This window comes from Mytilus trossulus, chromosome 9 (assembly GCF_036588685.1).
Source record: "Mytilus trossulus isolate FHL-02 chromosome 9, PNRI_Mtr1.1.1.hap1, whole genome shotgun sequence".
NCBI lineage: Eukaryota > Metazoa > Mollusca > Bivalvia > Mytilida > Mytilidae > Mytilus > Mytilus trossulus.
The window spans coordinates 5,938,313-6,065,797 of NC_086381.1; the positions used below are offsets into that span (position 1 = coordinate 5,938,313).

Sequence of the window (127,485 nt, forward strand, 5' to 3'; positions counted from 1 at the left end):
TAATTCAGTTCCAACTATAGGTCAAATTTCGGCCTTCAACAATGTGCAAAACACTTATATTACCACCTAAATACTTAAATAGTCTTTTACCGAAGTAGATGACTCTGATTATTTACCTGAGAGTAACATTTATAACGAAATGACCTTATTTATTATTTGATGTAGACACCCGTCTTAATTAACCTGATGTCTAGTATAATAGGTGTCGTTTGTTGATGTGGTTCATTAGTCTCTTTTTGTCGGTTTTTATATACTAATATAAGACCGTTGGTTTTCCAGTTTGAAAGTTTTACACTAGTAATTTATTGGACCCTTTGTAACTTGCGCTTCGATGTGAGCCAAGTCTTCGTTTTGAAGTCGTACTTTGACCTATAATGGTTTACCATAACAAATTGTGACTTAGATGGAGAGTTGTCTTATTGGCACGCATACCATTTTCATTTTGAATTCACGCATTTGAGTATACCATTTCAAGACAGTATTTCCCGCAAAATGACTCTAACCCTGACCTCTGACCTTGGACTTTAAGTTCAAATAGTAGATGTGCCTGACCTTAACCGTGACACCTTTATGGGTAAAGGAAACATACATGTACATGTACGTTTTAGTCCACTTTAAAAGTTTCTCGTAGTTTTTTTTTATTGGTTCTGAACACGAAGCATTGTACAAATGCGTGTTGAGAGAATTAAGCTTAAGTTTGTACCTGCCTCTATAAATACATATTTCTAGACAATGGCTTATTGTTTTTATAAAGTATGGATATGTATTTATTTGTATTTGAAGTAAAATTTGCAAAATTTGCAAAAACAGATAAAGTTAATGTTGTTTGATCGACTAAATGGTATGCAAACAGTCAAATATGTGTGCATGTAAACTCTGGAGTTATTGCTTAGGAAGGTTCAGTATTTCCTATACTGTGTTCGACATCTGTGCTCTTGTGCCATAGTAGGTAAATGTAACGTAACATTGTGCACATCAATCTCATCATTATTCCTATCAGTGGAACAAATAAATGAATGAATGGCCAGCTTTATATCATGACAGTTAGAGCTTTGTCAATAGTTTTAATTAGCACTTTCATTAAGATTTACATCAAACATCAGTACGGCACCATACGTATACATGTACCTCTTCAAGCAAAAAAACCCAACTTGGTAATTTAGAACAAATGAAAGACAACTAATTGCTGTCTTCATGGCAACATTATGATAGATTATCACATTACAATAAATATTGAATGTAATTTTACCTAATTCTATAAATATTTTACAGAATTTACATATTTTATTAATGTCTCGTCGTATTTCATTTAAACTCATCTATATTTAATCATCTGCATATATCAGCTGTCATTTTTTAATCAGTTTGCCTTCATTAATGTATATAATCAAAGAAATCAAAAATAAAGTACAATAATGTCATGTGAAAATGAAAGTTCAGCCAATTAACCAACGTTTGGACCTTTCTCAATTATGTATCTTCTCACAAGTGACTACTGCGATGACATATCATGCACTTTATATTCTTATACAACTATAGGTCACCGTACGGCCTTCAACAATGAGCAAAAGCCCACTTTTTTGGAAAACCAGTGTCTAAAATAGATTGTTTTACTTTTTGACCATTACATGTATGGAAACTTAGAAACTTAACCTGATTATTGTGTAATTCACAATGATAATCTTTCTAGATACAAAATCCATAAAGCGATAATAAAGACAAATGTACAGTTGTATCATTTTAATGTAAATAAGAATTAATATGTATAGCAAAATAAAATTGATTTCATAGAAATGTTATAAGTGCATAACATGAGCAGAAAAGTCGTGTATATTTTCACATGTCTTACCGCACATATTGCATTGTAAAGGATTGTTAACGTTATGGAGTCCCATGTGTAAATAATACAAGGTCCTATTCAGAAAAATGATCTCACAGTAGCCACACATATGCGCATGCTCACGTTTTTGAAGTAACATTTCTAGAGGATCAGTCTGTGGCGATGCCATGAACTGACAAGAGTGCTCGCGATCATCGATGTAAGGTTCTGGTTGTTCATATCGGTAGGTTACAGGAGACCCTACACTATTGTCAAGTTCACTTACTTTCTCAAAATATGAACGATTGTCTATGTTACCAGTAGAAGCAGGTCTTGGTCCTGAAATACAAGTGAATTCCGAATCCCCAACACTGGGCAAACTTGCGCTGCGAGCACGACGTATATCATCAACAACTGTTAAATTTAATTTTGAATCTGCCTGTGATTGTATAAAGATTTGAGAGGATATGACGGGTTCCTTCGTATCGGTATCTGCGTCTATCTGGTGTTCTGGAACATTGTGTGGTTCTTTTGATTTCTTCTCCGATACAAGATTAAGAGGTTCGTGTTGAACGATATAAGTGGACTTGTCATCATCATTGTTCTTTTTGATTAAGTCTTTTGTATCTTTATTTTCATTTTCGTTTGATCTTTTTGCACTATTTCCATTTTCCTTTGTATGTTGGGTAAGTACATGCAGTGACAAAACGTCTCGAGATTCAAAAATTGATCCACAAAATTGACACCGGAAAAATTCATGGATAGTGATATCATTACTTTGATCCTGACTCTTTTTACCTTTTCTATTTTGTTGTCCGGCAGCTGATTCCTTTTGATGATTCAATGACGTCATCTGCTGTTTCTTCGTTGCTGCATGTACTGTCATAACATGCATGGCCATTGCGTCTTGGTCCAGGAAATGTTCTGAACAACACATACACTTTATTCCTTGTATCGGCTGAAATTTGGATTCTTCTTTCGCCGTTCGTTGGTTGCTATCTTCAACGGACAGTGCTGATTTCAAATATTCATCCTCGTTCACGGACGATGTGACATCAATTAGAAACTCCTGACCACTTTGTGACGGAACAAGATCAATTGTCTCTCCATATTCACTGCCATTTTCCTTAACGATAGATTTTTTCAAATGCATGTCGGCTGACTTACACGTTTCATCTTTCACTCGCATCATCACATGCATAGCATATGTGTCTCTATTCATAAATATATTGTGACAACAGTCGCACTTGAAAGTTCCGTGCTGTACATCTCCATTTAGATTGTTTTGTAAATTAGAAAAGTACTGTCGTATAGCTCCTTGTTTCATAATATTCGTCTCCATTCTGGTCCCTAGTTCAGATGCCCATTCTCCATTGAACTGCAGTTGCTTTGCATGAAAAGCAGTATGAGTAAATAAGTCCCGCAAAGTACGAAATTTTGCAAAACATATCTGACACGTGTGTTTTGGAATGCGTCCAACCTGTCTACGACTACCTTGTTGAGAACACTGGTGATCTAAAGCCATGTGTATCATCAGTTCGTCCTGGTTTTCTAAATACCTATCGCACATTAAACACGGAATAGTCGGTTTTCCATTTTCTGACAGGTGGCGGAATTTCTTCAATCCTGTTTGTCCCGTTGCCGAAATATCTTCTGTAGATTTTCGTTTCAATGACGCGTCTTTTGTTAAACCGTTAGACTGTTTGCTGTTCAGGATTTCTTCATCCAGCGGTTCCTGTTTTATACGCTGAATCATAGCAGAAACTTCTAATTGAGATACCATCTCTTTGCTCATTTCAGGTCAAGATGAAAATGCAGTACTAATTGTCTTTACTAAAACTTGAAATATTCCAAAACTTTTAAAGTCTATGTTCTTTAAGTTGAATAAAATAAATCCTTCTTCGCCAGACCCCTATCTGCTAATGACTAACAATTTACAGTGAATAATGCGAAATAAAATATTAGTGCTATAAGCTCCTAATGCAATTTATTGGGTAAAACTAGAAGTTATTAATTATTAACACAACGAGGCTTCCCTTTGTAAATTATTCTGTTGGCAGAATTCTTAATTATTGAATTCATGCGACGTATGTTGAACGGTTCAGTGTAATAATGGTGAATAATTAATAACCTTACGTTGGACGCTACCCACGGTCGATACACTATGTAAACGAAAAACGCCTCAAAATGATTGTAACAAATAGGAATAAAAATAATATATTATTTATAGAGTCTGACATCTCATTTACTTTGACAATTTGAATATGTTAAAAGTAAAACCATTTAAACATAATATCGACTTCTGTTTACAAAACTAATGTGTGATAGAAACAGTTTTCCTCTTGAGTAATAGATATTTGTTTAATTTAATTAATTTGTCTTTTTCTCTGAATAAAAATCTGTAATATGGATTTTAATTTCAAATCTGTACTTTCATAGTAATTTTAAAGAAAAGTTTGTATTAGTTGTAACTAAATTTAAGTCCTGTCTAAATAAATTTCAAGAGCTTTTAGAGTGAAAATTTATCCAAACTTGAAAACAAAATATTCAATAAGGAAAAACATATGCATAATAGTTAAACATCAGACGGTAATCCTTTTTATCTTTAGCATTGAAATTCCAGTTGGATTTTATACGTTTTATATTTTGACGCTGCACGCGAGTGCAAAATTAGATAGGGAATTCAGTGGTCCTGTACTCTAAAAGGCGGAATCGGATCTACAAAGATGATCTCTTGCACTAATCCCATCCGATGAAGATACCCATACCAGTGAGGCCGCCGAGTTTTTTACTGAACAGTTGACGGAAATTTTGTTCGTGTAGTTTGTTTTATACTAGTCTTTTCGTAATTTAAAATAAATGTTGAGCTCAGCAGCAGACCTAAAATGGCCGTAACACTCACATCCAACAAACCACTGCAAAAGCAAATAAATCCTTAGGTTTCATCAGAAGAAACCTTAAAGTCCAATCACAAACAATTAAGAAAGAGCGTACCAAACCGCGGCACTTATAAGACCAAAGTTAGAATACTGTTGTATTGTATGGGACCCGTTTACTAATGAAAATATAAGATCACTAGAAAAAGTTCAGAGACGGGCAGCAAGGTACGTGTGCAAAAGACATCACAACACCAGCAGTGTGTCTGAGATGCTAGACACCATGAAATGGTAAACCTTACAAGAACGCCGACTACGAACAAGGCTTATAATGTTTCACAAAATTGTAAATGAAAATATAGCCATTCCATCGCAAAATGTATTACAACAGAGTCAGTCTACTACAAGATCCACCAATAAAGAATCCTACAGACAAATTCAATGCAATAAAGACAGCTATAAAATTTTCTTTTTTTCTGTCAAACCATTAAAGACTGGAACAAACTATCCTCTGAAATTACTAAAAACACTACTACAGAAAACTTCAAGGATGCTCTCACACACGACGTGCTCCTTGCCTGATACTTACCTTCATCTGAAATCAACAGATACTCTTGTTTTAAGATGTATTACAATACATGTATTATATGTCTCTGTTTTTATCTTATACCAAAAAATAAAAATAAAAAACGTAATATTCAAAACTAAAAAAAATAATGTCCAACTTAAAAACAAAGAAAAATTGTAAAAACTGAAAATACGAAAATATATGACAAAAAAAACTTTGAACAAGAAATAAGTTTATTATGGTTCACAGTGACAAAAATTATTCACATAAATTTATTTAAAAAAACATTTACCAGGGTTGCGCCGGAAAGTAAACATCAGTACGTTGATGGTTTTCTGTAACAAAAAAAGAAGAAGAAGATTACTGTACAACAGTAATTGAAATAGGCAAATTTTAACCTTATAAACGTGACTCTATACAGGAACATATATATTAACGTTAGATATACTGTTCCCAGCTCTATATAATGATAGAAGACGCTTGTATTGCAAATAAATCCAGGCTTAATCAACACTTTAAACCTGGGACTATTATACTATTAAACCTGGGACTAGTATACTATTAAACCTGGGACTCTTATACTATTAAACCTGGGACTATTATGCTAACCCATATTAACCCAGTCTGACATGAAATTTTCTGAACCATAGGCCTAAACTTGAAAATGATATTTCTCACAGACCATTACAGATCATTACAGAGAGTTCCGTGTCATTCCGAGTACATGCTTTAAAATTTTTCAGTCTTGACTTCGTCTTATCTAAGTATACTATAAAAGAGTGTGCCATGTTATTATAAAAGTTGGTAATTATCGGTAAGAAACTTGTTTGAAACTCCTTAATCAAATAACTCCTTTTACGCCGGAACTTGTGACACTACTGGTCCGAAGTTGTCTCACTTACTATAAACTTAAATGTAAACAAAGCTGCCGGAGTGATGGAAAATAGGGTTGCAAATCGATTTGTTGAACAGGTATCAGCAATATTTCACTCTTAATTAATTTATATGATAACAAATGTGTACGATATAAATATGTCAATTGACCAATGTCTCTAATATGTTCTGTGAGGACAAGAATGCCAAATTTAAGGGAGACAACCAAACATTACTGTTCATACCTTCCAATGGTAAATGCCAAGAATTCTATTAGTTATACGCCCTTGGTAAATGTCATAGGCTAACACATCATAGTCTTTTAACCAAAAGGACGTATTGTGGTATTAAATCTACAGTTTAATAATTATAAAATCAACCCACATCATCTGTTATTTATGAAATCAGATATTATACACCTCTAACCCTTTCCTCCATACATTGCCATAATGACGCTTTGTGACGCCACCCCCTTTACTCCATAATGACGCCTATTGACGCCTGGGTAGTACCTAAGTTGATATGCTTTGATTACTAAATGTCTGCATCAAACTTAAGAAAAATTGTATTCGATTTGAAAAGGCTATCATGAGAATATCTGACTTGAATTTTATTGATGAAATATTAATATTTGTTTTCGCAATGCATTAATACTTTAAACCTGATGATTTTTTTTGCAATGAAAAAAACCAATGCGAATAAAGTATGGGAAAGAAAAAAATCCATGGAGGAAAGGGCTAACATGTGTCTTAAGGTTCAGTGTAAATCAGTAAATGACTTCTGTAAAGGCTGTTTTGCAAAAAATGTTTGGTTCTGTACAAGCACATAATGGCTTCCTCCACCAATATAAATAGCAAATAGTGTTGAAAAAGGGTATCATCATGATGAAACGGTAAAAGTTCTTGCTAAATGACAGTTATTTTTTGGTTCATGACAATAAAATGTTAACTTTCTATTGGAAGATTAAAAGTTGGACTGATTTAAACACATCACATTAATTTTTAATTAAATGACGCTAATGATAATTATTTGAGATCTCTGACGAATCATGATCAGGATAAAGAAATTTTGATGAAACACAGTAAAATTTTAACCAATTTGACGGTAACATTAGCCAAAAATGCAGTTCTGCCAACTTTTCATGAGACAAAGGAGTGAGATTTGGCCAAAATTGAAAAGATCATTTTTAAAAAACATTAGATCAAAGAAAAAAGCCACCAAAAAGAATGAACATGCTTGAGTCTCACACAAAATGCGTGAAACTTGGAAACCCTGACAATGACTGTCTGACGCCAGATGGTAAAGGGCATTACTACCCTCTTTAAAGGGGTGTTTTTAAATACCAATCAGTCTATCAATCATTTTTAAAACTGTCTTGACCTTAACATGCATGAAATATTTGCCACTGGACATTTAGCAACTACAATCAATCAATCTTTCATTTAAGGTCAAGTTACAGTAAATGGGCTATGTCACAGATTTCAGTAAAATTTTGCATACAACTCTGGCTCGATGAACTTCAACGGAAAATCGAAATAATAATGCATTTATGTTATTTATCATTTGAAATATTACTGATTGAAATCATACAAAATGGGTGAACATTTGTATAGAAAGCACATAAAATCGGCGAAAACCCTTCTAAAATTTGTCTTAAAATCCCCAAATCTCTAATTCTACTCCATTTTTCTTAAAAAACTATATGTTGTTGATACATAAATTTCCATTATAATGATGCAAAATAAAGATAGGGTCACCGACTTCGTTTTTATGGTATTCTTCATTCAAAGTTGCGTTCTTTGTGAAAAATACAACAAAACGTCGAAATAATCGTAACGTTGATTTTTGACGTTTCACTAAGAACAAGGAAACATTTGATTATTTATTTAGACAAAAAACGAAGTCGGTGACCCCATGATTATTTTATATCATTAAAACAGAAATTTATGTGTCAAGAATATAGTTTTTTAAGAAAAATCTACGGAGTAGAATTCAAGATTTGGCGATTTTAAGACAAATTTTAGAAGGATTTTCGCCGATTTTATGTGCTTTTATACAAATATTCACCCATATTAAAAGAAATCAATCTACTATTTTTCAGATAATAAAAGAGATAAACATATAATTTTTTCGATTTTCAGTTGTAGTTCAACGAGCCAAGGTTGTATGCAAATTTTTAGCAAAATCTGCGATATAGCCCATTTACTGTTCCGTGACCTTAACAGAAATTGACTCATCTCATTTATAGCTATACTTAATTAATCTAACCCAGCCACTTACAGTCAGGGGACTTACTTTAAATGAGTGATTTTCAAATCACTGATTCATTGAAGTAACATTGTCCACAAATGTTGGAAGTAAGAGTTTCTTTAATAATCACCTATTTAAGTAGTACAAATAAATCACTAGACTACACAATTTAATTTTATTGTAGCTTTAAATATACAATACTAATCATCCAGGGACTAATTATGGTGCTAAAATTATCAGAACCAACATCTGTGTTGATATAGGATGACCGGTCATGTCAGGTGATGACCATGTACTGAATCTGGGGTATGGACATGAAAATCACTACCTCTATTTTGTTAAAAAAAATCACTTTAAATATTTTTATGCTAATTACCCCCACTAATTTTTACACCCCTGGAACACTGAAATTTAATTGTGAATAGTAGATTTTTTTTTACATAATCTGTAATTTGATGGAAACCTTTGAATTGTTAAGGAAAATTACTCCCACTACTGGAAAAGGATTTTTTTTTCAACTTTTACCATGTTTACTAATAATAAGATATAATTTAAAGCTACAAAAATGTATATATATTTAAAATTTTGGTAAAACTCCAAAATCACAATTTAGATATTAGGTCATGATAGTAAAATGTTATTTCCAAACATGTTCACTCTTGACACGAAAACATGTGTAACAAATAAAGAGACAAAAGACAAATTCTTATTTATTTGCATGCACATTATACTATGTAAATGTTTTGGAATTGGAAATAAAATTTTAAAAATTGATGTGTTTTAAAAGTCATGAAACTGGCTAATAACTGACCATTAATTGCACAGGAAACAAAAGTATTGAAATAAATCTGAGCTGAGATAACCTGGATAGGTTCATTGATTGAAAGGCCCTGATCACTTTCTGTAATTTCTCTTATATAATTTTACTCTTAAGAGTTCAAAGACACAATTTTAAGAACATATCAGCTTTCTGTAATAAACAATGATTTATAAATGAATTGTGTAACAACTGAGTTCATGCAGCCCATAAATTTTTAAAGCTATTGAATAGAGAGGCCAGTTTATCGTAGTTACGTCAGCCATTTTGTTTTCCGGTCGCGATATTTTTCAAAATATACAGATTTGAAACGGGGTTGTTTTGTCGGTTTTTGCCATTTAATGAAGAATAATTGAATATGATTAACAACTTCAAAAGTACAAAAATATCTATATTTTTTGGCTATAAAAATAGCATAGATAAAATTAAAAGTATCATGGTATATTTATCATGATGTCCATACATGTACATTGAAAATAAGTGAATGTACATGTATGACATGTTCCAGAGAAAAGTGCACATTTTTCCATCAAATTTTTCACCTTTGTTTACTCAAAATAAAAATAAAAAATTGTTGACTTTGTTGTTTTATTTAACTTAATATTAGTTGGAACTACCATAAAAAACATTTTTGGTGAATATATAGATTTATTTTAAAGATATTAACAAAAAATTGACAATGCTAAAAATTTCAGCTAAATATTTAACCTTTATTTTTGCATTACAAAATTTGTATTACTCTACTCGTTATTACTTTATGATATGGTACAAAAATCAACCCATAAAATGGATTCGGTTTGGCTGCAGATGACTTTTAAAATGTTTATATCATTGAAAAAGCTCCAAAAGAGTAGGCTAATGCCGCTACAAGGCAGCACTCGCACCCGCAAAGTGGAAAGGGATTAATATAAGTTGCAAAACTTGTTTCCCAATCCACTATAAATAAATATGTTTAAACTAAATCATCTCCCTTTGGTGCAAAAATGCAATTTTTTGGCATTAAATTTGAAATATATCTTTTTTAACTCATCGGTGACTTATAATTTTTTATTATTGTTTCAAATAAGCTGTACATAAACTGAATAATTGTAAAATTCAAGTGATTTCTGTAATTAGGTTATTTTTTCATTGTATTTTGGAAATTTTCATAATTCATGTATTTACATTTGAATACATTTTGGATATCTGTAGAGTTGTACATTACAATAGCAAATTTACAGGGGAAGTTTTTGTGGGCATACATGTACATACATAGATATGTTGTGTAAGTCTTGTAATTTATTATTTTTATCTTTTACAAAAAACTTATAATATTTTGTACTTTATTTGGCTTTTTTAAACTTTTTTTTAATTCGAGGGTCACTGATGAGTCTTTTGTAGACGAAACGTGCGTCTGGCGTATATATAAAATTTAGTCCTGGTATCTATGATGAGTTTATATACATTTGTACTTGAATATAACTCATGAAACCAAAGAAATTGAAAACTGTGAGTACATAATCATGACTATCAGGTCACCTATTTAAAACTAATGAGATAGGTCCATTACTGGTGATAATAGAGAAGGTATTTGGATTTGTCCTTTGCAAATATAAATAATATATTAGGATGAACTCCTAAACAAGTCCCTATGAGATTTTACATATATATAGTGTTCCATTTAATTACATTGTCTGAATGTATTATTGATGGAGTCATGATTATTTTAGGGATGTGGGTTTTATTATATAACTTGTCTGATGAATGATCATAAACATTTTATGGCCATCAAATATTGTCACTTACTTCTTAATCATTTATATACTATCAATTAACTGTTGGTTTTAATTTTAGTTTTAATTGGAATTGCAACTGAAATTTGCAATGGTTGATGTAATAAGTTCTAAATAATAAATGTTCTTCATTCAGACTGATGCAGTTTTTTGTTTCTTTTATTTCTAAAACATGGATCAGATGATTAATTTTATAGTTATCTCACAAAAGATATGAGGAAAATGAAATTAAAATATGATTTAAGGAAATGTTAATGTTGATGTTTCTTCCCACCTAATCATCTTATTAGTACATGTTTATACCATGTTATCAGTACAAACAACAGTAAAAAAATATAAATATTACCCCCCCTTCCCCACCCCCCTTTCTAAAAAAGAAAAAAAACAGGACAAACCAATATAAGAATATGAGTTCCTGTATATAGTCTTACCATTTGAAAAAGCTTAGTACATGTATCCAAAAAGAAAGAAAAATTATAATGTTAAGTTGAAATCTAATGGCAACCATTTATACTTATCCTTTATCAAGAAAAATCAATTTAAACCAGCCTATCTCAAGTTTAGTTATTGGACAAGGGGAATATATGCTTCCTGTTGTAACATACATGTACATGTCTTAACAAAAAGTAGATATAGAAAAGAAGTTATATTTTGTAGGAACTAAATGAAATTATCAAGTTATTTATGACAGATTGTGTTAATTTTCACAAGGCCAGTGGATATTTTGTAATTTCATAAAACATTTCCCTCAAGGGTCCTTCGAGAACAGATTATGATTTTTATTAAATTGTGATCTCTCTGATAAGAGATATCAATCGGTTATCTAAGGTCCTATAAATTTTCATGTTTGAGGTCTATTTCTACCTGTTTGTTTGTATAATTGTTGTATTGAGTAACTGTGTATTGGACGGAAAAATCTTATGAAATTTTATATCAAAGAAAAATTATCAGTAATCTTGATTTAACACTCAGATCAAAATGGCTTCAACAAGAAATTCTAACGCTTCTGAATTTTCCAGTAAGGTGAGTCAAGGAGATTAAGTTTTTCTAAAAATTTTCTATCAAATACAAACTTGACAAAATGTTTATTACTATTTGTTGTCTCTGCTGATCATTCATTTCGACCCTGTAAATGCCTGTGTAGACTGCTTTTTCTCAATTTTAGCCTTGGTTAAAGGTTAAACTCAGACGTGTTCCTCAAGTATTATTGAAAATTGAATTCTGAAGACCAGAAATAGGAGGACAACCCGACCAAGTCTTTCAATACTCTACAAACAACTTATATGTCTTTATTTCATCAGATAATCTTCAATATTCATAATTGTTTTTTTTTTTGTAAAAAATAAGAAAAACAGATTCTACCTCTGTTTAATAACATTATATGTACATGCACATGTCCATACACTAAGTTCTGCACTCTCAAACAATACAGATGATTTGAAAACATTTCATTAGCTCTATTTTATATTTTATAATTTGAAATTCATTACCTGCAGTATGTCTCAATAGGGGTGAAAACTACAAGTATGTATCCAACTGTTAAATGACAAGATACGATGCATCAATAATATCAATATTTGTTAATTATGCCTATATAGCTAGCTGATGCAACATGTGGGACTTAACCATTAATATCATGTAGAGAGTTCTATAGTTTTGAGATTTTGTCTTTAATGCCTATAATTGTAATGAATTAAACTATGTAACAAAATTAAGAGAAAGATATCATCTTTTGCATTTTATAATAGCATATATATATACAAGATTTAACAGTTAAGAGGAAAATTAAATTAATTTGCATGCATGCAAATATAAAAAAAAATGAATCGAGTTAATTCAAGTTTAATATATAATGACAAGCACAGCATGTTAAAATGTATGTGCTCTACTATTTCCTTCATGCATTGATCAGTTGCTTCAGTATAGATATGGTGGAATGATGAGTGAATCACAAGAACTATTTATGCTACAGTTCAAATAGATATATTTGCTGTACACTGTCATGACTGTATATAGGGTATGTCCATTGCTCTAATCATTGGCAGATCCAAGGGGTGTGTGTGTTCTGGGGGTTGGAACCGCACCTTTTTTTTTGACGATCAATGCATTTGAATGGGAGCATATAGTTGAAACCCCCCTCCCCCCTTACTCTGGATTGGGAACCCACCCTTTTTTAAATGGCTGGATCCACCACAGTAGAATAATAATCCCAACACATGATTGGGTTATAAAAGTACTGTCACCCCTGGAGGTCTTTCCTCTCAGCATTACAACCCTTGATAGAGAGAAGCTTCTGTTTTTCTTTATGGAATATTTGAATTCTCATGAGCCATGTCAGGTCAGAACATTGAGAATGGGGATATGAATACTATATTAATACAGATTATGAATCTGTCAAGTTTTGTCAAGTAGGTACAATATCACATGTTTTGTTATCTATAAATTTACGATAAACTTTTTTTTCTTTTTCTACAGTGTCTATATACATGTTATATAGATATAGGAAGATGTGGTATTAGTGCCAATGAGACAACTCCCCATCCAAATAACAATAGTAAACCATTATCATGATTATAGGTCAACATACGGCCTTCAACAAGGAGCCTTGGCTCACACCGAACATCAAGCTATAAAGGGCCCCAAAATTACTAATGTAAACCATTCAAATGGGAAAACCAAATCCAATGGTTTAATCTATATAATTTTTTTTTTTATATTTGTTGAATTTTTTTAATGCATAAGAAAAGTTAACAATTAAGAAGTAAAATTCATCTTATTATAGGTAAATGACCTGATACCCCAGCCAGAAGAGAGAGATGCTATATTTAGATCTCTGGAAGTCTATCAACAGTAAGTAAAACATGTCATGTGATTTAAACATGTTAAAAGTAAGACATGTCATGTGATTTAAACATGTTAAAAGTAAGACATGTCATGTGATTTAAACAAGTTAAAAGTAAGACATGTCATATGATTTATAATTAAACATATCATGTGATATATATAGATATAAGAAGATGTAGTATGAGTGCCAATGAGGCAAATCTCTTTCCATAAGTCACAATTTGTAAAAGTAAACCATTATATACAGGTCAACAGGGTCAAAGTACAGTCTTCAACACAGAGTCTTGGCTCACACCAAACAGCGAGCTATATTAAGGGTATCAAAAAATGACCATAGAAATCATGGAAAAACTTTTTTCAAAGGATTAGGGGGGATTTTTGGTAGACCTGGTTAACATGGTTAATACTGTTTTAATTTGACAGTCTGCATAAATTTATCTATCACTAGACATGTCGACCTCTCATTATCTTTCCTACATTTATTGTGTTTTCTGGTTACTTTTTTTTTGGTGTACATGTAATACCCAATATATATCTGATCACTCACTAATATGTTGTTTTTCTGACACAAAAATCATGAAAGCTTGATATTACATGTATTTAAAATAAAAGTGTCAAAAATGAACATCCTGTACTACATGTACTATACTCAGGTAGATCAAACACCTGCTTACTGTGGGTGTATAAGATTAGGCTGACATTGTTCTCTAAGTTTTGTATGTATCCTATGTGTTGACAAGATGTTTCAAGTTTACCCAACTCATTGGATTAATAAAACATTGGACATTGCCAGCAAACATTTTAATAGGTAATACAAAACAAACACTAACCTTGACCTTGAGTCGGTGGAAGGTAGGTTTTATTTTATGAGCTGAAAAGTGTTTCAATTATGGGTACTTACTCTCAAATTTGAGGACTATTCCATGTTAATTGGTGTGACCAACTTTAAAAAGCATATTTCATTTGTTCTCAATAGAGGGTTATTTTTTGAAATATTCAAACATTTTTTTATGAAACATGTCTTCTATAATATAAAAAAGATGTGGCATGATTGACAATGAGACAATTGTCCACAAGAGACCAAAAATGACACCGACATTAACAACTAATGGTCACTGTATACTAAGAATTGGGATAGTCCTCAGATGACAGAGTAAAGTCTTAATTATAAAGTTTTGAACATCATTTGTTATATGGATATACTTTGTTTACAGAACTCTAGATCTTCTCCATCTGGTAGAGGAAATGATGAAATACATAGACGAACCAACCAAACTAGAGCTATTTGAATATTTGAGGTCAGTAAGGGATGCTTGCAAACTTGTACAAAATACTAACAGTTTTTGGACATAGTGTTATGAATATTTATACAGTGTAACCTGTGCTATCCGACATACTGTGAGACCAGAAAAAAAATGTCAGATTAAGCAGGGTGTCAGGAATACTCTGGTTTTATCTGCAAGGATAGATAGTTTGTGAAACCATGAAAAGGTGTTGTTTAAATCAGGATGTTGGAATACTCTCAGGTGTTGAATTAGGCAGGTTACACTGTATGTACAACTGTTTATTTACAGCAGTAGTGTAATATGCCTTGATTTAACTAACTTCCATTATAATAACCCCGATATTTATTTGAATCAGATAACAAAATGTGCTGACAATAGACATTAGCAAATATAACCTGGGTTTATTTTAGGATTTTACAGTATTTCCTTGTAGGCTATTTATAGTTTATTGGCCATTTATTGAACTTCCATAAGACATTAAATGGTAACAGACTGTCAATTAGGTGTTATATTTAAATGGGGATTAAAACTTTGATTAAGAAGATTATTAACATTTTATTTAAGTAATCAGGGCAAATATAGTTATTAGAATTTCTGTAGAGTTTTTATTTCTATATAAATATTTATGGTTTCTGGCATTGGAGGATGCCCACAGTTATATTGTATATATAAAGTGCCTAGAAAATCAACCTAACGAAGTTAGAGTAGATTTGATTTGTAACTTCCTCCCCGGCGTATATATATATATAGCTTTAGACAAACAGGTTAATTGTAGTAAAAACTGTAACACAAGTCTCAGTAAGACATTTCAAATTTGTGTCTGAATTTTGTGATGTGCATTTTATTTCATTTCTCTTTAAATATTTGTTAAATGGGGTATATGATTTTAGAAATAAGTTCAATCATAGACCATCCCAAAAACTGAAGGTTCCAAATACCTTGACTTAAATAATTTTGCTCCTTTGATTTTCATATATGTATATATAGAGATGTTTTGTATATAAGGGAAATGATGCCCTTACCGGAAAACAAGACTGCAGGGTGGAATATAGTTCAAAAAATTATGTTGTCTTGAAAGGCTCTTATATATATTTTTTTTCTTTGACGCCTTACGTTACAGGAAGGCGTCCAATCAAAAATTTAAAACGGTCTTTCTGGTCGTTATAATTATTTGCACGAAGTGGGCAATACTACATTACACATATTTAGCCATGTTAAATCGACAATTGATTTGAAATACTTAGTAGGTTTAAACAACAAAATATTTTGTTTTTATAAAAGAATTAATACTCTGAAATATTTAATGCTAAGCACAATTTTTTGCATACTCTGTTTTATTAGTTAACTGCTGGTCCACAGAAGTAGTCTCCTTTTATCACATCCAAATAAGTGCTTTGATTTTGTACTGCAAATGAGTTTAGTTGAGCATAAAGAAATCACTGCAAAAATTGTTTGTTTCATTTTTTTTTATATTAAAAACATAGTTTTATTGTGAAAAGAAATATATAACACGACTAAAAGAAATATTATTGATTTTTAGTAGGTTCATCTTATCTTGTACTAAATTATTTAAATTCCATTATCTATACTAACATATTTTACAAACATTTGGACAATGTTGGATATTTATCGTATTTACCCATTAAATATTAAAATTTTCATTACAGAATTCCAGTTTAAAGGACATTACATCTTCTTGTTTTATAAAATTTTAACAACACAAGATTACTAGTCGGCCAATTATCTTTTGTTTCTACTAATCAATTTTTCAGCATTATAATTAAAAAATTAATTATTCATAATATAATCTAGTCGGCTTTGATACAAACTCATCAATTTTTTACAATACAGAATAAAATGTCTTTTTTCTTTAGACAGGTCTAGTAGGTATAATCAAATATTTAAAGGCTTTCACATTGTCTGTTTGTATAATTTATTGATCCCAATGCTATGACCAAAGTGTTGATAATTTATTTATAGTCTATTAATAGCATTTCATAAATAATTTGGTTGCTTACTATTATGTATATCAATTTACTTTATGAAACTTGAGAGGAAATATAGTTCAGAAATAATGCAAGAGAAAAAGTTTGTCCAATGATAGGAAAGTATTAGGTTTTGAAATTTAATACAAATATATTTGCAATAATACCACCATTAATAGTAATAAATTTCAGAAATTAAACAGTGGTCCAGGACACATACAGTTTTGTCCTTTGATTTTTATTGTTGTCTACAAATACAGTCCCTAGTGTGGACAGTGTAAAACTTGTAATTATCTCTTCATAATACACCTTATAAATTTATGTCTTTACTAGAACACACCCGTGACATCGCGGGTCCGTGACTGAATTAAAGTATATAACTATGCGCAAGCCTTACTTTAGTATTAGTATTGTCATCTGATAAAATCAATGCCGATTATAAGATGCACAGTTTTCTCTGCTTTCAAATCTTTCTGTTTGAACCCGTCGAACTGGAACTTATCAATTATTGGTCATGATAAATGCTTATTATTTGGAAAACAAAAGGTCCTGAAATGGAGTATTTTTAATCAACAGCATTGTCCTGTATTAGTTATAAATTAAGTTGAATTCTTTGATTCGCTATTTTACGTCACTCATGCCCGCTAACAAATTGAAAACTGTACCTATACGCCTTATTTTTAGTCCAGATTTTTAGTATTCGTATTGTTATCTTAGAAAGTCTTACTGATTAAAATACTACAATAGGTAACAATTTGACCATTTAGTAGTGTCAATCCTGTGATTATAACCCGTATATATAGCATATTAATCCTGCATACACTGTTTGGTGGTGCCCCTGTCAGATGCGGAACGTACAGATAAGGTAATAAGTAACAGGTGATTATACTATTGGTATCGGTATCGGACTCGACCCGGAACTTCTTAATTATTGGCAATATTAATAGCGTGGAAAACAAAAGGGCCTGGAGTGGTGTAATTTTTAATCTACACCTTTATACTATATTAGTTGTATATAAAGTTGAATTCTTTGATTTGTCGTTTTCACGTGATGACGGCTGACAAATTGGACCTCGTAATTTTAGTATTATAGATATATTATGCATGAAATAAAAAAATAGGGGAATGGAATTACATGTAAAAAAAATGATGCATGAATTTTTATGTAAAGTAGTGAATTAACTCCTGGAAACCAAGATTGATATTTTGTATTAACACCAGAAGCATGTTTGAAGTTATGAACCAGTTTGAAAAAGTAAAAATTAAGCATGTCTGAAGCTGTAAAACTGAATAACATACCCCCTTGATTAACATGCAATTATCCATACAGTCATACATTGAGTTTAAAAGCTGAGATAGACTTTTCTATAGTTTTGATATTATTTGTTCTAAAAGTAGTACACTTCTACCAACGGCTTTCAAATAATGTGTTGTTCTTCTAATGACGAAATTGGTTTCAACACCAATATTGACTATTTCTGTTAGTTTAAATAGTGTGACATTCAACCAATGCTCATTTGAAATTTTAATTTGAGATTTCTGATTTGTAAATTGTGATGTTCATCTATGCCCTTCAGTATTTGTGGTTGTTGTTTGTTGTTGCAGTTCATAAGTGTTTCTCATTTCTGTTTTTATGGCCCCGTAACGAAGTTGTCGATGCCATATAGTTTTTCCCTTGTCCGTAATTCTGTCTTTCCGTAATTCTTTCATTCCGCTACAAACCATTATACAGATTTTTTTTCTAAACGCCTTCAGATATTGGGCTGCATGATTTTTGGTATGTGAGTTAACCATGATGAGTTACAGATCAAGTTTAAGTTTTGTTCTGCTCCACTAATTTCGTGAAATTACAGACTTTGGACTTTGAGCAATTGTTGAAAATCATAGTTATACAGACATTTTTCTAAACGCCTTCAGATTTTTGATATGTGAGGCTGCCATCATGTTTGTGTCCACATGTGTTTATATTTAAATTGCAGATTTTTCAACTTTTTGTGACGGGGTCATTTGTGACGCTTTGACACATCTAGTTTTATATGGATTGAACCTTTGGTTTTCCTGTGTGAATAGTATTACACTATCCATGTTTTGGGCCAAATGAAGCTTGCTGTTTTGTGTGAGCCAAAGTTCTGTGTTAAAGACCTTTAACCTTTAATGGTTTAATTTAACAAAAAGTGACTTGGAAGAAGAGTTGCCTCATTGGCACTCAAACCTGATGTAACCTCTTATATCTATAGAATGTGGCAGGTTAAAAAGGCCTGTAGCACCTTTGAAAATACAGAAAATGCAGTAAACTGTAAATTTGACAGCTCACTTATCTTGTCTAATAACTGTTTGAATCCTCCCTTTGTGGTTGACTTAACACTTTAATTAGACTCATATTATTCATAATTGTTTGGGGAATAGGTGGTTTCCATATAACGTTTTAAATTACACCTTAACTTAGCAATAAAATTTGAAGAAACAAAATTGATAATTTGTTTATTTGATGCAGTTTTACAAATGTCCATGTATTATTCAAAGTTTTTTAATTGACTTCACAATGATGTTGTAATTGAGTTTATCTGGGAAATGTCAAGGTAAACATTAAGTAATAAAATGTTTGTCTTGCTTCATAATATTTTAATATTTACTATGATTTAAATTACCAAAAACAACTAAAATAAGGAAATTGCATTGTAAATTATTACTATCTTGTATCTTTATGATCATCATTTCAAATGCTGTAAATTCAGAAATTATTTTTTTATTGCACATATTGCGATTTGATATTTGTCAAAATAAATTTTGATAGCTTTATTTGTATGCAGGCTATTTCCTGAAATAGAAATAATTAAACCTGCCTTTGTGTCCATTGTCCAACAATCACAAAGAGCAGACGAGAGATTGATATTGTAATTCTGAATTTTTAACAGTTGTTTAATTTGAAAGTGTAGGAAGGTTGTATCCAAGGACGTTAACTTAAAATAGCCTTGGTGTCAATTTTATATTGGGTGGTGTTACTTTTATCTTTCTAGAGGTATGAACCTTAATAAAATGGAAAAGCAAATGCTGAATATTTTTTTTGCATGTCTCAACAAAATGTTATGACTCTTAATTATGTATTATACATAATACCACAAAACACAGATCAAGTTTAAATTTTGGTTGTTTTACTTTTAACTGTGCAGAGACAGTCCCTTTACAAATTTCCAATATCTATAACTTAAGTTTGCCTCAACCAAACATTATGAATCTTAATCAGAATCCTTACTACCACAAAACACAGATCCAGTTTTGATTTTGATGCTTTTATCATTCTAGAGTTGCCAGTGTTACAGTTCTGTTCACAAACTTAATGTTAATCAGCCAAACTCAGATCACATAAAAAAGTGGGAACCATTACTTTTACAGCATTTGAGTTTATATTGTTATTTTCAAGCAGGGGAGTTGGGAAGAGGGGTATCTACAATGTATAAAACATCCAAATCCCATAAACTCCAATGAAATTGTACACAAGCAGTTGTCTAATTATTTTCCCATTTCCCTCCCTAGATCCCTGAAGTTGTGAACCTGCTATTAAGGATCGTCACCTTCTTTTATGGAAATTTTAGAGGAATTATTCCCAATTTGTCTACACTTGGGAACTTAATGATTTTCAGCATCAATTGTACATTTACAGGTCTATTTTAGTATCATAATATGAATTTTTAGAACTTGACACATAGTTTCCAAACCAATTTAGGCTACAAAGTTGTAAAAGATTTTACCCATTGGCTTGAGATCATTTCTTCACTATGATGGTAGAGTTGAGGTGGTTTATCCCTAGTGTATCAAAAATTATAATTGTTAAATATAATGCCTGACAATTGGAAAGGTCCACAAGACTTATTTTTATCAAATTCACCACAGATTAGGTGGTTAAAGACCAAATAATCAAAAAACTAGTTTTTTTGAAATTAGACAAAGACAGGGAAATATACCAAAGGGCCATTCAAACTCATAGTCTATGAATAAACTGACATCACCGTGGCAAAAAGACACAAATAGACCAAAACACAATCAGTATACAAAACACAACATATAAAACTAAAGACTGAGCAACATGAACCCCATCTATTCTCAGGGAGATATCAGGTAATGGCATGGCATTAAAACAAAACAAAATGTTTCTCTAAACCATGTGACCTAAACAGAAAAGGATATTATATTATTTGTATTACTCTTTGTGCGTAGAGTGTTATCTAGTCAAATGGATCAGCTTATGGCATAATTTTAAAGACACAACTTTTGTATCTCACTTAAACAGAAAAAGAATGTTTTTTTAATTTGCTAATTTAGTGCATAGAGTTCTGTATATTTTTTTTTTATTAATTAGCTGTTTAAATTCACTCTTGATTTATCAGTCATAATGGATAAATAATAAAAGGAGATGAGTTATTGGTATCTATCAGATAAATTAAATGATAATGTGAACATTCCTTAAGGAATACAGACTCACAATTTATTCAATATCAAATGGTATATCCGTTAATTATTAAAACAATATCGTAATATAATATTGTGTAATTTGAAAGAACTGTATGGATAATTAAAAAAGTAAATATAATTTTGAATTGAAATAAATCATTATGCAAATGTAATATTTCATTGAGGTTATATCATTATTAACCTGACTTGGCAAATGAATTTCACTATTAAGTTCAAATGAAGCATTTAAGGTGAGATTGTTAATTATTCATGCCTTTTAAAATTTAGTTCTGATGTCCCTAAAAGTACAATAGAGTCATGAATAGTTTGTCCACGTAATAAGGGTCATTTGGAATTATAAGTGAAGCATATAAAAAAGAATAATCAGTAGTAATAAAATGAAAAGGTCTAAATAATGTCTATTAGACTAAATTTGATGAGCTTCATAAAGATATTAAAATGAAAATAATTTCCTACATTTTTTAGCTCACCTGGCCCGAAGGGCCAAGTGAGCTTTTCTCATCACTTGGCGTCCGGCGTCCGGCGGCGTCCGGCGTTGTCTTCGTCGTCCGGCGTCGTTAACTTTTACAAAAATCTTCTCCTCTGAAACTACTGGGCCAAATTAGACCAAACTTAGCCATAATCATCATTGGGGTATCTAGTTTAAAAAATGTGTGGCGTGACCCGCCAAACCAACCAAGATGGCCGCCATGGCTAAAAATAGAACATAGGGGTAAAATGCAGTTTTTGGCTTATAACTCAAAAACCAAAGCATTTAGAGCGAATCTGACATGGGTACAATTGTTTATCAAGTCAAGATCTATCTGCTGTAAAATTTTCAGATGAATCAGACAACCCGTTGTTGGGTTGCTGCCCCTGAATTGGTAATTTTAGGGAAATTTTGCTGTTTTTGGTTATTATCTTGAATATTATTATAGATAGAGATAAACTGTAAACAGCAATAATGTTCAGCAAAGTAAGATTTACAAATAAGTCTCATAACCAAAATGGTCAGTTGACCCCTTTAGGAGTTATTGCCCTTTAAAGACAATTTTTAACCATTTTTCGTAAATTTTATATATCTTTTACAAAAATCTTCTCCTCTGAAACTGCTGGGCCAAATTAATTCAAACTTGGCCACAATTATCTTTGGGGTATCTTAGTTCAAAAATGTGTGGCGTGACCCGCCAAACCAACCAAGATGGCCGCCATGGCTAAAAATATAACATAGGGGTAAAACGCAGTTTTTGGCTTATAACTCAAAAATCAAAGCATTTAGAGCAAATCTGACATGAGGTAAAATTGTTTATCAGGTCAAGATCTATCTGCTCTAAAATTTTCAGATGAATCAGAGATCCCTTTGTTGGGTTGCTGCCCCTGAATTGGTAATTTTAAGGAAATTTTGCTGTTTTTGGTTATTATCTTGAATATTATTATAGATAGAGATAAACTGTAAACAGCAATAATGTTCAACAAAGTAAGATTTACAAATAAGTCAACATGACCAAAATGGTCAGTTGACCCTTTAAGAGTTATTGCCCTTTAAAGTCAATGTTTAACCATTTTTCATAAATTTTAAATATCTTTTACAAAAATCTTCTCCTCTGAAACTACTGGGCCAAATTAATCCAAACTTGGCCACAATCATCTCTGGGGTATCTAGTTTAAAAAATGTGTGGCGTGACTCGCCAAACCAAACAAGATGGCCGCCATGGCTAAAAATAGAATAATGGGGTGAAATGCAGCTTTTGGCTTATAAATCAAAAACCAAAGCATTTAGAGCAAATCTGACATGAGGTAAAATTGTTTATCAGGTCAAGATCTATTTGCCCTGAAATTTTTAGATGAATCAGAGAACCTGTTGTTGGGTTGCTGTCCCTGAATTGGTAATTTTAAGGAAATTTTGCTGTTTTTGGTTATTATCTTGAATATTATTATAGATAGAGATAAACTGTAAACAGCAATAATGTTCAGCAAAGTAAGATTTACAAATAAGACAACATGACAAAAATGGTCAATTGGGTCCCTAAAGAGTAATTGTCCTTTAAAGTCAATTTTAAACAATTTTCATAAATTTGTAAATTTTTACTACCGGTAACATTTTCCACAGAAAATACTGGGCCAATTGATTATTGTAAGCAGCAAGAATGTTCAGTAAAGTAAGATGTACAAACATATCACCATCACCAAAAAACAATTTTTTCATGAATCCATCTGATTCCTTTGTTTAATATTCACATAGACCAAGGTGAGCGACACAGGCTCTTTAGAGCCTCTAGTTTATTATCAAAATATTTTCTTGCGAATACAGCTACAATATTATTGATTTGTAAAGTTAAGAGACTTTTAAGTAAAATTAATCTGGCTCTTAAAATTTAAAATGTCAAAATTTGACAGTGGTAAATTTGGGTAAAACCAGCATATGGAAATGAAAATTAAAGAAAATTTAAAACTTTTAACCTATTTCAATTTGTTAAATGTGTGACTGTTATAATATATTGATCTCAGTTTGTAAACACATAAGGATAGTTTTAACCCACCCATTGAAGAATTTGTGGTCCTAAATTTGCTCTACAGTATAACATTCCTTCATATCATTGATTTATGTAATATTAAAAAAAGAAAACTGCCGGTATTGTAAATACATTATAAATACATTATCATGATTATTAAACATTTTATTCCAATATTTTTTATTTTTTTTTATGGTATCATACATTTTTATATCTCATATATATGTCCTATACATTGATGTCTTTGTACAACTTCTTCAAACAGATCTTGTGGCTGCGGTGTTTAAATGTAGATGCCTAATGTGAATTTATTGAATCAGGTTCACATTTGATGTATCCCCTCTAATTTTTCTAACTTTGTTTTCAGGCCTCTCATTCCTCCAAAGCATCAGGTAGAATACGACAAGTTAGCACCCCCACCTGCTGGACAAAAGTTACGAGTTGTTAATCTACGGAGACGACAGAATGAAAGTCTAGGTTTTGCAGTAAGAGGAGGTAATTCAATATATTTAATCATGAGTAATATATATAACGTATTTGTAAAAAATGAATTACCTCACCTTTTTCATAAAGATTCCAGATGATGCACAGACAGGAAAAGGATAGCAAAAAGAAAAAAACAAAAACCAACTCAGATTGTGTTACATCACAACTATGACACACTAATGAAAAGTCCTTTGTAACTGTCAACTTCAACTGTCAACAAAAACATTCTCATGTAGCATGTCTAGATTTGAACTTTTTTTTTAAGTAGGGTGTTGAAAAGTTTTCATGTGCTTCAAGTGTTTTTATATCACCAAAAAAGGCGACCAAGCCTGATGACGTCACTTAAAAAGAACACAACCTTCTGCAAACCTTTGAAAAGGAAAGATAAAAGACTTTAAGTTATTTCAGAAGCAAATTCAACAACTAAAACTTGTATAATACAATACTTCTCAATTCTCAACAGTTTAATTTTTGTTATTTTAAAAGCTCAGCAAGCCTCATGCTTTTGATATCAAAATTTAACTGTCTCAAGTGGAAAATATCACAGAACACACGTGCACTTGTTGCAGTTATGGAAGCTATATTTCTTAGTCACCAATCACCATATGTTACCTATGTGGACTGTACACTGATATCCAACAGCCTCATCAAGTTCTAAAAAGGGTTTCCTGTGGGAGAGCAATTGCAAGTGGACCAGAAAGATGAAAAGACAGAAGTTGGAAGAACAGACATCAAGGGCTTAATGCTCCTCTTGCCTATGGCGAGGTCATGAAAAAAAAAGAAATGTTTGAATTTATAATACTTTGTTTTGATGAATGGCAGTTTGATATTATAACAAAGACTGTTCGACATTTGTAACCACAACCATTTTTTTTTCAGGATTTGAACATGGTATTGGAGTGTTTGTTTCTCAGATTACTCCTGGATCTCAGGCCGATTTACAAGGATTAAAGGTTATTGTCATTTTACTACTACACATATCTAGTAACACAAATATCATTTTCTAAGCTGCAAACACTTTTGTATATTTAAAAAATCAACCTGTTTAAAATATGAATAAAAGGAGATGTTAGGCATATGTCGCTGATTTCAATACATATAGGAAGATGTGGTATGAGTTCCAATGAGACAACTCTCCAACCAAATAACAATTTATAAAAGTAAACCATTATAGGTCAATGTAAGACCTTCAACATGACAGTTTGATAAAGTTTTGCTTTATATTTAAACTTAAAAATATACAATTGAGGGAATTTATGTTTTGGTTGATTGAAAGAGGATAACTAACCAGTGGCACGTATTACATGCATATTCTGAATGTTTAGATTTTTTTTGATTGACTTCTTTGACATGTACAGAATCTTAATTCAATTCCTTTAAGGAGGCTTGCGGGTATAAGATTTTTAGAAAAAAAATAAACATTCATTTTTCATTACAAATTTTATTTATTACCTTTAGTAGTTGTTACTTTATCATATGGTACAACAATCATTCCAAAAAATCAATTCGTGTTGACCCCAGGTGACTTTTATAATGTTGATATCATTGAAAAAGCTCCAAATTATCTCCCTTTGGTGCAAAAATGCCATTTTTTGGCATTAAAATTGAAATATCTTTTTTAAATCATCGGTGACCTATATTTTTTATTGTTGTTTTGAATAAGCTGTACACAAACTAAATTATTGTAAAATTTAAGCGATTTCTGTTATTTAGTTCTTTTTTTATTTTGATATTACCGTTATTTCTCCTATCAGATCAACAGAAAAAAAGGACATTGACCAAAATGTATGCTTCTTTTGAAGGCAGATTGTGAGCGTAAATGAACTGTGACCCCATTTTTTTATTTCATTTTTCCATTAAGTATAAAATAAAGTTCATTTATAGAAAAATATAGCGAAATCCTATATTAAATAAAAAAATCATTTAGACCCGCAGCCCCCTTAAGGGGTTGCTAGGACTTTTATTTAAGAAATGATTGACTGTAATATGCTTTTTGATGGCTATGATACCAATTGACTAGGTATATAATTGTTTTTGTCTATTTTTAAAGTGTCATGTAATGATGATTTTCAAATTATGATATCATCATAAAAGTTAAAAGCCAATTGAGGAGTTCACTGAATAATTAACCTGTTATGGGATCAAAGTTATCAGTAATGAAAATCTATGAAAAGTTGTCAATTATATTATGGCCTAGATATCATCTCAATGTTTTGCAGGTTGAATTCTTCTGTAAATGAATACATTTACACATTATACATTTAAGCGTTGTGACCTTTCCATTTATTTTATAGGCTTAACATTAAATTTATGAACACTTAAATAAATTCTTATTTTTGATTTCAAAAAAAGATATTTTTACCAAAATCTCTGTCTGCCATCTGGAATGCATTTACATACACTAGTTTAATCCAAGTGAATATAAAGAGCAACTAGGGAAAGGGGGGGGGTCAATATGAACTGAAAAATTATGTTGTATACATGTATATGAAAATAAACAGACAAACTATGACAAGGACATTTCTATAGTATCCAAAAATTATAAAAGACAGATAAAAAGAAAAATGAAAATTGATAGGAGAAAGGCAAATGTTAATACTATTTTTAAGAATTAACTATATATATATACTGTATATAAAAGTTAAAGAATGAGTATTTTGTATGAGACAATGAGAAGTTGTTGGAATTTGTTCAATGTTTCAATCTAGTAACCGTGAAACATACATAGTAGCTTTGTTGAAAACAATGAGGATATATATAGTTCTTTTTTCAGGCTAGAAATAAAAAAGAATTGAGTTAAGGAAGTTATTATTGCTGAAGCATGACAAAAAAAGTGTGGCTAAATGAATTTAAGTTGTTATGTTTATTTTTCAGGTTGGAGATGAGATTGTGAGAGTTAATGGATTTACTATTGCTGAAGCCATCCATGAGGAAGTTCTGAATCTTATTAAAACTTATAATCAGATAGAACTCAAAGTCACAAGTAAGTCTACATTGAAAAGTTTATATATTGGGAAAATTATCAAAAATCATGATCAGTTTCAATTTTATGTTTCTATAACCATCTTAACCTATCCTTAGTTTATAAATTAGCTTTATAGAAGAAAAGCCAGATGAAAAAATAAATTTTTATTGATGATTTGTTAACAGAAGTAAATGTATTTTATATGACTTAGTTTTCTGCATTTAACATTAGATGAGGTTAGTGACAAAATATTTAAAAGCAAAACCTTTTTGAATTGTTACCAGCATAAACTAGCCCTAATTTGAACAACTTTTAATAAATCAAGGTCCCCTATAGGGAGCATGCTTGCTAGGTATATATAATGCTACATCTTTAAAAATTTGATGAAAGAAAACAGTGTGATTTAAGAAACAGCCTATATAAGTGGGTTTTTATTTTATGAAAAAAGGTAGCTTATCCTTATGATATTGCTTACTGTTTGGTGTGAGCCAAGGCACCTCACTAAAGGGGTTACTTTGACCTATAATGGTTTACTTTTACAATTTGTGAACTTGATAGAGAATTGTTTCATTGATACTCATACCACAACTTCTTATATTTAATCTAACTAATATTGGATATTACAGGCATGCTTTCATAAAATTCAAACATTAATACCCGTATTTAATTTGTAGATATTGGAATGCTTCCTGTCAGAGAGTAAGTATTTTACTTTATACAAGTAGTAAAACAAAGAACTATGTTGTTAACTGGTTACATGAATATTCACCTTATTACTATATATTTGTCCCCCATTACTGGACATTACAAAGTTTCCCGTAAAATATTTGACGCACTTTGGAAAAGTAATTGTTGTATGAAGTCAATAGTTCAAGCAGGGCATATATTTGGGTCAGCAGGGACAGATTTACAAATAGTGATAAGGTGTATAGTAAAAAACTAGCCCTCACAAAAAACTCTTAGATTTAATAATACTTAAATTTATTCCGAATTTATTCCTTAATGTACTTCCCACTTTTACAGTGACATAATACTCTACAACTCCTTGCTACTGACAGTTCCTGTTTCAATAAAGAAACAAAATCCAGTGTTTTCAACTTCGTAAACAGTCCTCATTCTATACTACAGCAATTTTGAAACATTTTATGATAATTGCATCACAGTAAATTCAGTATTTTTTTAAAGCATTTATCATTAGCAATCCAGTAAACACTGCAGAGAAATAATACAAGAATTAAAATGCAAGTGTTTATTTTTGTGCTACATGTATCTATTGTGAAGCAATTTTTCCATTGATAAACACTAAAATTTCTGCATTTACAGGTGGTCACTTATAATATTAAAATGTATGTTTATTTGTAGTAAAGCTGAACATGATGTGACTTGGAAATACGTAGAGAAACAGGCTTCAAAGAGAAGATCGGTAATTGGGTTTTTATGCTACTGTGGATTAATTAAATTTTAGATGGTACCATATTTCATGGATTAAAGAAAACTTCTGTTTTCTTGGATATTTGATTTCATGTGATTAAAATACCAAATTCAGCATTCAAAAGAGGGACAAAAGATACCAAAGGGACAGTCAAACTCATAAATCTAAAACTCATAATCATACAAGCTTATAGATATTTTTTAATTGATGAAAGTTTAAATACGTGGCACACATGTAACAACAAAAAAACACTTACTGTCACCTAGCTCTCTGATGTATCTTATCTAATCAGTGTAGTAAAACATATAACTAGTTTTAAGCAGGTTTATTCAAGATGACTTTAGGTTGTTTAAAAAATATTTTCATAAAGTAACATTCAATCAAATTATTATATAAACACATACATTGAGCGAAAGTAGCGTAAGCTACTTTTATTAATTTCTTTGGAGAATATTTTGTTAATAAGAAATGTTTATATGTGTTTTATAGCAAAGAGACAGTGGAAGAAAATCCAACAGCTCCTTTGACAAAGAAGGAGAGGAAGTTAAGGTCTTTGTAAATTTGAGAACTGCTCCAACCCTTGGTTGTAGGTAAGTAGACGTTTTAGTCTCTCAATTTTCAAACTGCACGCTCAAACTTAAATATAAATATATATACTATGAATATTGACCTATAACTATGAAGTCATTATAAAAATAAGGAGATGTGGTATGATTTCAAATGAAACAACTATCTGACAACGTCCTACAGAGATTGTTAGCGATTTTCAACTTTTATTGGTGACATAATTCAAGATTTCACCAGTAAGATAATTCCCTGTTGTCTTTCTATAGTGTGTTGTTAACTCATTTTGACTTTGCACCTATCCCACCTACCTATCTGTGTAAATCAAAGTTCTCATTACTGTAAATTCAGAAATTATTGGGATGGTTTTATTATTGTGAAAAATGACACAGACAGAGTTTTAATCGCAATAATTTAAACTTGCATTTTGATTTTTTCTTATATGAATAAAAAAGGATTTTTCTCAATATTGCAAAAATTTTAATTGCCTTCTACAAATGTTCTAGTCTTAAAAGACAAAATCACAATAAATAATGCATGCGATAATTTCTGAATTCAAACAGTATTTCATTATACTGTAATTTTGATGTAAATCTGTTTTTTTTCCAAATGAATCTAAATTTTCAAAGAATTTCTATATTTTTTATTCATTCATTGATCAACAAATCACATTAATCTGCCTGGATGTTGAATGATTAAAAGATTATTTAATTTGCATATAAATTGCCAATTAATAGCATCAGTATTATCTTTTATAAAAATCAGCTGAATATCAGTCTTTAATATTTAATATAATATACTAGGATAGGTACATAGTTAATTAAGCATCAGAAAAAATGTACTTGTAAAACGACAGATAATGAATACTTAGAGTTGAGAAGTAAAAAAAATGAACTTTATTGAAAAAGTATTTTGTAATTCATTTTACACATGTATTGTGAGTTTACCACAGCCTAACCAAGACAGGAGTGGTCCTCAATTTTTGTGATTTTTTATAACAGGTCAATTTTTCTTCCTTCTTTCTAATCTCTACCTTAGATTTTTTTAAGTTCCTGATTTCATGACAGACCTTCAGTTTTTTTGACCCGATATCTTGTACAATATTGAATAATTATGTCTTCAACTGATCATGATATGAATATTAGTAACCTTGTTGGTAGAAAAAAAAGATTACTTATAGATGTTGTCATTGAAACTTATGGCATCTTAAACTTAATAAACAAAAAAGTGAGAAGTATTCTCTCTAGCAACGTTCTTGAAATTATTTGTGGAGATGTATTATACTGGTATGAATATAAAAAAACCAGCAGAAACATGTGGGGGGCACCATTATAAATTAAGTATGGTGGTTAATGAATAAAATTACAACCTTTAAAGTTCCTATGCTATATTTACAGTATAATCAGTGGTCCACGACATTTCCCTGGTATATATGTAGAAGTTGTCAAACAGAACAGTCTAGCAGAGAAAGTTGGCATGGAAGCTGGGGACCAGATTATCAAAGTTAACGATACAAGTTTTATAGATATCACACATAAAGAGGTAGTTTTAATTTGTTTGCTTCAGAAAATGTATAGATTATAATGAAATATTTAGTTCAAGGATTTATGGATAGTATACATATAATTGATATGAGAAGAAGGCAATTTTGTATGATTGTCAATGACACAGCTTTCCACAAGAGAGCAAATGATGTATATATAAGCAACTATCTGTAATCAAAAAACATTAAACTAAAACAATGAATGGAATATTATTTTCCATTTATTATAAAAGTTGCAGGCACTCAACCTTCTTCCTAACTTGTAGCAGCTCAATGTAAAAACAAAATAAAAATTTGGTTATAATATGAGGCAGGAATTACCTGTGAATGGGGTCGAAGTCTCATGATTTTTTTTTAATGTTAAAAAGAGAAACGAAAATACCGTAACGTTTCCAATTTTGGTTCTGTTGTTAAGTGATTTTAGTTGTGACGTTATTTAAGTTATGACGTCATATTCAATGTAATCAAAGAAACGCTGTCACCAGGTAACGTTTTTGTAATAACAAACATTTTTTTTTATTAAAAGAATTAGTATAAGTTCCTTTCTTAGACTGATAAATATACATTTCATTCAAAGTCCCATGGAAACAAGACCGGAAATGAAAGTAGATATCTGCGCCGATCCGGAAATTCGAAAACGCGACAAAAAAAATTGAAAGATTTTGAGTTCATTAGTACAATGAAAAATTCAAGAAATTTTCCTGTTTTTTTAATTTTTTTTTATTGAATTTTCTACTGTAATAGGGGACTTCGTCCCCATATTAAAAGGCTTGACTCATCAGTTCAGCATGAAACAAAGATTTATACTGAAGTCCTGAATGGTTAAAGGGAGATAACTGAAAATTCTTTTTGCTATTTATTCCTCTTTCTCTTATTCTTCTAGTTTGATCAGTTTGATTAGTTTTACAAATTTGGTAGAATTTTAATGAAGAAATTAAAAAGAAACATTCCAACACTTTACTTCTGATGGTTGTGATATTCATCCATTATCACAATGCAAATTGGGCATTTTTCAATTCATCTTTTTTTGTTTGATAATTTTTTCATATCATGCTAATTGCTTCAGATATGAAATTATTGCTAGAAATTTATGGTGCATATTGCCTTTCCAGGAGATTTTAGCAGAGAAAACACTCTTTTATTAAGAACCATTCAATTGATAATCTATATTTCTCAAAATTTAGCTCAAATATCAAATTAAACCATTGGTAAATGATAAATATTATAATAAAGGGGCTTTTGTGTAGTAGGATCTAACTGTTTTGTTAGATTGTATGATTATTAATTTAAAACACATGATTTGTTTGTTATGTTTCTTGTTGTTATCCATAGGCTGTGGTGGCATTGAAAAGCAGTAAAGAATTAATAGTTGTGCTCAGGAAATATGTCGTGAGTATTGGCATCTCTTTTTTTCTGGATTGTTGTTTTACATAAGTTATATATAAATGAAACTTAAATATAAGATAATGAACATATATATATATATCTTCCTTATACATTAAAAATGAGATGAAGATGTGGTATGATTGTCAATAAGTTTAAAATCAACAAGAATTCAAATAAGGTTGAGTTAAGCATACAAAGGTCACTATACGAGCTTCAAAAATAAATAAAACACATACCAAATAGACCACCTGAGATTTCCTTTGGTCCTGAATGTCAAACTTTCAAAAGTCTTCTATCAAGTCTATGAAACAAAAACAGTATATTTTCTGAAGGCATGATATATATTTTGACGATGTATGTTTTCCTCAGTTCCCATACTATTCATTATGCAAAGAAGTATCAAACATTTAAAAAAAATATTTTAGGCTATTAACATAATCACCAAGTCCTATAATTTTATTATTCAATAGACTGGCCAGTTGACATAAATGACTGGAAGACTTACATCTGCATAGTTTTGAAATACTCTCTAGTGTAACTAACCTTATGCCCTATAAAGTTTTTTTTTCAGTTCAACTGAATCACAATTATTATTGAAACGTTATTGCAAAAGAATATCACTGTTTACTAATTATGTCAAGATGATTGATAAAAATTCACATACCAAAAAATTATCAAACAAAATTAACTGAAAGGACCTGTTGTATTTTGTTTTTCAGGGTATTCCATTAATTCAGAGTGGTAGTTCTGCTATGAATCGTCAGATGACTCAACCAGCATCACCTCCACCTATACCTGTAGCAGACGACGACAGCTCCTCACTGAATGACAGGTCTGCAGTAAATGACAGGTACACTGATGATTTGACAGCAGAATTTGATGATATTATAAATGATGAGCATGATGAAAATACGGTTGTTATGGAAATGAAAATTTAATTTTCCTTTGTTTTTTAGACTTAGTTAATCCCTAGTCAGATGTTGTTATATTTTTATATTTATGTTGAATTCTAGTCTATCATTTATACAATATTAACTTGTCAGTCAATATTTCTTGCCTAATATTATGCACAATTTTTGCAGAAATATTTTCGAATTATGAAGAATAATTGAGATAATTGTGCTTATTACTTGCTTTAAAAAACAGATTTTGGTGAATGTTACTTAGTCTGAGATATTCAACCTTTTAACTTTGTAAAGCATTGAAATATTCAGAGGCGGATTTAGGGGGGGGGGGCAGGTGGCCCGGGCCCCCCCTTTTTGGGAAAAAAATTTGGTTGCTTATATAGGGAATCACTGAAGCGTGACTGGAGCGGGCCCCCTCTTATGTCAGTCAGTGGGCCCCTACTTATGAAAATTTCTGGATCCGCCACTGATATTCAAACGAAGTGTGACAAATCTATGTAGTATTCAAATCACTTGAAGGGAATTTATATAGAACTTCACACTTGACATTTAAGGTGGTACCCAACACTTTCACTAAAATTAATTTGGCTCGTTTAATTTTCATAAAATTTATACAAAGTATTTACTTTGACCCTTTGACAAAAATACAAAAAATTCAAAAAATTTGAACCAACCGTTTTATCAGAAAAATTACACTGGTTATATAGCAGTTTGACAAACACTTATTTTGATCATTGAAAAGCTTAATATTCCCTCAAAACACAACGTTATTAAAACATTTAGCAGATTTTACAGAGTTATCTCCCAGTAGAGTTAGGTACCACCTTAATGATCATGAACAGATCTTAATAATCAAGTTAGGAAAGCCCAGATTTTTTTTAAAATATACGGAAACCATGACAATTAGGTCATGTAATTATATAGTTTTTGTTAAAGTTATTTGCCTGTCATTATTTTGTTTCATTATTTTGTTTCATTGTTGTTTTTTTATTCAAATAAAGTATTAAGTTTAGGACTATTTAATATGATAGCTTTATTTTGAAGATATCACAAGTATTCTCTGAAAACACTGTTTAGTGAATAAAACAGGGACAATTTTGATGTTAAAATAGATATACATTTCAATTTTTAAAATACAAGTAGAAAACATTTTTGTAAATTTTCATGATTTGCTGGATTGTTGAAAATGATTATGATTTGTGTTTATCTTGTAAGCTGAAATCTGACCATTTTTATGAAAAGAAGAAGTTATAAAATTGTGAGAAAAGTACAGAATAAATTACTTATTAGTTCTTTGCAAATTTATGCAAATATTTGTCCTGATAGTCTCCCTTAGATCATATTTTTTCATAATTTTAATAGAAGAGAATTAATAATTATATTTTACTATTTTAAATAGATTGCTGGAAATAAATTGATTCACTAGATAGTCATGATAAATCCTAAATGTTTTCAACAATTAAGGTTACCAATACTTACGTTTTAGTATTTATTATGCATGTATTATTTGGTTTGCATCCAAACTGATTTGATTGCATGTTGTTACATTACAATTCTTGCCATGATTTTGAATGATTGCATGATTATTTATAATAAAACTTTTATATATAACCATTGCTTGTTCAGCTTTTATTTCTGTCTTTGTAGAAAGCTAGATATTACCCTCAGACACATTTTTATTTCAGATATTATTATTGTACAAAAGCGATTAGTTGTGTTACCTTCGTTTAGTTTTTGATGAAACTAAGTTTTTTCTTATATCAAAAATCATTTTCATTTTAAAAAGAAGATGTGGATTAATGTTATCATCATCATCATCATTATTATCATACTTTATTTCCTCCTAATACAAGACAACATGCATATATAATGTACATTTATAACTAATATTATAACTGCTGATATTTGTGTTACAATTCAACTAGCTCTGATAATTTCATTCATACCAGTGAAATAAAAGGGTAAACAAATGAAGGATATAAAATCAAGCAAACAATCAATAACAAATAAGCCATCACAAAAAATAAAATAACCAGATGCTTCGCAGGGCGTAGCTTTATACAACCGCAGAGGTTGAACCCTGAACCGTTGGGGCAAGTATGGACACAACATTCAAGCTGGATTCAGCTCTTAATTTGGATTGTGATTAAATAGTTGACACAGCATAGGTTTCTGACACAGAATGAATGTGTTCTAATGAACTTAAAATTTTTGTTTTCTCTTAGAGAAATTCACTATGCTGTTCAATATTAATCCTCTCTAAAAATGTTTGAAGAAATTTTCTTTTTATTTATGAAATTTCAAATGAGAAAAATTGAACCCAATTTTTTAATCACATCCCCCTTTCCCTTATTCCAAAACTAATCTCAATTAAAATATTCTAATGGAGTTTGCAACAATAACTACTCATTTAAATACATCATAAAATATTAAGATGTAAAAAAACTGCTTGTTATCACTGAATGGTAAAGATTATTTAAATTTATCAGTTGGTAGTAAAAAGTGAATATACATTGTATATTGTATATAACAAAGATTTAAGTTGATTCTGGACAAAGAAAGATAACTCCAATTAAAAAAAACTCTTGCAATAAGATATTTCTTGCTTACTATTTTGGACAAAGAAAGATAACTCTAATTAAAAAAAAAATTTGCTATTTCACAACATTGTGAAATTAGATATTTCTTGCCATTGCACAATACTATGCAATTGAAAAGACTTGCTATTGCACAATACTTAATATAATAATTTTAGATCCTGATTTGGACCAACTTGAAAACTGGGCCCATAATCAAAAATCTAAGTACATGTTTAGATTCAGCATATCAAAGAGGCCCAAGAATTTAAATTTTGTTAAAATCAAACTTTGTTTAATTTTGGACCCTTTGGACCTTAATTTAGGCCAATTTGAAAACGGGACCAAAAATGAAGTATTTACATACACAGTTAGATTTGGCATATCAAAGAACCCCATTTATTCAATTTTTGATGAAATCAAAAAAGTTTAATTTTGGACCCAGATTTGGATCAACTTGAAAACTGGGCCAATAATCAAGAATCTAAGTACATTTTTAGATTCAAGATATCAAAGAACCCAACCGATTCATTTTTTGTCAAAATCAAACTAAGTTTAATTTTGGACCCTTTGGACCTTAATGTAGACCAATTTGAAAACATGACCAAAAGTTAAGAATCTACATACACAGTTAGATTCGGCATATCAAAGAACCCCAATTATTCAATTTTGATGAAATCAAACAAAGTTTAATTTTGGACCCTTTAGGCCCCTTTTTCCTAAACTGTTGGGACCAAAACTCCTAAAATCAATACCAACCTTCCTTTTATGGTCATTAACCTTGTGTTTAAATTTCATAGATTTCTATTTACTTATACTAACGTTATGGTGCGAAAACCAAGAAAAATGCTTATTTGGGTCCCTTTTTGGCCCCTAATTCCTAAACTGTTGCGACCTTAACTCCCAAAATCAATACCAATCTTCCTTTTGTGGTCATAAACATTGTATTTAAATTTCATTGATTTCTATTTACTTAAACTAAAGTTATTGTGCGAAAACCAAAAATAATGCTTATTTGGGCCCTTTTTTGGCCCCTAATTCCTAAACTGTTGACACCAAAACTCCCAAAATCAATCCCAACCTTTCTTTTGTGGTCATCAACCTTGTGTCAAAATTTCATAGATTTCTATTAACTTAAACTAAAGTTATAGTGCGAAAACCAAGAAAATGCTTATTTGGGCCCTTTTTGGCCCCTAATTCCTAAAATGTTGGGACCAAAACTCCCAAAATCAATACCAACCTTCCTTTTATGGTCATAAACCTTGTGTTAAAATTTCATAGATTTCTATTCACTTTTACTAAAGTAAGAGTGCGAAAACTAAAAGTATTCGGACGACGACGACGACGACGCCAACGTGATAGCAATATACGACGAAAATTTTTTCAAAATTTGCGGTCGTATAAAAACAAAACACTAAAAACCAAATTCTGGCTTGCATGGATTTTACTTATAAATTTTTTTTTGAACATGCAGCAAATAAGAATTCAGAGATTTGATATAATTACAAAACTCCTAACCGGTGTCATGTCTTCAATTTGCAGCAAAACTAGATATAATCAAATACATTTCCCCCCCAAGTTTAAGCAGTTGATGGGCACCTAACTGTCTCTTTTAAGGAATAATAAGTTAATACACATACACCCATTGTAAACAAGAAACTTGAGCAAGAATTTTATATACAGAATAAGTTGAGACACTTTCAAAATTCGCCACTTTTCTCATCACTTGGCATCCAGCGTCGTCCGTCATCTTTAACTTTTACAAAAATCTTCTCCTCTGAAACTGCTGAGCCAAATTTAACCAAACATTGCCAAAATCATAATAAGGGTACATAGTTTAAAAATTGTGTCTGGTGACCCGCCCAACCAACCAAGATGGCGGCCATGGCTAAAAATAAAACATAGGGGTAAAATACAGTTTTTATGCCCCACCTACGATAGTAGAGGGGCATTATGTTTTCTGGTCTGTGCCTCCGTTAGTACGTCTGTGCGTCTGTTCGCTTCAGGTTAAAGTTTTTGGTCAAGGAAGTTTTTAAAGAAGTTGAAGTACAATCAACTTGAAACTTACCGTATAGCGGGTTATTTTCGCGGGGTGTAAATTTATAGTTTTGACCCAAATTTTATGGTCTACTGAACATAGAAAATGATAGTGTGAAGTTCAGGTTAAAGTTTTTGGTCAAGGTAGTTTTTGATGAAGGTAAAGTCCAATCAACTTGAAACTTAGTACACATGTTTCCTATGATATGATCTTTCTAATTTTAATTCAAATTTAAAGTTTTGACCCGAATTTCACGGTCTACAGAACATAGAAAATGATAGTGCGAGTGGGGCATCCGTGTACTATGGACACATTCTTGTTTATACTCAAAAACCAAAGCATTAAGAGCAAATCTGACATTGGGTAAAACTGTTCATCAGGTGAAGATCTATCTGCCCTGAATTTTTCAGATGAATCGGACAACCTGTTGTTGGGTTTCTGCCCTTGAATTGGTAATTTTAAGGAAATTTTGCTGTTTTTGGTTATTATCTTGAATATTATTATAGATAGAGATAAACTGTAATCAGCAATAATGTTCAGCAAAGTAAGATTTACAAATAAGTCAACATGACCGAAATGGTCAGTTGACCTCTTTAGGAGTTATTGCCCTTTAAAGTCAAGTTTTAACCATATCGTAAATCTTAGTAATCTTTTACAAAAATCTTCTCCTCTGAAACAACTGGGCCAAATTAAACCAAACTTGGCCACAACTATCATCGGGGTATCTAGTTCAAAAATGTGTAGTGTGACCCGGCCAACCAACCAAGATGGCTGCCACAGCTAAAAATAGAACATAGAGGTGAAATGCAGTTTTTGGCTTATTACTCAAAAACCAAAGCATTTAAAGCAAATCTGACAAGGGGGTGAAACTGTTCTTCAGGTGAAGATCTATCTGCCCTGAAATTTTCAGATGAATCGGACAACCTGTTGTTGGGTTTCTGTCCCTGAATTGGTAATTTTAAGGAAACTTTGCTGTTTTTGGTTATTATCTTGAATATTATTATAGATAGAGATAAACTGTAAACAGCTATAATGTTCAGCAAAGTAAGATTTACAAATAAGTCAACATGACCGAAATGGTCAGTTGACCTCTTTAGGAGTTATTGCCCTTTAAAGTCAATTTTTAACCATTTTTCGTAAATCTTATTAATCTTTTACAAAAATCTTCTCCTCTGAAACAACTGGGCCAAATTAAACCAAACTTGGCCACAACTATCATCGGGGTATCTAGTTTAAAAATGTGTAGTGTGATCCGGCCAACCAACCAAGATGACTGCCACAGCTAAAAATAGAACATAGGGGTAAAATGCAGTTTTTGGCTTATTACTCAAAAACCAAAGCATTTAGAGCAAATCTGACAAGGAGTAAATTTGTTCATCAGGTCTAGATCTATCTGCCCTGAAATGTTCAGATGAATTGGACAACCCATTGTTGGGTTGCTGCCCCTGAAATGGTAAATTTAAGAAAATTTTTCTGTTTTTCGTTATTATCTTGAATATTATTATAGATAAACTGTAAACAGCAATAATGTTTAGTAAAGTAAGATTTACAAATATGTCAACATGACCGAAATTGTCAGTTGACCCCTTTAGGAGTTATTGCCCTTTATTGTTAATTTTTAAACAATTTTTCGTAAATCTTAGTAATCTTATACAAAAATCTTAACCTTTGTAACTACTGGGCCAAGTTAATTATAGATAGAGATAATTGTGAGCAGCTAGAATGTTCAGTAAATTAAGATGTACAAACACATCACCATCACAAACTCACAATTTTGTCATGAATCCATCTGCGTCCCTTGTTTAATATTCACATAGACCAAGGTGAGCGACACAGGCTCTTTTAAGAACCTGTAGTTATCTCTCAAGAGCACACTTAGTGGATTAGAGAACACTGTGTATTACTATTGAAAAGTGTGTCATTTTTGGAGTTCTATCTAGGAAATGACTCTAAAGGTCAGTTAAGAACCAAACTTAAAGAAAAGGTATTGATTCTACCACTTAAATATATAATGTCTCTGCATAGATCCTGTTACATTTTCACAATAAATGGCTAATTGTTTTACATGTTTTACAAATTTAGTCTTATGAGTGGAGAACATAGTAATATATTGTATTGTAAGCGTACTATGGATAAATTATTACATATGATAAGAGAAAGATTCCTATTGATTTTGATGTCATTAAAAATTTAATATTACGGTCATAGTCCCTAGAAATAGACTGAAATAAGGGGCAAAAGGGGCATCCAGAAAATAACACTAGAACCATATATAGGATAGCAAACTGACTTTGAAATATGATCACATATCATAGGAGTCAGACTGGTGATAATTTGGAAGTCACTAATGTCATGGATTATTGTGACTAACAATAGACTGAGACTAATGCATAAAAAAGTTTACTGGAAAATAAAACCAGAACCTTACATGGAATTACAATAAAATATGAATGTAGGGAGATAATTAAATAAGAATTCTTATAGATTTAGAGGTCATATAATTTTTTCCACAGTTAAAATTAATATAAACCAAAAGAAATGCAGAACATTTGGTTATTCAGTAACTCCAGTAACTTGCATCGTATTGGAACCAAAGTTTGGTATATGCTAACACATATGATCTTGACCAAACACACATATGCCTATGCTGTATACTATTTACCAAATTTTTCGTTTAAATATCTTGAAAGAATGAGCTTTAAAAGAGAGGTGAAGGATACCAAAGGCACATCTATTTGTCCATCCATCCATCCTTCTGTCCATCCATCTGTCAGTCTGTCAGTTTGTCAGTCCTTCCCATGAATATTTTAGTTGCATCTTTCTCAGGATCTACATTTCTGAAATTTGATGTCATGGTTTATATGAGTCCGCTATACTGTGTGATGAGTTTCTTAACAACTTCCTGTTTACTAAACACCTGCACCATTTTACACATGACTTCCAAGTTGAAAATTGTTGTCACATTTTTAGCTCACCCGGCCCGAAGGGCCAAGTGAGCTTTTCTCATCACTTGGCGTCCGTCGTCCGGCGTTAACTTTTACAAAAATCTTCTCCTCTGAAACTACTGGGCCAAATTAAACCAAACTTAGCCACAATCATCATTGATGTATCTTGTTTAAAATTTGTGTTTTTTGACCCAGCCAACCAACCAAGATGGCGGCCATGGCTAAAAATAGAACATAGGGGTAAAATGCAGTTTTTGGCTTATAACTCAAAAACCAAACCATTTAGAGCAAATCTGACATGGGGTAAAATTGTTTATCAGGTCAAGATCTATCTGCCCTGCAATTTTCAGATGAATCAGACAACCCATTATTGGGGTGCTGCCCCTAAATTAGTAATTTTAAGGAAATTTTACTGTTTTTGGTTATTATCTTGAATATTATTATAGATGGAGATAAACTGTAAACAGCAATAATGTTCAGCAAAGTAAGATTTACAAATAAGTCAACATGACCAAAATGGTCAGTTGACCCCTTTAGGAGTTATTGCCCTTTATAGTCAAGTTTTAACCATTTTTCGTAAATCTCCATGATCTTTTACAAAAATCTTCTTCTCTGAAACTACCGGGCCAAATTAATTCAAACTTGGCCACAATCATCATTGATGTATCTTGTTTAAAATTTGTGTTTTTTTCCCCGGCCAACCAACCAAGATGGCCGCCACGGCTAAAAATAGAACATGGAGGTTAAATGCAGTTTTTGGTTATTACTCAAAAACCAAAGCATTTAGAGCAAATCTGACAAGGGGTAAAATTGTTTATCTGGTCAAGATCTATCTGCCCTGAAATTTTAAGATGAATGGGACAACCTGTTGTTGGGTTGCTGCCCCTGAATTGGTAATTTTAAGGAAATTTTGCTGTTTTTGGATATTATCTTGAATATTATTATGGATAGAGATAAACTGTAAACAGCAAACATGTTCAGCAAAGTAAGATTTACAAATAAGTCAACAGGACCAAAATGGTCAGTTGACCCCTTTAGGAGTTATTGCCCTTTAATCAATTTTTATCCATTTTTCGTAAATCTTAGTTAACTTTTACAAAAATCTTCTCCTCTGAAACAACTGGGCCAAATTTTACCAGACATAGCCAGAATCATTATTAGGCTATCTAGTTTAAAAATTGTGTTTTGTGACCGTGCAAACCACCCAAGATGGCAGCTACTGCTAAAAATAGAACATAGGGGTAAAATGCAGTTTTTGGCTTATAACTCAAAAACCAAAGCATAAAGAGCAAATCTGAAAAGGGGTAAATTTGTTTATCTGGTAAAGATCTATCTGCCCTGAAATTTTTAGATGAATTAGACAACTCGTTGTTAGGTTGCTGCCCCTAAATTGGTAATTTTAAGGAAATTTTGCTGTTTTGGGTTATTATCTTGAATATTATTATAGATAGAGATAAACTGTTAACATCAATAATGTACAGCAATTTAAGACTCAAAAATAAGTCAAAATGACCAAAATGGTCAATTGACCCCCTAAGAAGTTATTGTCCTTTATAATCAATTTTTAACAATTTTCATAAAATTTGTTAATTTTTACTAACATTTTCCACTGAAACTACACGGACAAGTTCATTATAAATAGAGATAATTGTGAGCAGCAAGAATGTTCAGTAAAGGAAGATGTACAAACACATCACAATCACCTAAACACAATTTTGTCAAGAACTGTCTGCTTCCTTTGATTAATTCACATATGCCAAGGTGAGCGACACAGGATCTTTAGAGCCTCTAGTTCTTTAGAACTTCATTACAAGGAATTCTGAAATTTGGTTTCATGGTTTAAATAAATTGGCTATAATGTATGATGCATTTCAGATTCATCTCTCAACAACTTCCGGTTAACCATCAAGTATTTAGTTGAGGGTATCATCAATGAGCAGTAGCTCACAGTTTCATTTGTTAATACTATGTTTTTAAGTCAGCCTGGTGCTTTTTATTTTTGAATTACCGTATAGCGGGTTATTTTCGCGGGGTGCAAATTTTCGCTTATTTTCGCGGATAGAACAAAATCGCCAAAATAAGTTCCGCCAAATTAAAGGTGTACACACAAAGGTATGAATACAAGTTTTTAATCCGCCAAAATAATAACCGCCAAAATATTTCGTATACCTTGTTCAATGGAAATCGCGAAATTTTACACCCGCGAAAATAACCCGCTATACGGTATTTATTATTTTGTGATGTGTATTATATCGACCTTAATCATTAGGGAGCATGGGTTTGCTCATTATTGGAGACACACAGAGTTCTATAATTGTTTACCTTCTTGTCTTTGATCTTTGGTGGAAAGCTTTTCTAATTGGCAACTATACAACATCTCTTTATCTCTTTAATTATTCAGAGGTATAAAAAAGATAGACTTCTGTTGTAACTTGTTCTATTACTGATATGCTGAATATTAATGTTTAAACTGAGGTTTATTTACAGAATATTTAACAGAGATGATATTTATAACACAGAAACTATGAAGCAGGCTGACAACTTATTCCAAAATACAGGTTTGATAATTCATATTTTTTCTGACAATTTTGAAAAATTATTAAATTTAAAGGATTCCGATGTAGTAATTCTAATTAGGTAGCAACCATTAAACTTAAAAAAAAGGGGGGGTGTATGGTTTATATCTGATTCCCAAATTATTTGGGGAAATCTGGATTCAAAATTTTTGTTAAGAAAAAATCCATAACCCTTTTGAAGTTAAATGGCTGTTCACATATTGGTGTGACTTTGTTTATTACATGGGAGGTCATGGTGGAAGGAATATCTGGCACCAGGATGACTGTCCAGATTAAAGAGCAGGAAGTCAGCTGTTAATAAAAAAATATCATATCCTAGTTTTGAAATAAAAACTAATGAATTGAATTTCAGGAAGGAAGAAATAGAAAAAATAAATGATTGTTGTAGGCAGGAAATTGACTAGCCCATGGTCACAGAGTGTCATTGTTGTTATTAATATATATACCATGAAATCTATGAGAATAGTGTCAGTAATGAGGTCAAATTGAAAATAAATTGAGGAAGCACTTAATGATATATAATTAAATGAAAAGCAAGAAGTTGTAATTTGGGTACTTAAAGCTTTTGTTAAAGTACAGTACTTGTAGTAAATTCCTGAATAAATTATAACAAGGTTTCAATTGCATGGAATTTTATATTAAAGAATGAATTGTTGCATGTCTGTTTAAGCATGGGCTGGTATAATGTTGAAGATTATTTCATTTCTGTATACAATATTTTGTACAGTGATTCTTATGATTAGTTGTATACAACCTGAAAAATTTAGCCTTTGACCAAAGATAGGTACCGATTATCAGGTTATCTGCATGTTGATATCATTAAATATCAGCTTCGAGACATAATATGAAGCTTTTTGTCGAGTGAGCTTAGCGAACGAGATCAAAAAGCCTTCATATAATGTCAAGCAGCTGATATTTTACAATATCAATATGCAGATAACCTGATAATCGATTTATTGGGCTACATATATGCGTGTTTCAGAAGTGTTTTCTTTGTTTCACCAGCACACAAAAGATGACTTGATAAGTTCAGGTCAAAGTTATTAACGTCAGTTCAAACATTATGACGTCGCTGATATGTCTGGGTCAAAGTTATTAAGGTCAGGTCAACGTATTGGTCGTCACAAAGACATGATATGGAATAATATTAAGATCTCAACAGAGTGATATAGACCATGGGACGACCGATAATCTGTTTTATTTTGTGAATTTCCTTTTTCTAAATTGATTGAAGCAAGTTCAAACATGTTATGTTGAAGTTAAAAACAAAAACAAAGATGTGTGCAACATTTAAAGTGCAATATTTAAAGCCTTTCATTTGTTTATATAAACTATCCTTCTTTGTCATGATTTCAGATATTCTATATAAAGACTTTAAACTTCTGAAATCAAGAATTTTTTTTTCTATTGAAACAGGGCCTATTGAAATCCCATTTGTTATATTTTCAGATGAGGTACATGAAGTATCATCTTATAAGCTAAAGAGTAAAGAAGGAAGGTTGCCATACCAGTCAGATACAGAAGAGGTGATACAAATAGGTAAAGAACAACAAATACAAACTACAAATCAATGGAATATACAAGTCTGGTGTAATGTAATAGAGTCCACATTGCAACGCATACCCTTTTGGCATCTTTTTTTTCAAAAATCAGATGATATCTTAGACATTTAGGATGAAATTTAATCCCCTGTTTTGGTGTTGCTCAGTCTTTAGTTGCTATGTTACAGGGGCTTGTGTGTCTATTTCAGGTTTTTTTTTTAGTTTTTTTTTTACCACGGAGTTGTGATTCTGATTCATGAGTTTTGAATATCAATCCTGTAATATCTGCAGCCTCTTTTATTGCATAATATATTACAAATATAAGAAGATGTGATATAAGTGCCAATGAGACAACTCTCCATATATGCATGTGTTATAGGTTTAATTCCTATGTTTTAATTTTACAGTTGATATTATAGAACCAGAAGTCAGAATTGAGAATGAACATGTGCCATCAGACAATGAAGAAGAAGATACTGCAGAAAGATTACAAAGAGTGATGATGCAAAAAAAGATGGACAAAAACAAACATGAATTGTCTGACAATGAAGAAGATGATACAGCTGAACGATTACAAAGAGTTTTACAACTGAAGTTAGATGAGAACAAAAAAGAGGCTGAATTGTTAAGGATGCAGGTGAGAATATCACGATATTCATGAGAGAAAAGTTTTCTCATTGTTGAAGGTTGTATGATTGCCTAAAATTGCTTACATTCATTTCATTTGATCTTTGGTGGACATTAATCTCATTAGCAATCATACTACATCTTGCTTTTTTAAGAATAATGGCTACACTGTTGCAAAATAACAAGCTTTTTCTAAAAGACTTAAATATTGATAGTTTGTAAATAATGGAACTGAAAAAGCATAATAGATTAAAGATCCATGTCCTTATTTTTGAAATAGAATGTGTGATGTATAAGCCATTGACAATTAAATGTGAAATGGTTCTGGCTAAATTGCTATAAATTTAACAATTCATTTTTTGGCATCTTTTTTTTCATTCAAAACCTATGACAAAATAACAAGGATTTTATAAGATTTCCAAAAATGGCCTATTTGTTTGAAAAAATATATGTACCTTCTTGCAGAATTTTATATAATAGTTAATTTTATTTATCGTTGTCTTTGTATTGAACTCTAGACCTTTGAAAAAAACAAAAAGAAACGTGAGAGACTTGAAAAACAGTTGTTGAGCAAAATTGAGAGAAATCGTATGGATGCAGAAAAAGAATTAAGATTTTGTAGACATAAACAAGAGCAGGAGGAAATGTTACGTGAATCGAGCGGGGAAATGGTATAGTTATCTCCCTTTCCCTCTCTCAGATTGTTTTCTTCAACAGGCAGCACAATTTAATTTTTTTACCTACAATGTATTAGAATAAGCTCTCCTTTCCAAGAAATATTATTTGCATTTTAATATATACCCAGATTATGTTTTTATTCAGTTTACACAGTCTTTTAATTTTTTAAATCCTATTAATTCGGCATTTTGTAGATACAGATATTTTCAATAGTAGTAGAGCCTTTGATGTTATTTTGAAGCATGACTTGTTAAAAATATGAAGTTGAACATTTTTGCTTAGAAGTACTATATGTTAGTATAGTCATATAAAAGTAATAATTTCCTCAAATTTGAATCATCATAATGTAAATCTGAATGAGATTTTTTCTAATATATTTTAATGTACCAAGGATATTCAGTGAATTTAATGGCTTAATTTGAACAAAATATGGCAACATTTCAAACATTGTATATTGAATTTGTAACAGCTGTGAAACATTTCTTCAGGAAATGACATAAAAAATGACCATTGTTTGCTTTATTCATAGTGGCAAAGCTATGGGAAACTTCAATTTTTGAAAATTTCATAATTTTGAAGATTTAAAAAAAATAATGTTTTAAAATTTAGCAAATTTATAGTTAAACTGTGTCAATGCCTGTTGTGTAAATGCATACCCTTATCTAATATTTATGAATTCTAACAAAAGTTAGGATGCATTGCAAAAAAAGTTGAGAATGGTACTAATTTGTACAAAAGGGTATCGAAAGAATTGGAGACAAAGCAGAATTCCTGTGCACAATAGTATGAATAAATGTTTGTTTGAAGATAATATAAGCTATTGATATTTATATATATTATACAAATACTATGAAGTAGAGGAATACCCCTATCCCTTTTTAGGTCAATTTGTTAAAGACCCAAGTAACAGCAATTCAATATATATGGAATATATAAGATTTATGCTTTAGTGGTCATGATAAAGAGTCTACGTTTTAGAATTTTATTTGAATTCATACAAAGTTAGGATAAATAGTAAGGTATTTTTAAAGATACCATATATATATCAGCTAGCTTCTTGCTCTAAGGCTCAGAATTAGTCTCTTCCTGAGATATTATAAATGAGGAGCAATTTATACCTTTGTTCAAAGATTTCTTCTCTAAAGTAACTTTTAACTTTTTACAGTGAACATATTTTGTGATAGAAATATGTTTTTGCAACCTATTTCATCATATCAGGTATTTAATTATTGGACTGAATTAGTTTGTAAAGTTTACATTTTATTAATGCTATCATGAACAGAATGGATTTGTGAAAACATTTTCTAAACTTTGGCAGCCAAAGTCATTGTTTAAGAAGCACAAGAAAGAGGTGGGTAATACAAGTCTTGTAAAATAGTTTCTTTCAGAAAATTTATATTACATGTTCAAAAGATATTTTAGTCACATGTCAATGATATAAAGCACCAAGAAAGGAGATAAAGGAGATAAAAAATTAATACCATTAGAAGATGTTTTTATAAACAGTGTAAATTTTAGGATTATCAGATAAAGGTGAAAAAAAGTTTGCATTGGTATTCATGCTCATTCCATTTGGCATTCTTTGCTATTCTAATTTTAACCGTGTATATAGATATCAACTACAACCTCATCAAAAAAGATATTGTGTTACAAAATGTATTCACAAAAGTTGTTTATATGAGTAAAATATCTTTTTGTGGATAGTTGCATGTTGCTCATATGTACATTTTGTATTTGGACCAAACACTAATAGTGAAATGGACATTTTAGGTCAAGCACTTAAATTTTAATATCGTTATGATGTCATACTTGTGTAAGTGACCTATCTGCTCCAATAATGTTTTAAGATAATAGTTACTTGTTCTTGATTATCCTTTTAATAAACATGTTTTTAAACACAAGAACAAGATTACTATTTCTGCAATTTAAGGGGCCAAATATTGGCTCTTACTGATTTTTTTACCTTCTACAAAATCAGATTGATGTGACTAAAGATAAGTATCGCATTTGTTCTTTTAGGATGAAATATTGTCTGGAAGAGGAGGTCCTCTAAAGAAAACAAGTTATGGTTTACTTGGAAATCCTCAGGTGAAAAGTTAAACATTTTAGATTTAAAAAGTTGTATTTTTCCTTTTGAAAACACTAGTCTCTTTATTTTCTTAATGGTATTGGCCCTAGAAAACAGTTATTTAGTTATTAATCTCTTTGAGACAATAAATTCAAATTTTTAAATAACATTAACATAGAACACACAATAAATAACATGTGCAGTGCAGTTTCGAACAGGTTTACCATTTGTTAGAACAAACTTGTGGAAGAGGGCCCCCCAAAAAAAGAACTATGGGTGTTTTTTTTTCCTTTTTCAAAATATATATATTTGTAAAAATACATATTCAATATAAAAAAAAGGAGATTAGGTACAAATGCCAAAGAGACGATTGTTAACCTTACTCCGAAAGATGAGGATGTGAACAAAGTGGCTTTCATCTCTGACTATGATCAAAACTCATACTTATGTACTATAAAAGATCACTGCATGGCAAAATAGTAAAACTTCTCATAATATGAAACAATGACGAAATTAAAATCATTATCATCAGCAATCTTAAATATTTGTATACACATGGTTATAATTGGTTTATTTCTATTTAACAGGGACTACAAGGATCTGATAAAAGTAATACATCTGATGTCAGGTATGTTTATAACATTGATGTACTTTTCAATCCTGTCATGAAGGGTCTGCATTGTTCTTACAGGCTGACATAGTCAAGTGCCTGCACAAGATAGCAAAATTATAGTTTGCTCTCCGTGAATCAAAACCTTTGTGAATTTATGATTAGGTTAACATTTAGTTTTAGGAATTGGACTATATAATGGCGATCTGAAAAATGAGTACTCTTGTATTTTATATGGTGAACGTTATGACGAGCCTGCATCATTTATCTTGCAAAAGGGAAACAGTGTTATCATAGTTTTCTCGTCAGCATCAGCAGTGTCAAATTGGTTCAGTCTGTGGTTCAAATTTTTCAGTCATCAATAACTTTGTCAAACCTTCATTGAATCTTGTGAAACTAAGAGACAATTGTTTATGGCCAAAATACAGTATGTAGGATAATTTTGCAGTATTTTACTGATATGAATTCTTTTGAAACTTGGACAGCAACTTATCTTCAAGACCAAGAAATAGCATCTAAAGAAAAAAATTGAATTGCTTTTTTCTATTCTGTATTTTACTGAAAATATGGACTCATTTTTTTAGTCAAAATTACACTAAACGCAGAAATGCAATGTTCATAGGCTAGATACAAGTATCCGTGGAACCCAAAATACAAATTTTAAAAATTAAAACCAAGTTAGGATTTTGACCAATATTAAGTGCTTCTACAAAATATGATGGTCTTAGTTATAGTAGCCTATGAACACATATTCTTGTTTCTACTGGATTTCATCACAAAAAGATGTTCAAAAACTGGAAAGTGGTAAAAATTAGGGATGGCACATTCAAAAACAATATTCACTTTTTTTATCAAATAAAATTGAGAATGAAAATTGGGAATATGTCCAGGAGAAAACAACCTGACCATAGAATAGACAATGATTATTTTAATGAGTAAGCACAACCTATAGCTAATAAAACTGCTTCAAAATTATGTTGTTTATTTTTAAATACAGCTATGTACAAAAGAATTTCAGATGTAATTGTAAGTCCTATCAGAATATATAACCTTATCATAGTTTCGTTGTATTTTAGCTTGATATATTAGTTTATAACTCACTATATAACATTATATACACACAATATGCCAGTTTGAAACAGTAACATCTTGTTCACACCCCCCCTGCTGTATACTATTATTATTGTTGTACATATACTTGTAACCAATAAATTGCTCATGTAATGAAAAATATAGAAGCTCAACAGTGATTGTTTAGAAGTTTTAGAAAAAAAAATTAAGAGATTAAATTTTGAAATATATTGATGGAAGTTATTTTGCATAATAATTGATGTGAAATTGTTTTTTGCTGATTTTTTAATATATTTTGTGTGGCATGTTTTTTATTGTGGACTGCTTTGTTAAAACTTTAACATCTGACTTAACCAAGTACTGTTTTTTTTTTATAATTTATAGATTTTCTATATTTCAGCACTTACTTTTAACACAGTAGATGATTTAGGAGGGGAACAGCAAGTTTATTCTGTGATAACTTATTTGAAACCTTAAACAGATCATTGTTAATATGGAGAACATAAAGTGTGCTGGAACATTACAATGAGAAACAAAAAAATATATTCATGTGCCATTTAGTTTTTCAAAATGTTAGATATAAATATAAAAAAACATATTCAAGAATACCTGAATTATTATTATATGAGCCATAAAAAGTATATGAGAAATAAATACAACCACAACAACTTTACAAAGTTCAAAGAACCATGAAAATGTGCTCATGGACAGATGAATCCTGTCAGACAGACATGAACAGCTTCACCAAATATATTAGTGGAGTGACAGATCAACAAAGAGGTGCTTATTTTACGACTTTAATGGACTGGCATACCTGCATGCTAAAAACGATTTTTTTGCAAAGCCAATACCTTAAGCTAACTTTTTTTGCCCGGTCATAGACATTTTCTGCAGTGCAGTTCTTTTATAAAATGGAAAGAAAAAAGACGCTTGGATATTTTTCAAAGGAGTAGGGGCAATAGGGCCCTTGTTTTGCCCAAAAAATACTGCAAATTTAAAAGTTATCATACATATTTTTAAATTACTGAAAACTTGACTAAGGTATAAGGTACTAAGAAAAACAAAACAAATTTGATATCGAACAAGTTACCATGGGAAAGAATCATGACCTAATTTGTTAAATTTTGTGATTTTCCTTGTTTTTTCATCAAATTTTAAGTATCTTTTAGATTGAAAAAGTATGTGCGCACCCAAGAAACAACTTTATATTTGGTGAGATTATGCCAATAGTTATAATAAAGCTTCTCTTAAATTATTTTGTTGTTTCTCAGCTGCACAGGATGTTTCCTCAACGGAAATAATGATAGAAAACTGCATAAATTCTGTATTTTTCACCGTTTTTGTGAAAACAATACATATTATGACATAAATGTGATGTCATCAGATACAAATCTTTCTGCTTTTAATTTATATTTCTTGTTCCTATGCATTTCTAAACATTATGTGCCAATTTGAAATGGTTATCAAACATTTTATTTTCTTGGACCAAAACTAGGCTTTAATGCCCCTACTCCTTTCAACATGGGACACAATTTTATTACTTTCTTTTTTGGTCTTTTAACATATGATTTTGCATTTTATACAGAGTTTAATTGTTTATCTATATTTTTAAAACTAGAATTCTGTAATTTTTTTTATTAATTTTATCCATTTTCATTCAGTTTAACGAAACACAGTCTGTATCATTTTAACGAATTTTGTAAATTAAGATTACATTGATAATTTCATGATTTTTCGAATTAAAATGTTATAATACTTTCTATTGTAAAGTTTTGAAGCCATTCCAAGTCAGTATTTTTAGTAAACTTTGATGAGGATTTTTAACTTTCCATTATAATTTAATGAAAATGATATGGACCTCCTTGTTATTCTAATGCTCATGGAAAGATTGAAGTAATACTTGAACTTCTGAGCCTTCTGTCTACAAATTGCGAAAGGTCCTGGTAATAACAGAATGCATACTTGCTTCAACCAAAAACCTGTCTTCCCCATTTCATCTTGGTGTGACATTACAATTACACCATGAATTTTTCTCTAAAACTTTTTTTAATAAATCAAAACAGTCATTGTTTTTGTGCATTCTACTCTTAAGTACGTATATAATGGACTATTTTAGCAAATGTTGAAATAGACATAATCCAAGACAATTCCTATATTACTAATGGTATTGCTCTATATTGAAGAGGTGGTATTATACAGGAGGGAACAGAACATATTGACCTAAATGCTGAGACAATTGATGGTAAAATACATTTCACTCCATGGTTAGAGCTGTATTTCAGTACCAAAACGAATCAACAAACGCCCACATAAGTTCCATCAAGATTAAACAGGGACTAGAAAGATCTTTAACGTTGAATAATTAGAATACCGATCTTATGGTGTGTTTACCTAGACAAGCCAACAGAACGATGTGGGCCTCCACGTTATTCTGATGTTTATGGGAAGATTGTCTTCATAGGAAAACCTAGATATATCTGTCCTGTCTTTGGTATTTCTGCGGCTTCTTTCGAGAAAGGACTTAGATTCGATACCGTTTTCTGCAGAAAACACTGAAGAAATTGTTCCATTTCAGACCAGGTCTTATAAAAGACTAAATCTGAAATTTTGTCTGTAGCCTATGCTCCGGTTATAGATACAACGCCTCATGAAATGACACCTTAAGGAGTTATTGACCTTTATAGACAATTTCTAACCATTTTCTAAAAGTTAAGTAATCTTTTAAAAAAATCTCCTCCTCCTACTACTGGGCCAAGCTTTACCAAACTCTGCCACAATCGTTAATGGGGTATCTTGTCTAAAACATGTGTCCGATGACCCCGCCCATGAACCAAGATGGCCGACATGGCTAAAAATAGTACATAGGGTAAAATGCAGTTTCAGAGTTCACATCTCTGAAACCGAAGCATTTAGAGCAAATCTGCAGTTGGTAAAATTGTTCATTAGGTCAAGATCTATCTGTCCTGAAAATTCCAGATCAATTGGAAAACTTTTTGTTTAGTGGCTGCCCCTGAATTGGTAATTGGTAAAGAAATTTTGCGGTTTTGGGTTATTTTCTTGAATACTTTTATAGATAGAGATAAACTGTAAACTGCAATAATGTTAACCATGAACAAAATGGTGAGTTGACCCTTAAGGAGTTATTGTCCTTTATAATAAATTTTAAACAATGTTTACCTAGACAAGCCAACAGAACGATGTGGGCCTCCACGTTATTCTGATGTGGAGGCCCTTACACAAATTTTAAGTTTTGTAAATTTTTACAATGTTTGTAAGTTTTGTGTTTCTTTGTCTAATATGTTCTCCTATTTATTTGTATTGTAGTCCTGTAATATTATGTTGTCATTTCAATGTTATATTTAACTTTGCCATTAAAGTTTGGCATGCCACAAAACCAGGTTCAACCCACCTTTTTTTTTCCCCTTTAAAAATGTCCTGTACCAAGTCCGGAAGATGGCCATTGCTATATTATTGTTCGTTTCTGTGTGTGTTGCATTTTAATGTTGTGTCGTTTGTTTTCTCTTATTTTTGAGATATTAAGATAAGACGTGGCACGGTACTTGTTTATCCCAAATTCATGTATTTGGTTTAGATGTTATGTTTGTTGTTCTCGAGGGATTTGTCTGATGCTTGGTCCGTTTCTGTATGTGTTGCGTTTCGGTGTTGTGTCGTTGTTCTCCTCTTATATTTAATGCGTTTCGCTCGGTTTTAGTTTGTTACCCCGATTTTGTTTTTTGTCCATGGATTTACGAGTTTTGAACAGCGATATACTACTGTAGCCTTTATTTACAAATTATTTTCAACTGTCACTTCTGGGCCAAATTAGTTGTAGATAGAGATAACTGTAAGCAGCAGGCATGTCCAGTGAAGTAAGATCTACAAACACATCACCAACACCAAAACAATTTTATCATGTGTCCTTTGTTTAATATGCACAAAGACCAAGGTGAATAAAAACAGAGCCTCTGGTTTTATCTATTTAATTATAAAATAAGATAAATACAAAAATGTGGCTATTATAAAGGTTCAGAAGTATACGATTCCCAAGTGCCAATATGATTACAATCTTTGATATACCCTGTGTAGGAGTTATTGCCATAATGTCATGACAATGTTTTACTGATTCGCAAATTATCATGAGAAATATACAAGCTACATAGAAACAGTAAAAATGATCAGCAATGCATACAGGTTTTTTTTTTTCTGTCAGATTTTACTGTAATACAATTAACAGAGCTCGACAATCACTATTCCCAGAACAAAATATTATATATCCAAAACCTACTCCAAACGCGAAAAAGCTTAAAGAAAAGTCAAAGTCAAACCTTGATGAACAATAAGACGACTTATGTTTGGAACATTTTGTTAAAGCTTGTATTACAAACCTTTCCAAAAGTCACGACGAGAAGAGGAGTATACTATCCACATTGCATATCAATATTTGTTTAGACGAGCGTTAAGCTTTTTTAGCTCACCTGGCCCACAGGGCCAAGTGAGCTTTTCTCATCATTTGGCGTCCGTCGTCGTTAACTTATACAAAAATATTCTCCTCTGAAACTAATGGACCAAATTTAACCATACTTGGCCACAATCATCATTGGGGTTTCTAGTTTGAAAAATATGTCCAGTGTCCAGTAAAATGTATATTTTGGCTTATATTATAACTCTGAAACCAAAGCATTTAGAGCAAATCTGAAATGGGGTAAAAATGTTTATCAACTAATTTTAAAGATCTATCTGCCCTGAAATTTTCAAATGAATCGGACAATCGGTTGTTGGATTGCTGCAACCGAATTGGTAATTTTGAGGAAATTTTTCCGATTTCGGTTATTATCTTGAATATTTTTATAGATAGAGATAAACTGTAAACAGCAATAATGTTCAGCAAAGTTAGATCTACACATAAGTTATCATGACCAATATACATGTAGTCTGTTGACCCTTATAATAAGGAGTTATTGCCCTTTATAGTATTTTTTTTAACCTATTTTGAGGAAATTTTTGTAATCTTTTACAAAAATCTTCTCCTCTGAAACTTTTCTCTAATTTTTGTGCTATTTTCACATTTCCTGACCGGTGTGAGAAAAATATTTCTCCTCACTAGTGAAAAATCTGTTCTCGGCAAATGATTAGTCGAAATTTGATTATGACGTCTAAATGTTTTGTTTTCTCCTGAATTTTCCTATTGTGACGTCATGAAAAAAGGCGACAATGCCTGATGACGTCGCATATAAAGAGCACAAGTGTTTGAAAATCTTTCAAAAAGAACGATAAAAAAGCATTAGAGAAACAGATTCCGACACTATAACTCGTGTATTACGATATTTCTCCACTCTCGACAGTTAAATTTCATTATTAAAAGAGCTCGGCAAGCCTCGCGCTTTAAATAATAAAATTTAACTGTCTCGAGTGGAGAAATATCGTAATACACTTGTTGCAGTGTAAGAATCTATATAACCATACTTGGCCACAATCATCATTTGGGAATCTAGTTTAAAAAATGTGAGCGGTACCGGTGATCCAGTCAATCATGCAAGATGGCCGCCATTGCTACATTGTACAAATGTAAGAATAGAACATAGGGGTAAAATGTAGATTTTGGCTTATTACTTTGAAACCAAAGCATTTAGAGCAAATCTTTCAAGGGGTTAAATTGTTTTCATCTGCCTTGAAATTTCAGATGAATTGAACAACTGATTGTTGGGTTGCTGTCCCAAAATTGGGAATTTTTAAAGAAGTTTTGCGTTTTTTTTTTGTTATTTTCTTGAATACTATTATAGATAGAGATAGACAGTAAACTGCAATAATGTTCAGTAAAGTAAGATTTACAAATAAGTTAACATGAACGAAATGGTAGTTGACCCTTAAGGAGTTTTTGCCCTTTATAGTAAATTTTTTATAATTTTCATGAATTTGGTAAATTTTGGGAAGTTTTCTCTGTAACTTATTATATAAAGGACCAAGTTCATTACATATAGACAAAATTGTGAGTAGCAAGAATGTTCAGTAAAGTAAGATCTACAAACACATTACCATCACAAAAACACAATTTCGTCATGAATCCATCTGTTTCCTTTGTTTAATATGCACATAGACCAAGGTGAGCGACACAGGCTCTTAGGAGAAACTGCTTTGAAACTTTGGTGAATTGTTTATCTTCTATATACTATTAAACGAGAAGACCTCATTTTGGGTGTCGCTTCTCTTCTTTCCACAATAAATTAATCTTCATGCCTCTGTGTCCTATATGTACAGTGCATAATCGCATTTGTCATCCATTCATATGATTATCCAGATTGAGTTATTTTGGGAGAAAACGAGAAAAAAAAGGCGTCCGGATATGTTTCCGTCATTGGACGAAATTTTAAGTCAGATTGCGTTTTCTATATACTACATTTATTATACATAAATACTACCAATAAAGTGTACTTTCTGTCGGATATCAGTCATTAGACGAAATTCAGATTAGACCACCGGCTTGCGTTTATTGTATACCTTGAAACAAATACATATACTAGGAATAAAGTGTATTTTCTGTCTGATAGATATGTGGTGTGAGTGCCAATGGGACAACTCTCCATCCAAATAACAATTCAAAAAGTAATTTAAAACCATTATAGGTTAAAGTACGGCCTTCGACACGTTGGCTCACACCGAACAACAAGCTATAAAGGGCCCCAAAATTACTAGTGTAAAACCATTCAAACGGGAAAACCAACGGTCTAATCTATATAAACAAAACGAGAAACACGTATATATTACATAAACAAACGACAACTACTGTACATCAGATTCCTGACTTAGGACAGGTGCAAACATTTGCAGCGGGATTAAACGTTTTAATGGATCCAAACCTTCTCCCTTTTTCTGAAACAATAGCATAACATCACAACATAGAAAAACACACGACAAAATGATACCATTTTCAAGTTTACTTTATACGGCGGTCACAGAGTTTATCAAAAAGAGAGTGTCTGTATAATATATCAATGACCGCCGTGGATCGATTTAATATTAAACTGAGAATTGAATTTAAAAGAAAATACACTTTATTTATAGTAATAAATGAAGCAGGACCTTTTCGGGACGTCGGGAACGGGTGTTTTTAAGATCGAAATTTCAGGATTGACCATTCCGGGATCCGAGATTTATTTTTTCGAATTTCAGGATGTCGAGATATTTAATTTATATTAAATTCGGAATCTCAAATTTCATGTTCTTAAGACCGGGATATCGGGATCAGGACCCCTCCCGGTGCGATCCCCCCTTTTATGAATGTTCATAATATACAGATAAGCGCTAAAATTATCCATGTGTCATTAAAATTAATAGAGAACTTACACAAAAAAAGGATTTCTTTTGTGAAAAAAGGAGAAGCCGGGCTAGAAAAACAATTATCCTGTCCCAAATTACCTATGACTTTTGATACCTTTTCTGAAATTCTCCAGTCATTAAGTTTTTTACAAAAAAAGAAGATGAGATATGAATGCCAATGAGACAGCACTCTGCAAGAGACCAAAGTGACACCGAAACTAACATTTAAAAGTCACATTACGGCCTTCAACAATGTGCAAAGCTGATACTGCATAGTCTAATATAAAAGGCCCTGAAATGACAATGTAAAACAATTCAAATGAAAATACTAACAGCCTTATTTATTTACAAAAATGAACGAAAAACAAATATAAAACACATAAACATACGACAACCACTGAATTACAGGCCCCTGACTTGAATGTTCATAATGAAATTAATAGAAAACAAAAAAAATAGGAATTTTGGAAATAAAGAAGGAGGGTTAAAAAACAACATTTTCCTGTCCCCAAGTACCTATTACTTCTGATACTTTTCCTGAAATTCACCTGTCAGTAACTATTTTATAAAATTCTTCCTACAACACTTTACATACTTTCAACCACGCTCTAAATGCCCGCGATTTCGCGGGTATGTTCTAGTATCTATTGATGTAAGCTTCCTTTCGTTTTTTTTTTTTTAATTTCAGATTTTAAGTTTGGGATTTATGGGGCTTTATTCATAAAAAAAGGGTGATTTTCAACACTCCGGACAATAACCCAAAAAGGCTTTCACCAATGTCCATGAAACTTTGGTGAATGTTTAAATCTATTGATGTAAGCTCCCTTTCAATTTTATAAATTTCAGATTTTAAGTTTTGGATTTATGGGGCTTTAATTATTCATAAAAAAGGGGGATTTTTAACACTTCGGACAATAACTGAAAAAGGCTTTCACTAATGTCCATGAAACTTTGGTGAATGTTTAAATCTATTGATGTAAGCTCCCTTTCAATTTTATAAATTTCAGATTTTAAGTTTTGGATTTATGGGGCTTTATTCATAAAAAAAGGGGGATTTTTAACACTTCATACAATAACTCAAAAAGGCTTTCACCAATTGCCATGAAACTTTGGTGAATTGTTTATATCTATTGATGTAACAAATAATACTTAATAAAATCTAATGAAAACATAAAACTTGTAAAATCTTTAGTTCAATTTAAAACATTAAATTTCTTGTAAAAAATAGGTTCCATGAATGTCATACGTTTGTACTTTTATTGAATGGTTGCAAGGATGAAAGCACATTAGCAGTCCCTGAGATACTAACTGTTCCCTGAGGCATATATTATTTTATGATAACATTTTTACTATCTAAGCTATGGATTAAAATCAAATACTGCTTTTGCATATAGGATGTTTTACTCTTGTTAAAATTGGTTGCAATTGAAATCATAAATGATACCTTAGCATCACAGCTTTTTTTTATAGAGTAAGGTTTCGGTGGAAGGGTTAAGCGCAATAAAAAATGTTATGAAACATAACTAGTCTACAATAGCACATAATAAGTGAACAACTGACAACATAAAAATCCTGACATGTGACTAAATATTCCTTAAATGAAAAAAATAAGGAAATCAAGTCTCCTAAACATTTATTACTATGATCATCTTGTGAATATTCTAAACAATAAAAAGGTTCAATCAATATACCCCAAGAAAATTACCTTCTTTCAAAGTACTATAAAATTTGGAAACCCATAATCATATATCACTTTCCTTATATTGCATTGAAGACTTCTATGTTATATGCCAATGTTAATGATATTTGTTTTTTTATGCTAAATATTGAAAAGCTGAACTAGGTTTAATCATCAGTGTCTTCTTCACTGTAACCACTGTCCTCATCATCAGAAAAATCCTCATTTTTATTCTCAGAAGAGGCCTCCTCAACATCAATGAAATCCTCATCCTCATCATCAATGAAATCCTCATCTCCATCATCAATGTAATCTTTATCTTTATCATCAATGAAATCCTTACTTTCATCACCTACTTCCTCATTTAGATCATTACTTTCAGTAGAGTCACTTTCACCATCTTCACTTTCCCTGTTATCTTCTTGCTTCTCCTCATTGTCATTGTAGTCTTTTTTGCCATTTTTGTACGCCCGTCGTCTTTAAGACGGGACGTATTATGGTATACCGTTGTCCGTCCGTCTGTCCGTCCGTCGTCCTTACTTCGGACAATAACTCACATAAGCTTCCTTTCCATTTTATAAATATAAAAGGTACTTGGTACTCAGAAAGTGTGTTGTGAACAAGATATAATGTATGGATGAAAAATTAAGACAACAAACTTAGTTAAATTTGCGGTAGCCTTAATAGTGCCATTTGTTTTGTGCATTTTTATTTATTATTTCGGGGGGGGGGGAGGTATTTGACAGGGCTCACTATATTTCTAGTAGATCATACAAATTCATTAAAAGACAAGTTAAAAGAGCAACGGGCGTATCATGCGCTAAAGCACAGCCCTTTATTCTTTAGGCTTTACCAAAGAATTAGAAATACAATACTTTTATTCTGCAAAATAAAGACATACATCATGTATATACATTTAAGGGTCAATTTGGTCCTAAACTGTGCGTTTTCGTTATCAAATGAAAGTGATACCAATATCATTTTTCAACTTTTAACAATACTTCACAGTCAAATTTCATTGAGAAAACGTAAACTAACAAATCATATGTTGGTTTCAGTACTGGCGTCCATTTCATTGGTCTGTCCTATGATTAATATGCGTTCACCATTATTTAATTGATTAAGAGTAACCTCCATGAATTGATCACTGTAAGCTCTCTGAAAATAGTATTTTTTAAACACGTTAATCACTTTATTACTTTTTGTAATATCAATTAAAAAAGACACTTAGTAATTAATCGGAAGACAAATCAGTTTCTGTGTGTGCTTTGCAATGTAACTGCTGTTGTTGGTTTAGCTGTAATTGAGTGTCAGTACATGATGTTGGATGTGGGGGAAAGTACGATTCTCAGAAAACTAATATTCAGGAAAACACCAGTTTTACGTTTTTAAACATAAGTGATAACTATTGTTGAAATGCACAAATTTGATTGTTGCACGATAAATATCTCTCTACTGCTGCAAACTACTCGTTGTATCACTGGTGTCATTACTTAAAATTAATACTATATGGTTCTAGAGGAAAACACATTTTATTTTATTCATTCAATGTTTCAATATGCTCAAATTGCAGGTAAACCTTTAACAAAATTTGTTGATTATAACACCCCTTTACATAGTCATACGGTATAGTAATTTTGGGGATTTCAAACAGAGACATATACATATCTTGTGAAATAGCTGTTTGTTATAACAAAGAGTAAATGACTGTATCGAACAAACAACTATTAATTAAAGAGATTTTTTGTCCACTAATGTATGGTGTTTGAATTCCATCTCAATTTGAATTTTCATATAAGTTATTTAATTTTTATTTGATCGATAAATGTAAACTTTTTTGATAGACAGGAGACGTTAATTATAAAGAAATAAGATTATTTTTAGTTGGATGTGCATTGCAGTAAAATTTCAAGAAATGCTACTCTATTTAATCACTTGAAATATAACGATTAATGAGCATACCCTTTTGATCCTAGTTGCTGGTCTCTCTGTGCTTTTTTGAAAACGTGGCTTCCAAATGGTTGGTTTTGAACAGACATTAACTACAAAGAGTTTCACAAAGTAATTTATAATTTGAAGTAAATTTATTCATGCTTTTTAAAGGATATAAAGGTATATGAAATAACATTAGATATTTTGCTTGATCAATTATAACTTTCTAGCTTACTGTTTTGTCTGGGCATCAACACAAGTGTTAAAGTAACATAGTCACACTCACAGCTAAATACTGCTCCCAGTTAGGCTTCTTTCGTGTGTATTTACACAGAATCATATCTTACTGTAGACAACATTTCTATCCGTTGACTATTGTTTTTTTATTGCGTTTTTTTTTTAGATATACTGACCATGGTTAGCAAAAGCCAAAGTGCTACACAGAACACAATATATATACTTTTGTTTGTACGAGAAACTAAGCGGTTTACCTGTTTTTAAAAATGTAGATCTAAGTGCAAACATTGCTACAAATATCACTATTAATGATCCACATGCCATCATATACCATTGAAGATACTTGATTTCTTTTGCCCCTGAAATATATTTTCATCAGAAAATAGAAAGGAGTAGGTCCGGTAAGACCACTTTTTGGCCCAAAAATATAACAGTTTTTGCACAATTGTTAAAATGTAAACTTTTAATTATTTATTGGACAGTTGAATGATTCTGCTACATACATATTGGCTGTTTTTGACAGTACAGTGCACATATATCGGGGTGTAGCACCATAAAGTCATGCTAAATTACTGAAATCTTCAAAATTCTATCATTTTAGTTAAATTTTAGACGGTTTCCGTGTAAAACGAAGGTAGCCGCATTCGTGTTCATCCTTTATATTGAAATGCAAGTTGTATTTTATGATAATACATAACATATATAAAGGTTATGGATGAACACGAATGCGGCCACTTTCATTTTTGACAAAATCCATCTAAAAAATGACGTTTTTTTGCATATTTGAGAGATTTTTCATATTTGAGCTTGAATCGGATCGTTTTTAATGACTAAATTAGTTAAAATCTTTCACAAAAACTAATTGAATCAAGTGAAATAGACATTTAAGTGTTTTAAAAAAAGGGGTCAAAACCTTTTGTCAGATGAAACTGAAATTTGAGGCCAAAATGAGTCCTTACCGGACCTACTCCTTCACGAAAGAGAGCAAAACGATGTGCAGATTTTCAAGGAACCACCCTCGTTTGTTCATAACTATTGAGTCGCATACACATCGAGTGTTGCTACTTCAATTTTGTGAGAAATCACTACCAGAATCAAATTCTTATTTTAGAAATAGCTGGTTTTAACATTAGCGGTACCAATTTTTCTGAACCAGATGCGCATTTCGACAATACATGTCTCTTCAGTGATGCTCGTGGACAAAATATATAATACAACCATTGTTTCCTCCTATTAGACTTTGTTTTATTTTTCATATTTCAAAAAACATGTGCAGATTAATCAGTTTGAAATTAAAATAAGGGATTGTAATGGTTGCCTTTTCAGCGATTTTATTTTATTATTGAAGTTTTTAATTGAGAAGCATTTCCTACCAAAGTTGATTAAATTCACGACATTCAAATCAAAACAATAACCTCCTCAGTGTAAAGTCAGCAGTTTTTGTAAGTTGGATATTATATAAGTTGTTCAAGGACTGAACTTTGTCGATTAGTAGTAATGAGAGTACTGAAACTTTCAGAATTAAAGGTAGGTACTGTGGATTCATTATCATAATGGGAAATTTAAAATCATCGCGTTTGACATAAATTTTGGTATTCAACCTACCATCAGTAGTAATTTTGAGAAAAAGGTATAAATATGAAGCAGATTTATCTGTGTCGGTAGTATGTTTAATTTCAAGTTCACTTGGATATATTAAACGCGAGTGATCACTGAATCTATTATTATTAAGAGACAGTACATCATGAACATACCGAAAGGTGAAATTAAAAGATTGGGCTAATTTCTTTTCTTCGTCCTGTACAAGCCCCACTTTGTCGTATAATGGTTTACTTTTGAAAAATGTGACCTGTATGGAGAGTTGTTTCACTGGCACTCATATACCAATTAACTTATATCTATCACCAATTAGTTCAACATATCTTTATGTTAAAGTTTTCCTTCATCCTTACAAACCAAATCAGTTTTACCCAATCTTTTTCTAGATGTATCTATACTATTAAACGAGAAGACCTCATTTTTGGTGTCGCTTCTCTTCTTTCCACAATAAATTAATCAACACGCCTCTGTGTCCTATAGGTACAGTGCATAGTGGCATTTGTCATCCATTCATATGATTATTCAGATTGAGTTATTTTTGGAGAAAAACGAGAAAAAAGGCATCCGGATATTGTTCCGTCATTGGACGAAATTTTAAGTAAGATTAGACTTCCGGTTTGCGTTTTTCTGTATACTTTGAACATACATATACAAAGAATAAAGTGTATTTTCAAAATTCTATCTGCTATCATTTTCTTTTAAGTTAACTATCCACGGCAGTCACAGAGTTTATTAAATAGAGAGGGTCTGTATACTTTTCTGTATACTTTGAACATACATATACACAGAATAAAGTGTATTTTCAAAATTCTATCTGCTATCATTTTCAAGTTAACTATCCACGGCATTCACAGAGTTTATTAAATAGAGAGGGTCTGTATACTTTATCAATGACCACTATGGATCGATTTGTAAACTTCGAATTGAAAGTAAATACACTATATTTATATAGTAATGAATGCTCATAATATACAGATAAGCGCTACAATTATTCATGTGAACTTTTGATACCTTTTCTGAAAATTTTACAAAATTCATTGATTACAAAAAAAAAAGAAGATGTGGTATGATTGCCATGTTGAGACAACTCTCCCCAAGAGACCAATATGACACAGATATTTAAAACAACTATAGACTACCGTACGACCTTCAACAACGAGCAAAGCCCATACCGCATACTCAGTTTTAAAAGGCCCCGAACTGACAATGTAAAACAATTCAAACCAGAAAACAAGCGGCCTTATTTATGTACAAAAAAATGAACGAAAAACAAATATGTAACACATAAACAAACAACAACCACTGAATTACAGGCTCCTTACTTGAATGTTCATAACATACTAAATGTATGTTCATATTGAAATTGATAGAGAACCAAAAAATGGGAAAATTGGAAATAAAGGAGGAGGGATAAAAAAAAAAAAGCATTTTCCTGTCCCCAATAACCTATGACTTATGATACTTTTGCTGAAATTTTCCAGTCATTCAATATTTTACAAAATTCTTCCAACAACACTTTACATACTTTAAACTACGCTCTGAATGCCCGCGATTTCGCGGGTGTGTTCTAGTATTGTAATAAATAAACACTTAACATTAGTCAGAGATTTTTTCATACAATTGAATTATTTTCGTCATTGAAATTTTATTCGTTTTTTCGACCGCCAGCGGAAACCCTGAATGTAAGAAAACAACATACATGTACTTTCTGGTTGTTTTTCTAGGTTGAATGACCACAACCATTTTATAGACTGATCACTAAGATATATACAAGGTCATCCATAAAAGATGCTGTCATATTGTAAAATATATAAATTTTGGGTTTGTGTGTGCTGCTGACAAACATCTTTGTAAAATAGGAATGTTGAGATGTTTAATCTTAGCGGAGGGTTCAATGGTTACTCTAATAGCAGTTTTGATTATTATATATTTTGATTCTTATATTACTATAATAAGAACATTAAAAAGAGAAGTAATATGCATCTTGAAGACGAAGGTTTAGCACCACAGCGACAAGACGGATCTGAAATGATATTTACTCTGTAAAGATCATAAATCAAAAGTTGGATGAAATTATTGTTAAGTTTACGATTTACAAATTAATAATGTTTAGGTACTTTTGCTTTGAAATTGAATTATGTAACTTGCACAATTTGATAAATATCAAGTTACTGCTTACTTTTCTCTGTTGCTTCTGTTTCAACGATCCCTGAATGATCTTTCTTTCCTGTAAACATTCAAATTGTATAAATACCTCTATATTCATTATTTGAAAAATATGATACGCACATATGAACACATGTATAATATAAGGTTTGTAAGAGATAGAAAATTATCACAGACCGTTTCTATTTAGACTTGCTTAAGTAAATTGAGGATGAGAATAGAAACAAAAAAACAGGACGTTCACGTTCATGGCTATCAATATTCATATCCTAGACATTTGGATTGTCTGGGATTTTTAACTTGTTATAAAGCATTGGTGTAAGTGTAAAACCGTTATTTCAGTATTGAAAATCGTTCTAATATATACGGAGAATTTTACAAAAGATGTGTTGTACATACACCGTATTACAGAATATCAGATCTAAACTGTGTTACATCAATTAATGATCAACTTCGTTAATTTATACTGATATCTTTTAGGTAGATGATTTGATTTTCATTTGTCACCTTTATTCCAAAATATAATTAGTTTTCATTTGTGAATGTTGATATTGATATTTGCTGTATTACGGGGCATAACCTGTCGTACTCATCTCTATCGAATTTATCATAACTTTCAAATTCGATCAAGTACTGTACGGAAACATAATTTAGAAATACTAAAATTCTGTAAAAATAAAATACTGTATTGAAACTTCATAACGATGGTAATACATAGGTTGTGAAAACCATTGTATCTTCATGTTGAACGATTTGTTAGAGATGCGAGTCAGCCGTTTTTCTTACAATACCTCAAGACGAATTTTTGAAAAATGTCAACTTTTAAATGATTTATTTTCATACTTGTTGGAAATTAATGCTCACCACGAGGTAGTAACTGCACTGTACACATAGCATAACCAAACTCATTGTGCATTTCGATTGTATAATTTCCGATGTCTTCATCCCTGACTTCTGTTATGTTAATTATTATTTCATATCCACTGACAGTCACGTTGAATATGTCCATCGAAATGTTTTTACTGGAAACAGAAAGATTTTTATCAAATTTAAGTTCAACATATCCCTTCCTAACAGATATATTATAATATTTCGACCTGCTGTAGAAATTCGTAGCAATAGTGATTTTAGATCCAATAATACTACGCTGGATTCTTTTGTCCTGAATGCACAATGGTAGATCTGAAATGGAAAACGGGAATTTCTGTTTATCTTTAATGCTGCAATCTTTTTCGCAATTATTCTTATCATGTAACAAAAATGCTCAGGTTTTGAAATGTGTGATAAACAACATGATAAAACAAATTAAGACTACTTTTACTTTTCCTTGCAAGCTAAACAGTTAGACAGTTAGACGCCATCACAAGTTGGTTGACCGTTATGGAATAACCGTTTCACAAATGATATCGGATATGTTCCTTACGTCGTAACTACAATTCCCTTCCCTTTCATGAATTTGACCTACCGAATGAGACTATTTACCGGATTTGTAATCACATAAGCAACACGACGGGTGCCGCATGTGGAGCAGGATCTGCTTACCCTTCCGGAGCACCTGAGATCACCCCTAGTTTTTAGTGGGGTTCGTGTTGTTTATTCTTTAGTTTTCTATGTTGTGTCATGTGTACTATTGTTTTTCTGTTTGTCTTTTTCATTTTTAGCCATGGCGTTGTCAGTTTGTTTTAGATTTGTGAGTTTGACTGTCACTTTGGTATCTTTCGTCCCTCTTTTAAACTGTTTTAATAAAGGATTAAACGTTGACAGGAGAGTATTTTTAAAACAAAATGGTAAACATAAAAATATTCTACACAATACGTCAGGCTCCATTGTGATAAACTATGTTTAAACTTAACCTTAAATATTTAAATAGAACAATGACCCTTCTCCTGACTTGGGATAGGCATACCATCTATTTCTAAGAACACAAATATATAACTAAAGAAGATTGAATTGAAAAGTAAAACTAGAGACCTTTGAAAAATCGGAACATAAAATGATAAAAGTATTATTCATGTGTCCAATCATCTTTTTGGAATTTTGGGTCCTCAATGCTCTTCAACTTTGTATATGTATGGCTTTTAACTGTTTTGATCTGAGCGTCACTGATGAGTCTTATGTAGCTGAAACGCGCGTCTGACGTATTAAATTATAATCCTGGTACCTTTGATAACTATTTACACCACTGGGTCGATGCCAATGATGGTGGACGTTTCGTCCCCGAGGGTATCACCAGCCCAGTAGTCAGCACTTCGGTGTTGACATGAATATCAATTATATGGTCATTTTTATAATTTCCTGTTTACAAAACGTTGATTTTTTCGAAAAACTCAATGCTCTTCAACTTTGTATATGTTTGGCTTTTTAACTGTTTTGATCTGAGCGTCACTGATGTGTCTTATGTAGACGAAACGCGCGTCTGGCGTATTGGAATATAAATCTGGTACGTTTGATAACTACTATCACATTCGTAGTTTTTAGGGGATAGGAAAAGGTGATCCCAAAATTGTAATCTCAATTAATTTCCTTTACACTAAAACGATTGAGAAGGTAAACGTCTATTAATTGTGTGCCAAAATCTTGTTGAAATTCATCGTTGCATTTATGTGTAGGATATATTGAATATGACAAGTGTTAGGCTAGCCCTGGAAACAATCGAAACCATTAGCATGTATGTGAGTTTGTGCACATGTTCACAATATTAATATTTAATTCTGCTAAAATTCGAAGTAGAAAATATTTTAGATTATATTACAGTGTAATGGTATAGCATGAATGTATATTATTTTTTAAATTTATAGAAGAATTTGAAAACTATGATGAAAGTCTAGTATAAGATATGTAATTCTTTAATTTTGCAAACAAAATGAGGTAGTTTTATTTTCGCTAAAAAAGCCTGGATCACTAATTATCTAAATACCTTGAAAATTAGATACTATAATGAATGGGTATACATTGTAAAATTTAGAATATTAGAATACTCTTTAAAAAATATGACTGACAGTCATAAATTAAAAAAAATAATTATGAACAAAATTCATATATGTTTTCATCAAAACCTTCTATATTCTGTTTTTGAATAATTATTACAGTTAAACAATTGGTTAAACCGTGTTATTTCTGATGACAGCTTCACACGTTTCAGGAATATTCAACAGGTCAGTGACAATTACGGAATTTTGAAAACATTCAAATTCTTTTAATGAGATTAAAAATTCCTTTTTAATCACTAAATCGATAACTGAAATACCAAATACAACAAGTAGTACATGTGATATAATTATGTACAACGTCAGTCAAGGAATTTTAAAGATGTTTATGTACACGCTTGTTGCAATTGTCCAAGTACTAATGCACAGCGCGAAGTTTGGTGGGACATTTTAAGTGACAATTTTCCAGTGCAGCTTTACTGTGAGTTAAGCATGTATGATGACGAAATTCTGTTTCAAGTGTTACTCGGTCGAAAACCACTGACATTTTTTCAAGTATAGATGAATCGGTTCAATTTTTTAAGCTTTGTCATGCACATGTTATCCAGTGTGTAGCAGAATATAGTCGATCTCTTAGACAATGTTGGTAGATGTGTCAATACATGATATGTCACTGCATTTACACATTAAATATTTTTTTTTTGTGGACTATTTACATATCATCTTTTGTGTATTTACCTTATACTAATAATTTGTTGTAATTATGTTGTAATGTGTGCTTTTATTCATTAATTGTATGTTCATTGAATCTCATTTATGAGGAATTAATAATATGAATGAATGTTTATAGGTGCAAATTTCACGGTTTTAATAATAATCATTGTATACTGTAGTGTTTATATCAGTATTACAAATTATGGAACGAATACAATAAGACGAATTGACATAAGAAAATAAGGTTAAAACGTAACGTTGGCTCCTTCCCTAAGACTAATAAATAAAAAATTATCATCGAGTCAAAAAAAACTATATCTAATGAACAACTTAAGTAATATATTTTTGCTGATTCATTACCTTTGTAAACATTATTGTGAACAGGGGTATATTTAGGTCAAACCAGAGATGTCATGTTAATGACATATTCAGTGTGCTGCATCGTCGCAGTTTATACCAAGGAACTGTGTATAAAAGATATTTCCCGTCTTCGTCAAATAATTCCTTTCATGAATCCGCAATCGTTTATTCAAATAAATTTAAAAAAATTGGATCAAATTTTTATTGCGTGTCGCCAGCAGCTATAACTTTATAAAAGAGGGACGAAAGATACCAAAGGGACAGTCAAACTCGTAAATCTAAATCAAACTGACAACGCCATGGCTAAAAATGAAAAGACAAACAGAAAAACAATAGTACACATGACACAACATAGAAAACTAAAGAATAAACAACACGAACCCCACCAAAAACTAGGGGTGATCTCATGTGCTCCGGAGGGGTAAGCAGATCCTGTTCCACATGCGGCACCCGTCGTGTTGCTTATGTGATTACAAATCCGGTAAAAAGTCTAATTCGGTAGGTCAAATTCATGACGAAATCTATACGAAAGCAGACAAGCGTGTTCAATCAGAAACGTGAACCAAAGCCCGATGATAATATTTTTTTATCATATTTTTGAAAAAAAAACACCCTGATTTAAACTACATTGTGACAAATTATAAAGAAAAAGTCTACGGTTTTTATTTTAGACTCTCCTTTCTATCTTATTACATTGAACCCGATGGTATATCTTGTTATAGAACAATTATCATTTATGCAGGTAGACACATCTAACAGGAGAAACTCGCGATCAAACGTATATGTTGCAGCACCATTCTCTTGACTAAAAGTAATTGATTGGTTCCTTATATTTTAAAATGATCGGTTATTTCGCATAAATAATGAATTCCATCGATATATTTGTAACAGTTGTCTCCTATACCCGTAGTCAATCCCTAAACTATAAACAATCAATCATTTGCTTCCTGCAGATTATGTATTTACTTAATTAATTAAGTCTTTCCACTTTTCTGTGGAAAGACTTATTGTTTTTCTTCTAATTATTTTTTTTTCCGCCGCATCTTGAATTTTTTGTTTCGCAATATGTCACTTAGATATTTTTTATATAGTATCGTACAGTGTATGCGATTTTAATTTCACACTGCTAAGACGAACAATATGTTTTGTAAGAGTTAGCTCCTTATTCACTGTTTATTAAGTGAGTGCATCTCCTTCGTAACTAAAAAAGATATCGACAAATTTCTTTTTATAAAGTGTTTGTTACATCTTCAGGAATGTTTGGCTTATTTGGATCGAAGCGATTCGATGAAATTTTGTAAGAGTTGTCTACCTTTACAAAATAAATTTGTCGGTATGTTTTTTTAACCAGTAAACCGTTATCCGTATAACCCTGGGATGTTTTTATTTGAGGTCCCTACATCCTAACTTAGAAATTGAGGTCAAGGTCAAAGATTAAGGTCAAGTTCTCAATGTTGACTTTTTCTTCTTTTCGCATTTTCTCCCACACCTTAAAAGATATATATATAAAAGAACAAATGCAAAATGTCTGCATTATTGTAATGAACATATGATACATTTGGTCTGATATCATTTAATGGCATCTTATAGGAGTGAGTGCCCCTGAAATGTCTTAATATAAGGTTATTTGATTATAACTTAACTATTAACATTATAAAGCCATTTTACATTGTACAAAAGGTTAGATGACATATGACCTTGAACAATGGCTACCGGAAGTGACATTGGGAAACCGAAAGTTGCCTTTTTTGCAATGTTTTCATCAAAATGTACTCATAATTCATATATTTGTCATACTGATATATAAAGGTATCACTAAAGACTAGAAATGACTTCTGACAAACCGGAAGTGGCAAATTATCTCCCGTTCTACATACAAAAGTACAAAGAAACTATACATTTTTAGAAACAGTATGAAAGAAGCTATCATATTTGACCGGAAGCTACATACATTGCACCGGAAGTAGCAAAGTATCTCCTTAAGTTCACTCAAAAGTATAATTTGAGACACGTGGTGTAGTGGTTAGTGCATCGGACTACTAACACAAAGGTTCCTGGTTCGATTGCCGCTTGGGATGACAATTTCTGGAACATAATTTTCGGCTCTCCCTTGACACCATTTGCGAGTATGGTCTTAAGGAAACGATGATAGTCCGTCGGACGGGGACGATAAATGGCTGACCCGTGTTAAAAGAGAGTCATATCTCTTGCACGTTAGAGACACCCTTGTAGATTTCGAAAAAGAGTACGCTAATGCCGCTACAAGGCAGCACTCGCACCCGCAAAGTGGAAAGGGATTAATATAAGTTGTAAAACTTGTTTCCCAATCCACTATAAATAAATATGTTTAAACTAAAAGTATAATTAAACCATTTCTTATTGAATCAGCATAAAGAAACTATCTTCTGGTCAAAATTTCTTTGGTGTGGAAAGACTTTCAATTGTTCTCTGAACAATTGGTTTTTAATTGTTATTAATGTTTTTCAAATGTGGAGGTTATAAGCTCAGGATGACCTAATTTTAAAAGCATCTTTTTGGCTGTCGAAGTTTCAATCAAATAATATTGAATAATAATAAAAAAAAAATAATCTTACAATGTAAAATAATCACTACATAAAAAGACCTTCGATTGTAGTTATAAATAGATGGCTTTCATCAGGTTCGGTTTTGTCTTAGGGTTCTTTTGTTTGGGGAATTAATCAATCATGCTCCTTTTTATGAAATGAAACAAATAACATACGGACAATACGTGTGTTTGATAAAAATCTTCTGTTGATATTAGAGCATAGACATTTATCCGCCAGCCTGAATATGATGGTATGAAGCATACATTTCAAATTAATAAGTAATACCTTCTATATTATGTTTCTCAATTGATGTAGTTCTATTTATTGGCTGCTTCCTACCATTAATGAAAATTTGTGCCATACAGATGTACCTCTCTTTTCTGATGTATGTTACTAATCCACTGATGTTTAGGCAAATCATTGGTTGACTAGATTTTAACATTTCGGAACGTTTTATTATGTCACTTTTAATAAACCGATTGTGTTCATCAAATAATGTGCGCTGTTCCAAATTGAAATTGGTAGCATTAATATTTGTCCCATTCACTGCACAACAAATTTTTCCGTCATCTTCCTTTATAAGAACATTTGGAATATCTAAAATGTATCAAAAGGGATTACAGATCTTATAAAATACCAGGAGGCATAATCAGGATAGACACCGCGGGGGAGAAATAAAAGAGCTATTTAGAAAAAGAAATTTCTTATTAAAATGTCTACGGATACACATGCCATGAAGCTGTCTTTATTTATCTTTATTCCTATATACTATTTTACCTAATGAATCACACAATATCAAAAATGTAGTGGATTAAAAAACTCTATTTTTGCACACTCATGAATAGAACCATCCATGTTATCATTGTCATACATATACATTGTCTATATTTTTAATCATGCCATTTATTATTGATCAGCATTTTGAGATGATATTTATGTCAATATAAAAAAAGAGATGTGGAATGCTTGTCAATGAGACAACATCCACTAAAGTTAAAATTCAATTAACATTTAACTAAAATTCACTATTTTGTTAATTTCAATCATTAAGTTTTGAATTGGCTTATTCACATTATTTAGATTTTACTTTTTAAGAGAGTTCAATGCCAGAGGTAAAGAACTGTAAAGGGATGCAATTTTACCTTCATTTATTGTGTATCCTCTTGCAGAATGTTAACAAAACAAATTATTTACTAAAGGGTGTCTCAATTGATAATATGATAACAGTACGATATTGTTCAATATGGGGAACGTAACGATATAGAAATACAGAGGTATTGCTGAATGTAATTGAAGATGTTGAAAAATATATTTATTTCTTTCTCTATAATATAACGGCGATACGTTTAGTTACATTAAAAAAGTTTGAGGATAAGTTGAAGTATATCATCAGTATTGAAACAACATTCTGAAAAGGCTTCTGCAATTAGAAATGCTTAATTAAGAAAACATTCAGATTGTTAAAAAAAAAGTTATTATCATTTCAATTTTATACCATGCATTACTTACCTGCTAATTTTATGGTGTAATTATAGTTAATCACTTGGTTGATTGCACTAGGATAGTAACATTTATAAACATGCTGCTCGGTCAAAGAGATATTATATATTCTTAAATAAATAAATTGTTTCAGATTGTTTGTATAAGAAACATTGAAACGAAATGTTGCGGAATTTAATTTCATCCCAACTGATAATATATTGTCCGGTGTCGCGCTAATTGACCACTTGACAAAACCTTTAGATTTATTAACAGGACATAGTAGTGTTAGGTCGTCGCCTGCAAATACACTGTTTAGTTTCTCTTCTCCTGCGAAAAGGGTTATATGTTCTGAAATAGAAACGATGCTTTTGAGCAGGATAATCGTTAACACAAAAGAAAAATACGTTTAAACATATAGAAAGGATAACGTGCGTAAGATAAGTGCAAATAGCATTGTAATAAATATATTATTGTAAAATCATAAAATATTGCTGTTATTTTGCCTATATTCAGTATGCTGGGTTTAAATCGAACAGACGCCATATTTGTGTATTGCATTATTACTTTTTCTTATTGTACCATTACACTGTAAATTAAAAGTTATGTTCTGTAAAACTGACTTGCCTGTATGAATGTGTGGTAGGTAAATGCTTAACACCACTACAAGGATGCCATTCATCTGTATAACAAAATAAAATAGAAATGGTACTTTTTGTAAACAAATCAAAACCCTACATAATTGCCATATAAAAACATAAGGAAGATATAATTGACAATGAGATCACAAAGAACTACATAGAATTAATATCTACACATCTGGATTTGAAAAAAATTCTAAGCTTTATAATTAGAGGAGGCTGCATAAATTAACATTTATCCTCTTTTGTACTCATTGCAAAGAAAAAAACTTGAATATTTAGAACATATTATTGACTAATAATAAGTACTATCTTAAGGATGATACATATAGGAAGATGTGGTATGAATGGCAATGGGACAACTCTCCATCCAATTCACAATTTCTTAAATCAAACCATTAAATATAGGTCAAGGTACGGTCTTCAACACGGAGCCCTGTAATTGTATGATATTATTTTTGCCTTCAATTAAAATATGCCTATATACTTTCTATCTTCTTGTTAAAGTACATACTTTTTTGTATACACAAATCATTTTTAGTTAATGTATAATTGCACTTCAAGTATTTCCTTAGTCCTATGAATATTTATTATAATGATTTGGCTTGAATGCATGTTTCTTACATTTCTTATCTATTAGTTTATCACAACCGAAATCAATGACAGTGTTAAATTATTTGAATATATAGCATATAATTTGGTTTATAATTGTTTCGACAGCTGCATTTTATTGCTTGTTTGAGAAGTTCTTCTCTTAATGATCCATAACGACTTTCGGGTGATTGTTTTTGTTTCTGTGTCTCGTCGAGATTTTATAGCCTAGCAGTCAGATAGCGGTCAGACCATAGGCGTTAAAATAATCATTATTGAAATTATTTTGATAGATAACGCTGTCTTCTTCTTTTGATCAGTTTCGTTAGCAGTTCTTGTCTTACCAAAAATATATGCAAAGTTTAGTTTTTAACTCTTGAATGTTTTTACGGATTACTTAACATTATGGCTTCTCGGAGAAAAAGGAAATCTACAAGTCGGTTTTCTCCGGATTCAATTGAAATCAGCAGACAAGAAAGTGACTGTTCGTCTTGGACAGTTAAGAAGTTCAAGGAAGAACTGACACATATTGGAATAAAGATTACTTCAAAATTAAGTAAAACAGTGTTACAACAAATTTATTTTGATAATCTCAAATCAGTTTCCGAACCTGAACAATTGTCAAATGAAGACCAGGAAGTCTCGCCAACTTTACCTAATGTGACCAGTAATACGTCTAATGAGCTTCCACTTTTGATCGGAAATTTAACAGAAGTTGTTATAGGATTAAGGGATTCAATGAATTCTAACACCAATAGGAATAATTCTAATACTTCTTTATCAGCGGATTTTTCCGGGAATATACAAGATACAAGACGAAATAGATTTCAACAAGTGCACACAGCAGATGAGCATGTGTTTTCATTATACAAATGGTACGGTGTTTCTCCTAGTGAAAGCGATTGCGGGATAAATCCCACCCTTAACACATCTACAGCTACTATTAACGGAGTGCCGTCATCATCTGTTCCTTTTTTGGATATAATTTCACCAGCGCTTAAAAGCAAATTATTGAAGGTAGGGACGTTAATTTAGCCGGATTACTCATGAAAGATTACGAATCCGTTCAGGCAGCTAGTACTTTACTTACTAGCAGTGGTCTTGAAATTAATTTGCCAGGAAAAAAGGATATCCGGCTACATAGAACACTCACTATTAAAGAGTTCGTTTGCGCTTTTGGCAAATATAAACGCGTCATGTGTAGGGTTTTTCCTCAACGCAATGAAGAATTAGATTGCTACTTAGCTAACATTTTACAAATTGAATCTAGCTACGGTGAAAAATTTTACGAATATCATAAGCTTTTTGCTGCCAAAGCTGCAACTGCACTTCGCGATTTCAAAGTTAAATTTGACTGGGGAGTTAAAGACAATGACATTCTTACGCTTTTAGCACCTCATGCAAGGCCAGAAGTTTGTAGACTTTGTTACGCTATTGATCACGGAACAAATCTTTGCCCTCTTTCTTCTCAATCAGTAGAACGTAGTACTTATCCGAGGAATAGACCATCTTCCGATCGCGTCGATAGGAGGGGCAGAACACGAGTTTTGCACGATGGGAAAGAGGTCTGCAATAACTATAACACGGCAAGGGGGTGTGCCAGACCGGGTTGTTCTTTAACTCATATTTGCAGTTCTTGTTTCACTTTTCATTCCGCCTTTAACTGCAACAAAGATACTCAAAGGAACAAATCTTCTAGAGGGTCGACTACAATCAACGAAAATACAAAATGACTAGTAACAATTCCTGTTATCGAAAATTCACCTATCAATGTTAACTTGTTACGTGATTTATTGCAAACGCATCCAGATATAAATTTTGTTAATTATCTTTGTAGTGGTATTAACGAGGGTTTTGACACTATGATTAAATGTACTGATTTACCGACACTTGAATGTAAGAATAACTTTTCTGCTCGCTCTCAACCTTTATCTGTGCGGGAACTTATTAACAAAGAATGTGAAAAAGGTTTCTTGTCAGGTCCGTATAAAATTCCACCGTTTAACTATTATCGAGTCAGCCCTTTGGGACTTGCTGTCGGAAAGTACTCCGGGAAAAAGCGTCTTATATTGGATTTATCAGCCCCACATGACGATGATGATAATTGTAGTATTAACGACTTGATCAGTAAGGAAGATTGTTCAATGACGTATGTCAGAATAGATGATGCGATCAAAGTTATACGAAAATTAGGTCGTTTTTCATTGTGTTCAAAGTTCGATATAGAGGCCGCTTTCAAACAATTAGGTATAAGAAAGGACCAGTGGCATTTATTTTGCATTAAATGGTGTAAAGAATACTTTTTCTTTAATAGACTAGCGTTTGGTTGTAGAAGCTCGCCAATTATTTTCGATAACTTATCCAGAGCGATTTGTTGGATTGCTACTAATATCTACAAAATTGAATATATATTTCATCTTTTAGACGATTTCTTGACTATAGATAAACCTGATTCTTGCGCAGAGAGAACTATGGCATTAATGACTACTCTTTTTAAAAGACTTAATATTCCACTGGCTAAACACAAGGTTGTAGGCCCTTGTACAGTTATCGAATATTTGGGTATTATACTTGATACGGAAAAGATGGAGACCCGCTTGCCTTTAGATAAAACAAGTCGCATAAGTGAATTTATCAAGAAGTTTTTAAACAGACAATCTTGTACTAAACGTGAACTTCTACAATTGTTAGGGCATTTAAATTTTGCTATGCGGGTTATAATTCCGGGTCGTTCTTTTGTCTCATACCTAATATCTTTATCAACAACTGTCAAGGATCTCAAAGACAAAATATATTTGACTGATGAATGTCGTACCGATTTGCGTTTTTGGTACTCGTTTTTGGTAAACTGGAATGGCATTAATATGTTTTATGACTCTGACTATACTAGTGTTAGGGATATCGAACTATATACAGATGCGGCTTCTACCATTGGTTATGGTGGCTATTTCAAGGGAAAATGGTTTTGTTCTCCTTGGCCGGATGATTTAAATTCTCCATGCGAAAAGAAATTTTCCATGGCTTTTCTAGAACTCTATCCTATAGTCGTTGCAGCCATCTTATGGGGTCATTCATGGACAACTAAAAGAATCTTATTTCGATGTGACAATGAAGCCACCGTACATATTGTTAATAAAGGCCGTTCCAGATGTTTATTGATAATGAAACTTATGAGAACTCTTACTTTGTATGGCTGTATAAATAATTTTTGTTGTCGCGCCGAACACGTTCCTGGAGTTCAGAATAATATCAGTGACTCTCTTTCTCGTTTACAGCTAGAGCGGTACAAGATACTTGCACCTTTAGCGGACAAAGTACCTCACAAGTGCCCGCCAGTCTCACGAGTAACGTGGCATTAAAGTCTACAGTATCGGATTTATGGCGACATGTGTTATCAACTAGAACATCTCAGACGTATAAAGTTGGATATCGAGCTTATACTGCATTTCTGGCTAAAAACGGGGTTGTCTGGTTAGGTAAACCTATGCCTCCGATTTCTGAGGATATTTTGATTTATTTTGTCGCACATTGTTACAAAAACTTGAGACTTTTACATACAACCATTAAATTGTATTTATGTGGAATTCGGTTTTATTATATCCAAAGTAACTGTGACCATCCATTTGATTATACAAATGATTCGACACTCCTTAGACTCAATATGATAATGCGCGCCATCAAACGTATACAAGGAGAGCATAATTCAAAACCACGTCTTCCTATTACTTTTCAGGTACTTGGGAGAATTTGCAATTCTCTTAGAGCAGGTGTTTTCTCTACCTTTACTGATTGTATGTTAGAAACGGCCTGTACAGTAGCCTTTTTTGGATTTCTTAGATGTGGTGAATTTACAGTTTCAAAACATTTTGATTCTACTGTAAATCTAAGTGTAACGGATGTTGAGATTCTCGATTCTTATGCTATTTTACACCTTAAAACCTCAAAAACAGATCCTTTTCGTAAAGGTGTCAGTATACAGCTTCACAAATCCGATCATACCATTTGTCCTTTCTCTGCTGTCCAAAAGTATATTGCAATCAGGAAGGGTAGAGAATCATCTTTTTGTTTTTCAGATCCATTGTTTGTCAAAGAGAATGGTAACGCTTTAGACCGGGACTTTTTCATCAGAAGTCTAAGACATGTACTAGATATTTGTGGGTACAACTCAAGCTTATACAATGGTCATTCCTTTAGAATTGGTGCCAGTACATCGGCAGGATCCGTTAATATTCAAGATCATCTTATCAAAACACTTGGTCGGTGGACATCAGACAGTTATTGTCGTTATATTCGTATTTCCAATGACACTATTCGAAAAGCACAGAAGTCTTTGACATTGTCTAAAAATACCTGAGTGATATTTGATATGTGGACATTATCGAACTTGGATTACCAAGGACAATGAACTTTAATGTGAACTTGTTGACCATTACAGAACTTTTATGCGAATTACTATACTTGTTATGAAGTATTCAGCCATACGAAGAGTTGCTGTTTGTCTTGCGATACACTTGGACTTATATTTGTACGTTTAGCAGAAGAAACAATGTATTTTAACTTTAAGTCTTATCTATATAGTGACAATTATTTGAATTCGAATTTACCGATTTCATAGAATATTCAGCCGTTCGAAGAGTTGCTGTTTTCACCTGATACATGTTGGATTTATATTTCACTGTGTTTACAGAACTTGTGTCATTGAGTTTTTTGCCAAAAAAACGCGTATTTCAATTTAGAGCCTGCTTGGAATGTGAAAAGAAACACATGTGAACCTTATAATTTTCTTAATATTCAGCCATGTGACGAGTTGCTGTTTTATTTTTCTAGATACATTCAAACTTTACAGTTATGTTTTGTGCATCATATATGTATATATTCATTTTGTTTCTCTCTCTCTCTCTCTCTAATACTTTTTCAGCACATGCGACTTGAAGGCTCCCTTTATACCCCCTTTTGAATTCCACCTCACTTAAAATCTTACCACTTGGGGGATTTCTCAGCTCATATATTTTATTTTTTTTAATATAATTTTTCATATAATCTGAGCAATGGCCATTCATTGCATTTTTTATCACTGGTCAGTCTTTTAAATGACAATTTTTTATCCCCCAAGTTCTATCAACTTACAACTCACATTTCATTAGTTATACTACAGTTGATAGGACAAGTCACGTCGAATTTCCTGTCAACCACTGTTTCGCAAGCATCAATAGTTCGCGCAAACTACGCTTTACAACAGCTCAGGATTCAGGGAATTCGACGGGAAAATATTTTCATAATTAGCAAAAATATTTTCAAAATTAGCTGAGATGATTTCCCAAGGGCAATACTTATATAATTTTATTTTTTGTAATAAATTTATATATCGTTTATATTTGTCAGTTTTTCTCTGTTGAAATGTATTCGTTTCAGTCAGGCATTTTGTCTCTGTTATAGCACCACCAGCCACTTAATTACAGACTTGGTACAGGTCATTAAGGTCAATTACAAGTGTATACCAGTTGTAACCTACAGACGGTAATCAATGAGTCCTTAACTATGTCACAACGTAGTTATTTATAGTATACCTTCATGGAGAAACTTTGTGGTATAAATGTTAAATTATTTGAATATATAGCATATAATTTGGTTTATAATTGTTTCGACAGCTGCATTTTATTGCTTGTTTGAGAAGTTCTTCTCTTAATGATCCATAACGACTTTCGGGTGATTGTTTTTGTTTCTGTGTCTCGTCGAGATTTTATAGCCTAGCAGTCAGATAGCGGTCAGACCATAGGCGTTAAAATAATCATTATTGAAATTATTTTGATAGATAACGCTGTCTTCTTCTTTTGATCAGTTTCGTTAGCAGTTCTTGTCCTACCAAAAATAATCCCTCCAACCTGCCCCTGACAGCCAGCCTTCATTCCGCATGTGACGGGGAGATCTCAGCTACGTAGCAATACCTATGCAATGCCATTCATTGCATTTTTTATCACTGGTCAGTCTTTTAAATGACATTTTTTTATCCCCCAAGTTCTATCAACTTACAACTCACATTTCATTAGTTATACTACAGTTGATAGGACAAGTCACGTCGAATTTCCTGTCAACCACTGTTTCGCAATCATCAATAGTTCGCGCAAACTACGCTTTACAACAGCTCAGGATTCAGGGAATTCGACGGGAAAATATTTTCATAATAAGCAAAAATATTTTCAAAATTAGCTGAGATGATTTCCCAAGGGCAATACTTATATAATTTTATTTTTTGTAATAAATTTATATATCGTTTATATTTGTCAGTTTTTCTCTGTTGAAATGTATTCGTTTCAGTCAGGCATTTTGTCTCTGTTATAGCACCACCAGCCACTTAATTACAGACTTGGTACAGGTCATTAAGGTCAATTACAAGTGTATACCAGTTGTAACCTACAGACGGTAATCAATGAGTCCTTAACTATGTCACAACGTAGTTATTTATAGTATACCTTCATGGAGAAACTTTGTGGTATAAAACGGACATATATATACATAATGAATAATTGAAATCAATATGTATGCGTAATATCGCAAAGATTATGCGTTATAACGCAAAAGGATTTTCGTAAAGGGTAATGTTATAATGCAAACAAAGGAAGACATATTAAAATAAAATTATGTGGCGCTAAAACGTTCATTTCTTTTCTTTTCTTTTGTGCTTTAAAAGTATAATGAATTATATAATGAGTATAAATAAACAAATATAACGATACTGCAATAAGATAGAGCTATTTCATTATTGTTTACTTCATTGTTTGTTTTTAAAACATTGTCCACGTTTGTGTGTGTCCTTAATTTATCCCATTTCCATTCTTGATAGTTTCACATTTTCGAACCATCTCGAGGTTAAGTTCTAGTAACTACGAATAAAAAAGTCAGAACGTCATGCTTTGGTTTAATGGATTGACTTTGTTCTCATCTAATTAAAATTGCTATCCGAATATCTCGTTGATGACTGATACATTGCTGAGGTGGCTATTACAGAAGTGAGCGCATTAATGTTGAGCGCATTTGAGGATTAACGTACTTTACGTTTACGCGCAGCGTATGATTACATTTGCGGACATTAATTTTACAGGTAAAATAGGTAAAAATAAAGATAACTCATAATTTATAAATTAACAGTTTATATGAATATTGAAAATAATATCTATTTTAAATTATATATTTTTTCAAATTGACTTCCAAAATATAAAGTGATTATGAGAAAGGACGTTATAGCTTAACATTTAGAAATGAGAAAATGTGATTTGATTGAAAATAAGACAACTCTCATGTATATGTAACTTAATAAGTTTAGGGCAAATTGCATTCCCCCCCCCCCCCCCCCCCCCCCCCCCCCTCCTGATTTGTTCGAAATGTGATGGATTGATGAAAATAGTTTTAGTCAGTTTGTGAAGTCAGGTCAAGCCATGATCATAGATTTTCGTTTGTCAGAAACATTTCGAAGGGTTATAATTGATATACAAATTATTTACGTTCCGTATCGAAAGAATACCCCAGTCATGGGTGATTTCATGACGATCAAACCACAAGTTTTACTGCAAATATATTTTAAAAGATTCCCTATTATCTCCTTAAGCATCCCTCCGTCGATAGAATCCAGGCGTACTACAACCTGTCTAAAATCACTCAATGTGCACTACAATACGTATTTTTATCCACCACAACCGTGTAGGTTTGTGTTTATTGAAGCTGTGGCTTCGAACATTCAACATCTTACAACATGTTAAACCAGTAGTGTTATTTTTTATATTTTTGTTATCATACTGTTTATATTTCCAGGACTGAGTGCTGGTTCATAATAAAAAAAATGCGCGCTAATTTAATCAAAAGCAGCGCGCACACGTAATGTTTATTAAGTGCAAATGTAAAGGTAATGGTTATGTTTAGAAACGTGCTGTTAGTGAACTATCGGGATATGACGTACTATGGTTTGTTGGTAAAACACCTGCAAAACACTTGGGAAAATTTAAAGTATTTAAATTTGTCATGGAAGAAATTGGACAAGTAGTACTTAAAGACAAACGATATGACCTATATACTTCCTGGCATTGTAGTACATCTTAGTCATTTGTGCTGTTTGTGTTTATTCCAAAAATATTTAAAAGCCTCACATAACTTGCAAAAAGTGCTTATACACCCAAATTGCGAAGTGAAATAAAAACCTTGCATTTGTAGGTTAATTCAAAAATTGAAAAATGAACACAGAATAAAACTAATGAAAATAAACAATCCTACCTCTGATCAATAAACCAATACCTTCTGCTGTTAGTTATCTTTAATGAAATTAGCTCTGAAAATAAAACATCCGTCTATGAAATGTTTGTTTTATGCTATTACACATTGAAAAGTACAAGTTGGACTATTTCCGCACGATATCAAAGGTTTAACAATTTTAACAATTTGTATTGTTTGAAAAATTTCCTGCTTGTATTCCGATGGAATGGTTGTAAAAAATATGAAAACGGAGATAATGATTCAGAGAACAAAAATATAATATTCTCCCATAAACTATTTATCAAACTTCGGTCTAGATTCCTATGTTGACAATTTGATGTTTAAGTAATATCTGATACTGTTACATAGAGTCGAAACGCCTGTCAGGCACAATACATATATACATTTTGTGTTGTGTTTTTGTTTTTTTTAACCACTGTTGGATCTAAAGCACTGCAGTTCTGTGTTCAATACTTTTGTGTTGACATGAAATATGATATGTTCTTTTTTTTATGTAAATGTGTTCGTTTAATTAGATGAAAATATAAATCGCAGCAATCAATGATTCTGATGATTGATTTGGACTTCTAACCGATTTAATTCGAAAGAAAACATCTGATGAATCTGGTGGAGACTCAAAGCTTGTTATCTCTTTTGCTGTTGTTTTCAAGAAAAAGAGAAACAAATATAAAGAAAATGAACAATCGAGAAATGACAACATCATGAGCTTTGTGACTTTAAATATTACAGAAGAATAGGCAGTTCCATGGGTCCTAACTAAGAGAGCGAGGTTAAAGTCAAAGGTTAAAAATATGTTTTCAATTTTGATTTTTGCTTATTTTTGCATTTTCTCAGATACTTTGCAAGTTATATATAAGAGAACTAGAGCAAAATATGTGTTTTTTGTCCGAATACATGACATATTATTTTTCTGAAACATTTTATAGGATTTATTGCCTCTGACATTATTTATCTAAAGCTAAATTGAATAATACTTTAGATTGGTACACGATAAAGTCATCAGGTCTTTAAAAAAACGTTGGGTGACATATGACCTTGAAAATGTCAATCGGCAGTGATTTTGATTTAACTTGAAGTACTTTTTTATTAAAATTATTTCATGAGAGAGTACATTGAAACCATATATTCTCTAAATTGGTGTACATGAAACTATCATTTTGAGCACAGATTTGACATTCTATACGCGGAGGAAGCAAATGAACAGCAATAATTATAGATACGCTACATATTTTTAATCTGTGTAAATAAAGCTATCAATTGAAAATGAAAGTTACATTTTCTAAACTGGAAGTTATTTTTTCCCCTTTTTACAGGCATATGTACTATATGTTTTACAACTGGTGAACATACAGCTATCAGAAAAGACCAGAAATGACTGTTTTGTCACCGGAAGTTTGCAATTAACGCCCTTATTTGATGAAAAAGTATATCGAAATCATATATTATTTGAATCACTATGAGGAAACCTATGATTGGATGCCAAAAGTAGCTTTGAGTAATCTGGAAGTGAAACAAAGTTGGAATACCCTGAATAACCTTCGATGTACTTTAATTTTACTTAATTTTATCAAACGTTTAATTACTTGTTTTCACTTGGAATATATGTTTCTGACAAACAGGAATTAGATTTTTGCCGTCCGCAAATTTACTTCACTAAAATATGTGAATTAAGGCATTGTATATGTTATATAGATGTCACTTTTGGACCCAACAATTCATCTTTGCAAATTTCCCAAATTTCTTGATTCAATACCTTATTAAATTTTTAAAACAACCAAAATCCTTTTATATTCAAAAAGTTTTGCATTTCATAATTTTTTGTATCAAAAATAAATATTTGTGATAACTCCCTCCTGAAAGGAACATGTTTAGAACTATATTATGCATGTCTGTTTGAGATCCATTTCATAAGACCAATGAATTCTATAGAAATCATTGATGAGACCAATTATAAATACAGTTTTTTTTATCATTCCTGGAGTAGATAATACTTTTCTTTTAATCTTTGGGAAATTATGCAATTTGTTCTAATGTTAAAATAATTAACTTCATAATTTCGATGAAGAAAATCCATTCCAATTTATTTTTCAAATAAAATGACGATTTTCATTTCATCTATCAACACACTTTTAAAATTGTAGTGGCATGGTCGGTCAACTGATAAGATTTGTGGCTAGTTGGTTTATTCCCGCTTTTCCCATTTTTTTTTTAAATTTTAGAATTCTGATTGGCCCACTTGAAAAGTTCTGATTGTCCCACTTGAAAAGTTCTGATTGTCCCCAATATTTCATATATTAGAATATTCTTACACAAACAAGTAACCTGTTGTTTGTATTCAAGAATTTATTATTTTACATGCACATTTAATATGAATTATATAAAAGTATTTAAAAAAAGTTTTTTAAATTGTTACATAAATGCAATTGTTTTTTTTATTGAAAATATAATTTGTTCTAATATATATGAGTTATCTTCAATGTTGCGTTATTGATAAAACATACAGAATTCTGCTTCAAATTTACGAGATTTTTGTGCATATTTATTTAGCTTATTCCTTGGCAAAGGCGGCCATTTTGAAAATTTTACTGACTGAGGACACTTTAATACAATTTAACCGTATCTTTCAAAATGGCTACCGTTGCCATACTATTGTTACGTAGGGAGGTGTTAGTGTCGTTTCTGTAACAGTTGATTAACTATGAATTAATTAAGGATTTATTTTCGTTTTTTCATAATTGAACTGTTCCTATGGCAACGGTAGCCATTTTGAAAGTTTTGTAGATGGATGGCACACTTTCGAATGATGAGTTATAGTGTCTGAAAGTTTCGTTTAATTTGGACCATTTTTCATTTTTTCACATTTTTGCCGTTCCCATGGTAAAGGCGGCCATCTTAAAAATGCAAATTCCCAATGGCACATCTGCACATTCTGGTTGACATCATGGTGTTCCATCAATATTAATACGTTCAATTTCAAGAAATAGCATGGAAAAAAAGTGTGGAAGAATAAATATAATAAGAAGAAAAAAAGAAACGTACAATAACAATATGTCACCCTTGAGGGTGCTGTACAAAAATGTGCATCTAAGACTTAAATTTTATGACTTTCAAATTATATTCCATGTTTAATGATACTTCAATTGTACCTACTTGTGTATTTGAAAAAATAAATGTGTAAATGTAATCATTTTTTTTTAAATATTTTATAAGTTACATAGATTAGTAACCTTTAATTAAATGCAACACACTATAAAACAAATTAATCACTGACATAACAATTCCCAATTGTCCCACAAACATATTCCCGATTGTCCAACAAAATTTCAGTGCTTTTCTACGTGTAATTTTAAAATGTGGGCCAATCGGGATGACACCGGTTTATTACAAGTAAAGTAGTAATTTTTCATATGACAGTATACCTTGGGGTTTGGAGTACCTTAGATTTATGTGGAACATCATGTCTACGTGTAATACTTAATATATATGCAGATAATATTACACAAATTTTCTACTGTTAAATCAAGGATTTGTTTAGTGAGACTATACAAATCCTTGGAAAAGTTAGGATACCATCATACTTTGCTACCTATAAAAAACACATATCGGTACGATAATTAAATACCATATTGACATTGAAAACTATGAATGCAACATTAAATATGTCCACAGTACGTATGATTGGTTTAAATCATTCAGTTACTTTTTATTAAATTTAGAAATCAATGTGTGTAATTATCTAAAAACCTACATTTAAATTGTATTATATCAACATACTCGCATTTGAATTATTTATACTTTAGATTTCATAGCCATATCTGTATTTGTAAAAATATTATATACTTAAATTTTCAAATATTTTACATGCCCAACTTTTGTTTTTTGTTGTAACTTGTAATAACAATATATTATTAAAAGATTCAAGTTATATCATGAATATTGGTCATGATTTGTAATTCTTAGAATTGTCAAGTAAATTTAAGACACAATTCAAAATGTTCAGAATATGTCGAGCCGTACTGAGAATGTCGATAATATGTCGAGAAATTTCAAGATGTCAAGAATTTGTCACGAAATTTTCAGACCATACTCACAATGTTGAGAATATGTCGAGTAAAATTCCAAAAAATTAATATAAATGAGAATTTGTCAAGAAAAAATTAAACACAAGTCATACGTTTGGAGAATGTCGAGTAAAAATTGATACAAATAAAGAATTCAGACTTTTAGACGTTTGTAGTGCAGACCCCTAAAATAAAAATCCTATTATCGAAGATGGATTGTTTTTCTCTTAATGTCTGGTTTTTTGTGCCGTTTGAACTCTCACTTATTGAAGATAAACTCTCCATGCATGCATGTATTCATACTTTAAACAGCATCCGCAATCACCTCAAATCTTTGATGTGGTTCGTGCTGCTCAATTTTAAGTTTTCTATATTGTGCCTTGTGAACAATAGTAACCAGAATTGAGCTTTAGCGACCAAAAAGGTATTAATCATCTTAAAAAAAATAATACTTGAATATTGAATCAGATAAACATGAATCAGAAACGTTGTTCTATCTTATTCAATCAATTGTAAACTATTCTAATACCATTCAAATATGTTCCCCTGCTGTCATTCTAGTTACTTTAAGACCCAGGTAACCTACGTCAAACTAACAAGTAACGACTCCTTCTTACTGATGTTAAATCACTCAAGCAGAAGAAAAACCTCGATGGATATATCTATTATCTGTCCATTCCAAACGTCTCTATTTGATATTCCCTTTTAAAAAAAACATAACAATAGATTAAGTAAATAATAGATGTTGATGCAAGACGTATTTTAAAATGATGCAAAAAAGAAAAATTGTTGAATAAAATTTAAATATTAAAATAATATAATTCAAATTTGTTCATATATGAAGTATAAGTATAATAAGTAAAATATAATTGAACATTGTTAGTATTTTTCAAACGAGTCAGATTTTCTCTCTTTATGTATCAGTTTAATATTAAACCTTTCATTTCGATTGAACCGTCAAACTCACTAACGTGACGTATGAATCAAATGTTAGACTTGTTTTTTATGCGATCTGAATATGCTTGGTTTTTGTGTGTTGATGTGTTACATATTTTTGTAACCTACGATCACCTGCGATAGTAGAGGGGTATAATGTTTTCTGGTTCGTTCGCCCGTCTGTCACGTTTAGGGTTAAAGTGTTTGTTTGATGTAGTTTTAAACTTAGTACACATGTTCGATATGATTCGTACTGTTAAGTGTCTATTGTTCATTGTTAGATATTTGTCAGTTTGTTATATAAACATTACTAAGATGACTTTTATTTCGCCTCTTGTGCTGGTAAAAATGTAACTGTCGTCAATCTTTATTTTAGACTTTTTTTAGTTATTCTTGTTAAGAAAGAGTTTTCAGATTTGTGGATGTATCGTATTGTTTTCATAACAAAACAACACAGCCATTGCCATCAGTTAAAACAATTACAGTATAAACTCTGATGCGCTGTACGACATATTTAGCTTTGGAGGCCTAAATTTTCATTGAATGGGAAATGGTTCAGTATTGATTAAGAAGATTTAAAAAAATGTGACCATGCAATTGCACAACTTGTAAATGGTGGTACTCCAAAAACGATGGTACCGATGAAGTCTGTTTAATGCACTTGTACTTCTAATTCTGACATATGGATGTGAAATATGGTGATTCGGAAACAATTACATGTTGGAAAAAATCCATCTACAGTTTTGCCGGAATGTGTTGAAAATTAGATCGTCGACACCAAATTGTATGACATATGGAGAACTTGGTCGTACACCAATAGATACCGTAATAAAATTTAGAATGGTGTGTTTTTGGAACAAACTTCTCAACAATGAAAATAAACTTAGCAGTATACTTTATCAAATTATGTTCAACTTATCACAATTTCAAATGGATGGACTTAGCTATGTTTGGACTCAGCAATCACCATTAGATATAAATCAACTTCAAACCGTACTGACAGAAACAATAACAGATGCATTCATTCAACAATGGCATAGTCAAATTGACAACTCATCCAGAGGAGAATTTTATGGACTTTTAAAACAATCTTCTGCTTAGAAAACTATCTTTTAAAATTAACACAATTCGAACGTAAATCTATTTCAAAATTTAGATGCTGCAATGTAAAAATTCCAGTAGAGCTGGGAAGATGGAATAACATTCCAAAAGAAGAGAGGACATGTAATTTGTGTTTAACTGCAATTGGCAATGAATACCATTATTTATTTGAATGCAATTCTGTACTAGTAAAAAATATCATAAATTAGCATATTCCAGAGTACTGTGTGAAATATCCAAGTGAATCAAAAATGAAAGTGCTACTGTCATTGACTAATACTAACGTACTTAAAAATGTGTCTTTATTAATTTCGAAGTTAACTAATAAATTATTTAATTTTATAATATGAAGTAAGAGAATTTTCTAAATATTTCATTTCTAAGCTGTTTTATCTATTTCTTTAATTGAATGTGATTGTATTTTGTAATTTAACTCTTGTTTCACATGTCAATGTGACGGAGTGTTTTTGAAATAAAGCATATTGTATTGTTTATTGTATTGTATTGATTGTTTGACGCTGACGTGGGTTTTCTATCACGCGATGGTAGCATGGTAACTCTATCTTGTTGATAGCTACACCGAATTAAGATGGTGTTAACGCTGAGTACAAACTATTTTTTTAATGCAAGATAAAGTCGAGATATACGTTAATGTGTTTAGTTGCAGTTTTTTGAGTTTTGTTTCAGTTAATACAGGCCGATAATCATTTGATACTCCAAGAAATGAAGAGCATTGGTGAATAGGGGTAAAAATACCTTCTATTGCAATTTATTGTTTTAAATCTACCAAATATATTCCTTTTACGTAAGATGGAGCGTGGAATTCTTTAAATACAAACGAGTCCACAAACATACTCTTCGTATTATAACATCACGGTAAACGAGAAATTTACGAGAGGAACAAAGTAAGGATAAAATTAAATAACATATTTTTTTCTACATGCAGACAATCAAACATGATTATCTCTTATTTAGAATGCAATTGAAATTAAGGACAGACAAAGACCATTATGAATGTAAATATTTGTACTAACTATTAAAAAACCACTTCTCACATAAATGCACATCTATTGATATTAAACTAGACAACACGCGTAAAATAGACACTCGCACATCATTGAATTGACTATCACCTATCGTCGGAGACCATCATATATTTCTAAGAGTTGATGAACAGTTGAATTTTTAGGGAGAAATCCTGATTGATACTCATAAATTAACTTATTAGCTTTTAAATGATTGTATAAGTGTTTAAACACAACTCTTTCCATATTTTTTCCTACACAACTAATTAAGGATATCGGTCTATAATTTGATGGCAAAGATGAATCTCCCTTTTTGAAAATGGGTATCAGATTTGCTATCTTCCAGCTACTGAGCTAGTTGGGTATATTCCCTCTCTTAAGGATTTATTAAATATAATATGAAGTGGAATTGCTACCTTTTCTGGACACAGCTTTAACATCTTATGACTGATCACATCAGAACCAGATGCTTTATTTGGATCTAATATCTGAATAATATCTATTATTTCCTTTATATTTACTTGGATATCTGAAAACTTACTATTAGTTTTTGTATCAAATTCGGGCAAATCAACATGATCTTCATCTAGTTTTGAAATCATACTAAAATACTTTTTTTACAAATTACATTTCTCCTCATCTTCATATACAATATCAATCAGTGCATTATCATTTATAATATTTTGGAGAGGGGGTATGGTTTCTGTACCTTTTTTGGATTTAATTAACGTTTTCATTAATTTCCAATACGTTATTGAGTTTGAGGGTTCTTTTGATTTTAGACAGTCCAAATTTGTTTCAAAATTTTCTTTGGCGATTTTTTTCATATTATTTACTTTATTTCTCTGATTTTTGTACTTCACAATATTATTTTCACAATTATATTTAATCGCTTTTTTTCTTAATCTGTCTCGGATTCGAATTTCACGTCTTATGTCATTATTGAACCACTGTTTGTCATTATGTCGTACAGTTATTATTTTAGTAGGAATGCATTTTTTAGCTATTTTCAAAAATTCTATGGTAAAACATTTACACATCTCATTTGTGGTTTTACTTTCGGGAAGCATATTATTCCAGTCTATTTCGTCTAATTTCTCAGCAAATTTGGATTTATCAGCCCGATCGTATAGCCATATTTCTCTTTTGAAAGATTTAAAGTCGGACATTGGACATTCGAGATATGCAATAGGAGAGTACTACTATGGTTCGTTACTCTAGTAGGTAATTCAATAACGTTGGTTAAATTGAACAAACTTAATGTGTCAATCAGTTTGTTATTATGCGTAGTAAGTAAGTCAGAGTTCAAATCGCCCGTTATTACCATCCTCTCATTGACCTGCAAACCCATCCCAGTTGCATGATTTAATCGTGTCCAGTAGTTATTATCTGTATTAGGCGATCGATAAGTGTGACACAATAAGAAGCTTTGACCTTTAACATGTATATTGACAAAAAGGGATTCGTCTTCTTTCGTTTCGAGTGCATTTATTCGACTGAGTCCAATACCATCTTTGACATAAATGAGTAAACCACCACCAAAGCCATTTCTATCTTTTCGGACTATATTTGAAGAGAAGGAATCAAGTTTTATATCGTCATCAGCAATGTTGTGATCTAAGTGCGTTTCTGATAACGTAATAATATCAAATTCATCACAAAAATTATTTAAATATTTTAGTTTATTTCTCACGGATCTTATATTGAGACTACAAATGGATATAAAATTTTCTTGTGGTTGTGTTTCATTCACCGACGGTGCGTTCGATTCATTACGAAAAATTGGGCCTGGATTTGTTTCAATATTTCCGATATTGAGGAGAAAATGAAGTACGTACAACAGAAAAATAATGTTTGATCTTGGATTTATTGTTTGTAAAACAGAGAGATTGAAGATGAGGAGACTGCAACGTAAGTTGATTATAAATATGTCTAGATAGGAAGCTACATGTATGTGTACATTGGATGAAGGTCCACATTGTTTTTTCTGTTATCAAATATACCTATAGCAGCCCTGTAATCCTGGACGCAGTTATCCATTACCACTGGTATTAAAGAGATAATCGTAACTGCTATTACGATTATCCCAATATGGCGACGGCAGATATAGGTAAAATCAGTCATATTTCTCAAATGTAGCATGTTTTTGTCAATAGTTACTCAGCTGCAAGGTTGTTCTATACCATTACATCATATTTGAATCGTAACGGTGCACTGGAATTGTCTAAGCGCTTTGAAAATCGCCGTTGAAAAATTCGGGATAATAATCGTCACTCGGAAAAAAAGATAATCGTAATTATGGTATTAAAAAATGAGACGATAATCGTAACTGGAAAGTGTTTCGTTGATATTGACACTAAAAACGTATATCTGATCGCACATGATGAAATTATGTTGATGAATTAATCACGTTTCAACATCTTAGTGTCATATCTTTTTGTGCATATATTACTAAGGTTCTAATGAAAAGAGCTACATACTATTATATCATAAAATTGGAAGGATGAACAAGCTTCAAGAAATTTGGATATGGGAAAACACGAACTATGTTAAAATACAGAAAACTCCCAAGAACTAGGAATGTCACAAAATATGGAAAAGAGGGAAGAGGCAATATTTAAAGGAAGCTATGATATATGTCAATACTTGTCAGGGGAAACGCATGTGTCACCCTACATCAGATTTGTGGTTAAACAAATTGAGAATGGAAATGGGGAATGGGGAATGAATCACAGAGACAACAAAACAACAAAAACAAACAAACAAATATTTATTTGCCAATCACGGCGCCCAAAATGAGCAGAATAATTACAATATAATTCTACATCTTGTTAAAACACATCTTTGAATTTATGGTAATTTCAATAAGTAAGGCTCAAAATTAAAATTTGGTTTAAATAATCGATAAGTTCTAAGTTTATTTCCAGAGGTCTTATTTTGTCTTTTATCATTAAATATTTTTTTCTTCCATATGCTGCAATACTTTAAATATAATTTCTTTTTCACCATATTTCTAATGTTTATTTTAGATGAGAGCACCTGATACTCTTTTAAATCAAGTAATTTTAAGATAGCATCAATACTACTAGCCCAACAATTCTTCCCAGTTTTAGATAATGTATTTGAGAGAAAGTATGCATTTATTAATAAAATATTATTTTTAACATAAATTCTTTTCCAATATTTAATCATGTTTGTTAAAATATCTATCATTAGAGGATAACAACCTAATTCGCCAAATATGGCTAAATTTGTTGCGCTTGCGTGCTTATTCACTCTAATGTAAATCTGCAGAATTTTAGATGCACTTTTTCATTTTGTAGATCTTTACACAATCTATAGAAATAATTAAGTTCTGTGTCATTATTTATTTTTTTTGAATTAAAACAACTCCATATTTCTGAACCATATAATAATAATACAGGTTTCACTGTGTGATCAAAAATGTGCATTAAAGTGGAGATATTAGGTTTATAATTAGTAAAATATTTTGTATATTTAAAGCCTTTTTATATAACATGTTTTTGGCTTCTGAAAAGCTGCCAGATGCACTAAAAGTTACGCCAAGATAAGTATAATGTTTGGTACTTTGGATGTACGTGTCTTTACATGAAAGCTGTGCATCTTTTATACGGCCAGATGTATCAAAAACTACGAACTTTGTTTTTTTTAAATTAACTTCTAACCCCCAATTTTGACAATAGATTTCCAGCTTATTTAATGCATTCTGTAAGCCTTTTTTAGATTCAGAAAGCAGTACAAGATCGTCAGCATAAAGAAGACAATTTAATGGAACATTTGATAGCAATACTTGGTCACAGGTTTTATCTAATAAAGATTTAAAATCATTTATAAATATTTTAAAGAGACTTGGGCTAAGATTATCTCCTTGTCTTACTCCAATATATGATCTAAAGTCTAAAGTTAACAAGTTTCGTGTTTTTATACATAGTATGTTATTAGAATACATACTTTTGATTATATTATAAAAATGAGTATCTACTCCAATTTTACTAAGTTTATAAAACAGTCCTGTATGATTAACCGTATCAAAAGCTCTTCTAAAGTCAACAAAATATGTGTATAATGGTTTCGAACCTTTTTGTGTGTGTTTATCTATTAGAGATTTAAGACAAACAACCCGATCATACACAAAACAACAACAGAAGTTCACCAACAGGTCTTCAATGTCGCGAAAAATTCCCGAAACATTTCAATTAAAGAACATTGATTTATCCTGAATAAACGCAGAGTAAATATAGTAAATATTGTTGTAAATCATTTAATGCAGTTGGCTATGTGTGCTATTTCTTTCCCCGGGAAGCGACTACCGGTTCAATTCTAGTCCATACCCGTTATGCTATAATGAAGGAGGACAGACGTTTAGTATTCGCCAGAGACAGTTTGACGAGAAATTAAAAACAACAGTTTTGCACTTTTGTGATATGGGATATTGATAATCCCCCTCCATTTTCTCCCCAGAAAAAAACCCACCTTAAACGCGCACATAACATTGAAACTTTGAAAACAATTAGAATATCTACTTACCACAATACCTGACCCGACAGCTGCTTCATTGTCTATATCTTGAACAGGTACATATATATAGGAAGATGTCATGTGAGTGCCAATGAGACAACTCTCAATCCAAATAACAATTTAAAAAAAAGTAAACCATTATAGGTCAATGTACGGCCTTCAACATGTATATATTAAAAGGTTATGCATATTGTTGTCTGTTATAAGGGCATTTTTCAATAAAAGTGTGAATTTCATACCTATAAAAATGAAAAATCAACTAGTCGAAATTTTTATTTCTTGAGTTATTTTGAATACCTCTATTGTAGACCTGTTTGTAAATAAAAAGTGCAATCTTAAATACTCTTTAAGATTATATTATTTTCATAATGTATTTACTGTTTCGCAGGGGACATATGTCCACTACGAAACTGCTTGTAAACGCTCATCTTATTGTATTTTAATGTCTCCTATAGACATTCCAGTTTGTTTTACTTTATAAACTAGAAAGATCTCATTTTTTTCTGAATGTGAGAACCATTTTTTTTATTGATAAATATTAGACAGTACTTCACATATGAACGTGCAACTTATGTTACGTAGTGGACATTTTCATGAGGGTGTTAGTGGACAAAACCGTTTCGATCGTTGTGGACAAAAAGTTTCGTAGTTGACATCAACCCTATTCTATGTTGATAACATACTGAATATTACATGAAACTAACCCTTGTTATTTGTTTGGCACGAATAGAATTGAAAAAAATAAAAATAAAAAATCTCCCAATACTTGTTTCGTATGTGACCGTTTTGTAGTGGACATATTTACATGTTTTTTTTCCAAGAAATCACGGTTTTGTAGAGAAAAAACGCCAATAAATCAAGAGATATATAAGTAAATTTGTCTTAGATATTAACCTGTAAGTTTCTTGATTTATTTTTATTTTCCGTTAATGTCATCAATTAAATGTACATTTGCATTTTAATACACACAATACCATTGAAATGCTGAAAGACACATTTTATATTTTTCAGTTACTATTATCCGATAAAGAAATTACGATTATCAAACAAGAAAAATTCCATAGAGTTACGATTATCATCCTGAATTTTTCAACGGCTATTTTCAAAGCGCTTAGACAATTCCAGTGCACCGTTAGATTCAAATATGATGCAATGGTATAGAAAAACCTTGCAGCTGAGTAACTATTGACACAAACATGTTCCATTTGAGTAAAATGACTGCAAAGATGTTACCTATATCTGCCGTCGCCATATTGGAATAATCGTAATTTCAGTTACGATTTTCTCTTTAATACCAGTGATTACATAAACTGTTACAGGAATAAGGAGAGGACTGCTGTAGGAGAACATTACAAAACTGACACACCTATCAGTATCATCATCATCATCATCACCTTCATCATCACAGAAAAATACAAAAAAGTAAGAGCAAGAAAAATTGAAAAATGTAAAAGGCCAAAAAATAAGCCTCGCAAATATGGAAGTCATGAAAAAAAGGAAAATGAAAATGGGATATTGTCATACTGAAGAAGTTATGTATTATATTTAGATAAAAACAATTTGTAAATAAAGAAAGAAAGAAAAAAAGTAAATGGAAATGTATTTGATAGTTACGTAAGAATCTAAGTATGATTGCCAATGAGTCAATTGTTGGCCAGTCCCCAATTGAACACGACTGTAAGTAGGTTTGTAGCTTTCATTTTTTTTTATCCTGGTTAAACAAAAACAAAAATTTTATTATTGTGATTTGTGTTATGACTATTATCACAAACTTCCAGAAATGCTTTCAGCTTAAGAGAATAAAAACTTTTATAAACAGGCTATACACAATTGATAACAAACTATAATGATATAATACACAATAGGTTAGAACATCAACATACAATTTACAATTTACTAGTCCAGTGATAATGAACGCCATACTAATTTCCAAATTGTACACAAGAAACTAAAATTAAAATAATACAAGACTGACAAAGGCCAGAGGCTCCTGACTTGGGACAGGCGCAAAAATGCGGCGGGGTTAAACATGTTTGTGAGATCTCAATCCTCCCCCTATACCTCTAACCAATGTAGAAAAGTAAACGCATAACAATACTAAGCTAGTTCACGAGGTTTCGAAAAAAGCATTTTGCAACACATTATGTTAACAGTATGCTTTTAGTTCATAAGTTATGTAATTAATGATACTAACTATGACCAAGGTTGCAACTCCTGTGTTAAGATGACCATCAGCAAGTGTGTTTTAATGTTAAGGCCACATGGGAGCCAAACGAGACCAAAGCGACATTAATAATCAAGTCAAAAATAAAACTGACAAAGCTAATGCCATAGCAAAAAAGACCAAAAAGAAAAACAAACTAGATTTGCCATTGCAAGCAATAGCGGATGGCACCCTTCCCCGTTGCCAGGTGAACGGCAGCCATTTTGAACATTTCAAAGTCGAAAATAACATTAAGACATGCCAGTTGTCATTTTAGTAAGGATTTAGACAATTTGGAGTATTTTGAAAATTTTGGATTTTTGGCTGTTTCCACGGTAACGGTGGCCATTTTTAAAGTTCCAAAATTATATTTCAACTCTGCACATGCCAGTGAACATTTCTGTAAAGTTTCAATAAGTTTGTTGCATTTTCAATTTTTTGTAGTTTCCATGGTAACGGTAGCCATTTTTAAAATTTCAAAGACAGATTCCACTTTGACTCATTACATGTTACCTACCCATAACGTTTTTATGGGTTTAATATCACTTTCCTTAAGAAAAAAACACCTTTAATGTTATTTCCCATAGGGCCAATGTTAAACTTTCACTCTGTTTCCATGACAATGGCGGCCATTTTGGAATTTCTAAATATTGTCGGTACATCAGGGCCTACCAAGGAACATTTCCATAAAGTTTCATCCAGTTGGGTCTTACAATGAAAGATTTGATATTTTGATTTTTTTTTACATTTTGTTAGTTTCCATGGTAACGGTAGCCATCATGCACATGCCACTGCACATCTTATCATGGTGGTCCTTATTATAGTAAAGTTTAACCAACATTGGTCCATTGGATTCCGAGAAATAGGCTGGACAAAATTGGTGGAAGAAAAATAATAAGAACTAGATTTGCCATTGCAAGCAATAGCGGATGGCACCCTTCCCCTATTGCCAGGTGAGCGGTAGCATTGGTAACGGCGGCCATTTTGGAAATTCCAAACTCAAAAGTCAAGTGTACATTAGCTGAGCAACGTTTGTTAAAAGTTTTTGACCCTTTTTTGCATTGTTTCCATGGTAACAACAGATATTTTGGAAATTCCAACGCCAAATTCCACATCTTCCAATGTTGCTCATCGATACTGTGAAGTTTCATTAAGTTTGGAACATTTTGAGATTTTTGAATTTTTTGGAGTAGTATCCATGGCAACATAGTAGTTCCAATGAGTGCCAAAATCATCCAACACCTGTATATAGTGGGCACCTACATTGTATTAAAATATAATGATTCTGAGTTAAATAGTATCCAAATAGTTCACCAAAACAAAAAACAGTATTTTTTCACATTTGTTTCGTTTCCATGGCAACGGCAGCCATCTTGGTGGTGCCATACCCCGATTGCACAATTTCATGTTGTGGTCCTCATTATGGTATAGTTCCATCAATATTGTTCAAGCCAATTCTGAGAAATAGCATGGACAAAAAAGTGTGGAAGAATAAATATAATAATAAGAAAAAAAGAAACGAACAATAACAATATGTCACCCCAACTCCGTTGAGGGTGCCATAACTAGAATTGCCATTGCAAGCAATAGCGGATGTCACCCTGGTCCACCAATTGCCACTAAGCGGCAGCAGTTTCGAAATTTTAACATTAAATTTACTAATTTACTTAACAATGCATCAGTTTGCAAATTTTTAGAAAGTTTAAAGCATTTTTAAAATTTTGATGTTTTTACTGTTTCTATGGCAATGGCGGCCATTTTGAAAATTCCAAAGTCATACTTCTGCTTCATATTGTACTCCCCATAAAATTTTACAATCATATATAATTTAATAGCTGTACAACACTAATGTTCTGGAATGTTCCATCACATTTTCTCATTTTCATGTTTTTGCCTTGTTTCCATGGTAACGGCAGCCATTTTGGAAATTCCAAAGTTGAATGCCACATCAAGATTTGCCAGGCAACATTTCTGTAAAAGTTTTATATATTTTTAAAGAATTTTCAAATTTTTGATATTTTTGATCAGTTCCTATGGCAACATTGTAGTTCCAATGAATCTCAAAATCATCCAAAGCATGTACATAGAGGACAGCTACATTGTATAAAAATATGAAGATTAGATGTTTTGTTATAGTTAAATTATTCACCAAAAACTAAAACTTCATTTTTTCACTCTTTTTCTGTTTCCATGGTAACAGTAGACATCCTGGAGGTGCCAACTTCGACTGCACTTCTGACAATGGTCATTAACATTCTGGTATAGTTCCATCACAATTGGTCCATACGATTCCAAGAAATAGTATGGACAAAATGTGTGGAATAATAATAAGAATAAAAAAAAGAATCGTACAATAACAATATGTCACCCGACCTCCGTCAGGGTGACATAATAAAAAGAAAAAAAAGAAACGTAGAATAACAAGATGTCACCCCAACTCCGTTGAGGGTGCCATAATGATACGCGAAGCGAATTAAAGGTTTTTTCTTTCATGAATTCAACGGAGAAGATACGTGTATTGGTTGATTGAAGGTTTGTGATCATGATTGATCAATCAATCAATTGATCGATCGTTTGATTGATTGATTGATCGAATGATTGACAGTTCGTAAAAATAGCGATGGGACGTTTATTTCGGATTCTGCACTTGATTGATATCAACACTTGATTGATTGGTCGATCTCTAATCATGATTTGATCAATGTGATCATGATTTGATCACTCTGATCATGATCTCATCGTTTGATTTATTGATTAATCGAATGATTGACAGTTTTTAAAAAATAGCGACCGGACGTTTATTTCGGATTCTGCACTTGATTGATTACTTGTTTGATATCAACACTTGATTGATTGATCGATCTCTAATCATGATTTAATCAATGTTATCATGATTTGATCACTCTGATCATGATTTGCTTGATTGATCAATACTTTCTATAGCCGAAAATGACATATTTTGCATGGGTTTTTTCATTGTCTATATGTTTCGTGCTGTTCAGTGACAAATATCTCACGCACAATTTTACATGTAGTATTGAGAACAACTCTTAGATCCGAAAAAAAAAATGAATTGCGACTGAGTTATTTTAACACTAGATTTGCTATTGCTAGCAATAGCTGATGATGGCACCCCGTACTGCACATTGTCACAGTAGCATCAACACTTATGAGTGTACAAAAGTCAAATGACATATCTATTATACATGACAGAATCAGCATTTCTTAACACCAAGCCCCCCCCCCCCCCCTTTTTTTTCTTTTCCGTAGACTACGTTTCAGTTCTATACATAGTTTGGGAATCCTTTTAAATCTAAAATTAGACACGCGCGCGAGTAGGAAGGTAGTGTCACGTGATACTCAAGTATATTATCGTGGACTTAGCATATTAATATTCTTTTTAGAGGGGACCTTGGACAGACAACATGTGTATATATTGACGGAGCGGCGTATTAACTGTTCAATTTATTCTTCAATAGCTCGCGTATCATACAATACATGTAACTTATCGTGTACAATTTAATTACATGTTTATCGATTGATTTCAGCTAATGTGTATATTTTAGCAGGTGTGTCATTCACGGATATGTACTTTAACGCAAGTGCAGAAATGTCAGTAATTTGTACTCTGAGTGTTTCTCGTTCTCTCGGTGGCGATTTTCTCTTTAAAGCACATTAAATAAAATACATATTTTTATTCTAGAATATTCTAGTACATGTTAGCAGTACAGCAATTGCATGTGACCATATGCACACACTCCTAATTACGATTTCCGTGGAATTGTTGTTATATTTTTCAAGAAAATGCAGCTAAAACGCATTTTCCAAAAGGGTCAATGATAAACTTTTGTTCAGTTTCCATGGCAATGGCAGCCATTTTGAAAATTCCAAGTACTGTTGGTACCTCGGGGCACCACTGCCAACATTTACATAAACTTTCAAGACTTTGCCTCTTATAACGAAAGATTTAAAATTTGGATTTTTTTTTACATTTTTGTAGTTTCCATGGTAACGGCGGCCATTTTTTACCATTCTAATGTTTATTGCACAACTTAACATGGCGGTTCATATTATGGTATAGTTCAATCAACATGGGTTAGGTCAATTCCGAGAAATAGCATGGACAAAATGTGTGGAAGAATAAAAATAATAACTAGATTTGCTATTGCTAGCAATAGCTGATGATGGCACCCCGTACTGCACATTGTCACAGTAGCATCAACACTTATGAGTGTACAAAAGTCAAATGACATATCTATTATACATGACAGAATCAGCATTTCTTAACACCCCCCCCCCCTTTTTTTTTCTTTTCCGTAGACTACGTTTCAGTTCTATACATAGTTTGGGAATCCTTTTAAATCTAAAATTAGACACGCGCGCGAGTAGGAAGGTGGTGTCACGTGATACTCAAGTATATTATCGTGGACTTAGCATATTAATATTCTTTTTAGAGGGGACCTTGGACAGACAACATGTGTATATATTGACGGAGCGGCGTATTAACTGTTCAATTTATTCTTCAATAGCTCGCGTATCATACAATACATGTAACTTATCGTGTACAATTTAATTACATGTTTATCGATTGATTTCAGCTAATGTGTATATTTTAGCAGGTGTGTCATTCACGGATATGTACTTTAACGCAAGTGCAGAAATGTCAGTAATTTGTACTCTGAGTGTTTCTCGTTCTCTCGGTGGCGATTTTCTCTTTAAAGCACATTAAATAAAATACATATTTTTATTCTAGAATATTCTAGTACATGTTAGCAGTACAGCAATTGCATGTGACCATATGCACACACTCCTAATTACGATTTCCGTGGAATTGTTGTTATATTTTTCAAGAAAATGCAGCTAAAACGCATTTTCCAAAAGGGTCAATGATAAACTTTTGTTCAGTTTCCATGGCAATGGCAGCCATTTTGAAAATTCCAAGTACTGTTGGTACCTCGGGGCACCACTGCCAACATTTACATAAACTTTCAAGACTTTGCCTCTTATAACGAAAGATTTAAAATTTGGATTTTTTTTTACATTTTTGTAGTTTCCATGGTAACGGCGGCCATTTTTTACCATTCTAATGTTTATTGCACAACTTAACATGGCGGTTCATATTATGGTATAGTTCAATCAACATGGGTTAGGTCAATTCCGAGAAATAGCATGGACAAAATGTGTGGAAGAATAAAAATAATAACTAGATTTGCTATTGCTAGCAATAGCTGATGATGGCACCCCGTACTGCACATTGTCACAGTAGCATCAACACTTATGAGTGTACAAAAGTCAAATGACATATCTATTATACATGACAGAATCAGCATTTCTTAACACCCCCCCCCCCCCCCTTTTTTTTTCTTTTCCGTAGACTACGTTTCAGTTCTATACATAGTTTGGGAATCCTTTTAAATCTAAAATTAGACACGCGCGCGAGTAGGAAGGTGGTGTCACGTGATACTCAAGTATATTATCGTGGACTTAGCATATTAATATTCTTTTTAGAGGGGACCTTGGACAGACAACATGTGTATATATTGACGGAGCGGCGTATTAACTGTTCAATTTATTCTTCAATAGCTCGCGTATCATACAATACATGTAACTTATCGTGTACAATTTAATTACATGTTTATCGATTGATTTCAGCTAATGTGTATATTTTAGCAGGTGTGTCATTCACGGATATGTACTTTAACGCAAGTGCAGAAATGTCAGTAATTTGTACTCTGAGTGTTTCTCGTTCTCTCGGTGGCGATTTTCTCTTTAAAGCACATTAAATAAAATACATATTTTTATTCTAGAATATTCTAGTACATGTTAGCAGTACAGCAATTGCATGTGACCATATGCACACACTCCTAATTACGATTTCCGTGGAATTGTTGTTATATTTTTCAAGAAAATGCAGCTAAAACGCATTTTCCAAAAGGGTCAATGATAAACTTTTGTTCAGTTTCCATGGCAATGGCAGCCATTTTGAAAATTCCAAGTACTGTTGGTACCTCGGGGCACCACTGCCAACATTTACATAAACTTTCAAGACTTTGCCTCTTATAACGAAAGATTTAAAATTTGGATTTTTTTTTACATTTTTGTAGTTTCCATGGTAACGGCGGCCATTTTTTACCATTCTAATGTTTATTGCACAACTTAACATGGCGGTTCATATTATGGTATAGTTCAATCAACATGGGTTAGGTCAATTCCGAGAAATAGCATGGACAAAATGTGTGGAAGAATAAAAATAATAACTAGATTTGCTATTGCTAGCAATAGCTGATGATGGCACCCCGTACTGCACATTGTCACAGTAGCATCAACACTTATGAGTGTACAAAAGTCAAATGACATATCTATTATACATGACAGAATCAGCATTTCTTAACACCCCCCCCCCCCCCTTTTTTTTTCTTTTCCGTAGACTACGTTTCAGTTCTATACATAGTTTGGGAATCCTTTTAAATCTAAAATTAGACACGCGCGCGAGTAGGAAGGTGGTGTCACGTGATACTCAAGTATATTATCGTGGACTTAGCATATTAATATTCTTTTTAGAGGGGACCTTGGACAGACAACATGTGTATATATTGACGGAGCGGCGTATTAACTGTTCAATTTATTCTTCAATAGCTCGCGTATCATACAATACATGTAACTTATCGTGTACAATTTAATTACATGTTTATCGATTGATTTCAGCTAATGTGTATATTTTAGCAGGTGTGTCATTCACGGATATGTACTTTAACGCAAGTGCAGAAATGTCAGTAATTTGTACTCTGAGTGTTTCTCGTTCTCTCGGTGGCGATTTTCTCTTTAAAGCACATTAAATAAAATACATATTTTTATTCTAGAATATTCTAGTACATGTTAGCAGTACAGCAATTGCATGTGACCATATGCACACACTCCTAATTACGATTTCCGTGGAATTGTTGTTATATTTTTCAAGAAAATGCAGCTAAAACGCATTTTCCAAAAGGGTCAATGATAAACTTTTGTTCAGTTTCCATGGCAATGGCAGCCATTTTGAAAATTCCAAGTACTGTTGGTACCTCGGGGCACCACTGCCAACATTTACATAAACTTTCAAGACTTTGCCTCTTATAACGAAAGATTTAAAATTTGGATTTTTTTTTACATTTTTGTAGTTTCCATGGTAACGGCGGCCATTTTTTACCATTCTAATGTTTATTGCACAACTTAACATGGCGGTTCATATTATGGTATAGTTCAATCAACATGGGTTAGGTCAATTCCGAGAAATAGCATGGACAAAATGTGTGGAAGAATAAAAATAATAACTAGATTTGCTATTGCTAGCAATAGCTGATGATGGCACCCCGTACTGCACATTGTCACAGTAGCATCAACACTTATGAGTGTACAAAAGTCAAATGACATATCTATTATACATGACAGAATCAGCATTTCTTAACACCCCCCCCCCCCCCCCCTTTTTTTTTCTTTTCCGTAGACTACGTTTCAGTTCTATACATAGTTTGGGAATCCTTTTAAATCTAAAATTAGACACGCGCGCGAGTAGGAAGGTGGTGTCACGTGATACTCAAGTATATTATCGTGGACTTAGCATATTAATATTCTTTTTAGAGGGGACCTTGGACAGACAACATGTGTATATATTGACGGAGCGGCGTATTAACTGTTCAATTTATTCTTCAATAGCTCGCGTATCATACAATACATGTAACTTATCGTGTACAATTTAATTACATGTTTATCGATTGATTTCAGCTAATGTGTATATTTTAGCAGGTGTGTCATTCACGGATATGTACTTTAACGCAAGTGCAGAAATGTCAGTAATTTGTACTCTGAGTGTTTCTCGTTCTCTCGGTGGCGATTTTCTCTTTAAAGCACATTAAATAAAATACATATTTTTATTCTAGAATATTCTAGTACATGTTAGCAGTACAGCAATTGCATGTGACCATATGCACACACTCCTAATTACGATTTCCGTGGAATTGTTGTTATATTTTTCAAGAAAATGCAGCTAAAACGCATTTTCCAAAAGGGTCAATGATAAACTTTTGTTCAGTTTCCATGGCAATGGCAGCCATTTTGAAAATTCCAAGTACTGTTGGTACCTCGGGGCACCACTGCCAACATTTACATAAACTTTCAAGACTTTGCCTCTTATAACGAAAGATTTAAAATTTGGATTTTTTTTTACATTTTTGTAGTTTCCATGGTAACGGCGGCCATTTTTTACCATTCTAATGTTTATTGCACAACTTAACATGGCGGTTCATATTATGGTATAGTTCAATCAACATGGGTTAGGTCAATTCCGAGAAATAGCATGGACAAAATGTGTGGAAGAATAAAAATAATAACTAGATTTGCTATTGCTAGCAATAGCTGATGATGGCACCCCGTACTGCACATTGTCACAGTAGCATCAACACTTATGAGTGTACAAAAGTCAAATGACATATCTATTATACATGACAGAATCAGCATTTCTTAACACCCCCCCCCCTTTTTTTTTCTTTTCCGTAGACTACGTTTCAGTTCTATACATAGTTTGGGAATCCTTTTAAATCTAAAATTAGACACGCGCGCGAGTAGGAAGGTGGTGTCACGTGATACTCAAGTATATTATCGTGGACTTAGCATATTAATATTCTTTTTAGAGGGGACCTTGGACAGACAACATGTGTATATATTGACGGAGCGGCGTATTAACTGTTCAATTTATTCTTCAATAGCTCGCGTATCATACAATACATGTAACTTATCGTGTACAATTTAATTACATGTTTATCGATTGATTTCAGCTAATGTGTATATTTTAGCAGGTGTGTCATTCACGGATATGTACTTTAACGCAAGTGCAGAAATGTCAGTAATTTGTACTCTGAGTGTTTCTCGTTCTCTCGGTGGCGATTTTCTCTTTAAAGCACATTAAATAAAATACATATTTTTATTCTAGAATATTCTAGTACATGTTAGCAGTACAGCAATTGCATGTGACCATATGCACACACTCCTAATTACGATTTCCGTGGAATTGTTGTTATATTTTTCAAGAAAATGCAGCTAAAACGCATTTTCCAAAAGGGTCAATGATAAACTTTTGTTCAGTTTCCATGGCAATGGCAGCCATTTTGAAAATTCCAAGTACTGTTGGTACCTCGGGGCACCACTGCCAACATTTACATAAACTTTCAAGACTTTGCCTCTTATAACGAAAGATTTAAAATTTGGATTTTTTTTTACATTTTTGTAGTTTCCATGGTAACGGCGGCCATTTTTTACCATTCTAATGTTTATTGCACAACTTAACATGGCGGTTCATATTATGGTATAGTTCAATCAACATGGGTTAGGTCAATTCCGAGAAATAGCATGGACAAAATGTGTGGAAGAATAAAAATAATAACTAGAATTGCCATTGCAAGCAATAGCGGATGTCACCCTTCCCCCATTGCCACTAAGCGGTAGCCATTTCAAAATAATAAAACAGTGAATACAGATCTATGAATTGCGATATATCTTTTTGTAAATTTTGAGTTCATTTAGAGGATTGTCAAAAGTTTCACATTTCTTCTGTTTCCATGGCAACGGCAGCCATTTTGGAAATTCCAAAGTCAAAAGTCTCATCTGTACATGCCAGTTAACAATAATACTAAATTTCATTAAGTTTTGAGCATTTTGAAAATATTTGACATTTCTGCAGTTTCCATGGCAACGGTAGCCATTTTAGAAATTCCAACTTCAAAAATCTCATGCAGACCTGACAGTCAACAATCATATTAGGTTTCATCAATTTTGGAGCATTTGGAAATTTTGGAAATTTTTGACATTTTGGTTGGTTACTATGGTAACAAAGACTTTTCCAAAATTTTAGTGGCAGATACCACATTGGTTGATGGGAGGGAATATACCATCAGAGTTTCAATGGATTTGACCTACCATTTTAAGAGAGTAAATGCCACTTTTTAAGGTTTTTGAAGCATTTTTACCATTTTTGCATTGTTTCCATGGTAACGGTAGACATTTTCGAAATTCCAACGCCAAATTTCACCTCTTCCCATGTTGCTCATCATTACTGTGAAGTTTCATAAAATTTGGAGCATTTTGATATTTTGGAAATTTTTGGTGTGGTTTCCATGGCAACATAGTAGTTCCAATGAGTGCCAAAAATCATCCAAAAGAAGTATATAGTGGGCACCTACAATGTATCAAAATATAATGATTCTAAGTATAAGCATCTCCAAATAATTAACCAAAACCAAAAAGTGGAATTTTTCACATTTGTTCCGTTTCCATGGTAACGGCAGCCATTTTGAATGGTCTTCAGACCCACTGCAACCCGAAATTTTTTGTTCCTCATTATAGTTTACTATAATCAAGAGTCAGGTTTCATTGTCTCCAAAAAAGCTGCCGGACAAAAATCATTGGAAGAATAAGAATAATAATAACAAAGAAACGGAGGAATAACAATATGTCACCCGACATTGTCGATCGGGTGACATAACTAGATTTGCGATTGCAAGCAATAGCGGATAGCACCCTTCCCCTATTGCCAGGTGAGCGGTAGCCATGGTAACGGCGGCCATTTTGGAAATTCCAAACTCAAAAGTCAAGTCTACATTAGCTGAGCAACATATGTTATAAGTTTCAATAAATTTGAAGCATTTTGAAGTTTTTTGTATTTTTGCTGTTTCCATGGTAACGGCGGCCATTTTGAATATTCCAAAGTCAAACCCCCGCTGCAATTTTTTCACTCCACAATCATATACCATTTAATGTCTCTAGAATAAATTAAACATTGATGTTCTAGAATGTTCTGTGAAAATTAAAAGTTTTGACCTTTTTGCATTGTTTCCATGGTAACAAGAGCGATTTTGGAAATTCCAACGCCAAATTCCACATCTTTCAATGTTGCTCATCGTTACTGTGAAGTTTCATTAAGTTTGGAACATTTTGAGATTTTTGAATTTTTTGGAGTAGTTTCCATGGCAACGTAGTAGTTCCAACGAGTGCCAAAATCATCCAACACCTGTATATAGTGGGCAGCTACATTGTATTAAAATATAATGATTCTGAGTTCAATCATATCCAAATAGTTCACCAAAACAAAAAACTGGATTTTTTCACATTTGTTCTGTTTCCATGGTAACGGCGGCCATTTTTTACCATTCCAATGTCTCTTGCACAACTTCACATGGCGGTTCATATTATGGTATAGTTCCATCAACATGGGTTTGACCAATTCTGAGAAATAGCATGGACAAAATGTGTGGAAGAATAAAAATAAAAACTAGATTTGCCATTGCAAGCAATAGCGGATGGCACCCTTCCCCTATTGCCAGGTAAGCGGTAGCATTGGTAACGGCGGCCATTTTGGAAATTCCAAACTCAAAAGTGAAGTCTACATTAGCTGAGCAACATTTGTTATAAGTTTCAATAAATTTGAAGCATTTTGAATATTTTTGTATTTTTGCTGTTTCCATGGTAACGGCGGCCATTTTGGAAATTCCAAACTCAAAAGTCAAGTCTACATTAGCTGAGCAACATTTGTTATAAGTTTCAATAAATTTGAAGCATTTTAAAGTTTTTTGTTTTTTTGCTGTTTCCATGGTAACGGCGGCCATTTTGAATATTCCAAAGTCAAACCCCCGCTGCAATTTTTTCCCTCCATAATCATATACCATTTAATGTCTCAAGAATAAATTAAACATTGATGTTCTAGAATGTTCTGTGAAAATTCAAAGTTTTGACCTTTTTGCATTGTTTCCATGGTAACAACAGCGATTTTGGAAATTCCAACGCCAAATTCCACATTTTTCAATGTTGCTCATCGTTACTGTGAAGTTTTATTAAGTTTGGAACATTTTGAGATTTTTGAAATTTTTGGAGTAGTTTCCATGGCAACATAGTAGTTCCAATGAGTGCCAAAATCATCCAACACCTGTATATAGTGGGCACCTACATTGTATTACAATATAATGATTCTGAGTTAAATAGTATCCAAATAGTTCACCAAAACATAAAACTGGATTTTTTCACATTTGTTTAGTTTCCATGGCAACGTCAGCCATCTTGATGATGCCATACCCCGTTTGCACAATTCCATATAGTGGACTACATTATGGCATAGTTTCATCAATATTGTTCAAGCCAATTCCGAGAAATAGCATGGACAAAATGTGTGGAAGAATAAAAATAATAAAAAGAAAAAAAAGAAACGTAGAATAACAAGATGTCACCCCAACTCCGTTGAGGGTGCCATAACTAGATTTGCTATTGCTAGCAATAGCTGATGATGGCACCCCGTACTGCACATTGTCACAGTAGCATCAACACTTATGAGTGTACAAAAGTCAAATGACATATCTATTATACATGACAGAATCAGCATTTCTTAACACCCCCCCCCCCCTTTTTTTTTCTTTTCCGTAGACTACGTTTCAGTTCTATACATAGTTTGGGAATCCTTTTAAATCTAAAATTAGACACGCGCGCGAGTAGGAAGGTGGTGTCACGTGATACTCAAGTATATTATCGTGGACTTAGCATATTAATATTCTTTTTAGAGGGGACCTTGGACAGACAACATGTGTATATATTGACGGAGCGGCGTATTAACTGTTCAATTTATTCTTCAATAGCTCGCGTATCATACAATACATGTAACTTATCGTGTACAATTTAATTACATGTTTATCGATTGATTTCAGCTAATGTGTATATTTTAGCAGGTGTGTCATTCACGGATATGTACTTTAACGCAAGTGCAGAAATGTCAGTAATTTGTACTCTGAGTGTTTCTCGTTCTCTCGGTGGCGATTTTCTCTTTAAAGCACATTAAATAAAATACATATTTTTATTCTAGAATATTCTAGTACATGTTAGCAGTACAGCAATTGCATGTGACCATATGCACACACTCCTAATTACGATTTCCGTGGAATTGTTGTTATATTTTTCAAGAAAATGCAGCTAAAACGCATTTTCCAAAAGGGTCAATGATAAACTTTTGTTCAGTTTCCATGGCAATGGCAGCCATTTTGAAAATTCCAAGTACTGTTGGTACCTCGGGGCACCACTGCCAACATTTACATAAACTTTCAAGACTTTGCCTCTTATAACGAAAGATTTAAAATTTGGATTTTTTTTTACATTTTTGTAGTTTCCATGGTAACGGCGGCCATTTTTTACCATTCTAATGTTTATTGCACAACTTAACATGGCGGTTCATATTATGGTATAGTTCAATCAACATGGGTTAGGTCAATTCCGAGAAATAGCATGGACAAAATGTGTGGAAGAATAAAAATAATAACTAGATTTGCTATTGCTAGCAATAGCTGATGATGGCACCCCGTACTGCACATTGTCACAGTAGCATCAACACTTATGAGTGTACAAAAGTCAAATGACATATCTATTATACATGACAGAATCAGCATTTCTTAACACCCCCCCCCCTTTTTTTTTCTTTTCCGTAGACTACGTTTCAGTTCTATACATAGTTTGGGAATCCTTTTAAATCTAAAATTAGACACGCGCGCGAGTAGGAAGGTGGTGTCACGTGATACTCAAGTATATTATCGTGGACTTAGCATATTAATATTCTTTTTAGAGGGGACCTTGGACAGACAACATGTGTATATATTGACGGAGCGGCGTATTAACTGTTCAATTTATTCTTCAATAGCTCGCGTATCATACAATACATGTAACTTATCGTGTACAATTTAATTACATGTTTATCGATTGATTTCAGCTAATGTGTATATTTTAGCAGGTGTGTCATTCACGGATATGTACTTTAACGCAAGTGCAGAAATGTCAGTAATTTGTACTCTGAGTGTTTCTCGTTCTCTCGGTGGCGATTTTCTCTTTAAAGCACATTAAATAAAATACATATTTTTATTCTAGAATATTCTAGTACATGTTAGCAGTACAGCAATTGCATGTGACCATATGCACACACTCCTAATTACGATTTCCGTGGAATTGTTGTTATATTTTTCAAGAAAATGCAGCTAAAACGCATTTTCCAAAAGGGTCAATGATAAACTTTTGTTCAGTTTCCATGGCAATGGCAGCCATTTTGAAAATTCCAAGTACTGTTGGTACCTCGGGGCACCACTGCCAACATTTACATAAACTTTCAAGACTTTGCCTCTTATAACGAAAGATTTAAAATTTGGATTTTTTTTTACATTTTTGTAGTTTCCATGGTAACGGCGGCCATTTTTTACCATTCTAATGTTTATTGCACAACTTAACATGGCGGTTCATATTATGGTATAGTTCAATCAACATGGGTTAGGTCAATTCCGAGAAATAGCATGGACAAAATGTGTGGAAGAATAAAAATAATAACTAGATTTGCTATTGCTAGCAATAGCTGATGATGGCACCCCGTACTGCACATTGTCACAGTAGCATCAACACTTATGAGTGTACAAAAGTCAAATGACATATCTATTATACATGACAGAATCAGCATTTCTTAACACCCCCCCCCCTTTTTTTTTCTTTTCCGTAGACTACGTTTCAGTTCTATACATAGTTTGGGAATCCTTTTAAATCTAAAATTAGACACGCGCGCGAGTAGGAAGGTGGTGTCACGTGATACTCAAGTATATTATCGTGGACTTAGCATATTAATATTCTTTTTAGAGGGGACCTTGGACAGACAACATGTGTATATATTGACGGAGCGGCGTATTAACTGTTCAATTTATTCTTCAATAGCTCGCGTATCATACAATACATGTAACTTATCGTGTACAATTTAATTACATGTTTATCGATTGATTTCAGCTAATGTGTATATTTTAGCAGGTGTGTCATTCACGGATATGTACTTTAACGCAAGTGCAGAAATGTCAGTAATTTGTACTCTGAGTGTTTCTCGTTCTCTCGGTGGCGATTTTCTCTTTAAAGCACATTAAATAAAATACATATTTTTATTCTAGAATATTCTAGTACATGTTAGCAGTACAGCAATTGCATGTGACCATATGCACACACTCCTAATTACGATTTCCGTGGAATTGTTGTTATATTTTTCAAGAAAATGCAGCTAAAACGCATTTTCCAAAAGGGTCAATGATAAACTTTTGTTCAGTTTCCATGGCAATGGCAGCCATTTTGAAAATTCCAAGTACTGTTGGTACCTCGGGGCACCACTGCCAACATTTACATAAACTTTCAAGACTTTGCCTCTTATAACGAAAGATTTAAAATTTGGATTTTTTTTTACATTTTTGTAGTTTCCATGGTAACGGCGGCCATTTTTTACCATTCTAATGTTTATTGCACAACTTAACATGGCGGTTCATATTATGGTATAGTTCAATCAACATGGGTTAGGTCAATTCCGAGAAATAGCATGGACAAAATGTGTGGAAGAATAAAAATAATAACTAGATTTGCTATTGCTAGCAATAGCTGATGATGGCACCCCGTACTGCACATTGTCACAGTAGCATCAACACTTATGAGTGTACAAAAGTCAAATGACATATCTATTATACATGACAGAATCAGCATTTCTTAACACCCCCCCCCCCCTTTTTTTTTCTTTTCCGTAGACTACGTTTCAGTTCTATACATAGTTTGGGAATCCTTTTAAATCTAAAATTAGACACGCGCGCGAGTAGGAAGGTGGTGTCACGTGATACTCAAGTATATTATCGTGGACTTAGCATATTAATATTCTTTTTAGAGGGGACCTTGGACAGACAACATGTGTATATATTGACGGAGCGGCGTATTAACTGTTCAATTTATTCTTCAATAGCTCGCGTATCATACAATACATGTAACTTATCGTGTACAATTTAATTACATGTTTATCGATTGATTTCAGCTAATGTGTATATTTTAGCAGGTGTGTCATTCACGGATATGTACTTTAACGCAAGTGCAGAAATGTCAGTAATTTGTACTCTGAGTGTTTCTCGTTCTCTCGGTGGCGATTTTCTCTTTAAAGCACATTAAATAAAATACATATTTTTATTCTAGAATATTCTAGTACATGTTAGCAGTACAGCAATTGCATGTGACCATATGCACACACTCCTAATTACGATTTCCGTGGAATTGTTGTTATATTTTTCAAGAAAATGCAGCTAAAACGCATTTTCCAAAAGGGTCAATGATAAACTTTTGTTCAGTTTCCATGGCAATGGCAGCCATTTTGAAAATTCCAAGTACTGTTGGTACCTCGGGGCACCACTGCCAACATTTACATAAACTTTCAAGACTTTGCCTCTTATAACGAAAGATTTAAAATTTGGATTTTTTTTTACATTTTTGTAGTTTCCATGGTAACGGCGGCCATTTTTTACCATTCTAATGTTTATTGCACAACTTAACATGGCGGTTCATATTATGGTATAGTTCAATCAACATGGGTTAGGTCAATTCCGAGAAATAGCATGGACAAAATGTGTGGAAGAATAAAAATAATAACTAGATTTGCTATTGCTAGCAATAGCTGATGATGGCACCCCGTACTGCACATTGTCACAGTAGCATCAACACTTATGAGTGTACAAAAGTCAAATGACATATCTATTATACATGACAGAATCAGCATTTCTTAACACCCCCCCCCCTTTTTTTTTCTTTTCCGTAGACTACGTTTCAGTTCTATACATAGTTTGGGAATCCTTTTAAATCTAAAATTAGACACGCGCGCGAGTAGGAAGGTGGTGTCACGTGATACTCAAGTATATTATCGTGGACTTAGCATATTAATATTCTTTTTAGAGGGGACCTTGGACAGACAACATGTGTATATATTGACGGAGCGGCGTATTAACTGTTCAATTTATTCTTCAATAGCTCGCGTATCATACAATACATGTAACTTATCGTGTACAATTTAATTACATGTTTATCGATTGATTTCAGCTAATGTGTATATTTTAGCAGGTGTGTCATTCACGGATATGTACTTTAACGCAAGTGCAGAAATGTCAGTAATTTGTACTCTGAGTGTTTCTCGTTCTCTCGGTGGCGATTTTCTCTTTAAAGCACATTAAATAAAATACATATTTTTATTCTAGAATATTCTAGTACATGTTAGCAGTACAGCAATTGCATGTGACCATATGCACACACTCCTAATTACGATTTCCGTGGAATTGTTGTTATATTTTTCAAGAAAATGCAGCTAAAACGCATTTTCCAAAAGGGTCAATGATAAACTTTTGTTCAGTTTCCATGGCAATGGCAGCCATTTTGAAAATTCCAAGTACTGTTGGTACCTCGGGGCACCACTGCCAACATTTACATAAACTTTCAAGACTTTGCCTCTTATAACGAAAGATTTAAAATTTGGATTTTTTTTTACATTTTTGTAGTTTCCATGGTAACGGCGGCCATTTTTTACCATTCTAATGTTTATTGCACAACTTAACATGGCGGTTCATATTATGGTATAGTTCAATCAACATGGGTTAGGTCAATTCCGAGAAATAGCATGGACAAAATGTGTGGAAGAATAAAAATAATAACTAGATTTGCTATTGCTAGCAATAGCTGATGATGGCACCCCGTACTGCACATTGTCACAGTAGCATCAACACTTATGAGTGTACAAAAGTCAAATGACATATCTATTATACATGACAGAATCAGCATTTCTTAACACCCCCCCCCCTTTTTTTTTCTTTTCCGTAGACTACGTTTCAGTTCTATACATAGTTTGGGAATCCTTTTAAATCTAAAATTAGACACGCGCGCGAGTAGGAAGGTGGTGTCACGTGATACTCAAGTATATTATCGTGGACTTAGCATATTAATATTCTTTTTAGAGGGGACCTTGGACAGACAACATGTGTATATATTGACGGAGCGGCGTATTAACTGTTCAATTTATTCTTCAATAGCTCGCGTATCATACAATACATGTAACTTATCGTGTACAATTTAATTACATGTTTATCGATTGATTTCAGCTAATGTGTATATTTTAGCAGGTGTGTCATTCACGGATATGTACTTTAACGCAAGTGCAGAAATGTCAGTAATTTGTACTCTGAGTGTTTCTCGTTCTCTCGGTGGCGATTTTCTCTTTAAAGCACATTAAATAAAATACATATTTTTATTCTAGAATATTCTAGTACATGTTAGCAGTACAGCAATTGCATGTGACCATATGCACACACTCCTAATTACGATTTCCGTGGAATTGTTGTTATATTTTTCAAGAAAATGCAGCTAAAACGCATTTTCCAAAAGGGTCAATGATAAACTTTTGTTCAGTTTCCATGGCAATGGCAGCCATTTTGAAAATTCCAAGTACTGTTGGTACCTCGGGGCACCACTGCCAACATTTACATAAACTTTCAAGACTTTGCCTCTTATAACGAAAGATTTAAAATTTGGATTTTTTTTTACATTTTTGTAGTTTCCATGGTAACGGCGGCCATTTTTTACCATTCTAATGTTTATTGCACAACTTAACATGGCGGTTCATATTATGGTATAGTTCAATCAACATGGGTTAGGTCAATTCCGAGAAATAGCATGGACAAAATGTGTGGAAGAATAAAAATAATAACTAGATTTGCTATTGCTAGCAATAGCTGATGATGGCACCCCGTACTGCACATTGTCACAGTAGCATCAACACTTATGAGTGTACAAAAGTCAAATGACATATCTATTATACATGACAGAATCAGCATTTCTTAACACCCCCCCCCCCCCTTTTTTTTTCTTTTCCGTAGACTACGTTTCAGTTCTATACATAGTTTGGGAATCCTTTTAAATCTAAAATTAGACACGCGCGCGAGTAGGAAGGTGGTGTCACGTGATACTCAAGTATATTATCGTGGACTTAGCATATTAATATTCTTTTTAGAGGGGACCTTGGACAGACAACATGTGTATATATTGACGGAGCGGCGTATTAACTGTTCAATTTATTCTTCAATAGCTCGCGTATCATACAATACATGTAACTTATCGTGTACAATTTAATTACATGTTTATCGATTGATTTCAGCTAATGTGTATATTTTAGCAGGTGTGTCATTCACGGATATGTACTTTAACGCAAGTGCAGAAATGTCAGTAATTTGTACTCTGAGTGTTTCTCGTTCTCTCGGTGGCGATTTTCTCTTTAAAGCACATTAAATAAAATACATATTTTTATTCTAGAATATTCTAGTACATGTTAGCAGTACAGCAATTGCATGTGACCATATGCACACACTCCTAATTACGATTTCCGTGGAATTGTTGTTATATTTTTCAAGAAAATGCAGCTAAAACGCATTTTCCAAAAGGGTCAATGATAAACTTTTGTTCAGTTTCCATGGCAATGGCAGCCATTTTGAAAATTCCAAGTACTGTTGGTACCTCGGGGCACCACTGCCAACATTTACATAAACTTTCAAGACTTTGCCTCTTATAACGAAAGATTTAAAATTTGGATTTTTTTTTACATTTTTGTAGTTTCCATGGTAACGGCGGCCATTTTTTACCATTCTAATGTTTATTGCACAACTTAACATGGCGGTTCATATTATGGTATAGTTCAATCAACATGGGTTAGGTCAATTCCGAGAAATAGCATGGACAAAATGTGTGGAAGAATAAAAATAATAACTAGATTTGCCATTGCAAGCAATAGCGGATGGCACCCTTCCCCCATTGCCAGGTGAACGGCAGCCATTTTGAAAACTTCAAAGTCAAAGAGTGCATCTACACATGCAAATTATCATTTTGGTAAAGTTTTATTCAGTTTGGAGCATTTTGAAAATTTGGAAATTTTTGCTGTTTCCATGGTTACGGCGGCCATTTTGAAAATTCCAACTTCAAAAGTCAACTCTGCTTATGCCAGTGACCATTCCTGTAAAGTTTCATCTAGTTTGCAGCATTTTCATTTTTTTGAAATTTTGGACATTTTTGCTGTTTCCATGGCAATAGCAGCTATTTTGAAAATTCCAAGTATTGTTGGTAACTTAGGGCACCACTGCCAACATTTACATAAACTTTCAAGAGGTTGCCTCTTATAACGAAAGAGTTAGAATTTTGATTTTTTTTTGTATTTTAGCAGTTTCCATGGTAACGGCGGCCATTTTGTACCATTCCAATGTCTCTTGCACTACTTCACATGCCGGTTCATATTATGGTATAGTTTCATCAACATTGGTCTGACCAATTCCGAGAAATAGCGTGGACAAAATTTGTGGAAGAATAAAAATAAGAAACTAGAATTGCCATTGCAAGCAATAGCGGATGTCACCCTGGTCCACCAATTTGCCACTAAACAGCATCCATTTCTATTTTTTCTAGCTTGAAATGCAAATGTATGTATGACTACAGATATATCTGTTGGTTTTCATAGCATTAGGTTTGCATTTTCAATTTTGAAATTTATACTGTTACCATGGCAACGGCGGCCATTTTGAAAATTCAAAAGTCAAATGCCACGTATATGAAGGGTGTTAAACATTTTTGTAAAGTTTCATAAAGTTTTGAGCATTTTGATTTTTTTGCCGTGTTTCCATGGTAACGGCAGCCATTTTGGAAATTCCAACTTCAAAATGCAACTCTGCACATGTCAATTACCATTCCTGTAAAGTTTCATCCAGTTTGCAGCATTTTGATTATTTTGAAATTTTTGACATTTCTGCTGTTTCCATGGCAATAGCAGCTATTTTGAAAATTCCGAGTATTGTTGATAACTGAGGGTACCACTGCCTACACTTACATAAACTTTCAAGAGGTTCTCTCTTATAACGAATGATTTAGAATTTTGATTTTTTTTCATATTTATGCAGTTTCCATGGTAACGGCGGCCATTTTTTACCATTCCAATGTCCCTTGCACAACTTAACATGGCGGTTCATATTATGGTACAGTTCCATCAATATTGGTCTGACCAATTCTGAGAAATAGTCTGGACAAAAAGTGTGGAATAATAATAATAATAACTAGATTTGCGATTGCAAGCAATAGCGGATGGCACCCTTCCCCTATTGCCAGGTGAGCGGTAGCCATGGTAACGGCGGCCATTTTAGAAATTCCAAACTCAAAAGTCAAGTCTACATTAGCTGAGCAACATTTGTTATAAGTTTCAATAAATTTGAAGCATTTTGAAGTTTTTTGTATTTTTGCTGTTTCCATGGTAACGGCGGCCATTTTGAATATTCCAAAGTCAAACCCCTGCTGCAAATTTTCCCCTCCATATTCATATACAATCATAATATACCATTTAATGTCTCTAGAATAAATTAAACATTGATGTTCTAGAATGTTCTGTTAAAATTCAAAGTTTTAAACTTTTTGCATTGTTTCCATGGTAACAACAGCGATTTTGGAAATTCCAACGCCAAATTCCACATCTTCCAATGTTGCTCATCGTTACTGTGAAGTTTCCTGAAGTTTGGAGCATTTTGAGATTTTTGAAATTTTTGGTGTAGTTTCCATGGCAACATAGTAGTTCCAATGAGTGCCAAAATCATCCAACACCTGTATATAGTGGGCACCTATATTGTATCAAAATATAATGATTCTGAGTTAAAGCATAACCAAACAGTTCACTGAAACTAAAAACTGGATTTTTTCACATTTGTTCTGTTTCTATGGTAACGGCGGCCATTTTTTACCATTCCAATGTCTCTTGCACAACTTAACATGGCGGTTCATATTATGGTATAGTTCCATCAACATGGGTTTGACCAATTCTGAGAAATAGCATGGACAAAACGTGTGGAAGAATAAAAATAAAAATAAGACAAAAAAGAACGGAACAATAACAATATGTCACCCCAACTCCGTTGAGGGTGCCATAACTAGATTTGCGATTGCAAGCAATAGCGGATGGCACCCTTCCCCTATTGCCAGGTGAGCGGTAGCCATGGTAACGGCGGCCATTTTGGAAATTCCAAACTCAAAAGTCAAGTCTACATTAGCTGAGCAACATTTGTTATAAGTTTCAATAAATTTGAAGCATTTTGAAGTTTTTGTATCTACAGATGTCTAGTAACATTTTTGCAAAGTTTCATTAAGTTTGAAGCAATTTGAAATTTTGGACAATTTGCTGTTTCCATGGTAACGGCGGCCATTTTGAAAATTTAAAACTCAAAAGTCAAGTCTACATAAGCTAGGCAACATTTGTTATAAGTTTCATTAAATTTAAAGCATTTTGAAATTTTTCATATTTTTGCTGTTTCCATGGTAACGGCGGCCATTTTGAATATTCCAAAGTCAAATCCCCGCTGCAATTTTTTCCCTCCATAATCATATACCATTTAATGTCTCTAGAATAAATTTAACATTGATGTTCTAGAATGTTCTGTGAAAATTCAAAGTTTTGACCTTTTAGCATTGTTTCCATGGTAACAAGAGATATTTTGGAAATTCCAACGCCAAATTCCACATCTTCCAATGTTGCTCATCGTTACTGTTAAGTTTCCTGAAGTTTGGAGTATTTTGAGAATTTTGAAATTTTTGGTGTAGTTTCCATGGCAACATAGTAGTTCCAATGAGTGCCAAAATCATCCAACACCTGTATATAGTGGGCACCTACATTGTATTAAAATATAATGATTCTGAGTTAAATAGTATCCAAATAGTTCACCAAAACAAAATACTGGATTTTTTCACATTTGTTTCGTTTCCATGGTAACGGCAGCCATCTTGACGGTGCCATACCCCACTGCACTATAGAATATTCTTGTCTACATTATGGTATAGTTCCATCAATATTGTTCAAGCCAATTCCGAGAAATAGAATGGACAAAAAAGTGTGGAAGAATAAATATAATAATAACTAGATTTGCGATTGCAAGCAATAGCGGATGGCACCCTTCCCCTATTGCCAGGTGAGCGGTAGCCATGGTAACGGCGGCCATTTTAGAAATTCCAAACTCAAAAGTCAAGTCTACATTAGCTGAGCAACATTTGTTATAAGTTTCAATAAATTTGAAGCATTTTGAAGTTTTTTGTATTTTTGCTGTTTCCATGGTAACGGCGGCCATTTTGAATATTCCAAAGTCAAACCCCTGCTGCAAATTTTCCCCTCCATATTCATATACAATCATAATATACCATTTAATGTCTCTAGAATAAATTAAACATTGATGTTCTAGAATGTTCTGTTAAAATTCAAAGTTTTAAACTTTTTGCATTGTTTCCATGGTAACAACAGCGATTTTGGAAATTCCAACGCCAAATTCCACATCTTCCAATGTTGCTCATCGTTACTGTGAAGTTTCCTGAAGTTTGGAGCATTTTGAGATTTTTGAAATTTTTGGTGTAGTTTCCATGGCAACATAGTAGTTCCAATGAGTGCCAAAATCATCCAACACCTGTATATAGTGGGCACCTATATTGTATCAAAATATAATGATTCTGAGTTAAAGCATAACCAAACAGTTCACTGAAACTAAAAACTGGATTTTTTCACATTTGTTCTGTTTCTATGGTAACGGCGGCCATTTTTTACCATTCCAATGTCTCTTGCACAACTTAACATGGCGGTTCATATTATGGTATAGTTCCATCAACATGGGTTTGACCAATTCTGAGAAATAGCATGGACAAAACGTGTGGAAGAATAAAAATAAAAATAAGACAAAAAAGAACGGAACAATAACAATATGTCACCCCAACTCCGTTGAGGGTGCCATAAAAATAAAAACTATAAATAAAAAAAAGAATCGTACAATAACAATATGTCACCCGACCTCCGTCAGGGTGACATAAAAAAAGAAACGTACAATAACAATATGTCACCCCAACTCCGTTGAGGGTGCCATAACTAGATTTGCTATTGCTAGCAATAGCTGATGATGGCACCCCGTACTGCACATTGTCACAGTAGCATCAACACTTATGAGTGTACAAAAGTCAAATGACATATCTATTATACATGACAGAATCAGCATTTCTTAACACCCCCCCCCTTTTTTTTTCTTTTCCGTAGACTACGTTTCAGTTCTATACATAGTTTGGGAATCCTTTTAAATCTAAAATTAGACACGCGCGCGAGTAGGAAGGTGGTGTCACGTGATACTCAAGTATATTATCGTGGACTTAGCATATTAATATTCTTTTTAGAGGGGACCTTGGACAGACAACATGTGTATATATTGACGGAGCGGCGTATTAACTGTTCAATTTATTCTTCAATAGCTCGCGTATCATACAATACATGTAACTTATCGTGTACAATTTAATTACATGTTTATCGATTGATTTCAGCTAATGTGTATATTTTAGCAGGTGTGTCATTCACGGATATGTACTTTAACGCAAGTGCAGAAATGTCAGTAATTTGTACTCTGAGTGTTTCTCGTTCTCTCGGTGGCGATTTTCTCTTTAAAGCACATTAAATAAAATACATATTTTTATTCTAGAATATTCTAGTACATGTTAGCAGTACAGCAATTGCATGTGACCATATGCACACACTCCTAATTACGATTTCCGTGGAATTGTTGTTATATTTTTCAAGAAAATGCAGCTAAAACGCATTTTCCAAAAGGGTCAATGATAAACTTTTGTTCAGTTTCCATGGCAATGGCAGCCATTTTGAAAATTCCAAGTACTGTTGGTACCTCGGGGCACCACTGCCAACATTTACATAAACTTTCAAGACTTTGCCTCTTATAACGAAAGATTTAAAATTTGGATTTTTTTTTACATTTTTGTAGTTTCCATGGTAACGGCGGCCATTTTTTACCATTCTAATGTTTATTGCACAACTTAACATGGCGGTTCATATTATGGTATAGTTCAATCAACATGGGTTAGGTCAATTCCGAGAAATAGCATGGACAAAATGTGTGGAAGAATAAAAATAATAACTAGATTTGCTATTGCTAGCAATAGCTGATGATGGCACCCCGTACTGCACATTGTCACAGTAGCATCAACACTTATGAGTGTACAAAAGTCAAATGACATATCTATTATACATGACAGAATCAGCATTTCTTAACACCCCCCCCCCCTTTTTTTTTCTTTTCCGTAGACTACGTTTCAGTTCTATACATAGTTTGGGAATCCTTTTAAATCTAAAATTAGACACGCGCGCGAGTAGGAAGGTGGTGTCACGTGATACTCAAGTATATTATCGTGGACTTAGCATATTAATATTCTTTTTAGAGGGGACCTTGGACAGACAACATGTGTATATATTGACGGAGCGGCGTATTAACTGTTCAATTTATTCTTCAATAGCTCGCGTATCATACAATACATGTAACTTATCGTGTACAATTTAATTACATGTTTATCGATTGATTTCAGCTAATGTGTATATTTTAGCAGGTGTGTCATTCACGGATATGTACTTTAACGCAAGTGCAGAAATGTCAGTAATTTGTACTCTGAGTGTTTCTCGTTCTCTCGGTGGCGATTTTCTCTTTAAAGCACATTAAATAAAATACATATTTTTATTCTAGAATATTCTAGTACATGTTAGCAGTACAGCAATTGCATGTGACCATATGCACACACTCCTAATTACGATTTCCGTGGAATTGTTGTTATATTTTTCAAGAAAATGCAGCTAAAACGCATTTTCCAAAAGGGTCAATGATAAACTTTTGTTCAGTTTCCATGGCAATGGCAGCCATTTTGAAAATTCCAAGTACTGTTGGTACCTCGGGGCACCACTGCCAACATTTACATAAACTTTCAAGACTTTGCCTCTTATAACGAAAGATTTAAAATTTGGATTTTTTTTTACATTTTTGTAGTTTCCATGGTAACGGCGGCCATTTTTTACCATTCTAATGTTTATTGCACAACTTAACATGGCGGTTCATATTATGGTATAGTTCAATCAACATGGGTTAGGTCAATTCCGAGAAATAGCATGGACAAAATGTGTGGAAGAATAAAAATAATAACTAGATTTGCTATTGCTAGCAATAGCTGATGATGGCACCCCGTACTGCACATTGTCACAGTAGCATCAACACTTATGAGTGTACAAAAGTCAAATGACATATCTATTATACATGACAGAATCAGCATTTCTTAACACCCCCCCCCCTTTTTTTTTCTTTTCCGTAGACTACGTTTCAGTTCTATACATAGTTTGGGAATCCTTTTAAATCTAAAATTAGACACGCGCGCGAGTAGGAAGGTGGTGTCACGTGATACTCAAGTATATTATCGTGGACTTAGCATATTAATATTCTTTTTAGAGGGGACCTTGGACAGACAACATGTGTATATATTGACGGAGCGGCGTATTAACTGTTCAATTTATTCTTCAATAGCTCGCGTATCATACAATACATGTAACTTATCGTGTACAATTTAATTACATGTTTATCGATTGATTTCAGCTAATGTGTATATTTTAGCAGGTGTGTCATTCACGGATATGTACTTTAACGCAAGTGCAGAAATGTCAGTAATTTGTACTCTGAGTGTTTCTCGTTCTCTCGGTGGCGATTTTCTCTTTAAAGCACATTAAATAAAATACATATTTTTATTCTAGAATATTCTAGTACATGTTAGCAGTACAGCAATTGCATGTGACCATATGCACACACTCCTAATTACGATTTCCGTGGAATTGTTGTTATATTTTTCAAGAAAATGCAGCTAAAACGCATTTTCCAAAAGGGTCAATGATAAACTTTTGTTCAGTTTCCATGGCAATGGCAGCCATTTTGAAAATTCCAAGTACTGTTGGTACCTCGGGGCACCACTGCCAACATTTACATAAACTTTCAAGACTTTGCCTCTTATAACGAAAGATTTAAAATTTGGATTTTTTTTTACATTTTTGTAGTTTCCATGGTAACGGCGGCCATTTTTTACCATTCTAATGTTTATTGCACAACTTAACATGGCGGTTCATATTATGGTATAGTTCAATCAACATGGGTTAGGTCAATTCCGAGAAATAGCATGGACAAAATGTGTGGAAGAATAAAAATAATAACTAGATTTGCTATTGCTAGCAATAGCTGATGATGGCACCCCGTACTGCACATTGTCACAGTAGCATCAACACTTATGAGTGTACAAAAGTCAAATGACATATCTATTATACATGACAGAATCAGCATTTCTTAACACCCCCCCCCCTTTTTTTTTCTTTTCCGTAGACTACGTTTCAGTTCTATACATAGTTTGGGAATCCTTTTAAATCTAAAATTAGACACGCGCGCGAGTAGGAAGGTGGTGTCACGTGATACTCAAGTATATTATCGTGGACTTAGCATATTAATATTCTTTTTAGAGGGGACCTTGGACAGACAACATGTGTATATATTGACGGAGCGGCGTATTAACTGTTCAATTTATTCTTCAATAGCTCGCGTATCATACAATACATGTAACTTATCGTGTACAATTTAATTACATGTTTATCGATTGATTTCAGCTAATGTGTATATTTTAGCAGGTGTGTCATTCACGGATATGTACTTTAACGCAAGTGCAGAAATGTCAGTAATTTGTACTCTGAGTGTTTCTCGTTCTCTCGGTGGCGATTTTCTCTTTAAAGCACATTAAATAAAATACATATTTTTATTCTAGAATATTCTAGTACATGTTAGCAGTACAGCAATTGCATGTGACCATATGCACACACTCCTAATTACGATTTCCGTGGAATTGTTGTTATATTTTTCAAGAAAATGCAGCTAAAACGCATTTTCCAAAAGGGTCAATGATAAACTTTTGTTCAGTTTCCATGGCAATGGCAGCCATTTTGAAAATTCCAAGTACTGTTGGTACCTCGGGGCACCACTGCCAACATTTACATAAACTTTCAAGACTTTGCCTCTTATAACGAAAGATTTAAAATTTGGATTTTTTTTTACATTTTTGTAGTTTCCATGGTAACGGCGGCCATTTTTTACCATTCTAATGTTTATTGCACAACTTAACATGGCGGTTCATATTATGGTATAGTTCAATCAACATGGGTTAGGTCAATTCCGAGAAATAGCATGGACAAAATGTGTGGAAGAATAAAAATAATAACTAGATTTGCTATTGCTAGCAATAGCTGATGATGGCACCCCGTACTGCACATTGTCACAGTAGCATCAACACTTATGAGTGTACAAAAGTCAAATGACATATCTATTATACATGACAGAATCAGCATTTCTTAACACCCCCCCCCTTTTTTTTTCTTTTCCGTAGACTACGTTTCAGTTCTATACATAGTTTGGGAATCCTTTTAAATCTAAAATTAGACACGCGCGCGAGTAGGAAGGTGGTGTCACGTGATACTCAAGTATATTATCGTGGACTTAGCATATTAATATTCTTTTTAGAGGGGACCTTGGACAGACAACATGTGTATATATTGACGGAGCGGCGTATTAACTGTTCAATTTATTCTTCAATAGCTCGCGTATCATACAATACATGTAACTTATCGTGTACAATTTAATTACATGTTTATCGATTGATTTCAGCTAATGTGTATATTTTAGCAGGTGTGTCATTCACGGATATGTACTTTAACGCAAGTGCAGAAATGTCAGTAATTTGTACTCTGAGTGTTTCTCGTTCTCTCGGTGGCGATTTTCTCTTTAAAGCACATTAAATAAAATACATATTTTTATTCTAGAATATTCTAGTACATGTTAGCAGTACAGCAATTGCATGTGACCATATGCACACACTCCTAATTACGATTTCCGTGGAATTGTTGTTATATTTTTCAAGAAAATGCAGCTAAAACGCATTTTCCAAAAGGGTCAATGATAAACTTTTGTTCAGTTTCCATGGCAATGGCAGCCATTTTGAAAATTCCAAGTACTGTTGGTACCTCGGGGCACCACTGCCAACATTTACATAAACTTTCAAGACTTTGCCTCTTATAACGAAAGATTTAAAATTTGGATTTTTTTTTACATTTTTGTAGTTTCCATGGTAACGGCGGCCATTTTTTACCATTCTAATGTTTATTGCACAACTTAACATGGCGGTTCATATTATGGTATAGTTCAATCAACATGGGTTAGGTCAATTCCGAGAAATAGCATGGACAAAATGTGTGGAAGAATAAAAATAATAACTAGATTTGCTATTGCTAGCAATAGCTGATGATGGCACCCCGTACTGCACATTGTCACAGTAGCATCAACACTTATGAGTGTACAAAAGTCAAATGACATATCTATTATACATGACAGAATCAGCATTTCTTAACACCCCCCCCCCCCCTTTTTTTTTCTTTTCCGTAGACTACGTTTCAGTTCTATACATAGTTTGGGAATCCTTTTAAATCTAAAATTAGACACGCGCGCGAGTAGGAAGGTGGTGTCACGTGATACTCAAGTATATTATCGTGGACTTAGCATATTAATATTCTTTTTAGAGGGGACCTTGGACAGACAACATGTGTATATATTGACGGAGCGGCGTATTAACTGTTCAATTTATTCTTCAATAGCTCGCGTATCATACAATACATGTAACTTATCGTGTACAATTTAATTACATGTTTATCGATTGATTTCAGCTAATGTGTATATTTTAGCAGGTGTGTCATTCACGGATATGTACTTTAACGCAAGTGCAGAAATGTCAGTAATTTGTACTCTGAGTGTTTCTCGTTCTCTCGGTGGCGATTTTCTCTTTAAAGCACATTAAATAAAATACATATTTTTATTCTAGAATATTCTAGTACATGTTAGCAGTACAGCAATTGCATGTGACCATATGCACACACTCCTAATTACGATTTCCGTGGAATTGTTGTTATATTTTTCAAGAAAATGCAGCTAAAACGCATTTTCCAAAAGGGTCAATGATAAACTTTTGTTCAGTTTCCATGGCAATGGCAGCCATTTTGAAAATTCCAAGTACTGTTGGTACCTCGGGGCACCACTGCCAACATTTACATAAACTTTCAAGACTTTGCCTCTTATAACGAAAGATTTAAAATTTGGATTTTTTTTTACATTTTTGTAGTTTCCATGGTAACGGCGGCCATTTTTTACCATTCTAATGTTTATTGCACAACTTAACATGGCGGTTCATATTATGGTATAGTTCAATCAACATGGGTTAGGTCAATTCCGAGAAATAGCATGGACAAAATGTGTGGAAGAATAAAAATAATAACTAGATTTGCTATTGCTAGCAATAGCTGATGATGGCACCCCGTACTGCACATTGTCACAGTAGCATCAACACTTATGAGTGTACAAAAGTCAAATGACATATCTATTATACATGACAGAATCAGCATTTCTTAACACCCCCCCCCCCCTTTTTTTTTCTTTTCCGTAGACTACGTTTCAGTTCTATACATAGTTTGGGAATCCTTTTAAATCTAAAATTAGACACGCGCGCGAGTAGGAAGGTGGTGTCACGTGATACTCAAGTATATTATCGTGGACTTAGCATATTAATATTCTTTTTAGAGGGGACCTTGGACAGACAACATGTGTATATATTGACGGAGCGGCGTATTAACTGTTCAATTTATTCTTCAATAGCTCGCGTATCATACAATACATGTAACTTATCGTGTACAATTTAATTACATGTTTATCGATTGATTTCAGCTAATGTGTATATTTTAGCAGGTGTGTCATTCACGGATATGTACTTTAACGCAAGTGCAGAAATGTCAGTAATTTGTACTCTGAGTGTTTCTCGTTCTCTCGGTGGCGATTTTCTCTTTAAAGCACATTAAATAAAATACATATTTTTATTCTAGAATATTCTAGTACATGTTAGCAGTACAGCAATTGCATGTGACCATATGCACACACTCCTAATTACGATTTCCGTGGAATTGTTGTTATATTTTTCAAGAAAATGCAGCTAAAACGCATTTTCCAAAAGGGTCAATGATAAACTTTTGTTCAGTTTCCATGGCAATGGCAGCCATTTTGAAAATTCCAAGTACTGTTGGTACCTCGGGGCACCACTGCCAACATTTACATAAACTTTCAAGACTTTGCCTCTTATAACGAAAGATTTAAAATTTGGATTTTTTTTTACATTTTTGTAGTTTCCATGGTAACGGCGGCCATTTTTTACCATTCTAATGTTTATTGCACAACTTAACATGGCGGTTCATATTATGGTATAGTTCAATCAACATGGGTTAGGTCAATTCCGA

General features: G+C 32.4%; 2 protein-coding genes across 6 annotated transcripts; one reads left to right on the top strand and one right to left on the bottom strand.

The window, feature by feature from the left end:
- Positions 1-6,147: 6,147 nt before the first annotated feature.
- On the top strand, positions 6,148-51,821 carry LOC134685028 (harmonin-like). 5 transcript variants are annotated; one of them, XM_063544380.1, is made up of 19 exons: positions 6,148-6,235; positions 13,758-13,825; positions 15,034-15,117; positions 24,420-24,547; positions 25,418-25,491; positions 27,413-27,521; positions 28,178-28,202; positions 28,866-28,926; positions 29,425-29,525; positions 30,897-31,041; positions 32,375-32,431; positions 33,148-33,278; positions 43,380-43,450; positions 44,918-45,007; positions 45,417-45,646; positions 48,334-48,402; positions 48,970-49,010; positions 49,990-50,018; positions 50,464-51,821. In XM_063544380.1, exons 1-19 carry the CDS (start codon positions 6,200-6,202, stop codon positions 50,538-50,540), a joined length of 1,626 nt encoding a protein of 541 aa, XP_063400450.1. In that variant the 5' UTR covers positions 6,148-6,199; the 3' UTR covers positions 50,541-51,821. The 5 variants fall into 5 exon arrangements, with proteins under 5 accessions (XP_063400450.1, XP_063400449.1, XP_063400451.1 ...); XM_063544379.1 differs by lacking the exon at positions 6,148-6,235 and adding an exon at positions 11,826-11,998; XM_063544382.1 differs by lacking the exons at positions 6,148-6,235; positions 49,990-50,018 and adding an exon at positions 11,828-11,998.
- A 13,170-nt stretch (positions 51,822-64,991) lies between these two features.
- LOC134683656 (uncharacterized) lies at positions 64,992-71,999 on the bottom strand. Its single transcript, XM_063542969.1, has 3 exons — positions 71,843-71,999; positions 65,854-66,171; positions 64,992-65,050 (listed from the first exon to the last, which is right to left on the bottom strand). Exons 1-3 carry the CDS (start codon positions 71,997-71,999, stop codon positions 64,992-64,994), a joined length of 534 nt encoding a protein of 177 aa, XP_063399039.1.
- Positions 72,000-127,485: the final 55,486 nt, after the last annotated feature.

Coding starts and splice junctions, on each gene's coding strand:
- LOC134685028 (XM_063544379.1), top strand. CDS start 11,954: ATGGCTTCAACAAGAAATTCTAACGCTTCTGAATTTTCCAGTAAG. Junction 28,203..28,865: donor GGAATGCTTCCTGTCAGAGA/GTAAGTATTTTA, acceptor GTTTATTTGTAG/TAAAGCTGAACATGATGTGA. Junction 31,042..32,374: donor TAGATATCACACATAAAGAG/GTAGTTTTAATT, acceptor TGTTATCCATAG/GCTGTGGTGGCATTGAAAAG.
- LOC134683656 (XM_063542969.1), bottom strand. CDS start 71,999: ATGTTAAAATCTAGTCAACCAATGATTTGCCTAAACATCAGTGGATTA. Junction 66,172..71,842: donor TGAGAAACATAATATAGAAG/GTATTACTTATT, acceptor TTTCCATTTCAG/ATCTACCATTGTGCATTCAG. Junction 65,051..65,853: donor AGTGCAGTTACTACCTCGTG/GTGAGCATTAAT, acceptor GAATGTTTACAG/GAAAGAAAGATCATTCAGGG.